Source organism: Tenrec ecaudatus, chromosome 8 (assembly GCF_050624435.1).
Source record: "Tenrec ecaudatus isolate mTenEca1 chromosome 8, mTenEca1.hap1, whole genome shotgun sequence".
NCBI lineage: Eukaryota > Metazoa > Chordata > Mammalia > Afrosoricida > Tenrecidae > Tenrec > Tenrec ecaudatus.
In genome coordinates, this window is record NC_134537.1 from 71,333,365 (window position 1) to 71,477,543 (window position 144,179).

Sequence of the window (144,179 nt, forward strand, 5' to 3'; positions counted from 1 at the left end):
CAAGGATGACTGTAAGCCTTTTGGTCTCAGTCTCGTTGAAGGAGACATTTCCACCAGCCTCAGGATGCTAACTGTAACCCCAGCTGCTCCGTCAAGAGTTACAGTCTTAGAAACCCGCAAGAGCAGTGCTACCTGTCCTATACCATCGTTGGGAGTTGGCATCGACTTGATAACGGGGTTTTCTACTTACTCCAGGAAAAAAAGCAAGACTGTCTGCTCCCATAAAAAGTTATAGTCTCAGAAACGTGCGGGGCACGTCTCCCTGCCCTAGCTATAGGGCTGCTATCAGTAGACATTGACGTAATGGCTGTGTGTTGTCTTTTAGCCTGGTCTATTTCCTCCCAGAGAACTTGCACTTCTCCTACTTTAATACTCAGTTCCCAGGTTTATTATTGAATGTTTAGTCATTGGAATTTATTACTATACGGTTAGCTTCACTAGAAGAAATAAAATCATTTTTGTCTTGTTCAGGATTTCATCCCCAAGGTCTAACGTGTTATTAGCTATTCAATACTTATTGAATGAATGAGCACCTGCCGGCAGCCAAGGAGCAACGTATAAAAATACTAGATGTGATCATTTCTATGAAAAATTGGCAATGTTTTGGTGAAAAACATATAAACAAGAAATGATCAAATGGCAAAAGAAGGTAACATATCATTAATTGTCCATGTAAGTTGATTTAATTTTTTCTGCAATGCAAACTCAAGAGGTTTAAAGCCATGCACATTTTATTCACCTTGTATATAGGATTAAATAGATACATTATTAATCAAAATCCCAATCGAAATCTTGGAAAAGTAGAATGGTGAGAGAAATTTGCACAGATAAGATGGATTTTACTGATGCTGAATCTAAGTCCAGGATGGAAATTTTCTACTTTATGTCATAAGCAAGAAGGGAACACTCACTCCTTCTACTAAGAAAGCGGGGTGTGGTGGGGTGGGAATAAAGGAAGTGCTTACTTTTAGTGAGAACAATAATGCTTTAATTTTAGGGATTATGCATTTCAGTTAACGCAGTGCTTCAATATGCTGCAGTTAGTTGTCATTGGGTCAGCCCTTACACATGCTGATCCCATGCAAAACAGAACAAATGCTGAAATTCTGCCTGATCCTGCACCAATTTCATGATAATTGGTGTACTTCAGCCCACGGTGATAGTTATAGTATATTTCCAGTGCCCTTTGACCTAAGCCCTATATTGAATAATATTCTGCTATGACCCATGGAGTTGTCATGGGCTAGTTTTTGAAAGCAGCCAAATGCAATGCAGTGAATGACTTGATATCTTCCAGCCTTAATCTCTGTAACTCTCGCCAACTAACTGGGTTAACCGAACTAAAAAATTCATTGCCATTGAGTTGAGGCTGATTCATAGAGACCCGCGAATGCAAATGTGAGGTGGTTGTGATCTATCCAGGAGACTGGATAATTTGCTAACAATGTAACAAATGAACACGATACCCCGTGTGATCGGGCCATGCAAATAAACCCTAATGTGGGACTGTTTAGTGTGGACATTTCGTTAGCTGTGAATCAGAAATGGGGTTTTATTACTCTTGGGGAAAAAGAGCCACCATGAGTGAAACATGAATCAAGAGCCTTGTGCTGAGCCTCCTAAATCAGCGAGAGCGTGAGCGAGAGCGAGAGCGTGAGCGAGAGCGAGAGCGTGAGCGAGAGCGAGAGCGTGAGCGAGAGCGAGAGCGTGAGCGAGAGCGAGAGCGTGAGCGAGAGCGAGAGCGTGAGCGAGAGCGAGAGCGTGAGCGAGAGCGAGAGCGTGAGCGAGAGCGAGAGCGTGAGCGAGAGCGAGAGCGTGAGCGAGAGCGAGAGCGTGAGCGAGAGCGAGAGCGTGAGCGAGAGCGAGAGCGTGAGCGAGAGCGAGAGCGTGAGCGAGAGCGAGAGCGTGAGCGAGAGCGAGAGCGTGAGCGAGAGCGAGAGCGTGAGCGAGAGCGAGAGCGAGAGCGAGAGCGTGAGCGAGAGCGAGAGCGTGAGCGAGAGCGAGAGCGTGAGCGAGAGCGTGAGCGAGAGCGAGAGCGTGAGCGAGAGCGAGAGCGAGAGCGAGAGCGAGAGCGAGAGCGAGAGCGAGAGCGTGAGCGAGAGCGAGAGCGAGAGCGAGAGCGAGAGCGAGAGCGAGAGCGAGAGCGAGAGCGAGAGCGAGAGCGTGAGCGAGAGCGAGAGCGTGAGCGAGAGCGAGAGCGTGAGCGAGAGCGAGAGCGAGAGCGTGAGCGAGAGCGAGAGCGAGAGCGAGAGCGTGAGCGAGAGCGAGAGCGAGAGCGTGAGCGAGAGCGAGAGCGAGAGCGAGAGCGAGAGCGAGAGCGTGAGCGAGAGCGAGAGCGTGAGCGAGAGCGAGAGCGTGAGCGAGAGCGAGAGCGTGAGCGAGAGCGAGAGCGAGAGCGAGAGCGAGAGCGAGAGCGAGAGCGAGAGCGTGAGCGAGAGCGAGAGCGTGAGCGAGAGCGAGAGCGTGAGCGAGAGCGAGAGCGAGAGCGAGAGCGTGAGCGAGAGCGAGAGCGTGAGCGAGAGCGAGAGCGTGAGCGAGAGCGAGAGCGAGAGCGAGAGCGAGAGCGAGAGCGAGAGCGAGAGCGAGAGCGAGAGCGTGAGCGAGAGCGTGAGCGTGAGCGAGAGCGAGAGCGTGAGCGAGAGCGAGAGCGTGAGCGAGAGCGAGAGCGTGAGCGAGAGCGAGAGCGAGAGCGAGAGCGAGAGCGAGAGCGAGAGCGTGAGCGAGAGCGAGAGCGAGAGCGAGAGCGAGAGCGTGAGCGAGAGCGTGAGCGTGAGCGAGAGCGAGAGCGTGAGCGAGAGCGAGAGCGTGAGCGAGAGCGAGAGCGTGAGCGAGAGCGAGAGCGAGAGCGAGAGCGAGAGCGAGAGCGAGAGCGTGAGCGAGAGCGAGAGCGTGAGCGAGAGCGAGAGCGTGAGCGAGAGCGAGAGCGTGAGCGAGAGCGAGAGCGTGAGCGAGAGCGAGAGCGTGAGCGAGAGCGAGAGCGAGAGCGAGAGCGTGAGCGAGAGCGAGAGCGTGAGCGAGAGCGAGAGCGAGAGCGAGAGCGAGAGCGAGAGCGAGAGCGAGAGCGAGAGCGAGAGCGTGAGCGAGAGCGAGAGCGAGAGCGAGAGCGAGAGCGTGAGCGAGAGCGAGAGCGAGAGCGAGAGCGAGAGCGTGAGCGAGAGCGAGAGCGTGAGCGAGAGCGAGAGCGTGAGCGAGAGCGAGAGCGTGAGCGAGAGCGAGAGCGAGAGCGTGAGCGAGAGCGAGAGCGAGAGCGAGAGCGTGAGCGTGAGCGAGAGCGTGAGCGTGAGCGAGAGCGAGAGCGTGAGCGAGAGCGAGAGCGTGACGAACTGCACACTATGACAGTTGATGTTCAGTACTATGGACAAAATTAGCTAAGCAGGAGAGACAGGGAGAATTGGGATGGGTCAGAAAGTAAATGTAATTATGCAATTGTCAGGAAACACAGCAGTGACAAAGTGGCATTTGAAAAAGAACTATAAGAAGTAATGGACCTAGTCAAGTGGATACTTAGAAGAAAACCATTTCAAAGAGTGAACCGCATTCTTGGGTCCCAAGGAAGCACTGGGCAGGTCTGCAGGAAGAGCCTCCCATCACAGGATCTAGTGTGATGGGAGAAATATTTCAGAGGGGTGGAGGAGAAATTAAAGAAATCTCTTAGACCAGTAGAAAGATTATGGCTTTTATTCCATTGATATGGACAGAAATGAAATTTATATTATGTAAATAATAGCGAGTAATAGGTATGTGTATTTGGAATTGAATGTAGTGGATGCTTCTGTAAAGGCAGAGGCAGGAGAGCAGGCAGGAGGCTATTGCAGAAATCAGAGATTAATGATGTAGAAGTGGTAGAAGGCAGAGACAAAAGAAGCGATGAATCTGGCTCTTTTGCAGAGTTAGAATCCCCAAGGTTTTCTGGCAAACAGATCATGGCATGTCCCGGAGGAAGAGTGACAAGGATGACTGTAAGCCTTTTGGTCTCAGTCTCGTTGAAGGAGACATTTCCACCAGCCTCAGGATGCTAACTGTAACCCCAGCTGCTCCGTCAAGAGTTACAGTCTTAGAAACCCGCAAGAGCAGTGCTACCTGTCCTATACCATCGTTGGGAGTTGGCATCGACTTGATAACGGGGTTTTCTACTTACTCCAGGAAAAAAAGCAAGACTGTCTGCTCCCATAAAAAGTTATAGTCTCAGAAACGTGCGGGGCACGTCTCCCTGCCCTAGCTATAGGGCTGCTATCAGTAGACATTGACGTAATGGCTGTGTGTTGTCTTTTAGCCTGGTCTATTTCCTCCCAGAGAACTTGCACTTCTCCTACTTTAATACTCAGTTCCCAGGTTTATTATTGAATGTTTAGTCATTGGAATTTATTACTATACGGTTAGCTTCACTAGAAGAAATAAAATCATTTTTGTCTTGTTCAGGATTTCATCCCCAAGGTCTAACGTGTTATTAGCTATTCAATACTTATTGAATGAATGAGCACCTGCCGGCAGCCAAGGAGCAACGTATAAAAATACTAGATGTGATCATTTCTATGAAAAATTGGCAATGTTTTGGTGAAAAACATATAAACAAGAAATGATCAAATGGCAAAAGAAGGTAACATATCATTAATTGTCCATGTAAGTTGATTTACTTTTTTCTGCAATGCAAACTCAAGAGGTTTAAAGCCATGCACATTTTATTCACCTTGTATATAGGATTAAATAGATACATTATTAATCAAAATCCCAATCGAAATCTTGGAAAAGTAGAATGGTGAGAGAAATTTGCACAGATAAGATGGATTTTACTGATGCTGAATCTAAGTCCAGGATGGAAATTTTCTACTTTATGTCATAAGCAAGAAGGGAACACTCACTCCTTCTACTAAGAAAGCGGGGTGTGGTGGGGTGGGAATAAAGGAAGTGCTTACTTTTAGTGAGAACAATAATGCTTTAATTTTAGGGATTATGCATTTCAGTTAACGCAGTGCTTCAATATGCTGCAGTTAGTTGTCATTGGGTCAGCCCTTACACATGCTGATCCCATGCAAAACAGAACAAATGCTGAAATTCTGCCTGATCCTGCACCAATTTCATGATAATTGGTGTACTTCAGCCCACGGTGATAGTTATAGTATATTTCCAGTGCCCTTTGACCTAAGCCCTATATTGAATAATATTCTGCTATGACCCATGGAGTTGTCATGGGCTAGTTTTTGAAAGCAGCCAAATGCAATGCAGTGAATGACTTGATATCTTCCAGCCTTAATCTCTGTAACTCTCGCCAACTAACTGGGTTAACCGAACTAAAAAATTCATTGCCATTGAGTTGAGGCTGATTCATAGAGACCCGCGAATGCAAATGTGAGGTGGTTGTGATCTATCCAGGAGACTGGATAATTTGCTAACAATGTAACGAATGAACACGATACCCCGTGTGATCGGGCCATGCAAATAAACCCTAATGTGGGACTGTTTAGTGTGGACATTTCGTTAGCTGTGAATCAGAAATGGGGTTTTATTACTCTTGGGGAAAAAGAGCCACCATGAGTGAAACATGAATCAAGAGCCTTGTGCTGAGCCTCCTAAATCAGCGAGAGCGTGAGCGAGAGCGAGAGCGTGAGCGAGAGCGAGAGCGTGAGCGAGAGCGAGAGCGAGAGCGTGAGCGAGAGCGAGAGCGTGAGCGAGAGCGAGAGCGTGAGCGAGAGCGAGAGCGTGAGCGAGAGCGAGAGCGTGAGCGAGAGCGAGAGCGTGAGCGAGAGCGAGAGCGTGAGCGAGAGCGAGAGCGTGAGCGAGAGCGAGAGCGTGAGCGAGAGCGAGAGCGTGAGCGAGAGCGAGAGCGTGAGCGAGAGCGAGAGCGTGAGCGAGAGCGAGAGCGAGAGCGAGAGCGAGAGCGAGAGCGAGAGCGTGAGCGAGAGCGAGAGCGTGAGCGAGAGCGAGAGCGTGAGCGAGAGCGAGAGCGTGAGCGAGAGCGAGAGCGAGAGCGAGAGCGAGAGCGAGAGCGAGAGCGTGAGCGAGAGCGAGAGCGTGAGCGAGAGCGAGAGCGTGAGCGAGAGCGAGAGCGTGAGCGAGAGCGAGAGCGTGAGCGAGAGCGAGAGCGTGAGCGAGAGCGAGAGCGTGAGCGAGAGCGAGAGCGTGAGCGAGAGCGAGAGCGTGAGCGAGAGCGAGAGCGTGAGCGAGAGCGAGAGCGTGAGCGAGAGCGAGAGCGTGAGCGAGAGCGAGAGCGTGAGCGAGAGCGAGAGCGTGAGCGAGAGCGAGAGGGTGAGCGAGAGCGAGAGCGTGAGCGAGAGCGAGAGCGTGAGCGAGAGCGAGAGCGAGAGCGTGAGCGTGAGCGAGAGCGAGAGCGAGAGCGAGAGCGTGAGCGAGAGCGAGAGCGTGAGCGAGAGCGAGAGCGTGAGCGAGAGCGAGAGCGTGAGCGAGAGCGAGAGCGTGAGCGAGAGCGAGAGCGTGAGCGAGAGCGAGAGCGAGAGCGAGAGCGAGAGCGAGAGCGAGAGCGAGAGCGTGAGCGAGAGCGAGAGCGAGAGGGAGAGCGAGAGCGAGAGCGTGAGCGAGAGCGAGAGCGAGAGCGAGAGCGAGAGCGAGAGGGAGAGCGAGAGCGAGAGCGTGAGCGAGAGCGAGAGCGAGAGCGAGAGCGTGAGCGAGAGCGAGAGCGTGAGCGAGAGCGAGAGCGTGAGCGAGAGCGAGAGCGTGAGCGAGAGCGAGAGCGAGAGCGAGAGCGTGAGCGAGAGCGAGAGCGAGAGCGTGAGCGTGAGCGAGAGCGTGAGCGTGAGCGAGAGCGAGAGCGTGAGCGAGAGCGAGAGCGTGACGAACTGCACACTATGACAGTTGATGTTCAGTACTATGGACAAAATTAGCTAAGCAGGAGAGACAGGGAGAATTGGGATGGGTCAGAAAGTAAATGTAATTATGCAATTGTCAGGAAACACAGCAGTGACAAAGTGGCATTTGAAAAAGAACTATAAGAAGTAATGGACCTAGTCAAGTGGATACTTAGAAGAAAACCATTTCAAAGAGTGAACCGCATTCTTGGGTCCCAAGGAAGCACTGGGCAGGTCTGCAGGAAGAGCCTCCCATCACAGGATCTAGTGTGATGGGAGAAATATTTCAGAGGGGTGGAGGAGAAATTAAAGAAATCTCTTAGACCAGTAGAAAGATTATGGCTTTTATTCCATTGATATGGACAGAAATGAAATTTATATTATGTAAATAATAGCGAGTAATAGGTATGTGTATTTGGAATTGAATGTAGTGGATGCTTCTGTAAAGGCAGAGGCAGGAGAGCAGGCAGGAGGCTATTGCAGAAATCAGAGATTAATGATGTAGAAGTGGTAGAAGGCAGAGACAAAAGAAGCGATGAATCTGGCTCTTTTGCAGAGTTAGAATCCCCAAGGTTTTCTGGCAAACAGATCATGGCATGTCCCGGAGGAAGAGTGACAAGGATGACTGTAAGCCTTTTGGTCTCAGTCTCGTTGAAGGAGACATTTCCACCAGCCTCAGGATGCTAACTGTAACCCCAGCTGCTCCGTCAAGAGTTACAGTCTTAGAAACCCGCAAGAGCAGTGCTACCTGTCCTATACCATCGTTGGGAGTTGGCATCGACTTGATAACGGGGTTTTCTACTTACTCCAGGAAAAAAAGCAAGACTGTCTGCTCCCATAAAAAGTTATAGTCTCAGAAACGTGCGGGGCACGTCTCCCTGCCCTAGCTATAGGGCTGCTATCAGTAGACATTGACGTAATGGCTGTGTGTTGTCTTTTAGCCTGGTCTATTTCCTCCCAGAGAACTTGCACTTCTCCTACTTTAATACTCAGTTCCCAGGTTTATTATTGAATGTTTAGTCATTGGAATTTATTACTATACGGTTAGCTTCACTAGAAGAAATAAAATCATTTTTGTCTTGTTCAGGATTTCATCCCCAAGGTCTAACGTGTTATTAGCTATTCAATACTTATTGAATGAATGAGCACCTGCCGGCAGCCAAGGAGCAACGTATAAAAATACTAGATGTGATCATTTCTATGAAAAATTGGCAATGTTTTGGTGAAAAACATATAAACAAGAAATGATCAAATGGCAAAAGAAGGTAACATATCATTAATTGTCCATGTAAGTTGATTTACTTTTTTCTGCAATGCAAACTCAAGAGGTTTAAAGCCATGCACATTTTATTCACCTTGTATATAGGATTAAATAGATACATTATTAATCAAAATCCCAATCGAAATCTTGGAAAAGTAGAATGGTGAGAGAAATTTGCACAGATAAGATGGATTTTACTGATGCTGAATCTAAGTCCAGGATGGAAATTTTCTACTTTATGTCATAAGCAAGAAGGGAACACTCACTCCTTCTACTAAGAAAGCGGGGTGTGGTGGGGTGGGAATAAAGGAAGTGCTTACTTTTAGTGAGAACAATAATGCTTTAATTTTAGGGATTATGCATTTCAGTTAACGCAGTGCTTCAATATGCTGCAGTTAGTTGTCATTGGGTCAGCCCTTACACATGCTGATCCCATGCAAAACAGAACAAATGCTGAAATTCTGCCTGATCCTGCACCAATTTCATGATAATTGGTGTACTTCAGCCCACGGTGATAGTTATAGTATATTTCCAGTGCCCTTTGACCTAAGCCCTATATTGAATAATATTCTGCTATGACCCATGGAGTTGTCATGGGCTAGTTTTTGAAAGCAGCCAAATGCAATGCAGTGAATGACTTGATATCTTCCAGCCTTAATCTCTGTAACTCTCGCCAACTAACTGGGTTAACCGAACTAAAAAATTCATTGCCATTGAGTTGAGGCTGATTCATAGAGACCCGCGAATGCAAATGTGAGGTGGTTGTGATCTATCCAGGAGACTGGATAATTTGCTAACAATGTAACGAATGAACACGATACCCCGTGTGATCGGGCCATGCAAATAAACCCTAATGTGGGACTGTTTAGTGTGGACATTTCGTTAGCTGTGAATCAGAAATGGGGTTTTATTACTCTTGGGGAAAAAGAGCCACCATGAGTGAAACATGAATCAAGAGCCTTGTGCTGAGCCTCCTAAATCAGCGAGAGCGTGAGCGAGAGCGAGAGCGTGAGCGAGAGCGAGAGCGTGAGCGAGAGCGAGAGCGAGAGCGAGAGCGAGAGCGAGAGCGTGAGCGAGAGCGAGAGCGTGAGCGAGAGCGAGAGCGTGAGCGAGAGCGAGAGCGTGAGCGAGAGCGAGAGCGTGAGCGAGAGCGAGAGCGTGAGCGAGAGCGAGAGCGTGAGCGAGAGCGAGAGCGTGAGCGAGAGCGAGAGCGAGAGCGAGAGCGAGAGCGAGAGCGAGAGCGAGAGCGTGAGCGAGAGCGAGAGCGTGAGCGAGAGCGAGAGCGTGAGCGAGAGCGAGAGCGTGAGCGAGAGCGAGAGCGAGAGCGAGAGCGAGAGCGAGAGCGAGAGCGTGAGCGAGAGCGAGAGCGTGAGCGAGAGCGAGAGCGTGAGCGAGAGCGAGAGCGTGAGCGAGAGCGAGAGCGTGAGCGAGAGCGAGAGCGTGAGCGAGAGCGAGAGCGTGAGCGAGAGCGAGAGCGTGAGCGAGAGCGAGAGCGTGAGCGAGAGCGAGAGCGTGAGCGAGAGCGAGAGCGTGAGCGAGAGCGAGAGCGTGAGCGAGAGCGAGAGCGTGAGCGAGAGCGAGAGCGTGAGCGAGAGCGAGAGCGTGAGCGAGAGCGAGAGGGTGAGCGAGAGCGAGAGGGTGAGCGAGAGCGAGAGCGTGAGCGAGAGCGAGAGCGTGAGCGAGAGCGAGAGCGTGAGCGAGAGCGAGAGCGAGAGCGAGAGCGAGAGCGTGAGCGAGAGCGAGAGCGAGAGCGAGAGCGAGAGCGAGAGCGAGAGCGTGAGCGTGAGCGAGAGCGAGAGCGAGAGCGAGAGCGTGAGCGAGAGCGAGAGCGTGAGCGAGAGCGAGAGCGTGAGCGAGAGCGAGAGCGTGAGCGAGAGCGAGAGCGTGAGCGAGAGCGAGAGCGTGAGCGAGAGCGAGAGCGAGAGCGAGAGCGAGAGCGAGAGCGAGAGCGAGAGCGTGAGCGAGAGCGAGAGCGAGAGGGAGAGCGAGAGCGAGAGCGTGAGCGAGAGCGAGAGCGAGAGCGAGAGCGAGAGCGAGAGGGAGAGCGAGAGCGAGAGCGTGAGCGAGAGCGAGAGCGAGAGCGAGAGCGTGAGCGAGAGCGTGAGCGAGAGCGAGAGCGTGAGCGAGAGCGAGAGCGTGAGCGAGAGCGAGAGCGAGAGCGAGAGCGTGAGCGTGAGCGAGAGCGTGAGCGTGAGCGAGAGCGAGAGCGTGAGCGAGAGCGAGAGCGTGACGAACTGCACACTATGACAGTTGATGTTCAGTACTATGGACAAAATTAGCTAAGCAGGAGAGACAGGGAGAATTGGGATGGGTCAGAAAGTAAATGTAATTATGCAATTGTCAGGAAACACAGCAGTGACAAAGTGGCATTTGAAAAAGAACTATAAGAAGTAATGGACCTAGTCAAGTGGATACTTAGAAGAAAACCATTTCAAAGAGTGAACCGCATTCTTGGGTCCCAAGGAAGCACTGGGCAGGTCTGCAGGAAGAGCCTCCCATCACAGGATCTAGTGTGATGGGAGAAATATTTCAGAGGGGTGGAGGAGAAATTAAAGAAATCTCTTAGACCAGTAGAAAGATTATGGCTTTTATTCCATTGATATGGACAGAAATGAAATTTATATTATGTAAATAATAGCGAGTAATAGGTATGTGTATTTGGAATTGAATGTAGTGGATGCTTCTGTAAAGGCAGAGGCAGGAGAGCAGGCAGGAGGCTATTGCAGAAATCAGAGATTAATGATGTAGAAGTGGTAGAAGGCAGAGACAAAAGAAGCGATGAATCTGGCTCTTTTGCAGAGTTAGAATCCCCAAGGTTTTCTGGCAAACAGATCATGGCATGTCCCGGAGGAAGAGTGACAAGGATGACTGTAAGCCTTTTGGTCTCAGTCTCGTTGAAGGAGACATTTCCACCAGCCTCAGGATGCTAACTGTAACCCCAGCTGCTCCGTCAAGAGTTACAGTCTTAGAAACCCGCAAGAGCAGTGCTACCTGTCCTATACCATCGTTGGGAGTTGGCATCGACTTGATAACGGGGTTTTCTACTTACTCCAGGAAAAAAAGCAAGACTGTCTGCTCCCATAAAAAGTTATAGTCTCAGAAACGTGCGGGGCACGTCTCCCTGCCCTAGCTATAGGGCTGCTATCAGTAGACATTGACGTGATGGCTGTGTGTTGTCTTTTAGCCTGGTCTATTTCCTCCCAGAGAACTTGCACTTCTCCTACTTTAATACTCAGTTCCCAGGTTTATTATTGAATGTTTAGTCATTGGAATTTATTACTATACGGTTAGCTTCACTAGAAGAAATAAAATCATTTTTGTCTTGTTCAGGATTTCATCCCCAAGGTCTAACGTGTTATTAGCTATTCAATACTTATTGAATGAATGAGCACCTGCCGGCAGCCAAGGAGCAACGTATAAAAATACTAGATGTGATCATTTCTATGAAAAATTGGCAATGTTTTGGTGAAAAACATATAAACAAGAAATGATCAAATGGCAAAAGAAGGTAACATATCATTAATTGTCCATGTAAGTTGATTTACTTTTTTCTGCAATGCAAACTCAAGAGGTTTAAAGCCATGCACATTTTATTCACCTTGTATATAGGATTAAATAGATACATTATTAATCAAAATCCCAATCGAAATCTTGGAAAAGTAGAATGGTGAGAGAAATTTGCACAGATAAGATGGATTTTACTGATGCTGAATCTAAGTCCAGGATGGAAATTTTCTACTTTATGTCATAAGCAAGAAGGGAACACTCACTCCTTCTACTAAGAAAGCGGGGTGTGGTGGGGTGGGAATAAAGGAAGTGCTTACTTTTAGTGAGAACAATAATGCTTTAATTTTAGGGATTATGCATTTCAGTTAACGCAGTGCTTCAATATGCTGCAGTTAGTTGTCATTGGGTCAGCCCTTACACATGCTGATCCCATGCAAAACAGAACAAATGCTGAAATTCTGCCTGATCCTGCACCAATTTCATGATAATTGGTGTACTTCAGCCCACGGTGATAGTTATAGTATATTTCCAGTGCCCTTTGACCTAAGCCCTATATTGAATAATATTCTGCTATGACCCATGGAGTTGTCATGGGCTAGTTTTTGAAAGCAGCCAAATGCAATGCAGTGAATGACTTGATATCTTCCAGCCTTAATCTCTGTAACTCTCGCCAACTAACTGGGTTAACCGAACTAAAAAATTCATTGCCATTGAGTTGAGGCTGATTCATAGAGACCCGCGAATGCAAATGTGAGGTGGTTGTGATCTATCCAGGAGACTGGATAATTTGCTAACAATGTAACGAATGAACACGATACCCCGTGTGATCGGGCCATGCAAATAAACCCTAATGTGGGACTGTTTAGTGTGGACATTTCGTTAGCTGTGAATCAGAAATGGGGTTTTATTACTCTTGGGGAAAAAGAGCCACCATGAGTGAAACATGAATCAAGAGCCTTGTGCTGAGCCTCCTAAATCAGCGAGAGCGTGAGCGAGAGCGAGAGCGTGAGCGAGAGCGAGAGCGTGAGCGAGAGCGAGAGCGTGAGCGAGAGCGAGAGCGTGAGCGAGAGCGAGAGCGTGAGCGAGAGCGAGAGCGTGAGCGAGAGCGAGAGCGTGAGCGAGAGCGAGAGCGTGAGCGAGAGCGAGAGCGTGAGCGAGAGCGAGAGCGTGAGCGAGAGCGAGAGCGTGAGCGAGAGCGAGAGCGTGAGCGAGAGCGAGAGCGAGAGCGAGAGCGAGAGCGAGAGCGAGAGCGAGAGCGTGAGCGAGAGCGAGAGCGTGAGCGAGAGCGAGAGCGTGAGCGAGAGCGAGAGCGTGAGCGAGAGCGAGAGCGTGAGCGAGAGCGAGAGCGTGAGCGAGAGCGAGAGCGTGAGCGAGAGCGAGAGCGTGAGCGAGAGCGAGAGCGTGAGCGAGAGCGAGAGCGTGAGCGAGAGCGAGAGCGTGAGCGAGAGCGAGAGCGAGAGCGAGAGCGAGAGCGAGAGCGAGAGCGAGAGCGAGAGCGAGAGCGAGAGCGTGAGCGAGAGCGAGAGCGTGAGCGAGAGCGAGAGCGTGAGCGAGAGCGAGAGCGTGAGCGAGAGCGAGAGCGTGAGCGAGAGCGAGAGCGTGAGCGAGAGCGAGAGCGTGAGCGAGAGCGAGAGCGTGAGCGAGAGCGAGAGCGTGAGCGAGAGCGAGAGCGTGAGCGAGAGCGAGAGCGTGAGCGAGAGCGAGAGCGTGAGCGAGAGCGAGAGCGTGAGCGAGAGCGAGAGCGTGAGCGAGAGCGAGAGCGTGAGCGAGAGCGAGAGCGTGAGCGAGAGCGAGAGCGTGAGCGAGAGCGAGAGCGTGAGCGAGAGCGAGAGCGAGAGCGAGAGCGAGAGCGAGAGCGAGAGCGTGAGCGAGAGCGAGAGCGTGAGCGAGAGCGAGAGCGTGAGCGAGAGCGAGAGCGTGAGCGAGAGCGAGAGCGTGAGCGAGAGCGAGAGCGTGAGCGAGAGCGAGAGCGTGAGCGAGAGCGAGAGCGTGAGCGAGAGCGAGAGCGTGAGCGAGAGCGAGAGCGAGAGCGAGAGCGAGAGCGAGAGCGAGAGCGAGAGCGAGAGCGTGAGCGAGAGCGAGAGCGTGAGCGAGAGCGAGAGCGTGAGCGAGAGCGAGAGCGTGAGCGAGAGCGAGAGCGTGAGCGAGAGCGAGAGCGTGAGCGAGAGCGAGAGCGTGAGCGAGAGCGAGAGCGTGAGCGAGAGCGAGAGCGTGAGCGAGAGCGAGAGCGTGAGCGAGAGCGAGAGCGTGAGCAAACATTCTTTCCTCTGATCCCACTCTCTCCTGCCAAGTTGCCTACAGCCATCGACCGTGTTCTGACTCATAGTGACCTGCGAGGGGTCCAATAGAACTGCTTTCTCGGGTTTCCAAAGTTGTAAATCATTTCTGGAGCAGAAAGCCTCATCTTTCACTTCTAGCGCTGCCGGTGGGTTTGAACTGCTGACCTTGCAGTTAGCATTCTAATGAATAACCTAGATGCCACCAGGACTCCTTTTACAGCTAAGTAGTAAGTGCTAATTGGTTACTTGACAAAATAATCAGTGCTAATGTGCTAGGCAGCTTACCCCACCTCCTCCTTGCCAGGCCTTAAAACCTTAAGTCAATGGAAAAACAAGCCTAAAAGCTGTGCGTTGGCTTAGAGGACTTGTTCTGATTTCTTCTTTTCTCCTAGGACAAATAATTAATTTCCAGTCATTCTATTATACGCTTTATTTTTCTCCTCTGGCAAGGAGCAGTGAAATAGAAATTAATTGCAGTTCTTAAATTGTTTAGAATCTATTTTGTAATAATATGGACAAGAAGAAGGCCTTTGTGTAGGATTATCCTTTAAAGATTTTGGTCCATGATTTCCACTAATAGATTTTAATTAATAATATATAAAGTTAATATAATTCTTAGACATAAGAAAATATTTTGAGATATATATATTTTAATTAATAAAGAGATATATTTATTTAATCATCAAAGTCACCAATAAATGTCTTTAAATAGCTTAAAATGTATGCTATTTGTTAGTGAACAAATGAGGATGATCAGGCTATTCCAATGAACACATAGATTTAGAATTTGTTAATGCTGGTTATATAGTCTTATCATCTTAATCTCAGAAATCAACCTTTTAAAAAAATCCTGGATTTTATGCTGATTATACAATATTGAACAAAATCATGATTTATAAAGATAAGAAGTTGCAAATGGAAGCATTAAATTTTACCTTGAAATTTCCATACATTATTTAGTTAAAGAGCGATGGTTAAGAAACCTTACCTGAGGGTCATGAAGAAACAAATTAGGCTGCTGGACAAAACTCTTGTTGAACTTCACCAGTGAACTAGTACCAGGATCAACATAAAATGTGCTGTTACTAGAGTTTCTTGCACTTGACCTGTGGTACTGGGAAAGGAGATTGAAAGCACCATGGCCTCCTACAAGGACAAACCAGTCTGTCTGGGAAGAAGTAAGGCCAGAGTGCTCCTTAGAGGCAAGGATGGCAAGACTTTGTCTTACATACTCTGGACCTGCTGTCAGGTGAGACCAGTCCCTGCAGAAGGACGTCATCGTTGGTAGAGTAGAAATGCTGCAAAAAGGGGGAAGCTCTCAATGAGATGGCCCGACACAGTGGCCGCAGCAATGGGCTCAGGCAGAGGAACAATGGTGAGGATGGCGCAGGCTCGAGCGGTGTTTCGGTCTGTTGTGTATAGGGTCGCTACTGGTCAGAGCTGACTCGATGGCATCCAGCAACAACTCGAGTTCATTTTCATGCGTACACGAGTCTGTTCCAAAGGTATTCAATGACGTCTCTGTGATCAGTGGATGGCTATGAGAGTAATTCTCTCTGTAATACAGATGTGGCCATTTCTCTATCTGTATACTGAGCAAATTATCACAGAAACTGGTTATATGAAGTAGACCGTGGGATCAGGATTAGAGAGAGGTCTATTAACAACCTGCAGCTTGCAGATGACAAAACCTTGCTTGCCGACATCGAGGAGGACCTGGAGCGCTGTCCAATGGAGATGAAGGGCTCCGGCCTTCAGTGTGGACTGAAAGTCAATGTGGTGAGAACTCCGATACCCACAGCCGGCCCCGTGGGGAGCATCCTGGTAAACTAAGAAAATGGTGAAGTTGTCAAGAATTGTGTCTTGCTTGGCTCTACCATCAATGCTCCTGAAAGCAACAGTCACAAGATCAACGGACACACTGCGTTGGGTGAATCTGCTGAGAATGCAGAAGAGTTGATGCATATGGATTATGGTAGGAGAGAAGAATATTGAAAGTGACATGGACTGCCCAAAGAACTGCTTATTTTGTCGTGGAAGAAGGATAGCCAGAGTGCTCCTTAGAACCATGGATGGCGCAACTTTGTTTCCTGCATTTTAGACACGTTACCAGGCCGGGCCAGCCCTGGAGGCCATTATGCTTTGTAAAGGAGCGAAAGGGCAGAAGGCCCTGGACATGACGGAGCGAGACGGCCCCTGCACCAATGGGTGCAAACAGAGGAACAAGTGTGAGCACGGCGCTGGCCTGAGCGATGCTCTGCTCTGTGCACACGCTTGTTGATGATACCCACCGGCGACGTTTCAGTATGGTCCCTTCCAAAGGAGAGTTCTCATCAAAGCAGTGGCTTCTGAGCAGGCCCACCGGGCCAGCTAAATTCAAAGCAAAGAGGCCAATTCACAAAGTTGCAGTGGCTGCTTATAGGGATTCCCAATGGTGAGCTTGATAGATTTTCTAGAAGGATACAGGACAATCATGAGGCTTATGACCTATTTTAACAAAATGGAAAATTGCACTGGTGAGCAAAGGCCAGTAAAAGTGAATTCTTTTCCATCACCAGAAGGCACTTGCTCATAGGAAAACATTACTACATCAGCCCTACAGCTCTGGTCTTGACCCTCAGACTTGTTGTTGTTGTTCCAACTCAAAGAACATCTAACACAGCAGTTCTCAACCTGTGGGGTCGAACAACCCTTCCATAGGGGTCGTCCGATTCACAACAGTAGCAAGATGACAGTGATGAAGTAGCAGTGAAGATACTGTTATGGTTGGGGGCCACCACCACATGTGGACCTGTCTGAAAGGGTCGTGGCCTGAGGGAGGTGGAGAAGCCCTGCTCTCGCGGGATTTGAGCCCCTGACGAGGAGCAAACTTCACTTTCATGTGCTGTCCACTCGAGAGGGCTGACTTCTTCAGGACAGGATCACAGGATGAAAACACTGCCCTCTGGAGAATGTAGACCGTGATGGATAATTTGTTGAGAGCCAATATCATATTTTGACAATTTTTTATGACTTTGTAGTAATACTTTTATACCTTATCCTCATATGTAATGCACATTTTTTACTACCATTTAAACAATGCTAAAACCCAAATTTGTGGCACATTTGGGAAATGCTGTTTGCAACACAAGTTGAAAGCTGCTCTTACTCATGTCCAGAAGGGTTCTTTGACTGAGGCACATAACAAGATGGAAAAAGACTGATAGAGGTAGATGAACGCTAAAAGATAAGTAAGTATAGATTTTGCCCAACGACTTCACACAGACTTAGGGTTTAAGGAGTCTGGTTGTTCAGGTATTGAGAACAAGCCTAATGCGTTTGGCTAAAGAGGCAGTTTTTGTGCTGGGTCAACCAGATTTCCCTGGTGAAATCCATACCACATCTGCCCCATTTGCCTGGACTATGCTGGAATGCATGGCACAGGGCACAGGGCACAGCGCTCTCCGCTATCAACCTTAGTCTTTATCTCGTCAAAACACGTGCTCTAGGCTGGGAGATTTGCAGCACCATGTTTCGCATACTGCTTTGCTCCTCTCCAATAACCTCTCCATGTCTATTGTTTCCCACTGTGTGCCATTGCTCTCCCCCCTCTCCTCTCCTCTGCCCTGCCCCCTCTCCTCTGCTCTCCCCCTCTCCTCTGCTCTCCCCCTCTCCTCTGCTCTCCTCCCTCTCCTCTGCTCTCTTCTACTCTCCTTCCTCTCCCCCCTCTCCTCTGCCCCCTCTCCTCCCTCTCCTCTGCTCTCCTCCCTCTCCTCTGCTCTCCCCCTCTCCTCTGCTCTCCTCCCTCTTCTCTGCTGTTCTCTGCTCTCCTTCCTCTCCTGTGCTCTCCTCGATGCTCCTCTGTTCTCCCGATCCTCATGCTGTTCTTAATCCAGGTGGGAATGTCTCAGGGTAAGGTTTAAGGCTGATCCCAGAAGAGAAATACCTTCTACTTTAGTAAATTCATTCACTAAAATGCAGTGGTTTAATTGTTTAGATAAAGTAGCACAAGCACAAGATAAAAAAAAGATCAAGCAATAGAAAAGGATTTATAGTAGAGCTAATTCTTCCTGTCATCGTCTGTTCCCTGTCCTCCAGGTTTACTCCCGAAAGTCAGCTACTTTATCCTGTGTTTCGTGTGGGTATAAGTATGCATTTGTTATATGGATAAATGAGCATACAATGTTAATGTTCAGCAATAGAGAGGCTTCTATACAGTGGAATTTTTATGTGTGTTACACACATCCTCTATTACTTGGCTCCTGAGGATATGCTGATACCTGCCGTGCACTTGTGAAATGCATAGCAAAGTAGTTTCTAATGAGTCCAGGCTAGAATTGTAGTTTTGTTGATGGGCTTTGTAGTTAGGTTTGTATCCCTCTAAGGTGAACTAGGAGATAATGAACTTAGTTTGTAAATCTGCATGGACTGGGCTCTGTTGTGTGATTTCTCCCTTGAGCCGTAGCATTTAAAGGCGGCCAGATGGTATGCCATTGACACATTAAAGCTGCATTTGAACTTCATGAAGGAGTTCTCAGTAGATAGCACAGGTCTCTGAAATGTCCTCGCGCCTTTACTGATGACGCTGCGGACTTTTAGTTGGAGAAAATGTTTTGAGCTTCAAGTGGAATGGAGAAGAAAATAAAATTATGAACGACCTAATAACAATTGGATTTATCTCTGGGAACACTGACTCTATCGCGCTTTTTAAAAGTAAGACTTGAGTACATGACTTTGGGTAAATGATTGTTTGTTTTCCTTTTTCCTTCTTACTTAGGAATTTTAGATTTCCCTTCCCAGATGGGCACAATGTTCACTGTGCCCCTTCTTGGAAAGACACTAGGAACTATCAGAAAAGTTGTAAATTTCTGAGTCAATTGGACCCTGCTTAGCAAGCTTCTTAAAATATCAACTTTCTCATCATGGTTACAAACCTAAAACCAAACTCACTGCCACAAAGTGGATTTCTACTGATAGTGACCCTATAGGTCCGGGTGGAACTGCCTCTGTGGCTTTCCAAGATGGTAACTCTTTCTGGTAGTGGAAAGCCTCATCTTTTTCTCAAGGAGCTGATGGTGTTTCCAACTGCTGAGCATGCAGTTAGCAGCCCAGCACAGAAACACCGTGTCACCAGGGCTCCTGTCATCCTGGCTAGCAGGTTAGTCATTTCCGTTTTCAGGGCGCTTGAGAATGTTATGTAAAATACTAAACGCAAAGTACCTAGCAGAGTGGCTGCAAGTTACTCAAAGTGTAGTAACGATGTCTCCCTCATATAGCCCCTTCCTTCAGCAGACTGTGCTGGGGAAACGGAGGGGGCACAGAGTTAAGAAACTACGCTTCAGATAATGTGAGATAGTAGGTCTCTGAGCAGTGCAGTTAGCTTTGGCTTCACGACTAATCAAACGGTTGCAGGTTCAAATTCATTCATTGGCATTGTGAAAAACAGGTCCGATGGTCTTCTTTAAAAATCTAACCTGTGGCCAGTGAATTAATTCCAATTCACAGTTATAGGACTGAGTAGAATTGCCCCTTAGGAGTCTTAAGGCTGTGACCTCTATGGAAGTAGACTGCCATGTCTTTCTCCCAAGGAGTGGCTCATGGATTTCAACTAACGAGTTTGGGGGTTGCAGGGGAGTACTTTAACCAATGCACCATCAAGGGTCCAAAAAATTCTATGTGGTTCAGTTCTTTCTTGTGACACATGACATTTCCATGAGTAGCCGTCAACTTGAGGACATTGTGTTTGCTTCCGGATTTTTTTACGGTGGATTTGGGAAGTCTGAAGAGCTACATCTTTGTAAAGCTGGGTTCATGGGCAATTCCTGTGCCATGTTTTTTCTAGGGATGACGACGCGTCCATCCCTCCATAACTCCTTAAGGAGGACAACCTCAAGGGTGATCCAACATAGACATTTTCCCAAGACCCTTGGAGAGTGATTCCTATCTGAATATTACTTTGAGATTCTGAATAAAATTTCATATAAGCTCCTTGGTAGAGAGTTTCTCACTTAAGGAACTAAATGTCTCTCTCTGCACTTACCTAATAATCTCTTCATGCCTGATTCACATAAATTCACATAAGTTCTGGTTGGGGGCTTTGATCTCGGCTGTCTCTTTCTGGGTTTTAGTTTAAAGGGGCTTTGGTAATGGAAACCAGTAGATTCTGGGATGATGGCATCATAAACAGACTATCATTTTAATGTTCTTCCCCAAATATGAAAGGACTTCAAGATATTCATTGGGTAATTCATTTATCTTTTAACTTAAATATTCTACAAACTCTTTTAAGCTCCCTGACTCCCCCATATCAATATAACATGGAATATCATAAAACGGGGGCTTGGTTTTGAGAAATTGGGTTATAGAGGAGAAGAAAGCAGTGAGGAATTGCAAGTATGCAAGAATCAATGAATTGTAGGAAAATATCATATGAAAATGGTACAAATAGAAACTGTTGAGTTGGTGTATATTTTGTTGAGTATATTCTCAATAATAACAACAAAATAAGTAAAATTACGAAAAAGAAATAGAGAAAACAAGACTCCTATAGCTAGTGGTTTACCTCTGCCATTGGCCTGCAAAGGCTCACCTTCAGCTTATCCCTGAAGTTGCCTGTAAAGGTTATTGTCTCCTGACATTTACACTCAAGCATCTCAAATGAAAAGTATAATTAGCAATTTACCAGCATGAAATCTCTCACCCAAATAAAATTTTTAAGCAAAAATTGTGAGGATCATGCAAGGCATGGCTCTCAAGTGTTAGTGTGCATAAGTATGGCCTAGGAAAGTTAATTATAAGTGAAAATCCTGCCTTTGAAATAGCACTTGAGATGATTCACAGAGAGTTTGTCCAGAAATAGCATTGATTTAGAGGGTCTGGCATCTACAAAAGGAGCCCCAATAGAATAGTGGGTTATGTACTGGGCTGTTACCTGCAAGGCTGGCAATTCAAAAGCACCAGCTGCTCTAAGGAAGAAAGATGAGGTTTTCTAGCCCCATGCAGGTTTTCACTCTCAGAAATCCAATGGGAGCGGTTCTATATGGTCACTATGAGTCAGGATTGACTCAATGACCCTGAGTCATTTTACAGCTTCCTTCTCTAAAGAACAGTTATCAGCTTCTCTGAGGTCTGCTCACTCACTATTCCATCATGAATATTTCTGCTAGCTCATACAACTGGGGCCTTCTCATTGACAAGATAATCAACTAATTCCATGGAAATGGAAACATAAGGCCTGAATGAAATGTAAATTTCTCTTTGAGAATGAGACAAAGGGATGGTAGAAAGTGCTAATAACTTTTCCCCGATAATTTGAAGCCAAACCTTAGTGTAGATCAAATGTTTGCCCATGTCATGTATAAATACTCCTGTAGGCTCTCATACTGTTCCAAGGATGAAGTTGGTTTTCTGAAACACATAATTCATTAACAAATGATCCACATCATACATTTTTTTGAAGAATGGCTTTGTTCAAATTTAGGCCACCAGTGATGATAGAAAACGCCCACAGTATGCTGAGAACCCTGTCTTATTTTTATTTGAAAGGGCAAATTTTGATGATACTGCAACGTATACAGCTGTGGCCACTAATGTTCATGGACAAGTGTCAACCAACGCTGCCGTGATGGTGAGAAGTGAGTACTCCTCGACAAAAGAAAAAACAGCCACACTGTTGTCATTCTCTCTTTACAGTTTTCACTTCATTATCTTACAGGGTTTAGAGGAGATGAGGAGCCATTCCACTCAGTGGGACTGCCAATTGGATGCAAGTATTCCCCACCCCTTTCTTGGGGGAAAAATGTTTAAAAACAAAACAATGCCTATAATTTAAGAGTCGATTTAAAAATCATATTTCAAAAGCTTTTCCAATATTTTAGTGGCTGTGTGAGAATTTCAGTAATTTTTCCTCATGTAATTAGTTGATATTTTTCAAAAATGATGAAACTGTAGCCTGGAGTGACTGGACATTTTAAATTTGGGAGAAAAAAACCCACAAACCTAAAACATTCCACAAAATGAATTCATATGCTTGACCTGGATGTATAACATGACCATATTTTACAGTTAAGGATAAGGTTTGCTTCCTCTCACCACACTCTGCTGTCATTGACTTCTTATGTCACTTCTTATCAAAATAGAATGTGCAGTGATAGCTGCTTGCTCAGACGGGTTTTAGGTTTGATGTTAAAAGTTTAAAAAATATTCTTTGTTATAACTCATTGCCATTGAATGATCATTGAGTCTATTTCAACTCACAGCAACATTGTAAGATAGAGCATTGCCCCCTCGGCCTTCAGAGCCTCTCTCTCTATGTACGAGGGCAGACTGCCTCCTCTGTGTTTGGTGGGGAGGCTGTTGGGCTGGAAGTGCCCGTCTTTGGTTCGCTGTCCAGTGCTGAGCCCCCTCTGTGACTGGGCTGCCTGCTCTGGCTTAGACACAACACGTCCTCAATTATGTGCAGGCAGCATTCGAGACTTTCCTCTTCGTGCGATTGCCTGCTCCTTCATTTATCGTTTTCATGTTCATGTTTCCTATGAAGCCATTCTACTGAATGTGGCACGCACTATTCCACAGTGTGGCGACACTACAGATGATGAACTTCACCCACTTCCCTGTTGCCAAGGTTGCCCAGGACACCAAAACACCCCCAATGAAACCCCAAGCAAAACCCACTGCCATCAACCAAGCAGATTGGACTCAGGGTGATCCTAGAAGGCAGAACAGAATCACCCCTTTGGGTTGATGAGACTCTAAACTTCACAGGAGCAGAGAGCTTCTGTTTTCAAACAGCTGGCATTTCTGCTAGCAGTTCAACGTGTACCCTACCACACCACGAGATTCCTCAATTGACCAGCAGTGGCAGAAATAGTCTTATCCTATCACAGCGTCATCAATGGAGCCACAGGGACCCTGTCATAAGATGTGTTTGTTTCTGAATTCCAGGACCAGTTTTAGACTGGAAGACCAAGATGATGGGTTATCTCGTCAATGATTGTAGAGGGCAATCATGCTGATGGCATTGAAGAATTATGACTTGATATATTCATTTTAAATATGACTTATTACTAAGGCTTGAGATTTAGATTTTACATGAATTTTCTACGGAATAATTACATAGTCTCATAGAAATTTTCATTTTACTACCATTTGGTACACAGATGCTATGAATTATGTGTCAGTGGAGAATGGACTAAATCAGTGATTGAATGTAAATTTTGTCTTGACCCATCAAGTACTTCTTGTCTAGTTTACTTTTGGTCATTTCTGTGCCCACTGTAGTGTATGGGCTTCTATTCAACACTGGGTGGTGTCCAAGACCACTAACTGGCAAATAGAAACAGGTCGGGCGAAAACAGCGAGATCTGAGAGTTTGCGAGTTCACCAATATCTGAGGGAAGGAGCAACTGTCCCCACCTGTCCATGAAACTGCGTGGGCTCTCAGCGTTTACCTGGCCCTATCCGCTTGCGTCCTTCTATTTGTTAAAAATTTAACTTTTAAAATAAAAATGCTGCCGTATATTCAAAAGCATAGATAAGTATAGGTAAAAATATAACAGAAGCTCATGTATTCACTACCCATATTTTAAAAATGTTAGTAGTCAACTTCAAGTATCTTGTTTTAATTTATTGAGGCAAAATGTTCACAACATAAAACTAATCATTTTAATGTTCTATTCGATGCAGCCTCGGTTACTTTTAAAGAGGTAAAATATAGCACTGACACGATCCAAGCACCACCCTTCCCTTCAGCCTCGCCTCTTCCCCAAACTTCATCCTGAGAGAGGGTCTGGAAGGGTGCAGCTATTTGGTAAATTTGAAGTGCTCACAAGAATTTGTAAGCTCTAAATATAAGTAAATCACTGTTTTCTCCTGTAATTCACTTCTTTTTAAGAAAAAAGATGAAACACTTTCTTTTTGAGAGTTATGCACAGTGATACGTACAGCTGCAACGGGCTGCAGTATGCGTGACATCAGAGACCTGCGTTGAGATGGTAACCACCAGGTCTGCGGTGCAAACCCACCACCTCTCCTTGGGAGAAAGACGAGGTTTTCGGCTCCCATAGAAATTTACAGTCTTAGAAACCCGACGGGGCAGGTCTACTCTGTCCCGTCCGGTTGCTATCAGTTGGAATGGACTCAATGACAGTGAGTTGGAGTTTGTCTTTTAGAACCCATGCCATTCTGTTGCCAGCCATGGCACAATTTATTTGGAAGAGGAAAAACTGTGTGACCTCAGAGTGGATGCAGTTTTCCTAAATGCACACATTTGGGGTCAACCTACAACTTCAGTCACGGAAGACAGGGTTCAGCTTCCAAGTGGCCTCCAGGGACACCCAGGCTGGGGACCTTCTTTTGTATACATGGCAAAATAAGAATCCCAGAGCTGATTTGCTGACTCTGCTGAGAAAACTAACCCAACCCCTGCCATGATGAAACACACGTTTGTGGTAACAGCATTGTATCTGTACGTGGTGCTCAAAATCTACTCACCTGACGTCAACTGTCTGATTAATTTGTACAGTGCCTTTGTCGTCTGTGATTCCATACACGCACTTTGATGTGCAGTTTTTGGATAAATTTGGGGTCACCTTTAAGAGAGAAGGAGAAACCGTTACTCTCAAGTGTACCCTGTTGGTGACGCCGGACTTGAAAAGGGTGCAGCCGCGAGCCGAATGGTACCGAGACAGTAAGTACACCGCCAGGCCCGGGCTCCCATGCGAACACGGCTTCCTGTGCACGGGTCAGTGGAGTGTAAGTTATTTGTATCAAAATGAATTTGATAACAATTTGGAATTTGCCTCGTCTACCTTGGGTTTTCAAGATTTCCTACCATGGCATAACCCGCAGGAAGGAACGCAGTCAGGAGGGACTAGACTAGAGAGAGAACTGGCTGCAGAGTCACTGATCTGGAAATTCACTCAGAGGAATTGCTAAGAGACTAACTGAGAGGCATTTGAATTTAGAAGGGTGTCTCAAGTATTTTTTAATAGCTACTTAAAAATGTTATCTACATGAGATAGGTCTCGTGGATTTCCTCCCCCAAATCACACAATAGCTAATATTCACTGAAGCTTAGTATGTATTAGGCTGCACATGTAATATGTCATCTAATCTTTATGGCAACCATCGGAGGGAGGCACTGTTATGGCTTCCATATTAAAGCAGGAGACACTGAAATGAAATCAGACATTCTAGGTGTTCCATCGACCAGTGGCACAGCTGGGATTTGAAGCCAGGAATGTGGTTCGAGGGTCTGTTCTTATTCGCTCTAAACCATGAGAGTTTGTGGTGGCAGGTAGATTTAACATGGTCGTTAACTTTTTCAAGAGAAATAGAATTATCTTCTGGAGCCTAGAATTCTGGTAACATGGCAGTTTTATAAAACTTAACTAATTTTTATGGAATATCTATGGTTATAAAAATTCTTCTTCTGACTTCTGTTTTTTCCATATCTACTTAGAGCCTTGTGATATTTGAGTGGGATTTATTTATAAAAGTAGCTACATATTAGCAGCCATAATCAGGTCTTCATAGACTTTATTATTCAAGTGAAAGCAATGGAGACAATCCTCTTTGGCTTATTTTTAGACATTAAAATGCAAGGGGATACTTTTTACTATTTAAAATTAATAAGCTGAAAGTCACCAGGTGGCTGGTAAGCCCCAGAGGCAATGTCAGTCAGCTGAATGAAATCCGCCAGCAGATATGAAGAAATAGACTCTGCAAACAGGAAATTTGGAATTACTGACACAATTTAAAATGGATTAGTACTCTAAAGCTAGCAGACTGCAGTAATCACAGAAGAGAAAAACCTCGGCTACTTATAGTAAAACCTAAAACGACTTTGAGTGTGATCTGCACTTGAGGTTGCTGTGGTAAGCAATAATAAGGTAATTACAAACAATGGAACCAGCCTTATTTCCAGGAACTGATTTCTAACCCGACATCCTGCTAATGCTGAGCAGTGAATTTGACCTTTGGATTCTGTTGCAAGTTGATCTAGATTGCCGACATATTTAAGAATGAAAGCCATTTTATCCCGTAATGGGGAAAATGTTGTCAGAGAGAAACAGGCTCCCTTGACAAGGTGCCTGGGAAATGGCTCACTCTAAGTGCCTTGGCCTTATTTTGGAAATGTAGACCAGTTTTGAAGTTTCCACACACAGTGATGCCCCACTGGAGGGCACCTTCTGGCGTATAACATGCCGCAGACCCATAGCCTGCCTTTCATCTTTAGGAGAACTCTGCACAGTTTCTGCAGTTCGGAGTGAGCACTCAATGACTGGTTATCAGAAAGCTGTGCAGTCTCCTGAGAACCGGCTCCTTCTCCCAGTACAGCTAGCAACTCTGTCAATTACAGTCGAGGGCAACTGCTAGACAGACCGCTCAAACCATCCCTGTTGGCAGCGCTTAGCAAACCTAACGTAATTTGACGATTTTGAAATTACACATTCGGTGAAGTCTGCCATGCTCGACCCAGGGGACCTGGCAGTCAATAGGACAGTTACTGCCCCTGACATCTGGGTCTTTCATTTTAGCCACGCTGGCAATCAAATACCGCATAACTCCCACCAGCCAGCTGGCAACAGACAGCTGATGAGCACACAAGACATATGAAAAGCTGTTGTGTTAGCCTTCACCTCTGATCCAGTCTGTCCTTCCACAAATATTTATTGGGTTCTTACAGTATGTCAGACTTTTTTTTCTGGGCCTGAAAAATTAGCAGAAAAGAAGCCGTACAAAGGCCTTAGCTCTCTGGAACTCATATTCGTGGGCAAATGATAGGCCTAAGCACAGCAGAACAAAAGAAATGATCCAGCTGAAGGTCACTGTGACCTCCATATCTTGCCAGACAACGAACTCCTAACTTATTTCCCTGGAGTCGATGCCAACTCATAATAGCCCTGCAGGATGGGGTAGAACTGCTCTGTGGGTTTCCGAGACTGTAACTTTATGAGATCGGATGTCTTGTCTCTCTCCTATATATTGCATGTGGTTTAAGCTCACCCCAAAGGTTGGCAGTACATCCCCGCGGAGCGGTGGAAGAAAGATCTGCCCATTGACTTCAGTAACAATCCTGGCTGCGCCCACAGCCTCCCAAGGAACAGTTCGACTCTGTTACCCAGAGGTTGCCCTGAGCTGACGTCACCTCAGTGGTAGTGGGTGTTGGTGGCTCATGAGGGCGACACAAGATAAAGCCAGGAAAGGGGATAGAGAGTAAAGAATTATGGAGGAGCGAGAGATGACTGCAATGCAAAGATGTCCCTGAGTTGTGACCTTTGAGAAGACACCTGGGTAAAATGAGGGAGCAGATTTATAAACACCCAGAGCACTGCAGACAGGGACAAGAACAAAAGCAAAGCCTCTGATGTTGGGTTCTTCAAGGGAAGGCAAGAGCCATGCTCTTGGAGAGGAGAGAGAGAGAAGAAAGAAGGAAATAAGGCTTAAGATACAGATGTTATTATGTTATTATGTTATTATGGTGAGGAGGTTGGATTTTATGGGAAGTGTTTTGAAAATTTCAAGCAAAGGAACAACATATGAATAACAACTTAAAATCCTATTGTGAAAATGTTCCTCCTACTTCTGAGCGGAGAATTGAGTGTGTGAGGGAGGGGGTGATGTACGGAAACAGGAGTACCATTTAGGAAGCTGTGACTGAATCTAGGGGAGCGGCTCTAGTGACTTGAACCTTGCCATTGGGGGAGGACTGGAGGTGGTGAGAAGCAGCAATTTCACCATGATTTGTTGGTTCTTACAGGGTTTGCTTAAACACTGGAAGTGAGGTATAAGAAGAGAGGAATCACTTGCTTTCTCCTAGGAATTGAGCTTGGGAAATTAGGTGACTGGTAATTTATTAGTAGAGACGTTGGGGGCATGAAACAGTTGCTAGGTGTTGCTGAGTTGGCTCTGTTGTGGACAGTTCCAACAGAACGAAACAATTCTGGGCCTTGCCCCTGTTCTTACGCCTGAGCCACTTGTTGCTGACGCTGTGTCAATTAATCTCATTGAAGGTTAGAAATAGGGATTCAAGAATTCAATTTTGTTGTTAGCGGTTGCTGAGTTAGCCCCCTATCCTCAGTAGGAATACAAAAGATTCCTACAGTTTTCTTGGATGTAGTCTGTACAGAAGCAGCTCTCCAGGCCTTTTTGAAAACCATTGGCTGCAATGGAGCCTCCTTGCCTTCTGGAGAGCAGTGGATGGCAAGCTGTTTTAGCCACAAAGGCTCCTTACGTTCAATTTCAGGATGTTAATTTTGAGACACACCATCTGCCTGTCAGCATGTCCTACGGTGGTGGCTTGTGTGTTGCTCATGAGAGAAGACATGATGAGCTGTGGGAGGACATCAAGAACATCATTCATGAAGAAAGCAAAAAGTCATTCAGAAGATAAGAAAGATGAAAGTGGCCATGAGAAGAGGCTCTGAGATATAATTTAATTTAGCTAAGGCCAATGGAAGAAATGATAGTCAAAGAGGTGAACAGGAAACTTCAAAGGGGAGCTCAAAAGGACAAAGTTACAACCTTTTATACAAGTTAAATCTTAGAATGAAATGTGCACAGTCTTAGAAATAAAAACCAAAAACATGCCCAGCATATCTTAAATTAAAGAACTGAAAAAAAATAATGCCTTGAGTTGTGATATTGAAAGATTCTATGGGGGAGACACTGAAGATGCAGGGAGCATCCAAAGAAGATGGAAAGAGCACAGACAGACACTGGACCGAAAACACTAGTGGACGTTCTGTCATGTTAGCAGGTAGCATATGAACAAGAACAAATCATACTGAAGGAGTAAGTTCCAGCTGCACTGAAAGCACTAGCCAAACACATGACATCGGGAATTGCTGGGATACCAGCTGACATGTTTCAACAAGCTAATGATGCACTGGAAACACTCATCTATGCTAGGAAATTTGGAAACCAGCCGCTTGGCCAAATGACTAGAAGTGAAAAGATTCCAAAGAGAGGCGACACAACAGAATTTTCAGATCACAGAACAATATCATATGCAAATACAATTCTACTGACAGTCATCCAACAGAGATTGTAGTGGTATATTGATAGGGACTTCCCGAGATTCAGGCCAGATTCAGAAGAGGATGTGGGAACAAGGAACTCGAGAAGAAAGAATATGTTCTGAAACTATAGTAGCAATTTTACAATACTGCTTGATGTGATTGAATTATGGAAGGTTATGATATCTATTTTGTATTAATTTATTTATCGTTGATGTCAGAGGGATGTTGGCTCCAAGCAGAGAACACCAGGAAGACAGTTATCTGTGTTTTATTGACTATGCCAAGGCATTCTCCCATGCAGATTATTATAAACTATGGGTAGCCTTGAGAAGACTGAGAATTCAAGAACATCTCCTTGAGCTTCTGTAGAACTTGTATGTGGATCACGAGGAAGTCGTGCAAACAAGGCCATGGAACACTGCATGGTTTTAAATCAGGGAATGTGTGAGTCAGAGTTGGATTCTTCCACCATACCTGTTTGATTTGTATGCTGAGCAAATAATCAGACAAACTGGATTATAGGAAGAAGAATCTGGCTTTAGGATCGAAAGCAAGCTGGTCAACAGCCTGTGAAATGCAGGTGACACACTCTTGCATGTTGAAAGTGAGAAGGACTTGACGCCCTTGCTGATAAAAATCAAGGGTTTCAGCTTTCAGTGTGTGTTACAATTGATTGTAAAGAAGACTAAAATCTTCAAAACTGGACCAATAGATAATATCATGATAAATGGAGAAAAAGATTGACATTGTTAAGGTTTTTATTTTGCTTGGATCCACAATCAATCCACAATCAATGGAAGCAGCAGTCAAGAAATCAAAAAAATATATTTATTGAATTAGGTAAATCTGCTGCATTAGACCTCTGTTTCTCTTTAATTATCATTTTATTGGGAGCTCTTATACATATCATAACTTTCCATAATTCAGTCACATCAAGCAGTGTTGTACAATTGATCCCCAAATCACTTTCAGAACATTATTTCTTCTTGAATTCCTTGATATCAGCTCCCCTTTAGCCCCTTCCTTACCTACCCCCCCGAACCTTTATTTATCTTCCTGATAGTAGGGGTTTTTGGGTTATTTTTGCCATATCTTACAGAACCCAATATATCCATTCACATACAATTCTGTTGTTCAATCCCATTGAGTGGGGTTATACAGTCATCAGTGTTATCAACTCCCCCTGCCCCTCACTTCCCCTACCCCCTGGGAATTCTTACTCCTCTGTTTCTGAAGGGTTATATATCTTGAATTTCATGTACCAAATGATCTTAAATATACAGATGAACATGCACAAATCTAACATGAATAATGAGGTAAAACAAATAAAAATCATGAGAGTAAGGGGAAGAAATATTAAAGAATCACTGTATAGTTATGTGGTTCATCAGTGTTATACCACACCATGGATTTATCATCTGTTCCATGTGACCCTTCTGAGAGGGACTGTCTAATTATCCTACAGGTGGGTTTTGGGTCTTCACTACATCCATGTCCCTTCACATTGATTTGGTTTCTTGCTTTTGAATTTCTGATACCTCTTCCCTTCGACACCTCATGATCACACAGCCTGGTATGCTTATTCCATGTAAGCTTTTTTGCTTCCCTGCTAGATGGCTGTTTATTTAACTACAAGCCTTTAAGATCCCAGATGCTCTATCTTTCAATAGCCAGGCACCATTAGCTTTCTTCATCACAACAAGACCTTTAGAGTGCTGAAAATCAAGGCTGTTACTTTGAGGACTAAGGTGTGCCCGACATATTCTATCACTTCATATGCATGTGAAACTTGGACACTGAACAAAAAGAAATACATCTGAATCATGGTGCTGGCGAAGAGTATTGGAAACACTATGGACTGCCAAAAGAGCAAACAATTCTCTCTTGGAAGAAGTGCGGCCAGAGCCCTGCTTAGGGGCAAGGATGGTGAGACTTCATCTCACGTACTTTGCACATGTTGTCAGGAGAGACCTGGAAAAGGACATCGTAGTTGGTAGAGTAGGTGGCAGAGAAAAAGAGGAAGGCCCTCGAGGAGATGGATTGACACAGTGGCTGCGACAATGGGCTCAAGCATGGGGACACTTGTGAGGCTGGGGCAAGGCCTGGCAATATTTTGTTCTGCTGTAGATAGGGGCATGAAGGATCGGAACTGACTGGATGGCATCTAACAAAAACAATAATTTTGGGATGCCTGCTAGACATCCCAGTTGACATGTTGAGTAGGCAGACGTTTCATGAGTTTGAAGCTTTAGAGAGAGGTCAGGGACAAATAATTAAGTAATGAGAGTCTCTGCCATTCAAGGGTATTTAAAGCCCTGGGACACTTGAGTCCATTTAATGTGTATAGACCGTACTGAGGACATACCTGAACTAATCAGTTAGTTTTATGTAAAATTCCTAATTAAATAATAGCCTAACGTAAAATAGTCAGGTGATGTTGTGTAAGTAATGGGCTACTAGGTCCATGATTCGAATCGGTAACAGTATTAGAAATTAAAACCAGTATATTCTATCCTGTAGCATCACTCTGAGTCTGAAATATGACAGCTGGTTCTGTTTTCTTTTGTTTCTTTGTTGGTGGATCCATGAGGAACCCTGGTAGGGCAGAGATGAAAAGCTCCACTTCTAATTGTAATATTGGTTGTTTGAACCAATCAATTCGCTTTGTGAGAAGAAAAGTTTTGACAGTATGTTTCCATAAAGATTTATAGCATTCAAAACCCTGTAGGTTCTATAGGGTTCCTATGAATTAGAACTGACTTGCTAGCAGTGTAGTGTTGGGTGGTTCCACTGTTCAGTGGTTAGTGGCTGTGTTAGTCTAGGTAGACTAGAGAACCACATCCACAGAAACTCATGTATATAAGAAAGAGTTTTATATAAAAGGTAAATGTACATTAAGAAAGCATCCCAACCCCATCCAGTCCAAGCGCATAAGTCCGACTTAGCCCATATGTCTGACACTGATCTACAAAGTCCTCTTCAACCTCATAAAACACACACAGTGACTGATGCCGAATACAGGAGGATCACCAGCCAGTGGGTAGAAAGTCTTTGAATCCAGTGGCTGTGATAAGCACCTCAGCGCTGGCAAGGTCTCTACGAGGCTTCTCCAGCACCCAGGGCTGCATCAGGGCAGGTCTATGTGGCTTCTCCTCAGGGATGGCATGCAGGAAGTAAACCTTGCCAGCTGAGGCAGAGATCTAGCTAAGACAACTGCACACTGGTCCGACCATCAGAGAGCAAGAGACCCAAGAACTAGAAGGGCGAGGCTCGCCAAGCCATTTCTCTCCACTCTTCAATGCAACTTCCCTTCAATTAATCCCACATGTGTTTATCGGTCAGGTTGGCACAATAAACCGTAACTAGCACAGTGGCTAACCAAAGGGTTTATAGTTTGAATCCACCCAGAGAACCACAAGAAAGACCCAATGATCTCCTTCCATAAAGATGAAAACACAGAACATGCTATGGGGACAGTTCCCTGTCATAAGAGGTCGCTATGAATTTTAAATCAATTCCTTTGCATCACACAGCAATCGAGAACAATTATAACTTAAGTGAGGGATATCAACTCGGTGGCAGGCACTTTTCATAGCTTTCAATGTTATCTCTAAGATTATACTTCTATGTCATCCAAGGTGGTTGTTCTTAGGTGCCATGCGGTTGGTTGTGCCCCAGAGGGACTCTCTGCACAGGCGAACAAAACGCTGCTGCGTCCTGCACCATCCTCCGGACCACTGCCACGATTGAGCCCTTGGCTGTAGCCACTGTGTCAGTTCATCTCCTTGATGGTCTTCCTCAGTGTTTACTGACCCTCCAGATTGGTAGAATACACGGTAATATACAGCACAGGGCAAAATGTTAACTACAAGATTAAGTATGTCCTATAATCTTATAAAAGAGAAAAATCACAATGTGTTAGAGGTATCAGTACAGGCTACATGGATGAGGTGGGAGCCAAACTTACCTTTGAAAGATAAAGACTAGTTCTGGAGAGAAGATTCACAGATAAAAGTGGACATAAATCCAGTCCTCCAAATGTGAGGATTAGTCAAATCTCCACTTTCCCACTTTTCAGTCATCTCTGACACAAGCCACCTGGAGGCAGGTCAGACCTGACATGTTAAAAGGACATCAGCCCTAGATTGCCAAGTAGGCAGATGGCAGCCCAAAGTTAGGCGTGCATAGGCACTACTCGTTTTGACCTCCTGAACACAATTTCGGATTTCCCCGCTTTGTTTCGGGGTGCAAGCCCAAGCAGGCCTTCTCCAAGGCCCTCACTCCCACCTGGCTGGCTGGCATGACTCATTTGGGCTCAACCATTTGCTGAAATAATTACAGATTTGTCATAGCAAAATGACACAAATTAGCACCAGCATGTCAGAGAGTTGCCGGGGGGGTGGGTGGGCTGGGAGGGGGGGTGACAAGAGTGTTCTCAACACAGACCTCGGTGTCCAAGCAGGACCGCACTGCTAATCACCAGGTTCCAGTTTCTGGCACTGCTGTCTTCGGAGGCTTTCTTGGCATCACCACATAATTATAATGGACATGTTAAAGCACATGCATGACCCAGCCATGCTCCCCTGCCAGAGGATGGCTGAGAGCAGGCCAGGAAGTGGTTTTTGTGACTTGACTAGCCCCTCACTCATCAGCACAGATGCTCCGGTGTAGGCTTTAGACTCAGGTAACAGGAAGGCACCTCTGTTGCTCAGGGCATTTAAAAGATCTCCCAGGAACCACGGAGAAAGGCCATTTTGCTTGTTTAATTGATCTAGTCCCTTACAGAAAGGAATGTATTCCAGGCGTTGCATCTCCTATTTTAATTAACTGTAGGAAGTTTAATCAAATTTGGAACTGCCATTTTGAAAGGGGTCAAGACCACAAATTAAGTTGCCTAAATCAAGTTGTCCACTAGTTACGTGGATAGAAAAAGTCCACCGAGGCGTGGAGAGCAGTTGCTGAGTGGACAGACAGCGGCTACAGTAGTCAACTGGTGTGCCAGCAGGGGCCCAAGGGTCCAGCTGCAAACTAATTGAGACTAATCAGGTTCCCTTGGGTTTTCTAGGTAAGTCAACAACAGAAAGATAAATTGTTACCCAAAATAGAAGCGTAAGAGCCACAGTAAAATCATTTGAACTGGAATATAATAGGCAAGCAAATTAGACTTCATGTTAATACACTTTAGTAATGAGCTCCTTAAACGCCCCACGGTAGACCTTTCCATTGGCTTTGTCTGTGAAGAGGCAGGCGGGGAGGGTCAGGGTCCAGCTTCTGGCTCTGGGGTGTTCATTAGAATCACCCGGGGAGATTTCAAACCTTGTCCTGGGTCAGAGATTTTTAATTTATTCGTTTGAGGTGGAACGTGGTAATTTGTTTGGGTTTCCCAGATGATTTCAATGTGTAGCTAATGCTGAGCACAACTGCATTGCACACTGAGGGATAAATGGTATTTGAGAAACACCAAGGGTGGCAGGAGTGTAGTCTGAGTAATTGATCTCGCTGGCATGTGATTTGTAAGGAAAGTAGTGGTAGGTACCCCCGACCAGATGAACTGTTGTTCGATTCTGGTTAGCCTTGGCACTAGTAAATGCAAGCATCCATTATTCAGGTATCACAGTACACAAAGCAAATCCAGTCATCATTGACATAGAAATTAGCTTAGTTTACTATGGTTACGGATCATGGTACATATATCTTTGATATCATTGAAACCCTCGATTAGATACAGGAATGTTTGACCTTTGGAATACACTATTATTGGACCCTCAAGGTAATTTTTCTTCTTTAGAAACGTAAAAGAGTTTAAAATATAGTGATCAAATTGTGAGAATTTGAGTCTATAGAAATTAACACTTGATTTTGCTAATATTTTTAAGTATACATAAATGCACACTGAAAGGCTATGTTAGTCCATAAACCTAAAGTGCATTTGACTTTGTGAAATTTGGTGCCTTTCCACTCAGTTCAGCTTTATGTCAAACAATACCACAAATTAAATTAAAACATATGATATTGAGAGAATATATAGTGTTCTAGACAACCCTATATTTTTAACACTAAAAAGTGTAAGGCTTAAAAAAACTTTGATATGAGTTGTGCTATGTTTTTTGCAACTGTATAATTTAGACATTAAATGAGCACATTTCGTTGTAATTTTCTAATCACATATCTATAATTAGAAAGAACTTGACTATATGTGTTCTTCCCCCACCTTTTATGATGATTGTATTATTATTTTGAGTATTACAGTCTCTACGAAGATGTTCTATCTAGGATTTAATTAACAATACACAACTAATCAAATGAAAGCGAATCAGGGTCTAACATTAATTTCCATCTGCCCTTTCCATTAATTATGTTTTGGATGTCTTAATTTCTATTGTTAATTCTTTTTTAGCACTCACAGTATATCAGGCATTGTCCACCTATGGGAAAGAGACAAACACTGGAAAACGAAGCGTCTTACAGTAGTTATTTCTCTTCTGCAGTTCCCAGTCCTATCCAGTGTGGATCAGGGGGTGGGGGTTGGGGGTAGGCTTGGCATTTGGAGCCCTCTACAGCAACCCATTGCCTAAGACTATCTGTAAGCTTACAACAAGTCCAATGTGATATAAGAACTAAGAAAAATAGTTTTCGCACTAAAAGAAGCACATGTTGAAGTCCGGGATGGCGGAAGGAAGAGGACGGAAGAGGTAGGGTAGAGGCGGGGTGGGGAGACAGGGGCGCCTCCGCGGGAGGTTTGCTGGGGGACTGTCCCAGTGCTGATGAACTGGGCAAACTCTGTGTCTTTTTCTTTTCCGTGTGTAGCATTTTTATTGGTCTCCAAAACTGCATGTGTGCTTCATGGCTTCTGAGGAGCATTCTCATTTGGCCTCTAAGTGATTCTACTCCCGCAGCAAGGACGCGAGCATGTCTTTCTGCCTTTCCCCGTGACAGATGTCGCCCTCTCTTTCATCTGCCAAGCACCGTGGGTGGAAAACAGTTTCTCATTCTCTCAGTTTGCTTTTTCTTGATTATGAGTGTTAAAGCGTTTTGCAGAAGCAGATTACCCATTGGCATTTCTTCTATTAGAAATTCCCTGTGGTTTTGTTTTTATGCTTCGTCTCGGGTAACATTGGGCGAGGTCTTCTCGTGAGCTACGGTCGGGCGGCAGTGCTTCCGGTACGTGGAGACGTCCACTGCACGTAAGAGCCGTATGGGGTAGCCCCTCTCAATCACTGGGCACTCGGCGAGGAAAATGGAACTTGGAAAGCTGAGAAGCACGGACCCAGGCTTCTCTGCAAACTCCGCTAGCGGTCTCCCCAGGTCCCATTCTGCCTGCATACGTGCAGCATATGGACCTTATGTTTAACCCTGCACCTGCTTCTTCACCGTTGATCTTTCATTTGTGCACACACTATGTCAAGCAGTGTTGAGATTTTTGTGAAATTAAAGCTTCTTTCATCGGTGTCAGATATAATAATTGTCTTCTCTCACGACGTTATGCACATTGACATTCACATTTTCTTCTAGTAGTTTTGAGGCAAATCTCAAGTGTCAATGCTCTTTCAGATGTGCTGGTGAAAGAATCAAAATGGACAAAGATGTTCTTTGGGGAAGGCCAGGCCTCCTTGTCGTTCAGCCACCTGCATAAGGATGATGAGGGCCTCTACACCTTGAGAATTGTCTCCAGAGGCGGCGTCAGTGACCACAGTGCCTTTATGTTTGTGAGAGGTAAGGAAGACCGGTATGGCCAAGACCTATGACTACGCAATATGATGACATGTCATAAAGATATAGGAAACCACGAGAAAGAAGCACGGCATTTGAACAATTTAGAAAACGAATTTTGCTTCTTAGAAGTTTAGCTAGTAGTACGGTAGGTATATTTTGCTATAAATACATGGAGTTGCTTCCTGATACTAGAGCAATAAAATAAGTAATATCTAATTGGAATAATTTTGAGCAATGTATCTTTTTTTCTCTCTAAAACAGTTTATAAAGTTGATGAAATTTCCAAAAGGCCACTAATGATAGACCCAAATGAGTAGACTATATCTACTCATTCTCCTGCAGGGACTTCAGGCCAACAGCGGAGGGTTTGCAGGCTGACACCGGCAGGGAAGAGCAGTGAGGGAACCCCGTTTATCTCTTCTTCACTCCCCTAGACTCTGCTCAAGAAGGGACACAGACAAACCACTGCTTTATTATGATTATTCTTCACCCCTAACTGCAATCACATTTGTATTGAATGTGATTATAGGAATAGTGAAAATGGCAACTCTACTTGTGTTGTCACCTTTAATCATCACAATGACCCCATGGCTCCATTGCTAATTCAGGCTTTATTAGCCCTGTTTTATCAAAAGAAAATCAACATTCAGGATAATCCAGGCACCGTGTTGGGCTATATAAATCAAAGCTATGATGATCATATAAGAATAGAGTCCTGGTGACGCTGATGAGGAAACACCGGTCTGCTAACCAAGGTTGGCTGTTCAAGCCCAGCAGGCACTCTACAGGAGAAAGATGAGGTTATCTTTGTGTCTTTACAGATCTAAAACTGTAAAGAAGTAAACTGACCACTATTGAGTTGATTCTCATAGCAACTCTGTAAGACAGAGTTTCCCTAACTGTATGAGAGCAGAAAGCCTCATCTTTCTCTCTTGGAGTGGTTGCTGGTTTCAAACTGGTGACTGAAGTTTGCAGACTGAAGAATAACTCCACTATGTCACCAGGACCACAGCGTTGGAAACCTATGTGTTCACTGTGAGTTAGAACCAACTCCATGGTTCCCATGGGCTTTGGGGTTTATATGTGAATATAGGTATAAGTATCTGTATATGAAAATTTAAATATAGACATATTTACAAACGTTAAGAAAATATTACCATTTTGATCTCTTCCTTTAGGGTAGAGATTAAAGTTCTGTGAGAACCTTGAGCCTGAGTTTCCCTCTGCCAAGTCCTAGCCCTTGGGTCTGATGCGACCTCTGAGAAGGGTGCTCGCTAATACTTATTTTAGCAACAACCACTGGCCTTTCCCTGCATCTGTTCCAGAGCCTGCCTCCTTTCTGTGGCACGCTGCACCTGTTATGAATATCTCAAGAGCTTCTAAAGTGGGTTAATAGGGACTATCTTGAGTTTCCTGAGTCTTTCTTCATCCACAGAGCTCCCTCCACCCCAGCTCCGTAGCTATGGTGGATGTCCATTTGGATTGGCTGGGACTTAGTGCTTCTCTATCTGTTCACCCCCACATTCAACTCATCTCCAACTTTCCGAATTTATACTCAAGTGATAACAATGCGATTAGTTACTACTTTTCACTGGCCCACTAGATCCATTTGATAGGAGGATAAAGGAAAGTTGGTATCATTAGGGAATACTATATTAAAAAAAGAAGAAGACAATATGGAATAATAACACAACCAATATACCTCCCCTTTCCCACCCGCGTGGAATAACATACACTAGCGAGGCTTTGATTTTAGGCACTTCCACAAAGTTTTACCATTTTTATTAGGTTGGTATTAAAATGTACCTTCCGTTCTGTGTGTCTGCCTTCTGGCAAGATGTTTCGCCCCATAAAAATGCAATAAATACAACATAGCTTAAATTGCCTTGCTTATTCAGCACCACCAACAGGAAGAAAATAATGCAAGTCTGGGGGAGTTTAACAACTCTGATTATTTCCTGAAGATTTTGCGTGTGTGAAAAAATATTTGGCTCAGTGTCAAAAAACCCTGTGCTTTTAATATGCTAAAAAGACTTGAACAAGAAACTGTATAATGCTTACACTGCTAAGAATGTATTACACAACCATGGTTACTGAATAAATACATATTTTAGATAAGGATATTAAATGTTCAGTGTATTAACTTTCTAAATAGCTCTGTTAGCCTTCAGTGCAGCTGTAATTAAAATTTGAAAACAAAACCTAATTGCATTATGATCATAAATAGACTGAAATAAATAAATATAGACTCAAAACAATTGCTCCAAACTTGATGAAATAAAAAAAACACACCAAAAAAACCCCAATAACTTCTTAACAATTTGAAGTATAGAAGTATCTGATGTAATATTTCTCAGATGGGAAAAAGTGTAAATTTTTAGTATCATTTCATCAGTAATTTTTGACAATATGAAATCAATAAAAATGTAGCTTCAACCTTGGATCCAATGATAAAAAATAATAAACTCATAATAGAAGTTTAAATATTGTGAGTATTTAAAAAATATTTACTCATAAATATGTATTTGTAATTAATCTGTGTTACTTAGTTAATGTTGCTAGTTGGATGTCTGAGGTCATGTATTCAGGCAATTTGATTCAACAGTGGATCAAATTAAGGATATATGATTTTGAGTTTGATCAAACTGATAGGCTTTCAGATGACCATTCAGTTCTCTTAAACAAGTTGGTTTTCTATCTCCTCCACCTCAGATGCAGATCCATTAGTTACAGGGGCTCCAGGAGCTCCCATGGATTTGCAATGCCATGATGCAAACCGCGATTACGTCATTGTGACCTGGAAGCCGCCCAACACAACCACTGAGAGTCCGGTCATTGGCTATTTCATTGATAGGTGAGTGCACCTGATTCTTTCAAGGACAAACTCTTTCCTGAAGTGAGCATGCTCATGGGAACTATACTTAAATATTTTTCTAAACATAATTTCCTTTTGTGGGGGGTGCATCAAGATATACACGGAATGTTTGTTATTCAATCCCCCTGACAGGAACACTGGATGAATACTGTCAAATAGACTGAGCCTATGTAACATTAGATTATGTTAGGTTGGGATTGGAGCCTCTTTACCTTTCCCAACCAAGTAACAGATCCCATTCTATGTCTCCAGTTATATTCTAAAATTTTGATTTTTCTGCTTTTGTCCAGCATTCAGGCCTGTGCTCTGAAGTTGGGACAGAGGGCTCTGTGTTATAGGCTTACCTTTCAGTATGGCTTCTTCCTCCCCCCAAATAGAGCGGCACTGTTAAATAAGATGTAGCTAAGAAGAATGCTGATACATTTGTATCCAAAGCTCTTATTTTTATCTATTAAGTAATATAGTTCTTTTCTTGATTTCAGGTATAAACCCTTAGTACTTTGAAGTATAAACTATTGGTACTTATCTTTGAGTTAATAACTTAAGTTTAGCTCATTCTAGGGATCACTGGGGAGAAAAGTGATGCTGTGTTGGAGACCCACTTGGGCAGTTGCCCCTGTGCTACAGGGTTGTGGTGAGTCAGGATTGACTCAATGGCAGGGAATTTGCTTTGTGAGTGCTCAAAGTCGGGGAAGAAGATTGAGTGAAGCCAGTGGATTTTTGTAAGTTATTTTTTAATTTTGCTGCAAACATGCACAAGAAAACGTTTACCAATAGGATAAATTCTACATGCACTCATATAATTAAGTAGTATTGATTGTATCCTTCAAGTTTTACAATTAAAAAGTTTCTTCCCACATGGAAGAAGCACATCAGCCTGTGTGAGCATGAGGTGCTGAAGGGATCAGTTATCAGGCACCAAAGAACAAAAAAATAGTATCATTTTGTGCTCACCCCCTGATATGATCGCTGAAGACAAATGGGTGTATAAGCAAATGTGGCGAAGAAAGCTGATGGTGCCTGGCTATCAAAAGATATAGCATCTGGAGTCTTAAAGGATTGAAGGTAAACACGCTGCCATCTAGCTCAGAAGCAACAAAGCCCACATGGAAGAAGCACACCAGCCTGTGCGATCACAAGGTGTCAAGGGATCAGGCATCATTAGAACAAAAATCTTACCATAGTGAATGAGCGGGGGAGTGTGGAGTGGAGTCCCAAAGCCCATTTGTAGGTCACTGTACATCCCCTTACAGAAGGGTCTTGGGGAGGAGACGAGGCAGTCAGGGTGCGACGTAGCAACGATCAAAAATACAACTTTCCTCTAGTTCCTAAATACTTCCTTTCCCCCCTCCCATTGTCACGATCCGAATCCTACCTTGCAAGCCTGACTAGACCAGAGGAGGTACACTGGTATAGATGGGAACTGGAAACACAGGGAAGCCAGGGCGGATGATCCCTTCAGGACCAGTGGTGTGAGTGGCGATACTGGGAGGGCATAAGGAGGGTAGTTTGGAAAGGGGGAACCTATTTCAAGGATCTGCATGTGACCTCCTCCTGGGGGACATACAACAGAAAAGTGGGGGAAGGTAGACGTGGGACAGATCAAGATATGACAAAATAATAATTTATAAATTATCAGGGGTTCATGAGGGAGGAGGGAAGGGGAAGGGAGGGGTAAAATGAAGGCCTGATGCCAGGGGCTTGGGTGTAGAGCAAATGTTTTGAGAATGATGAGAAAAATGAATGTACAAATGTGCTTTACACAATTGATGTATGTATGGATTGTGATGGGAGGTATATGAATCCCTAATAAAATAATAAAAAATAGATTTCCAAAAAAAATAATAAAAAATATCATCTCTATTAACATAAACTCATTGCCTCATAAGCAAAACTTCTCCCTAGTGAGTTTGTTAGATATGTGATTTATGCTTCAAATATCATTGGGCTAAAATATGGTTAAAATACATTTAGAATTAAACTAGGATGGCCAATCTTATATTATAAAAAGGATGGTTACTGGTAGAAATTTAAGTTTACGTATGCATACATACACACACACACATCACAATAAAATAATGTCCATTTCAGGGAAAATGTTTTCTCAGGAAAGATCAGATTCTCAAATCTCCTCCTCCCCCGCCCCAATAACCCAGCACAAAGGTTTGTTCCCGGCCTTCCCCACTGACCCCCAAGCCCTCCAGCCCCTGCCATCTAACAATAATCCATCATCATTATCTCCTTTGGGGTTTGCAAATCACTTCACAGCCACTGTTGTAAGCTTTCCCCTCTTGTTTGCAAGGACTTTACAGCTATTGTTACCTGTTTGAAGGCAGACCTTGATCTCAGACACTTGCATGTAAGGGTTCAGATGACCCCGTGTGTCCCTAGGAAACAGATCCCCAGTCTTTCTTCCTTGGAGCCTCTGGGTGTGTTCAACCCTCTGACTTTTCAATGAACCATTGTGCTACCTTGCCGTGGTAAATAGTTCTGCCTTTTAAAGTTGGTTTATATTACTTTTTGTCTACCTAAACCCAACCCAACCCAACCCACTGTCGGGCGGGACACTTAGACTCATCGCCATCTTTCAGGACAGAGCTGCGGGGGGGCTTCCGGGGTTGGGCATCTTTGAAAGAAGCAGAAGGTCTAATCTTCTTCCTTGAAACCTGCTGGTAGGTTTGAACTGCCAGCCTTGCGGTTTCTGGTCCAACACACAAACCACTACGCCACCAGGGCTCCTGCTCTCTGTATCCATCGATACCAATTTTAATTGTTATATATCCGTGCATATCAGACATATTTGCTGTTCTGTACTCTCTCTTTCCATTTGAAGGTGTGAAGTGGGAACTAATAATTGGATTCAGTGCAACGATTCACCAGTAAAATTCTGCAAATACCCGGTAACTGGACTTTTTGAAGGCAGATCTTACGTATTCCGGGTCCGCGCCGTCAATAACGCAGGTATCAGCAGGCCCTCTAGGGTCTCTGAAGCAGTGGCAGCTCTTGACCCCGTTGACCTCAAGAGGTTACAAGGTAGGTCAGTCAAATGTTAAGTTCCAACCCTGACTGGGAGACTTTGGGGTGTTTTATGTGCGATTTATTCTTTTCTTTTACTCCCCAGCCTGGTAATGAGACGGAGAAGGTCTTCCAGTGAGGAGCACAGCCCAGCCATATTTTACAGGCCTCTTAAGTCTCCATCAATGTCAATCAAGGCATGGATATAGCCAGACTGACATTTATACTTTAACACCAATGTGCTTCACCTTGATAGTGCTCTTTTCCTAAATCTTGTTAAATTGGTTCAAAATTAGACCCTTAACATATTTTTAGTCCACTGATGATATAATTTCATCACTTAATGAGACTTAGAAGGCCTTGAAACCAAGTCACTCTATTTCTGAATATTAATTTCACATGACACAGATTCCTTAATGGGAATGATTCCTTAATTTTGGTTTTAAATGAGCCACGATATTTCCCTTTCCAGATGATCTTTTGAATGTGCTGCTGAGATCTGAGAGGTGCTCAGTAGTACTAGCACCAGTTCCAAAATATCAGCTCTGATTCCTTCCCAGTGGTGCATATATTGAAATCATAAAGCAAAGGTGATTAGGACCTTGCAGTCAATCAGGAAAATTAGTGCTTTTAAAAGGAAATCTGTAGGTATCAAACTTTGTATCAACTTTTCTCTCGGCAGCAATTCATTTGGAGGGAGAAAAAGAAATTGTAATTTATCAGGATGACCTTGAAGGTAAGTAGCTCTTTACGTGAGTATACCTTAGACATTTAGTATTAAAGTTAGAGATTAAGAAATGGAGGGAAAATAAATTTCGCCTGTTAGTCACTCTCTTTTATGTGCAAAAATAAAAATGACAATTCAAATGCTAATTTCTATAGAAGTTTTAAAAAAGGGGGGAAATAGCAAGGCAAAATAAAGCAGTGAGAATATGGTGCAAGTTGTGGACTGCCTCACTTTTGTTTTAATGTTTATAAATATATTCTTTTGGCTACTTTTTAATTTTGTAGAAAAACCCAAACTAAGAATTCATTTCTGGCTACTGTTGGTATTCTTGTCACAGATATTTCATTACTGGGATTTTTTAAAGCAAAAATTTATCCTTAATACTTGAACTTAAATAAATTGAGTTTGTCCTGTCAAATGATGCTCCTGCTTTGAATGTTTATAGAATGGTCCTTTATATTTGTTTTTGTGAATACTTCATCTCTTTAATACCCCTGAGAGGTCTAGAAATATTTGATAAGAAGGAGCAGCTAGGGTTATTAATCTGAAGTTCAAAAAATGAGTGGTGAATGTAATTAGAGTTCAGAAAGTACAAAACATGAAAGTACATTAAGAAAGCCAAACTCCCCAACCAGTCACCAACTAAGGAGGTATACTTTTGATCTCTTTCTAAAATTGCTGTGGTCCCAAATATTCTTTTCCTAAATAGGCTGCAGAACTTTCCAGGAGAGGTTTGTTGACTGATTTTCACTTTTGTAGTGAAGAGATTATCCAAAAATTGTGTCCAAAACCCTGTAACTTCTGCTCCCATATTTCTCTTTGTAACCTCAAAAATTAAAATCTATTCCAATGATCCTCCATAAGAGACATACAATTTCCAGAAGAACACTCTTTAAGAGTTGTGGTTAATTCCATTTTAACGTTTCAAGGATAAGCTGTTCTTAACACCATTACTTCCAGAGGAAGTCAGAAACCAGCAAAGATGCTTCATCAATAAATATTATTCATCAATAAAGAACCATAAAACATAATTGACTAGCCTAGCATAGTGCATGGTGCCTAGTAAACTCTCAACATTTTGGGGGGATGATAGTTAAAAGGTATTTTATTGACCCCCTCCTCTACCCTCCCCACCCCCCTGCAATAATTTCAAATTGTGTTGGAAGAGTTGGTCTTGTAGTAGATTGTTCTGAAAAACACGAGTCTGGGACATGCCAGAGGAAAATGAAGTTCTCTTTTCCCCTCCTCCTCCCGTGTATATAGGATTGGTGAGGAGAGATGTAGTTTGGGTTGCCTTGAGTAGTCATGTAGGAATTCAAACTGATAAAAATGGCCTAAACTGTGAAGGTGTAAGTTGCTTTATAAATGTGACATGTCTATGATAAAATTTGCATTATGTAAAGGTCATTGTGAAGAGCATGGGGAATATAAAATGATAAATCTAATAAACCTTTCAAAACAGGAACTATGCCGTTGGGTGGGGGGTGACAATCTGTTCACATATAGATATAGGTGTAGGGAGATATGAAGACCCAGCCATTATCAAGTGCTAATAAAGGCATACCATATTTTCAAGATTTGGCCTTTCCCTCGCTGAAATTGGAGTGAGGTGCACAGACACCGCCGATCTTGTTTTCACGTGGAAGGGAGCCACAGCAGCATTTTTCTCATTTATTTTGTTTCCTTTCTTATAAAAAGGCAGCTTCTCTGCACTCTGGCTCTGTGGCTTCCTTTTTGTTTGATGCATTTTTGAGCATGGTGGCCCATGACTCCTACTCGGGGAAACGTGTCAGAGGCTGTTTATGGAGCTGGTCACGAGCAGCCGAGGGAGGATACTTAGAAGCAACACTGTCTGACGTGGGACAGAGATACTGTCTGCAGCTCAGCCACACAGGCCCCCTCTCTGCTGTGAGGCTTTTTCATGCAGTCGGGATTCCATTTCCATGTCCTGAAACAAAATAGGTTTGAGCTAAGACTTTAGGTGCCTTGATAATCGAGGTTTGGAAATTTTATCTGTCATTAAAAATACATTAGTCATTTGAAAAAGGATACCTAATTAAAATAAATGTAGAGAGAGAAAGGTTCTAGATTCTGTCATGTTTTTGGTAGTCTTGAACTCTCTGATCTTAAGGTCCACAAATTCCAAATGAGCTTCGTATGTCATTGAGGTAGAGAAACAGTACCTGGAGAAGTCTTAGAGACTGGTTCCTTCAATTGATAACGAGGACTCCGGCTCTGGACTCAGAAGGACCCAGTTGAAACTCTAATTCAACAATGTAAGGTCTGGGTGCTTTTAGAAAAGTGCTAGGTCTTTCTGAATTCATTTATGAATTTTCTCTAAGTTTACAAAGAAAATTAGGTTCTTTGTAGTCATTTTTATACATATTGTTCTGTGACACTGATTACATATTTTGTGGCGAATCAGCATTCTGATGATTTCCATTCTGTACCTAATTCCATTAGTCTAGTTCCCATGACATCCTTTTTACCAGCTCCTCTTTACTCTCGGAGAAGTGGCGACCATTTGGTCTCACATCGATGCTTTTGAAAAAACGTTGCCCAGTGCTCTCTGGTGATACATCTTATTTCATGAGCCCATTTGCTAGTGAGCTGAAAGTTGACCTCTGGGAGTAGCTTTAGTTCAAAGTTCAAAGAGAATCTCACAGCAATAATCTCAGGGTTCCCTCTTGTCCCAACCAGCCCAGTAATGCTTTTTTTTTTTAAATAAAGAATTTAAATGTCGTCCTATGTTTTTCTCTCATTCTCTCTGGGATGGTTGCGATTGGTAGGTGGGCACCATCTAGTTCTGCCTTCAGGGTGGGGGGGCTGTGATTCATGAAGGCTGTTAGTCTGATAGTTACCATTACGATTTTTTAAATGGGAGAAATCATATGCTTCTCCGTATGTGGCAAGCATCAAATACAATAATAGGTATAAAATCATTTTTCTCTCTCTATCATCTGTCATCTGTCATCTATTATCTATCTATCTATCTATCTATCTACCTATCTATCTATCTATCTATCTATCTATCTATCTATCTATCTATCTATCCATCTATCCATCCATCCATCCATCCATCCATCCATCCATCCATCCATCCATCCATCTATCTATCTATCTATCTATCTATCTATCTGACTAGTATTTTCACCAATATTGGAACTGGGCTACTGAAAAATATTATGCTACCGAAGCAGAAACTAAGGGTAGCATCTCTAACTTAATAGAACATGGGGAAAATATGAGTATAAAAACAATTGTCAATCTCTTATTTTCTTTATCGCTAATTGCCCCCCCACCCCCAAATGATTTTCTCAGCCGGTTTCCTAATCATTAATATAATTTTATTTCCTTGGCTCTTTCTTAGCTCAGTGGGCATGGTAGCTGGGCGAATTCTTGTGCCTTTTCTGCAGGAGACCCGCGTCCAGTTCTTGGTCAATGTATGTCCAGTTCAATGACTGTCAGTGGAGAGTTGTTTGTTTCTACACGCTTTGTTGAGCAGGCTTCTGTGGAGCTTCCGGATTAACATGGATTCGGAAGGAAGGCGTGAAGATGGACTTCTGAAAGCCTGTGTGTCACCACCGTTCAATCCTGTAGTGTGTGGCACTGCCATGAATTTGGAACAGGCTTGGTACTAGTTAGCAACAGCAACTCCTTGGCACAGTGGGCTCATTTTGAATCCCAATCTTTGATGGGCTAGGGTTCTTCTGTCCACGACTGAGGCATCTGTAAATCAACATAGCTCATGCCAGGTATCACTCAGGGTGATGCTGAAAGTCTAAATGAAGATATTTCAACTTGATTGAGGATTCCCTGTTGCATACAATAGATTCTTCTTGTGTTGGCATCAAATAAAATGTTTTGAATTCATCTTTTCCCCCTGTTCCTAAAAGCTCCGGGCCAGGTCTAAAATTAGCAAGATATTTCAGATCCGAAAGTGTGTGAAAGACAATTCTGCCTTTAAGCATTCACACTTTCACACACTACTTTTATTATTTGCCTGGTTCCCTTCTGTTCTCTTGGTTTGCTTCCTATGCCGTCTGATATGTTGGCAATAAACCATGATTCAGTTAGGGAAGTTTAGCCTATATTATTCTAAGATAAGATTCCCACTACCTTCTCTCTGCAGCGTCTCTCTCTCTCTCGATTTCTCTGGACATGGTCAGAAGAACATGGATTGAGAGGAAGCTAATGAAGTGTCCTGCGAGCCCCCCCTACCCCCCACCCCGTGCCCCTTAGATCTCGGCACTCTCCTGGAGACACTCTGACTCCTTGTTTGCAATTCAACCCACTCGCCAGAAATGATCCCAGATAAAGCCTGGCAGAGGTTCGCGGCTGGTGGTGTCTTTAAAATTTGATGTACTCTGTAATAGGACTCTTATGAAATGAAACACAATCTTGTTTAGTGCTGTTTTCATGAGGCCATTCCATTCCTTGTTTGCGGCAGAGTCCAGAGGGAGGCACTGGGTATTTAGAAGGATTCAAAGATGACCTGGGGAAGTTGAAAACTTTTGACTCAAGTGCTAATCTAATCCAAAGTTCATAATATTTTTTATATTACAATGACAAGAATTGTACATCAGGATAAGCTTCACTCCTTACAAAGTACCTCACACATACAAACACAACTCCCTATTGACACTTCATGTATTAAAAAATAAACACGTGTCAGAAAAAGAGGTGTACAGGGACACCTGAATGCCAATATCTTAGCTATTTGCAAAAGGCTTATCCAGATCGTTCCAGAATTTCAAAGAAATAGGCATGGATTATGGTGCTTGTGAATGTGGTACAGATCTACCGAGGGAGGGACAAACAATGCACTTTAGAGGTTGATATATAACTTAAATGCTTTGAGGGCATACAGTATGAAGAAATAACCAGAGGGGGTCCTTAGAGACAGTACAATTACATTTGCAATGCTTCCATATTGCAGAACACAGATTGTTAATACTTTCTCTGCACAAATTCCCAGTACAGTCAAAGCACCATTTCTAGTTAAATGCCCCATTTCTTCTGGGTCAGTCCTTATCCGTGCTTGCAGCTGAAAATCTGGAAGACTTTCAGATTATACTCTTTTCTTACCAACTGGTCTAAGTTTGAAACAGAAATAATTGGACGATCTTTACTAGCACACTATACTTTGACACTGTTTACTTTCCCAAAAGAGAAGCAAGGGAAAGTACAACCCAGAAATGGCAGCTCCTTAAAGATCTAGCCAGGGTCCTGAAGGGACAGTGCTCACCAAGCTGCATTCAGGGGATGGATGTGCCGACCCGGGGCTCGTGTACTGTTTAGTATTTACTGTGTGTGTTGCTCCTCCAGGTGAAGTTCAGATTCCAGGACCTCCCACCAATGTACATGCTTCAGAAATCAGTAAAACATATGTTGTCCTCAGCTGGGAACCACCTGCTCCCCGTGGCAAGGAGCCCTTAATGTATTTCATCGAGAAGGTACGGTGTAATCACATTTCCAGAAAAAGCAAGACCGGGCACTGTCTCACCTTATCTTGTTGTTTTAAAGAGAAGAAACTATCACATCAATCACAGAAGACATTGTATCATTATTCTGTAATTGGGACTGACCATGGGGGGTCATCTGATGTGGTGAAGGGGATTATAGATTGGGGATTGGCAATAGGACAATGATGTCCCTTGATACCATTCGTATGCCACTGCAAGCTGAAGCGATTGAACCTGATGGATGTCAACACTAAGCTCTTAGAGTCTGAGGTATGCATGAGGCCTTGAAGGAGGAAGATCGTTTGCCACGGTTTGTAGTGCTTGTTCCTAAACTGGCTGGCCACTTGGTGGCAACCTTGTAGAAGAAATTCATACTTCAGGTGGGGATGTATTAGATTTAGAACGATTAGATCATTGCTTTGAAGACTCTTTTGGCTAGATAATATATATAAAGAAATATACTGTACATTGCCACACATTGTACTGTACACACATGTATTTAACTAAAGAGAAATTCAGACTACATCATTACTATGGTATGCATTCTCTCCTGCTTAATCTAGTAGGTCCAATTTGAATACTGCATAGGACACATTCTGTTTCATGTCCCACTATTAGATTCAGAGTCAGGAAAACCTTGAGAATGCTACCCACACTAAAACTGTGGTTTTGTGAGACTCAGTTATAGTACAATATGCAATGCTGTATAGTTTCTGTGTGTAATGTATGGGTGTTATATAGAGAACACAGTATAATCTATAATATAGTGCAATTAAATGAAGCACATTAGAAGTGAAAAATGTAAATTAACAAAATAGTTCAGATTCCAAAATGTGCAGTGGCCCTCTGGCCTTCACTACTTAAAAGCAATGCTTAAATTATCTGTGGGTCTGTAATTGGAAGTATTTCAAGGAAAATGGTTAACTTATTAATATGGGGTGGTGAAATACAGTTATTTTGTTATGAGAATCTACATAGTCTATAGTTGGTGTGTCAGAAGATGAAACATCGAAGTCTTTTCTTTGGAGGTATTCGTATTTTCTTACTTATTTACCACTGATGGCAGAAATAACAAGTTTTATTGAAAGAATTTTTAAAAGCGCTCCCTTCCTCAGAATCCCTGGTGACACAGAGATTAGAGCACTCAGCTGCAGAGCAAAAGGATGGCAGTTTGAACTCACAGTTGCTCCACGGGTGAGAGATGGAGCCTCCTGCTTAAGTAAAGATGTGCAGCCTTGGAAAGCCTAAGGGACATTTCTGTTCTGCCACTGTGCTTCAATGGGTTTGGTTTGGTTTGGGGTTTTCTACACCAAGATAGCATGGTAACAAGGATTCATTCAGTAGGCACTTGCTTTACATAGTGCCTGAACAGCTTCTGTGTGGTGGGTCAGTGAGGATCTCAATTTGAGTAAGAAGGGGTAACTTCCCAGTAGAGTTAGAGGTGAATGATTCTCTAAGACCTAGGCAAACACGGAGTAGCACCAAGTCCCAGCTTGGGGCTGGAGCTTAGGTACATCCATGAACGTTTGTCACTAAGAGGATTCTAGCTCCTGGTGAACCCATGTGTGTCAGAGTAGAACTGTGCTCCAGAAAGTTCCGGAGTGATGCAGACTGTGAGGGTGCCCAGCTGCGAACTAGAACGTTGGAGACGTCAGACCACTCAAAGGTGCTTTTGAAGAAAGTCCTGGTGATCCATTACTGAACGGCCAGTCGCTGAAAATACAATGGAGCACATCTGCTGCCTAAAAATGAGTGGCATCCCCTCGGAAGATCCTCTCTAGTCACAGTGCTTTTTGCACAAAAGCAGGTTCTCTTGAACCTTGTTTCTTTGTGATGGCTGATTTAAGAGAACAGTGTGCGGCTGTGAAATTTTGTTTCCTGCTTGGGAAAAACCAAAGTGTATGAGTGGTTTTCTCATTTCCAAAAAGGTAAAATGTCGATTGATGACAAGCCTCATTCTAGATACCTGTCAACTTCCAAATGGACAAAAATGTCAACTCATAGTGTAATGGAGAATACTTTGAAGGTGGTAATAGTGTTTTGTAAAAATAAATTTAAATTTATTTGAGAAAAAAAATTCCTTTTTTTTGGTGCTTCCTCATAGACTTATCTGTGGCACATTGACTATTTCTTTAAAGCTGAGGCTTACGGAATCTGGAGTCTGATGGTTGATATCCACGTAGGAGGTTTATTTGTAATGAAGGTTGCGAAGCCTTGTTCATATTCATATTCATATGATCCAAAAGTATGTATGGACCGTTTCCTACACTGGAGATATTGAGCGCTCCATACCTTTGAGTTTCATTCAAAAGGTATACATACACCTGATGGCTTGACTTTGGCTCTAAACCTCTTTTTTGACCAAATCTTGCTTTCCTTCCCACTTTCCCCCTCATCTCCCCTTCCTCTCACATGAGGGTCTTTCTCTCCAGGTTCCTGGGTGGCCCAGACACCACTTAAGTGCCAGGCCACTTACTGGAAGGGTGGTGGTTGAAACTTTCCCAGCAGGCCCTTGGACAAAAGGCCTGGTGAGCTGCGACTGTTTACCAAGGGAAGCCTCGCAGTGCTACACGGGGACGCTTGTAGATGCCATGAGTCACAGTCTTGATGGCAACCGGATTTTCCCCTCTGTTAAAGCCCATCTCCCGGCAGAGGAGACGTTCAACTTATTTCCCTTCTCTTCCTCTCTCTCTTCGTCTTCATAATGTCGCCCACATGGTAGAAAAGCACACGGGCAATGGCCTTGAATGCCTCAGGACACCAGCAGGGGGAGGAGCTTGTCCAATGAGCACCCGAATTCCATTTCCGGGGAGTGCTTTTCGCCATTGCTCAAAGGAGAGAAATGTCTTTAAATGAGAATCTAGTTTCTTGCAGCCTGTGTTGTGGTTTGGAATGTATTTAACATTTTTTTTAGCAGCCGGTTGACAGGTCAATGTACATCTGAATTTAACTTTCTCAGAATACTTTGAAAATGATTTTTTAAATCTTTTATCTCTAAGGGTAAATATGCAAGGTTTTAAAACTGATAAAAATCAATCAAGTAGCATAAAAAATTTGGAAAACACAGAGCAGTCATGTAGGATGAAGTTAACATCCTAAGTAATTTCATTGTATAACATCACCACCGGTCACATATCATCCATATATTTATAGCTCGATTTTCTCGTTAGAGTTGTTAACGCGCTGGGGATTTTATCATATGTATATCACTTGCTTCCTAAATGTAATTGAACAAACCAGGCAAACAACATGGCATCATTTCCCTCATCTGATTAGTTGTAAACTCTTGTTTTCTTTCTAGTCCATGGTGGGCAGTGGGAGCTGGCAGCGGGTCAATGCCCAGACGGCGGTGAGATCCCCTCGGTACGCAGTGTTCGATCTTGCTGAAGGGAAGTCTTATGTGTTTCGAGTCTTGTCAGCAAATAAGCACGGCCTGAGCGACCCATCAGAAATAACTGCCCCCATTCAAGCACAAGACACCGTCGGTAAGCTCCTTCCCCAAGTGGCTAAACCTTTGAGCCCCGGGGTTTCCGTGGCACCATCTCGTGTCCCTTGCTGGCGCCTTGAGTTGGATTCCCAGCCAACGTGCCTCGTGTGCGGTCATCATAATGGGCTGGTGGAGGCTTCCACTTTTTATTGTGATTGACAGGTCTCAGGGGTTCCAAATGAAGATGTGCTCGAACACAAAGATGGGGCAGAACCAGGCAGTGGGCAGTAAGTAGTTCATATCCTGTGCCTGGGATCATGAAGGGGAGTGCCCTGAGCTGATGGTGTGAGGGACAAATTGACAGCAGCTGACAACGAACAAATAAACTTTAAGATGACACTGAAGAAACACTAAATGATACTAATAAATACATTAATGTTTTATGAGAAAAAATTCAAGTTGCTTTAAAATTTCATTTTCTACCCGCATTCCATGCTGTGCTTCAATTGGTTCTCAATGTTTCTCTGTCCTAGCGTCTTTTTTGAAAGCAATATTTTATCGTATCAAATCACGTCTGACTCACAGCAACCCTATCTAATAGACTAGACCTGCTCCATAGGTTTTTCCAAGTCTGTAATCTTTAAGAACGATGATGGCCACATTTTTCTCTTATGGACTGGCTGGGTCTGAACTGCTGACCTTGTACTTGGCTTCTGAATACTTTACCGCACCACCTAGAGAGCCTTATGAAAATAAATGGCTTGAAATGTTTTAAGGCAATGGTCTCTTTAAAACTTTCCAACTCTAAATGCACTAGTTTTCTGCCCATCCTCTCTCTGAAGATTAAAACACAAGTGATATAAATTTTGCATGGAGATTCACTTCAGCATTACAGCAATACCAAGAGAATTTCTTGAAATACTTTTGAGCCATTTTGATAGAGACATCCTAGTTATCAGGAACTCTAATTTCGAATAACTGGAAATGCTATCTTTTTAATGGGCAAAATATCAAGATATACAAGATAACGTGACGGTAAGTGAAAACTTACAGAGAGATGGAATGCTGTCTTCAGAAGTGTATATACTTCAATGGAAGATACTTAAAGAAACAATAGCTTTATATACTGATGCTTTTGTTCAGTAACGGTTCCTATAATTTTATCCTTCATTGAAGTACACACACTTCTGAAAGCAGTGTTTCCATCACTAAAACCCTTTTCCTGAAGAATTCGGTGTTCTTCCACTTATACCAAGCCACAGCAGCAGTCTGTGCATCTTCGAAGGATCTGAATCATGTTCCATTTTAGTGTTCTTTGAGTTGTCGGGACCAAAAATAAGGCTGGAGGGGTCAGATGAAGGCTGGAGGGTGGCTGGGATAAGGTTTGCCAGTGGAGTCATCACAGGACAGTCCTGGCCGTCCTGGAAGAATGGGCAGATGCATTGCTGTGATGAGGAAAACAATCCTTGCTGTAACTTTCTTGGGTTTCTTTTCTCATCCGTGCAACTTTCACCTTTCTTTCAACTCCATGCTCGGCAGTCCCTGTGCTCATTCTGCCCCTGGAGGACATCCATTCAAGACTCCCCTTTGTTGTCCCCTAAGCAGTCACCCAAATCTCTGAGTGAGCCTCTCTTCTTCGCATGTCACTGTCCAAGCAGATCCCCTCAGAAGCCACCACTTTGGACCTGATTTTTGAAGGCACCCTAAGGGTACTATAAACATTGGACTGCTAACCGCACGGCTGGTTGCTGGTTCAAACCCACCAGCCTCTCTCTGGGAAAAACTTGGGGCTGTCTACTGTCATAAAGATTTACAACCTGGGAAACCCCAGATGGGGTCACTAGGAATCGGCATTAAATTGATTGCGGTGACTTTATTTTTGTTGCTTGATTTGTAAGGAAAAGCAGTCAAGTATATTACCAATAGAACGTGTCTGTAGCCGCTGTTTATCTCAGAGACGTGTTCAAACACGTTTTGTTTGGCGTAATCTTGTGCCTCTATGAACTGGAACCCGACTCACCCTGGTTTTAAACTTCCCTTCATCCCCCCGTGTGAGGAATCTATTCATAAGGCCACTTTCAGGCCTAGTATGGTGCAGTATCATTTTGCTGGGACTCTTACCTCTCTCCACCGATAGTCCTTTGCAGCTAGATCTCGCATCCAGAGAGAAGTTCTACAAAATGACAGAATTAGAAGTTTCAAAGAACTTGTCTCTCTGTCAAGAGGGCGTCATAAGGATATGTCATGACAATATGGCACTTATGGCAAATATAGAAGACGTGCTGTATGGAACCCTGGGCTTGGGTGAGGGAATGGGCCCAAGGCGTCTACTGTAGCGAGAACTGAAGTGAGCCAAGACCAAGTTCACTGCAGCTCATTTGAAGTGCAGTAGTGGCCTTCGGCCCTGGCTGAGACACTTTGATAGTCACATCTTGATTGGACTGTGCACCCCTTTACTGACTCCTGCGAAAGGAACTGGCTCCCATAAAGACTCGCAGCCTTGGGAATCCCGCGTAGGGTCGCTATGTGTTAGGCCACCTCTGTGGCAGTCGTTTTTGTTGGCACTGATTCTCAGGAGTCTTATAGAAAGATGTTCTATTTCTTTGTAAAATTGGTACTTTACATTGCAAACATGTTTGTGGACCAGAACAGTGTGTTCAACCTGGTGGAGGTCCAGGAGATTTTATGAATGTAATGCTTTTTCTGCTCCTCGAGTCAGAAGTCTGTAGAGAACCGGAAAGAGAGGAAATGAGCATCTACCAACCCTTATTGCCCCGGTCTGCTTGGAAGCCCATGCGTGTTTCCTTCTCCCTTCCCCCTTGTCCAGGTTTCATTCAAAGCTGAATATGTGATCGACCATTTCTTGTGGCATAACCAGATTGAACACCTCTGCTATGGCTTCCAAAATTCTAGTCCAACAGTTACATTAAAAAATACATTTATTTAGCTAGTGAGTTAGCATCCCATGATTATAAAAAATCATTCACTCTTTTTCTACCATGTATCACATATCATTTTATCTTCTCTGCAAAGTCGTTCCCTCTGCGCCCGGTCGTGTGCTTGCCTCAAGAAACACCAAGTCGTCCGTCGTGGTGCAGTGGGACCGGCCCAGACAGGAAGAGGGACTACTGGGCTACTACGTCGACTGCTGCGTGGCAGGAACCAGTAACTGGGAGCCGTGTAATCACAAGCCCATAGATTATAACAGGTACACTACAGGCTGCAGTGTGAGAGACTCTCGTCGCCCCGAGTGTGAGAAATCACAGCATTGGAATAAACAACGTTAATTCTTAAAACACAAAACCAGGCATTAACCACCTAGCAGAACTCACAGCAGAATTGACCGTGGTAGAAACTTTCGATACCATTTCAGTCTATAAACATGAGCCTGCTTTCTTATTCACACATGAGAATACATAATTTACAAGTTTTGAAAGCTTAAATTTGACATGTTTTGACGAGTTAGTTATTAAACCCTTGACTGAAATGATTTGTCTCCTTGTACCTTGGCTTTCCTGACATAATTAGCATTTAAGACTTATCTCTGAATCAGAGAATTAAAGAGCAAGTACAATGTGAAAGTAGTCATTTTATTTTTCCTCATTGATTTTTTCCAAACTTTAAAAACTGCTGTCTTCATATAACTGGCAGCCCCATTCTCTGGCCCTCCAGTGGAGGCAGAACTGCTGTGACTCCGTTTCCCCCTCGGAGGGGCCGGTGCAGAAGGATGTTGGCTTGTTTTCGGAGGAAAGTGAGCAGTTCTACTTTTGGAATTGATTTCCTCTGGTTTCATGCTGAGTGTGCAGGGAGTGTCTGTGTGTATTAAGCTTTCTCCATGCTATGCTTCTTAGGAAAATATAGGCAGCTGTCAGAATCACCATTTGTGGATAGGCTGTCAATTATTGCCTAGTCATTTTTCTTCTTTAAATCTTTTAAAAATGAATTTGAAAAAAAAAAACCCACAAAACTATGGCTAGAAAAGAAGATGTATTTGGTAACAGTTAGAAGTTATTCTCCAGTTACTGGCCAGCAAATAAAGACATAACAGAATACAAGAAATTAAGCATTATCACATTGCCGAAGGCTTATAAATGATTAGTAAATATTTGTTGAATGAATACGATAATTGCTTGCATTTTCTGAATATGTACCATATGCAAGAAACTGCTGAGCATTTAGGTTTTCATAATGAATAAATGTGTGTGTGTGTGTATATATATATATATATATATATATATATGCTGTGAGATAGGGACTATACTCTCCATTTGTAGATGGCAAAATAGAAATTTACAGAGGTTACCGAACTTGATTAAGGACATAAAATTTGTGTCAAAGCCCAATCTATCTGACTTCAAAGTCTCAGACTATCACGGTTACATTAAAAACAGACAAACAAAACACATAGTTCTCTTAAGTAACCAATTAAATTCTATTTAATCATGTATCCGTGATTTGGTTAAAACTCATACAACTCGTAAATGAAGGGGAAGTCACAGAGGAAGTGACTTTACCAAGGCCACTTGCGACTGGCGATAGGTTTGCTTCTATCTCTTAGGCCCAGATGCAGCAACTAATAATGTGTATCTAGAAATTGAATTTGCGTCATCTCCATTTATAACTGTGTTGCTGTCTTATATATTGGTCATGGAATATTGCTTTGAATTAACTGAGTAAAATAGAGAATAAAACATATGTATTATGTGCACGTATAACTCAAAGAGCAAACTTCATTTTAGTTCCAGTTAAATATGTATATACACTAAGTCTGCTAAAGGATTTCGACTTGTGCGGGGGGAGGAATGAAAAGCTGCCGATTGGAATCATGGCCCGGTTCATGTTTTGCTCAGGTTTGTTGTGCATGGCTTAACGACGGGTGAGCAGTACATCTTCCGAGTGAAAGCCGTTAATGCTGTTGGGACAAGTGAAAATTCACAAGAGTCTGATATCATAAAAGTCCAGGCTGCCCTCAGTAAGTAATTCATAGGCTATTCAACTCCAATTTTGAGTTCCCAACTATATTTTAATTTCTGCATGAATAAACATTTATGGTGCCATTTGGAATATTACCAGAGGAAAAAAGTGCATGTAAATTGTTCAACAGAGAACACGCAATTTTGTTGAAACCTCTCATCAATTGGAAATGGCTGTGTGAGAGGGAGAAATGATAATATGCTAATAAATTGCAAATTAAAAAAACAAAATATTATTAGAGGTCACATTTGTTTTCCAACACTTATACCTACATTAAAACACGTTATAGTGTACGAAGTTCTCTTTTCAAAATGTATGCTAAAGTAGAACAGCATCAATAGCCTTTTGAGCTATGCTCAGTTCAAGAAACTTCAATAAATTATGTCTTTTTAAAAAATTAAATTATTTCTGAGAATTTCCAATGCATGTGAAACTTTTAGATTTATAGTAATCTCTTGAAATTATCACTTGTGTGATCAAACTGAACAATTCAGATCCTGAATCTCAGTGGCGATCCACAGAAACATTGATCCAATAAAGCTCTATATTTGTAAATGTTGCTCTTGGTCTTTAGGTAAAAGTACTACCATGTTTAAACATATTCCAGTTGGCAATAGTAATATTACATTTTAGGAACTAAGAAGCACAGTAGTAGCAGTTCACTTTCAAGAGAAATCTGTAAGCCTTAATAATAATAATTACTATTATTTTGGTCTTTAAACTTACAAACATCTTCAGAAGTTAAAATCAGTCTTCTAACAGCAGTGTTACCACAATGGCCAGCAATTACTCTTTTGCTTTAAAGTTGCTATTCGGATCTCTCCTCAAATTCTTGGCAGGAGAGATTTTCAAGTAGTCCCATTTACCTTTTAAAGTCATCCCTACTAAATAAATGCCAATTTCAGTTTTCACTTCCCCCAAATAGCTTATTTATAGCGCAGGCTTATCGCAGGTCCAGAGGAGGACCATATTTAGCTTTACAGACTCAGGGGAAAAGTAACAATACATGCTTCCCAACCTTTTAGGGAAAGATTGCTTATTTTCAAACATGGTGCTTAAAATAGAACAAACAAACAAAAAAGAACTCATACTCATTTAAAATGAATCTGAAGTTTTTATAAATAGTGTTGGGCTGTGAAATGACCAAGTCTTTGGTTCTAACCCAGGAGCTGCTCTGCAGGAGGAAGACGAGGCTGTGTATGCTACTTTACAAATTGATAGTTTTGCCAATTCTAAGGGTCAGTTCTATTTTGTCTATAGGATTTCCACGAGCCAGAATGGACTTGATGGCAGTGGGTTTTTGTGTAAATATGCAGGAAATTAAAACTTAATAGTCTAAATAATATTCATCATCACAGACCATCAGGTCTGTGATGCTTTCATGCTGTAGGAAAGGTGTTGCTTTCATGCTGTAGGAAAGAAAAACTTCTTTCTCAAAGATTTTCTCAAAATGGGAGATATTTTGTTGTTAGAAATGGCTGTGTCAGATTTAACCTGGGACTTTGAAAACTTTGTGGAAAAATAGGATTTAGAGATAGTGGGATTTCTCCACAGTTTTTTTTTTTTTTTTACACCTTCTCATGTAATGAGTTGCCTTCAGAAGATTGGAATATTGGGAGTATTTAGAAACCGGAAAACTTAAAAACAATCTTCTTGATAAAAGATAAATGAAAATCTGTAGCAACGATGAAACATACAACTTTCCTCTAGTTCCTAAATGCTTCCTACCCTGCCCCCCCTGCCCCCACTATCATGATCCCAATTCTACCTTACAAATCTGGCTAGACCAGAGGATGTTCACTGGTACAGATAGGAACTGGAAACACAGGGAATTCAGGACAGATGATCCCTTCAGGACCAGTGGTGAGAGTGGCGATACCGGGAGGATGGAGGGAGGGTGGGGTCAAAAGGGGGAACCGATTACAGGGATCTACATATAACCTCCTCCCTGGGGGATGGACAACAGAAAAGTGGGTGAAGGGAGACCTTGGACAGTGTAAGATATGACAAAATAATAATAATTTATAAATTATCAAGGGTTCATGAGGGAGAGGGGAGCAGGGAAGGAGGGGGAATAAATGAGGAGCTGATGCCAGGGGCTTAAGTGGAGAGCAAATGTTTTGAGACTGATGAGGGAAATGAATGTATAAATGCGCTTGACACACTGATGCATGTAGGGATTGTGATGAGTTGTATGAGACCCCAATAAAATGATTTTTAAAAAAGGATAAATTAACATCAAAGATGGTAACAAAATCAGGCCACAGAAGCGATAGAAGACGTAACAGACATACAGGCTATTTTTCAGTTGATGTTTGAAAGGCTAGAATTAACTCTGGTGGGATAAAGAATATTGGGACTATTCTTAACTGGGATTCTGGGTAACTTTCTGCATTTACTTTTATTTTTATTAGCTGTTCCATCTCATCCTTATGGAATTACGCTGCTCAACTGTGATGGCCAGTCTATGACTCTGGGGTGGAAGTTGCCCAAATTCAGTGGAGGTGCGGCAGTCCTTGGGTATTACATAGACAAGCGTGAAGCACATCATAAAAATTGGCATGAGGTCAACTCTTCACCGATTAAAGAGAGGATCTTTACGGTTGGTTTTTAAAGGTTTATCTTTTGTTATGCGCTTATATATTTTAGAGAGAATGTTTGAACTTGACACAATTACATAATTTTATACAGAAACAAAAAATAGCTTAGAATAACGAGATCATAGCATTTGAGAACTGAAAAGATTTTGTAAACAATTTTAAAACATTTTTTTTTGAGAAGAGATGAAGAAGCCGAGAGCAAGTAACTTGAACTGGCTTAACCAGGAGCTAAGGACATTGCCAATCTCAGCACCGGGTCTCCTAGGCCCATTGTGAAGTGTATATCTAGTAAATTGTGGGTTCATTAAAAGCAGACCACATCTTGCATATATTTTCATCTTTGCTTATATTGGATGGGTCAGGGCCAGCTAGACTGAAACCAATACACTGTACTGGATGAGTGCATTAAAATTCATATCTAGGGTTTGGCACAGTGGCTGCAATATAACAAACATAAACAGCCATCTTTAAGTTATTTGTTCTAATATACTAATGAGATCTTATTTTATAAGTCAATCATGAACACTTACTTCCTTAATGAATTGTTCTGCATCTTTTAATTCGTGTCTTAATTTAACATGAATCGAAATAGGTGGAGGGCTTGACAGAAGGCTCATTATATGAATTCAAAATTGCTGCAACCAACCTGGCGGGGATAGGACAGCCGTCAGATCCCAGCGAACACTTCAAGTGTGAAGCGTGGACCATGCCAGAGCCTGGTAAGAGGCTTGCTTATTGGCCGAGCCACCAGCGGGCTCCTTCCTTTCTGACGCACGGGGACTCACCATTGTAGACACTAACCCGATCTCAGCAGTTCAGGCATGGGAGACCTCTTACAGCTGCGACGTGCTTTACAAATATTTTGGCATAACTGCCATCGTGTCAAACATTGGTGATTCACAGTAAGAATGACACAAGTTTCCTACACTCAGACAATAGTCTGGGCGGTCTGCAGGCTTGAGCAAACAGGAGGAAAGGATAACTACTAAGTACTGAGAGTAATAAATACTGACACCTGGAGGAAGAAAGAAGTATTTCCAAAGAGATCCAGAAGGGAGCTAGAGGTTCCATACGAAAGGAATATGGGCCCCAAATTAGGAGGCTGGAGCAGTGATTAAAGCAGGTTAACCGGAAGGCTGGCAGTTCGAAGCCCCAGGCGCTCCACGGGAGAGAGGCGCAGTGGGCTGCAGTAACGCTATCGAGCCTTGCGGACTACACGGGCCGTTCTACCTTGCCCTACCCGATCACGACTGAGTTCCCAAGTGGAGACAGCTGGACTTAGGGTCCGCATTTGGATGTCAGCCGGAGCTGTTCTCTTCCCAGACAATGCGGCGTCTTGTGGGCTCCATTGGACCACGCGCGCTTGTTGCAAATCTGCATCTATCTAGGGCCCCCTGTAAAACCTGTGCTCACAGACCCTCCCGTTCTACTGCCCGTTTTTATTCAGCCCGTCAGAAGCCCTATGAGATGAATGATATAGATGCTCATGGGAAACAAACCAAACCAAAGCAAAACTAAAGACGAACCTGAAGACGCTTAAAATTCAGACTGCTTTTCGGTTTTGTGCTAGACGGCCTTTCTTGTCTTTGCTCTTTGATATTTGTTTGAATGGAATTAACTTTTGTTTCGTAGAGAAGGCAACGAAGGCACAATCTGTTGGAGTTTAGAGAGGCTCTTTGAAGGCTTCTTCCTAGGAACTGGCCCAGGGACATTGGACGGAGGGAGGGCGATTGGTCAAGAAGGGCCGTCAGTGCTCACTGCATTTGGGGACTCAGCACGACCCACCGTTAGTTAGACTCGCCATGGCGATCTGTAGACGACGCGACCGCGGTTAATGTGCTAGCGGACAGATGTGCTTAGCCTGGCCAGGTGTTTCAGGTTCTCTGAAGGATTCGTCCTGTGACTGACGTGAGGTCCACTCCCTTTCCGTCAGTTTCTCGGGTGACGTGTCGCCGCTGGTCCCTAGCGAGCCATGGGAACTCATGACTTATTCGACCGACTCCCATCCTCACCTGGTTGCCTCATAGGAGAAGGCTTACAGAAATACTCGGGGAGGCTTTCCTCCCCAACGTCTTGCTTAAACCCGGGATGTGAGGTTGAACGAGGAATACTGGGCGATGCCCGTGGTGTGGGGCACGTAAGGAAGTGGCAGGCGTCGGCGGCGGGGCCTCCATCGACTCCCTGTGTGAGTGCGGGTGTGCTTTCCTCCAGGTCCGGCCTACGATCTGACATTCTGCGAGGTCAGGAATACATCACTGGTAATGCTTTGGAAAGCCCCAGTGTATTCGGGTAGCAGCCCTGTTTCTGGATATTTTGTGGATTATAAAGAAGAGGATACCGAAGAATGGATCACAGTAAACGAGAGGACAACTGCAAATCGTTATTTAAAGGTGCTAGTACTCATTCATCTGTTCATTCGTTTTATTTATTCCCTCGTGCCTGGAAAGATTTTGATTCCCATGGCAGGCTTAGCTCAGAGCCTCAAGGTGAACCCGTTAGAACAAATACTCTGAATGGCGGCGACGACCGTGGCGGCCGTGCTGTGCTGCTTACAGATGGGCAGCGGTAGTCCTAAGGGGTGTCATTAACCGCAGGCTTGTGTAACAATTACAACAACTTCCCAGCAGAGGGCAATCACGTGCCTTCAGCAAATGACATGTTCTTCACCCACCGTGACCCTATTGACTTGTGGTGAGTGGTCCGGACATGCCTTTTCTTCCCATAGTGCAGTCTAACAACTGCTAAGGGCGCTACTTATTTTTTCTACGAGTCTCAGTAATGGTATATGATGTCTTTTCATATTTGAGTCTCATATTTATTATTTATATGATTATGTAATAGAAACTTATTTGATACATACATAGATGTATACATATGCACATGTTTACATATATCTGCACCGTTTTATTATCTTTGATGATATTATCATGTTTAAATTCTTGTGGGTTCCCTTTCTCCAAATGTTTCTATTTTAAGGACTCACCATTTGCCAGTCACCGGCCCAGTTGTGAGAGCAGGTCCACATGCTAATGCGGCTCATTTGTCTTAATGCAGATGCCTGCCTCTTTTACTTTCGGACTTTGTGGTGTCCTTTAGGTAGAAATGTAGCGTACGTCTTTACGCTGAAAGAAAGGTCACACTTGAGACAGGTATGTGGAGGCGAATTAACTGGTTTGTAAATATACACAGCCTTCACAAGAGTCATTTGGCAATGTGCAATATGGCTGATTCCAAGACTCTATATCACAGAATTAATTAGAAATGTAATTATATGTAGTAGGTAGTATTGTAAGGAGCCCTGGTGGGTCAGTGGTTTTGCTTTGGGCTCCTACCTGCAAGGACAGCAGTCACAAGCCACCAGCTGCGCATGGGATAAAGCTGGGGCTTCCTGCTCCCATCCAGATGACAGGCAGAAACTCACAAGTACAGTTTTCTGAGCTGGCATGGACTCCGTGGTAATGCACTTGGTTTTGGTGTATTGTGCTGTACGATATGCTATAAGTGATCTATGATTGAATAAGAAGAGATTTACTTAATTTAGAGGTGAAAAAATGATGGACTATTTTAAAAAAAATCACAGTTAAGATAATAGTTAGAAGATATATTAAATATGAACACCAGATTGCAAACTGTTTAGGATGATTTTAATCCTGCTTTAAATATTCAGAGAAAGGATAACGACAGAGAATAAACTTAAATTCTGCAAATTCTTACAAAAGGGAGATCAGGAGTGATTGCTAATCTTACCCCTATTGGCATGCATAGCTTTCCAACTTGAAATATACTACTTTAAATCAAGACAGTATGTTCATAATAAGTTGGGAGAAAGATGAGCATCATCTTTAATTTTGGCATATGCCATGGCTCTTTGGCGCTTTTCTCTGCTACTTTAAGGTCTGTGACCTGCACCAGGGGAAAACCTATGTCTTCCGAGTCCGGGCAGTGAATGCAAGTGGCGTGGGGAAGCCATCAGACAGCTCGGAGCCAGTGCTGGTAGAGGCAAAACCAGGTAAGATCTTACTTCTCAGCGCTAACAATAGCAACCTGTTTTGCACAGTAATAATTTAGAAGGAAGGTATGCATTGATGCTTCTTAAACGACCTTCACAGGTCTGTATTAAAAAAAAACAACAAAAACTTTAAAACGGTATTTTACTTTTGTTGAGAATATACCCATCAGGACTCCGAGTAATTTAAAGGTTTCTATGCTGACCTTCACTGGGGTGCATTCCGTTCTTCAAGCAGTGCAGCTGTTCCCCTCCCTCATCCAGGAACAGAACCTCATCTCTCCCCAAGGTTTCGGGCTAATCTCTTGAGCTGTTTGTTGTAAGTTGACCACAGACAGACAGTTTGTAAAAGAGTACGATGCTCAAGGCAGACATTCATCACCAGCTATGAAGATTTCTTGTTCGGTTTGAAGAGCATTTCAGCAGATGTTTTTAGTTTAAGGCTTAAAGATAGATGTATGCCGCCAGAAAGTCTGCATTACATGAGAATTTGAAATTCTGTTCTGAATTTCCCTCCCTTTGATCAATATTCTTCTACAGAATCTTTGGTAAAACTTTTTTTTTTTTAATGGCCTCCGTTCCATTTGCTGGCAGAGGCATAGATACATTTCATTCATTTTCTAACTTGTGTAAGTTAGACTCTGACAGGGCGCTATTAGGCGAGGACTCCACCTTGGTCACGACCTGCCAAGTGAACAAACAGCCCTTTCAGCCTCCCCCAAAAGCAGCATAAAAGAAGCCATTAAGCGGCATGATGTCAGTCTGGGGCCCACTCTGAAGACAGTGGGGCTGGAATCAGGTCTCTGAAAGAGGAGAAACCTGATTGTGATAAGAGTTGTATGAGCCCCTAATAAAATGTTTAAAAAAAAAAAAAGAGTTGTATGAGCCCCTAATAAAATTTAAAAAAAAAAAGAAAAAAAAGAGAGGAGAAACCTTTATGGCCTGGATGGGCCAAATGTTCTCTACAGAAGCATATGAAACAGAAGCAGAAATAGAGAACAATCCCATGACTTAAATCAACAGCAAAAACAAGGAAAAAACAAAACAAAAAAACCCAAACAACCCAAAACCCAACCAACCTACTCTAATAGTAACTAGTTCCCGAGGAAGTTGGCTCCTTCCTCACTCTGACGGTCACTCCTGGTGGACAGTGTAAAGCAAGCTGCAGTTTGTTCCCTCCCCGTTCACAAAGGGGAAAAAAAGGATGCAAAGAACAGCGTGTTCCTAAGATGTTCCAATGACATTTTTTGCTGTGTAGGCACAAAGGAAATCAGAGCTGGCGTGGATGAGGGAGGCAATATCTACCTCAGCTTTGACTGCCAAGAAATGACAGATGCATCTCACTTCACTTGGTGTAAATCTTATGAGGAGATTGCAGACGCTGAGAAGTTTAATATTGACACTGTGGGAGAGAAGTAAGTCTTACAAAGAAGCTGGCAATTGTAAACTTTTACAAGTCATTGAAACACAAGCAATTAACTTTTGCCTATTCTCCTTCCATTTTAGTTCAAAACTGTACTTTAAGAACCCAGAAAAAATGGACATAGGGACTTACTCTGTGTCTGTAAGTGATACAGATGGTGTGTCTTCCAGTTTTGTTTTGGATGAAGAAGGTAATGTCTACACGGCTTATGCTTGAGCTATTGGGTTTTATACCACTGAAAGATGAATACTAATACCATGAAACCTGTAAGAGCGGGCACTTGACGGGACCACATTGTTTCTGAGTCGGACATGTTTCCTACCATTGACAGGCTGCAATCTTACCACTTCCTACCACGTGGTTGCTGTCAAATTTTCGCATGTTCTTTCTCTGAGAGGTTTTCACCTCATGTCGATTCTGGCTTTCAGAGGTTTTATTGTAGATAGGAAAGACATTCTTGTTTGGGAGAAGGGTGTGTTTTGTGGCAAGCTTGTAATAGGGCGTATTTATAATAACTAAGCTTAAATTTACTTTAGAAATTAAACACTCTAGAGTTTATACTCAATTGACCAAGTGAAACATTGGTCCAGGACATATTGCTTATATAGCCTTATACTTGTATTTTTTTAAGATGATTTTTTGACACACTTCAATCCTATGGCAAGAAAGTACTGTAACAATCAACCAATAATATTTAATGAGAAATAAATAGATGGGAAATTCCTTCCACTGCTTTCTAACACTGGTAATCCTAAAAATAGAACAGTATTTTAGTGTGAACTATTTGAAATTTTACTTAGTCACGATCCCCTTTACAAAGAAAGCAGCAGGTAGAACTTAGCCTAAAACTTTCTTTAGCATGACTAGATAAAAGCAATCGTTTCTGTTAGATAAATTCACAGATCTGAGTTCAAATAGCAAAGGATAATACCGCATGGAATTGATCTTTTTTTACTGTCCAGGATGGCATGTATTTGTGGCGGTCCATTATTTAGCTATAGGTCCGAGTCAGCCTTACACGTTTTTAAACTAAATGGTCAGTAATGTGGAATGAACTGCATGGGTTCTGGACCCAATCCTCAGACCTGAGCTTCTTTGGATCTTTAAGGTACCCCCACCCCCACCCCTGTGATAAGGGGTTGAGTGTCCACTATTAAAATGCTAGTCTGTGGGATGTGTTAAGCTTTCTAAGCAAATTCTTAGTTATTAATCAGTATCCTGATTGGCAATGTGCTGTGGGTGTGGCGATGAGGAACCTTGACACAGAATGGAATCTAGAGGGAGGCAGAGAGAAAATGCGGGGAGTAGCCAATGTGGGAGGTGTCCATAGACCCATGCAAAATTTCCAGGACCAAATGGAGAACAAGAGAAGAAGCACCTCCCTCCCTCCTCCTCTGCCCCCACGCCTCCCCCCTCCACTGGAAGAGAGAGAGAGAGAGAGAAGAGAAGAGAAGAGAAGAGAAGAGAAGAGAAGAGAAGAGAAGAGAAGAGAAGAGAGAGAGGAACCCACACAGTAAACCTTCTGGACTTCTCAGTTTGCTGTTCACAGACAAAGGACGGAAATGGAACTAGAGTCCACCAGAAGGCTTCTCTAAGCTTTTTTTTACCCCCCAACTCCCACCGGATACTGATTCTATAATCAAAAGACCATTCTTTAGTAAAAATAATGCTATGAAGAATTTAAAAAAGTTATGAACTTCTTAGTTATGTGCTTTTAAGCTGACATGACTATTTCATTTTAATTTTAAATGTTTCCAAAGGCGGAAATTCCCAGCATATTTTATACGATATCTAGGTTTTAAATATATTTTAAGTGAAACCTTGGAGCTGCAAAAATGAACTCATTCGAGTTATGTAAGTGTCCACCATGAGATCTAATCGAGAAAGTCTTTGCTGTCAAACCAATCAACCAAATGGAGTTTGCTTCCTGTCGGGAAACGTCTGCCTTCCTTTCTCACTTCAAATAAACATGTTCACATGCAATCACATGAAGTCTAGTTTTAAGAAAGATGGAAGAAGTTAAAGCCAAAGAGAAAGGGAGAAGGGAAGACGGAGTGAGATGGACAAAAGGAAAGACCCAGGAAGTAGCTTAGTTTATAAGTTTTCTACAGTTGCTCCTGTGGGACTCAGGAACATCACCTCTTCTTCTTTTTTTTTGCACCTACTGCGATGTACCATAGTGAGATTTTGAATGGAACACACACACACAAACACACATGCATACTTTTTTCTTTAAGAATGAAGGAAACATTTTTGAAAGTCAGGGAAACATAAGCAAAATATTAAGTAGATTAATTTTAGCAAAGGTTTCAAAGGGAATTTGAAGATGTGAAAATGAATCCCTCTAAATCTCTCTGGAAAGTTTTTCCACACTGCAGTTTCCACACTACTTCCACATCCAATGGGACTCTTACCTGAAGTTATCCTAACCTGTTTTGTAGGAAGTATGTTAACCAAGGGTTGAAGATGTTAGTTGCAGAAAACTGATAGTTCATTAGACTATTCAAAGTTTGTTGTTAGCCTATGCATCCTTTGCTCTTATAGCTAAAACTTTTTTTACATCCTCTAACTGGAGTGTGGCGATGTGAAATATTTGGTGTTATGTCATCTCTGCTGTTGTTTACAAGTGTCTGAAGGGATGGGTGAAAATTACCTGCGTTAAATTCTATTTTTTTAAATTTCAGAGCTTGAACGTTTGATGGCATTGAGCAACGAAATAAAAAATCCCAGTAAGTAAAGCCATGACCTTGAATGTACGACGGCAAACCAGCTCGAGCTGTGCACATTAACCTATGGAGCTCTCGAAGGGAGGTGGGAAAATGATGGCCTCATTTTATGTTCAGGGCTTACAGGTGGTAACCTATTGATTTAAATATTACTGTATACAACAACTCATAGAAGATTTCATTGCTTAGCAAGTATTTTGAATTCTTGTTTAGGATAGTTGTTCCTAATTCAAGTGAGATGTCTATCGAATTAATCTTCAGCCACTGAACACAACTGAAATACAGCAGAACCCACACAGCTACAGTCACTGAGCACCGAGAGAAAGCCGGCTTGCCCTCGGACGGCAGCTCACACTCTGCATGACGCTTAAGCGCAACAACAGCTAACTAGAGTTCTATTTTTATTTTTTATAATCCATTTCAAGACTCCAGGGCTTCACAATCTCACAATTTAATAACTAGGATTGATATTTTCCTACCATCGACAGCGATGCTTTCTCACAAGGATTCATGCATTATTGACTCGTGATTTCTTTTCTTCCTGTAGCAATTCCTCTGAAATCCGAATTAGCTTATGAGATTTTTGATAAGGGCCAGGTTCGTTTCTGGCTCCAGGCTGAGCACCTATCACCAGATGCCAGCTACAGATTTATTATTAATGACCGAGCAGTCTCCGACAGTGAGGTAAGTTCATGTGTGAGTGATCTCTGGCTTTGGACAGAGCCAAGTTTTACTCTGGTAGGTCAGTTACTTAAAGTCAATATGCTGTGTTTGTTTTCATCCTTTTTGGAGCTGGAGAAATTGGGGTGTCGAAGGTTGACAAGATGAATGAAAGATGCTTGATTCCTGAAATGTTCAGAGATTTGGTCTGAGCTAGATAAGAGATCAGGGTCTTTCAAATCCAAGCCTCTCTGAATTAAAAAAAAAAAAAAGGAAAAGAAACAAGGCCAAGCTATGCTTTAGTGATGCTCAGCTTGGTTTTATAAAAAGACTGAGGTTTACCTGGGGAAGATATACTTTATGAAACAGTTTATTTATTTTTAATAATGGTTTACAGTATATATACTCTGCTGTTAGGTGCACTCTCCCTCCTTCAGCCCGTCATAAATGCCTTTATAAAAAATCATTTTATTGGGGACTCTTATAGCTCTTATAATAGTCCATACATCAATTATATCAAGCATGTTTGTACATTTATTGCCATCATCATTTTCTAACATTTACTTTCTGTTTGAGCCCTTGGTATCAGCTCCCCGTTTTTCCCTCTCTCCCCACCTCCCAACCTCATGACCCTTTGGTGAATTATAACATTTTATTTTCATGTCTTACACCATCCACCATCCACTCTCTCCCTTCACCCACATTGCTATTGTTCATCCCCCTGGTACAGGGAGGGGGATTATATGTTGATTATCGCATAAACGCCTTTTTGTGGAAGCCACAGAAGTAACAAAGAGAAGCAGAATTGTTAAAATATATATTTTATGCTATAATGCAAACACTTTTGACCTTCTTGTGTTTTAATTGTGTAAACTAAATCTGAACCATTATTAGTATTTCGACTTTGTAACATATGAGAAGACATTGATTATTTTCATATGTAGCTTCTTCTCTAATGATAGGGTACCTGAGGACTGTCTGCTTGATTGAACTTTTCTTTATTGTGGAGTGGTATTTTAATGCTCTCAAATTCTACCATCTTTTCCCCTCTGAGCCTTCTTTGCCTACAATAGACAATGTGTTACGTGCAAAGATCATGTGCCTTTTCTTATTTAGTTATTCTTTTTCATGGAAATAAGGACACTTCGTTAAGGATGGCACAGATGGGAATGCTCGCTGATAAGCGAAAAAGCATGTACTTTTTTTCTGCCTGAAAGTACAAATACTGACTGGGAGCACATTGCAGGATCAAGACAACTGAGGCACTTTCTTTGGGAAGAGATGATACCACAAAATGTGATGGGATTTAGTATAGCCTCACTTTATTTTAAACATCTCTGACGAACATTTCCTACCTGCTTTCTAAAGCTTGTTTTTTCCCCTTAACTGATGCCATTGCTACTTGGCTAATCTGCTGGACTGTGCCTATACTACTTCACTTCTTTAATTAGTCATCCACAGGTGACTTTTACATCAGAAGATTGATGCTATTTTGTGAAAGTCACATAAAACCCTGTATTTATGGCACTCATAAAATCATTGAACTCCATCTTGCTGCATAATGGCAATAGCAAGAAGCCTAATTATTTTCTAAAACCTGCCCATACACCGCAGTGCAGTAGCTGAGAATATTGAAAAGGCTATTGCATTGTTAAGGATCTGGTTGGTGAGTGTCAGACCTTTTTATTTTGCATATGCAAGTAGAGTAAGCTCCTAGCGTTCTGTACATATAGATGTTTGAAGTGAGCATCATATAATACAAATAAGAGTAGTCTATTTTTCTTATCAATTTGCATTTTGCTCTGTATATCCAAAAGTAAACACTCAAAAGTAGAAATTCAAAGACCACGGAGAATGTGCATTCATTACAGCTGTAATATTCCAGTTTCGGTTTACATTGCCTCTAAGAACTATTTTAGTCTCCGTGGGTGGAGCCAATGTGTCTCTCATGTGCTTACAGTAATTGATATTATTTTTTAAAATGATCTTCTCAAAAAAAATCTGAGGTCATACTTTCCTATAAATTTCTATCTCCCTTTGTAATTTTAGTCATACCAATTTTATGCTCGAGTTTTCCATTAAGAAACTATCTTCAAGTACTATTGTTTACATTTCAAATAAGATTGGAATTTCTAATCATAAAAGTAATTTTTTTTATGTGTACCAGACTGGGAATTAAAATCTAGGAAGATTGTGCTTGTGTGTGTGTGCCTTTTCACTTAAAAGCCGAAATTCCTAATTGATGAAGCAGACTATGAAGGGCCGTTGTTAACTTTTGACGCTCTTAGGGACTCATTTTCTTACACCAACAGATGGCATTACATATTCTATAAATCATTCACTGGTTACAGAGCAGCCAACAAACCAGCAGGGACATAAATGTAAGACAATCACCTGGTCCTAATGGACCTTATCCTAGAGTTGAAGAAACACAAATTCAACAATAGAATAAGTTAGGAATATTGAGGATATGTTGAAACAGTATTGCAAAGATGTTCAAAATTCTGGAAAATCCAAGATTTGGAGAGCTGAAGTAGTTAAGGGAGAATTCAAAGTTTGGGAAGTATGCAGGTAGAATTTGGGAGCTGAAGAGCATGAGGTATTCCATGCTGTGCAAACCTCCCAAGAAAACCACCCTGCCATCCAATGGACTTCAACTCAGAGCAACCCGGGGCTCCTGCCAATGATAGCCTATAAATCTTTATGGGAACAGACAGTTTCCTGTCTCTCCTATGGACCAGCTGGTGGTTTTGAATAACCAAGCTGGAAATGCATTTGATCCAGGAAAGTAAAGAGGATGGGCTAACTGGAGAGAGATTATTTTCATGCTTAAGAATTCCAGGCAGGCGACGTTAAAAATGATGCAGAGTGAAATTAGCTTTGAGATAAACTCTGAACAAAGTTGACATTCTGACAGTAGGTACTTTAACCTCGCTCTTGCTATCCTGGCATTTAGATGATCAAGCATAAATAAGCCTTTAAAGAGAGAAGAAAGAGTATTGTGATAATAAATGTGCATTGTATATCAGAAAAATATGACTTTTTAATGAGTAAACTCGGCTGGATTAGTTACCTACCGATAGAAACTATTTTAAATATTTTAATTGAATCTTGTGAGGGTTGTAAAAGGAGCATAGATTCAGAAGTTTGATGACGTTTCCTTATGGTAATACTGCTTTGTTTACCACATTTTATTTTCTATCCTGTTCGTGGCTCATCTTTCTATAACGGCTTCAAGCCCTACTTTCATTTGTAAGATCAGTATTCAGATTGGAAGTAGTTTAAATTCCAACTGGACTCGGTCTGACAGCTCCAATGAATACCTCCAGGAAATTTCGATAGCAAATCTTACTATCCCATTGCTAAATCCTATTGCTTGAAGAGGTCAAGGCCAATGGAATCAGTCCTATTGTGATTTCCTGAGTAGTATGACTGAAGATAACTCAGAATCATGCTGTCCTATATGTGACCCTCTTCCTGCATTACCATAGTATGTAAGGTGAGTCATTCATTTGGATGTGATATCTTCAAGCCCCAGTCTAATTTCAGAGATTATATTATCCAAGGGTAGAATTAAACATGATCCATTAGCAACCATAAAACATATCCGCATCTGTTAGGTCATTTAAACATTAGAAAGCAGATTGTTGAATGGAAGGTAAGTTCGGAATGAACTGGGTGGCCCGGGGAAAGCTTCCTAATGTCAAGGGGAACCCCAGGGCCCGGGCCTACTCCTCCAGGGGGGTATCATGGAAGGGGCTGGCGTGGAGGTGGGCGAGGCGGGCTCCGAAGCGGAGATGAAGGACAACTACCTGATTTCCCGGGAGGGTTGGTCTGCAAAGGCGCAACTCCGACTCGCCAAGGGCTCCCAGCTTCTGTAGCTGCAGGAAGTACCGCCCACTTCTGCTTCTCTTTGGCTGTAAGATCCCGAGGTCAGTGGTCAAGTCCCCTCCGTCTCTGTGGCTCCATGTCTCCGCTGTGGAACACACCGAATCCGTCGGCCCAGAGTATTAAGGGCAGAGCAGCATGCACACTAGAAAATAACAACGCTGGGGAAGAACACCGAATAACATGTAAGGAATCAGAATCTCCCTGGAGAAGACACCGTTGCATTACTCAGTGGTGCCGGCTGACTGACGTCGAAGGCAAAGTGAGCTAACTCTCCAAGCGCCTTCGCATGAACAACCCGGCAGCATTTGTTTCCCATTTGTTACCTGCCACACATTGCTGAAGCTTCCACGCGAGCGAAGGCGCAGTCGTGCTGTCAGATACCATGCGAGCTAGTTGGAGGCCCCGGTGTGCTGATTCTTCTGAAGGGGGGGGGGGGGCCCGGGGTGCATGGGCAAGCACAGGGAGGCACATCGCCCACTGCTCAGGGCACCAGCCGGCTTCCTGGAACTACTCCGGAGGGAGGGAGCGTGTAAAACGATGGCAAGAGGAGGGAGAAGCCCTTCCCAGTTATGTTAAGGTCCGGAAGTGACAGGAAGCATGGTATGCGCAGAGGACTGGGAGGCCCCGGGATGGAGGAGGACAGTCTATAACGAACAATCGAAGGTGAAACAGACCTTTTGGCGACCATGCCACAGGGTAGAAGGCAGAGCCCGGTCACAAGGCCTATGCGGCCTTGCATCAGCGCTCTCCTCTGCTGCTGAAAGAGGAGCTGAGCTGGAGGGGACGATGGTCATCGGGATCCATTAATTTTTGTGGGGTTCAGGGTATGTGTGCGTGGTTTTGTAATCAGCTCATGATAGGGCATCAGCTACATCAACTACATTATTCCTTTTTTAATGTGTTTAATTATTTACAAGTTCTGGAGGGAATGTGGTATTCCTGTTGGGAATACGCTTGGAGTTTGTTAGGTTTATGGTTGCTTCTACACAGAAATTAGACTTGATCACTGTGAATGAAAATTTGTAGTTCAGATTTCCTCTTTGTGACCAAGAGGATTCGTTGATAAACTTTCATGCAGTGTTTTTGTGCCACGATTCCTGTGCCATCGTAGTGGGTCAGTATTAAATGCTGAGAGACAGAGCTAGAAGAAATAATTTCCCTGTGTAATTCTGTATTTCCCTTCTTGCTCCCAGACACATAGAATTAAATGTGATAAATCGACTGGCATAATTGAGATGGTAATGGATCGATTTACTATTGAAAATGAAGGTACCTACACTGTGCAGATTCAAGATGGAAAGGCCAAAAATCAATCTTCTCTGGTTCTTATTGGAGATGGTATGCTACATTGAATATTTTCATGCTCATAAAAGATGATTCAAAAAATTTTTTTGACTAGACAGAACCAAACAGATTTTATATTGTTTTTCTTTAAATATTGAATTTAGCCTTCAAGGCAGTCCTAGAGGAGGCTGAATTTCAGAGGAAAGAGTATCTCAGGAAGCAAGGTAGGTAGTTGACTTACTCCTTCCCTAGTAGCCCCCAACACAGACTTTTGCTTTGAAATTTGTCTAAAGCAGATCCTATATAATGTCAATGTTCTGAACGTTATTTAAAACAGTCAATGTATAACTATTTCTTAGCTGTAGAAACTTGTATATTTTTTGTACTTTGTCCTTTATATTGCAAGAGCATTTTTTCTTGTTTCTAGCTTTGAAAGTCTTAGAATCTGTTACTTACTTTTCATGTTTCCTGTTACTATCATCTCGCTGCCATTGAGTCAATGCTGACTCATAGCAACTGCCTGTGGGTTTCCAAGACTGTTACTGTTTACATGAGCCACTCTTTCTCTTGTGGAGCTATTGGTGGTTTTGAACTACCGACCTTGAGGACTGCAGCCCAATGCATAACCCCTACACCATCAGGACCCCTGTTATTGCCTTAGTCAAAGAAATAGTGGCTGATGTGATAGCTAGTACTCCTAAGCACTTAGTTCTTTTAGATACTTCATTGTTTAAAAAACGTTGCTCACTTCTTACAGCCTACTAGGGAAATTTACACAACGCATCCTGACTTCCTAGACTCTCCATAATTCAAGTCTATTCTGTTTTACCACACTGTATTTCCTACCAGGCTCTAAAACAACTTTCTGGATGAATCAGTTGGAATTCTTTAACATTCTGCTTTTCATCATGTGAATTTCTGTCTTTCTGGACTATTGTCATTCTGGAAAACTCCTCTAGTGACCACCCTTTCAAACTGTGTCACCATCCAAACTCCAAAATGGTTCTTCCCTTCTCCCCATAGTCTTCCCTGGCTGCATGTACCCCCACTGACTCTGCATTTTTCTGACATCCTGTAGCATGTATTATCAGAGGCATTTAGTTTGAACTCAGGAGGTCAAAATATAGACTTCTTGTATATATGTTATAACACCCATAACACTTTTTACAGCAATGAACATATTGCATATACCAAAACAATATTAAAGAAAATTTACCACTGGGCAATAATAAGCACAGGGTCCTTCCATCTTAAATGTCTGGATGAATTTTAGCAGCTTTGAGAATAAAGAATAAATTTAAAAGAATGGGGGTTGGTTGGTTGGGATTTTTATTACTTTAAGAGGACAATAGAAATTATTTCAATTGCCAAGAACTTGTTTATTCTACGTAATATCTTTAGAAAGAAGTGGTTTAAAATATTACTTTAAAAATTGCATATGAAGTAGATATAAAAGAAAATAGATAAATTTCAGACATCAAAATATAATCCAAGGTTTATTTAACTATTTTTTATTCATGGGATTTTATGTTATTTGTAAAATATAAAATCAAGGCATCCATTATTTTTTACTGATTTATTTTAACTGACAAGAATAGTTTATTTTTACATTGTAAAAATTAGGCACTTTGCAGACTGTATGTCTGAGAAAGTTAGTTATTTCTAAGTCTGCTTTGTACTTTTATGCAGGATGAAGGTGATTAGTTGTGGCTTATACACTTATTTTAAGAAAGAGAAATATAAAACTGCCTTTGATTTTGAATTCTGTGTAAATAAGAGATTGTGTGTTTAGGAAATTGCTAGGTTATACTGCTCATCTCATCTCTATTAATTTTTCTCATTTAAGATTTCATATCCAATAATGCTGCATTTCCAGTTAAACATCCCATGTTGCTGCATATTCAGCTAAACATATGAGAAAGAAAATTTCATGGTTTCAGTAATCTTCTCTTGAAAGGCAATAGATATTAGATATAAGTAAGAAGCAGAGATCAGCCAATATGTTTCTACTAGGAAATGCAGAGTACAGTAACAATGGCAGAGTACAGTAAACAAATAGTTCACACGTGTAGACTTCTGAGGCCTGAAGTTCTATACTACACATCTATACTCTTCTTCCAAATATACTTTCAGATATCTATATTTTGAAAATTAAATTTATTTAAAAGGACATTTTTTGGGGTTATATTTTTACTCTCTCCCCTTGCTACGTAGGTCCTCATTTTGTTGAATATCTGCACTGGGATGTTACTGAAGAATGTGAAGTTCGACTTTTGTGTAAGGTGAGAAACCAGTTCTTACAAAAATGTACTAATAATACCAGCCTTGAAAATATGAATAGAGATTTTTCATGAAAGTACACATGTTCAAATCATATTTTTATGATAAAGTGTACAAATGAAATTTGAATTAGACATGAATAGAATGAGCAGCTTCTGGGTCTGGTATGTTTTTAGTACTTAGACTTTGGATGTTTATCTTATTTCTTAATGAATATGGAATATAAAAGAAGATTCTCATAGGTATTTTATGAAAATATTTCATTAAAATTTTAGAAAATGAATTTTTGAGTCACCATGCAGGGATGACACTCATCTATTTTCATGCTAGCATTATTTCACTAGGAAATGCAAAGTGTGTTATGGTAAAAAGATGCTTTTTAAAAAAGTTTTGCTTGAACAGTTCAGTATCAAATATGCAAGAAAGTAAAAAAGTATTGTTACTCGGTTCCAGTTTCTTCATGTCTGGCTTATTAAAAAAACAAACAAACCCACCCACCCCAACCATATGTTTTTGTGATCTTGGATGTCTTCAGGAAGATTTCCCATAATAAACTTAACTGAGTTGTGTTAGAGTATCTCTTTTTTAAAAGGTTCAAACAAAATAGAGTCTGTTGGGCAATTCACTCACAAAGTTATGGTGAAATTTATCTTCAAAGGGGTGATTTTGATAAATGTTCTAAAAAGGACACAGGATGGTAAAAGGGACTCATGAAGCTTCAAAAACTGGCACCGAACTGAAAGCCACATTAGTGAGAACAAGATTCGTCGGTGAGAGTCACATTAAGAAAGTTGCATCAAGAGGCTTTTTCTCTGTCGCAATAAAGCTGCCCCTTCTCCAAGGACAGCAAAGATTGTCTTATGAGAATGTCATGGACAAACCTGACCCTCCCCACCTTACAACCCTGCTGTGCCTCTTCATATACCTTTTTGTCCCCAAGTTAAAAGAGTATTGAAAATGAACAGAATTTGTGCCCTTGAGAATCCTAATACTGGTGTCTTGATGTGGTATACATTGTAGAGTGCAGAATTCTCAAGAGAAAGGCTAGAGTTGGAAATACAACCTTTAAAATGTATAGTCCCTAAAGAAGGATACTTTGAGATATAGGTCTCTGATAAAATCCAATACCCTTTCCTAACAAAAACTCAGCAAAATAAAAATAGAAGGGAAAGTTCTCAAAGAAGGGCCTCTGTACTAAACCAAGTCATGTGATTTTCAGTACTCTCTATGCATGTGAAAGTTGGACATTGAATAAGAAAGACAAAAGAAGAATCAATAAATTTGAATTTCCAGCAGGCAAAGAGTATTAAAAGTACCATGGACTGCCAAAAAACAAACAAATCTATCTTGGAAGAAGTACAGCCAGAATACTCTTTAGAGGCAAGGATGGTGAGACTTCATCTCACATACTCTGGACATGTTATCAGGAGAAATAAATCTGTGAAGAAGGATGTCATGCTTGGGAGAGGGACAATGAAAAATAGGAAGACCCTTGGCTGCAACAATGGGCTCAAGCATAGGAAAAATTGTGAGGATGGTGCAGGACAGACAGTGTGCTTCTGTTGTGCATAAGGTCGCTGAGTCAGAGCACACTCAACGGCAACTCATAACAACAATGGCCTGCAGGGACCCCAGCTTCCTCAGAGTTGGGACAGAAAAGCTGGTTGGTGCTTGGCTACCACGATCTTCCACACATATCAGGACCAGCACAGAGAGCCCAGTTAGAATGAGTGAAATATAGAACAAAATTCAAATGAAAAAAAACTCATTTTCTTATGATATTTTGCATAATTATATAACAACAGTATAACATTATATCTTTTATTACTTAAAAAAATTCATTATCCCTTGAAGGGAAAACTAAAGTGGCCCAGTGATGAGAATGTTTGAAGTGGTGAGAATGCTTTGGGAATAGATACTGCTGGAGAATGCCCAAGTCTATGGCTGTCCTGAAAACCACGGAATTGTATGCTTTACAAGAGTGAATTTTATGGTATTTGAATTATATAATTACAAAGCTAAAAAAATTCCAGATGTATGTATGGAAGAGACTACGGGAACCCCTGAGAATTTGCCCAGAAATTGCATTCTAACTGGAAACTCAAGACAATTCTGAGTCTCAAGGCCACTCCTCAGCCAAACAAAAGATTGGGCTAAGAAAATAAACAACAACATCCCTGAAGAATCTGCTCCTTAGAACCTTCATCTACACAAGACCAAAAGGGAAAGTTATACCCAGACTTCAAATGAGCGGCAGCAACTGGCAAGGAAACTGGATGAATGAAAATGACTGTCTCAAGAAGGAAATGAGAGAGTGATTGATCACAACCAATGCCGCAGAACAATTTTTGTATGAATTATTGATTGGATAACTAACTTTCTAGGTACGCTTTCACCTAAGGGACACAATTTAATGATTAAGAACAGATTTGGAGCTGAAACTTCCGGCATTTGGTAAATGATTTTATATCACTGAGTAGGAGGGTGTACTGCTAATTTGAATCAGCATTATAAGATCACTGATGTTTAGGATTTTGCACATAAATTCAGTTTTTCAAGTTTTCAGTTTGTTAAGCTCATAGAATATAACCAGCTTGAACTTGATGTCATACACTTGGCACTCAATGAATGAACATTGTAGATATATGAGTCATCATACATCTGCGGTAAAAAACCTTGTAGGTGGATAAGATGTCAAAGGACAGACTTTATAGGCAGAAAAGGAATGGGGAATTATAGAATTCTAGAAAACATCTGATTATCAGAGTCTAACAGGAGCGTGCTTGGAGTTCATTAAGGAGAAAGAAAGGAGAAACAAAAAGAAGTGGCCTGATAACAAATTTGAAGACAGAATTCCAAGGAGTCTATGTCACAGAGAGGTTTAATAAGAGCAAGGTTAGAAGGTCAAGCAAACTCAAGGAGGGTCATGGTTAAGCTGCCATCTTGACTCTAGAATCTGCCCATCTTGTCAAATGTGTACTCCTAGCGCCTCTCCTTCCTATTGCGTGTACAGCCTTAGCTTGTCCCCCTCCTATTAGAAAACCCCTTCCTGTCATGTTGAAATTAGGGACATTTGCACATCCCCGAAGTATATAAAGCCATAACTGGAAATGTATTCGCTCTCTCTGCATGGATCTGGCTGCTGAGATCATGGTCGTCTGGGAGGAATTGAGAATCATTTCAACTTCACATTCAGACACAGAAATTAAATCTGAACAAGTGTCTCCTTGTGTGAATCCAGGCAATCCTGTGTTTTCATGTATGTTGGACCCAAAGACACTCTGTACAGCTACCTCACTATCAAAACCTCAGATGATTATGTATAAAACCAAGTCAAGTGATTATGGGGACTTTTCACCCATCCCAGAGTTTCTTCCCTGCAATTTCACTCCAAAGGAACTGGCATTCTCAGGCCATCTCAGAGCAACTGGATTTTATCAGAACAACACTCTAAACACTGCACCTGACAGAACCAGTACCCTTGACTTCCCTAATTTTCAGCACACTCTATAAAAAATGTTCCTTTGCTTACTTAAGAGAAAACACATTTTTAAAAATGAGTTTTAAATCTAAAACACTTGAGGATTAAAATAATTAGACCAATTAAAATAAAACTTTTAATAAATGAAACTTTTCAACTGACTGAAAAAAAAAGAGCAAGGTTAAAATATCACCGTCAGACTTGTAAAACTATTCCCGTCACCACTTAGTGGCGACAGAGTTTAAATTGCTGATGAAATGAAAGATAAATGAGGAAGTGGGTGCTGGGCAGTAATGAAAAAGAGGAGACAAGGAAGCTTTTCTTATTCTCCTTTAGAAACTCAATCCTGTTTATAGGCTGAGGGAATAAACAAGAAGACAAGATGAAGACAAAGGAGCAAGAAGAGGTGTATGAAGGGCAGTGTCATAAAGGAGGGGACGTAGAAATGCAGAGAAGCCTCGGAGAGGACGGTGTGTTCCAGCAGAGGCAACTCCTTGAAGCACTAAGGGGCACTGACAGGAGGGAGTCAGCACAGTGCCAACCAAGCAGCAAAGACAAATTGTTCTCTTTACAGCAAAAAGTTAGGAGTGTTAAGAATGAGGCCCATGAGCTGCATATAGGTCATCAGAGAGGATTGTAATCAATCACTAAGGAGGTATGAGAGGGAGTTCACAAGTATTAAAACAATTGTTGAATAGATCTAATGAGTAATCATACAGAAAGCAATTTTATAGTGCTAAAATCTGTGCACATGCATAGATTTTTCTAGATATACTTAGTTAATATGGAGAAAGATTCAGATATTTGATAGGGGGATTTGGTAGAATGAAGAGTTTTATAGATTTACTAGGTACCTTGCATATAGTCTAATTGTGGTTAACGTGATCAGCTATGTTCAATTGAAAAAAAGAAACTAAATAAGTGAGAAAGAGATCATTCAAGAGGAAACAAGGATCCACTATGCAGGATCCTTAGGTTAAAGAGCACACGCACAAGAGCCAAAGAAAGCAGAAAGGAGAAAATAGGACCCCTTGCCTCTGAGGGGGACATTGATGTGGTAAGCTTTTGAGGTCGGCAACTCTCTGCGCTGGCATGAGACACTGTACTCAAGGAGCAGAAGGCTGGAGATGGCAGAGGAGGAAGGTGTGGGGTCTGTGCAGGGGCTGGATAAGAGGACAGAGACTTATGATTTAAATCTGGCAGAGTGATGGCTGTGGAGCCCTGGCAGTGCTGTAGGGTAAATGTTGGGCTGCTAACTGAAAGGTCGGCTGTTCAAATCTTCTCACTGCTTTGCAGAAGATGGATGAGGCTGTGTGAGTCTGCAAAGCTCACTATCACAGACATTTTATGGGACAGTTTTCATCTGCCTTCCTTGTCACAATACATTGAACGTGACTCCATCCCAGTGGGGTAAGGGTTCCGAATACACCCTTGTTGATTTCTAGGTTAATCCTCAAACTTTACGTGATTAGATTGACCTAACTATTCTTCTAATTATTGCTAGGGTTGGTCATTAATTTATGATTAGATTTTCTGTTAGCACATTTTAAAAAAATGATTACAGTTTTGATACTTAACATGTTTCATGTTATTCTTGTAACTGCTTTAAGGAAAGTACATAGACTTTATGAGCAGTGAGCAGTTATTTGAAGTAGTGTCTTAAAGGTAGCCTCAGAAACAAAAGCATTTTTAAAAGAAAATGGGTACATTTGCATATCAATTGAAAGGGAGATAGGTCTTAGAAGGGTTGTCTCCACAAATGAAAAACAACGGACATTTAAAGGGAGGGGAACCTCATAAAGCTACTCCGCATCAGCTGTTTACGTTAGGAGTTTTCCGAAATGATCATCGTGTATACAGAGATACAGATCTTCAAATCTTAAACACCCCAGTCTAACCCGCTGTGATTAAGCCCATTCTGACTAGTAGTGAGCCTTGGTTGGGTTTCAGAAGCTGTAAAGCGTGACCGGAATGGCTATCCTCTGTTTCCCTGGAACGATGGAAGGTTTGACTTGTCAGTGAGCAGGCCAGCCCTTAGCAGACAATGCCACCAGGGGACCTTACTACCAGCTCGTAAAGAAAAAATCAGCTCTGTAGCAACTTAAGGGAAATGTTCCAGGGGCTGTTTATGTTAGATACTAGAACCAGGAGAGTGTGGTTTATTATTCTTCTGATTCTGGGAGATTACATATGAGTATATATCTACTCCCACGCTGGCAGGGACGGATTCAAAATATGCTTTGATAACATTTTAATGGTATATAACCTTCTATAAATATTTAAACACATTTTATGTTCCCTCAGTGAAGTCATCCATAAATCTTTAAACATTGCTATTGGAGAAAGAAAATAAATAATACCAGAGATTGGGCATTTGGCAATTTGATGCACTGAATTTGCATACACAGTCCCTGTCAATCCTGAGCTTCTATAAAACGTTTTCCTAATTTTGTGTTTAATAATATTTAAGTGACAACTATTTCTGTTCTACTCACATAAAACACTTGTGAGTAAAAATACGCAAGGATATAGCATAACTTTATAGAAAATCACATTCATATTATAACTTATAGAACACCATTTTCTCATGACTAATATTTAAGATAAGCGAGACCCCAATCATAAATAAAAGGAAATCTGCTGGGACGTTCTCGTGGCGTGCAGTGGAGAGTGAGAGAGCACCTGCTGCTAGCAAGTGTGAATTAGGGGGGAGGGAGTGCTATCGAACGAACAGTCTTGCCTGTGCTACACATGGACGTGCAGCTAGAGTTGCCCACATCTTCGAGTGGCAGAGAAAAGTTGAAAATGTTTCAGCAAGGAGACAAATGAGTTCGCTAGGGACATAGAAACCCCACCTCTAAACTCAAAACCGCACTCATCGTCACCCAGTCAATCTGGACTCTCTGACAAATCAATGAATTGTGGATATTTATCATTGAGAACAGAGTTCAGAAGTAATGAGAAATAATTTTATTTAGAGGAAGAATGCCAACAATTAAAAATATCTGAGTTGTGGTAAGCGACAGTAAGAAATTAGATTGATGCCAAACTCTGAAGAAAATTTGAAATTCTAGGCTGAAGTAAGTAATCTGTTTAGCTAATGCTAGGAACTCAATTGTGAGAATATTGAGTCGAACGAAAGATTTCCTCTACATCTGGCCTTTTGCTTTTCAGATTCCTTATGTAGACACAAGGAGAGTGGTGTCTGACCGGAAGCAGTCGTTCATCGGTTTTACAGGCCTCTGAGAATATTCTATTTTACCAGTAGCCAAGCGTATTGCTTGTGACTTGCTTTTACTGTTCCCTTGCATGTAAACCAACTGATCTTACACTACCGAATTTCATCAGCCAGAATGACGAGGGATGCTTTGTTCTTTGATATACAACCACAAGGATTTAAATTGTTTTAGAGACTGGGATTTAGAAATATATTTGCTTTTAAGAGCGACAGCTTTTCCATGAGTCTCTGTCGGAAGCTATGTCTGGAATAAAGCTCGATGCCGGCAGTGGTTGTTTTTGTTGTTTTAAGTTTTAGGCCTGTGATGTAAAATTCTAATACTAGTTTTGTTTTTTTATGAGTAAGAGGAAGTCACATTCTACACTTATGATTTTTGTCATGCAGGTGGCGAACACTAAGAAGGAAACCATTTTCAAATGGCTAAAGGATGATGTTCTTTATGAAACGGAAACATTGCCTGATCTCGAAAAAGGAGTCTGTGAGCTGCTTATACCAAAGGTATAGACATCGAAGCAAAACAAGCATGTGTCTTTCATGTAAATCATACATTTTGCATTTTCTTCCATTTTGCACCCCGAATTCTCATGGTTCTCAAAGAAATGCATTAGCATTTATTATATTTTATAGTGAAGTATTGATTTTACACAAGTGTGGGATATGTTTTATTTGTAGTTGTCAAAGAAGGACCAAGGTGAATACAAAGCATCCTTGAAAGATGAGAGAGGTCAAGATGTTTCTATCCTTGAGGTAGCTGGCAAAGGTAAACAAAAACCTTCTTTGTTCTACTAAAACGGAATCCATTTCACCAACAGGATGGGATATGTTATGAAGTCCCATTCACATGTATGTTCAGCTGTCGTGCATATTGCTGCTTTAGCAGTGACACAGTGGAAGAAAATATATTTGCACTTTAGTTGCATTCGAAGCTGGTTCAGTGTTTTAGAAAAATATATGATATTGCTTTGGTTTATATGAAATGTCATTTTAGTCCATCATCATAAGCCAAGCTTTATTCCAGTACTAATGTAGTTAAAATGATTGATACAGTGATGAACTTGTTCAATTAAATGTATAGTTGGATTTATGTTGAGTGAAATGTTCTTGTTCTTTGTTTAAAACGTGAATAAGTTAGAAGGATTTATTATACACATAAACCTTTTATGGATAAATACTGCCATTTTAATGTTTCATTTTTCAAATGAAAATCAAGATTTCCTGTATCAATTTAATTAAACATGAAAATGCTGCTTTCTGATAAAATTATATATCGTAATGATCCATTTCCCTTCTCCCTTTCAGTGTATGATGATATGATTCTGGCAATGAGTAGAGTCTGTGGTAAGTAAATGCCTTCTAATTTTCAAGTCATTTTGGGTGCTAAGACCACGATTTCCGGAGATGGGAATTTACTACCGCAAGAGGAGGAAGCTAATGGAACCGTAGTGCGTATCCTGTGACAGGCCCAGGACTAAGAGGCAGAACAGTTCTCTGCCTGCTGTAGTGATGCTTTTTTAAGGACCCTACAGCCATTATATTTACAAAAAAAAAGAACAAAGAAAACCTGGTTTGGACTTCCTGATTAGCATCTTCTTCCAGTTTGCCTTAGGTTAATTTGGATGAATGCTTTGTATTTAATTGCTATCAGCATCTTTACTACACATATGGAATAGCAATGATGAGTTTTGAAACCTCTGACCTTGGTCCTATGCCTTCAACCATATTCTCTTTAGTTTTGCAAATAATTCAACCTTCTCCATTTGCCTTTCCATGGAAATGGTGAGAGTAATTGGTTATTAAGTCAATAATATTTTATTTGCATAATTTATTGTGCTAGGAATGATAAACTTTTATTACTGTGGATTCTTTAAAAATAATCAGTTTATGTTTTCAGATCAAATAATTAAGTCCCAGAGCAGTTAAGAGGTTTATTCATGAGTATTTTCCCATCTTGTGATTCTAACTAGAATCTCTCACATTGCCGCCTCAGTCTCAGGATTAACCGTTGTCTCACATAATTTTTCTTTCCTGGCATTCTGATAAACTTTTATGTTTATTATGTCATTTGCCTGGGAGGTAGATCTCATTCCTTTTTGCTTTTGCTTGCCAAATAAATGACTACATTTGAAATGTGAATTTTACTCTTCATTACTAATGAGCCAGATAGTACCATATGGCTAGGCAAATGCTCTGCAAAGGTAAATTAAGTCATTTGAAGAATGGAATAACTCTTACACTCCACTTATATTGCCTTAAACTATCGCAAAATACTCTAAAAAGCCCCAGAATTCCAATGTAATCGATGGGAGCTTGAACAAGTGAATGCACCTGGAAAAGGGGCCAAATGAAGACAAAGTCATTTTTCCTGCTGCAGCCTCATGGTCTTTGATTGGAACTCACGTGATGGAAAGACCCTCTGTGACTCCTTTACTCGAGAGCGTTTCTCCGGTGCTAGTTGGGAATGGTCTTTCTGTCCTCTAAGGCAGGCTGAGTGAGGATATGTTAGCCAGGGAAATTTCTGGGTGATCCCAATAAAGCTCGACTTCCTGGGTTAATCTTGGAAAGACATCTTGGGGTTGTCACGTTAGGCCGTTACTGTCAGGTGACTTTGAATCGGTTCTGATTCATTGAGACACTATGCACAATACAACAAAACACTGCCTGGTCCTGCGCCATCCTCACAATTGTTCATACGTTTGAGCCCACTGTTGCAGCCACCCTTCTCATTGAAGGCCTTCCTCTTTTAAAAACGTTTTTGCTGACCCACTCTATTGCTCAGCATGATGTTCTTCTTCAGGAACTGATCCCCCCGAGAACCTGCCTAAAGTTTGTGAAGTTTCTCCATCTTTATTTGAAAAGGCATTCTGACTGTACTGATTCCAAGAGAGATTTGCTTGTTCTTCTGGAGGCCCGTGGTGATTTCAGGATTCCTCCCCAACACCATCAAGCAAACGCATCGAATCTTCTTCGCTCCTCCCCTTTTCAGTGTACGGCTTTCACCGGCACGGGCGACAACTGAAACCCCCAGGCCTGGGGCAGGTGCGCCGCAGTTGCCACAGGGACAGGCACTGTGTGTAGTGTGGGTGTTTGAGCGAGTGTGCCCCACATGCTCTGCCCCTGGCGCAGCCTGTTTCACTCAGAAAACGTGGGTGCACCCACATCGGCACTGTCTCCCGGCTGCTGCTGTGGGTCGCTTTTCCATGGAGGACACACATTCTTAATTTTACAAAATAATTTCAGATTTCTGAGGAAAGTTGGGACAACAGACTATCAATTTTACAAGGTCCTTTATTGGTAGCTCATGTACTTTATGAGGTAATATTTTTTAACTCAATATTTTGCAATTGTTTTCTGTTTAGGTTTTCAGATGGATGTGATTGTTAAGTCTAATCAATTGATTTCTTGATTGAAAGAAATCTTATTTGGTTCAAACAATAAAAGCGATCATTACATTTATGCCATTTAATGAATCCTCTGACAATTGTGATTATGAACACTTTCCATAGGGAAATGCTGAAAGTTAACCATTGGGCTAGAGAAGCCTTACTGTACATATTAGAATGCTAGAGTGGCCTTATGCCTCATTGAGGGACGACCTACCTTTTCACAGGTGAGGCGTTTGGGGTCAAGTTCTATAATTATGTCTGGTAGCAGGTATAATACCTGGTTAATGTAAAGGAATGTTACATCTGAAGAAGAATGCTTACAGGAAGCTGTCACAGCCAGGGAACTACTATGTGTATTTTTCTTAACTTCTAAACCAAATTTAAAATCTTTCTTGGTTGACAGAGCCTATATGCATTGTTCTCTAAGGTTTTAAAATATGGGATTCTCATTTCAACCTTTGGACTTCCAGGCTCAGCTGTCAATCTCCAGAGGGAAGCTGAAGGAATTGTATGTAACAATAGAGCAAATGATGTCCTCATGCCGGTCTCTAGCTTGCCCACAGAATAAAATGGTTTCTTCTTTGGTGTTAGGAACCTTCCAGCTTTTATCAAATTCATTGTGCATAAATAGAGAGTTTTTGAACCCCACTTCGCTGCAGTTTTCTCATCTATATAATAAAGGATTTGGGATAGATGATATCCCAAATCTCTTCAGGATTTAAAATTCTTCAATTTTAATTACAATATAAACACACTTAAAATAGAAACACACTCTCAACCAAGTAACCTTAGTACATCTCCCCCTATCATAAGTGCAGCCATTTAAAAATGTATACGTTTTAACACATTATAAAAAGTGCACATCAATTATATTTATTTGTATGATGACACACGTACATGCCATGCTTTTAAATCCTCAGTTTCCGTGAATGTGCCTATTATGTACTTTTAAAATCTCTATATTCTACCTTGTTAACTTTTGATACAAAGAAAGCAAAACAGAAGAATCAAATTCTTCGGTTTCAGATATCTCCTTGAACTATACCTAGCAAAAAGCCAGACAAAGTCCGTTTGTTTTCACACAATCTTACAAAAGCCCATACATAACATTGGGTAAGGACGAGTGTCACAGACAGATGATTTGTTCTCATCCCTCAGTTAATTAGCACCATAGCAAACGAGAGAATGTAAACCTTCAGTGATCCTAGATGAGGAATCTAATGTCCCTTCCTCTATACAAGGATAAGCAAAAAATAAAACACTGCCAAGGAATCACAGAACCCTTTATGAAACACAAATGTTTGGGGGGCAAGGAGACTTAAGTATCAATACACAGGATCTAGGGCGAGTGGGTGGAGCCCTGGTGTCGAAGTCGATACTCATTGTGTGGCCATCGGCAAAGTTTGCAGTTTGGAAGCACCTGCCACTCTGAATGAGAAAGAGGCGCTTTCTACGAAGGCAAACAGTTCCAGTCTCAGAACTTTCCCAGCGCAGGTCTCCGCTGCCCTAGGATCGCTGGGCGTGCGCACTGACTCGATGCCATCTGTTTGGTTTTCCAGTAAATGGGGGAAAGTTTCCCAATAATGTGTGTAGAGGGATCCTTGCTACTCTAGAATAATGAACAGCATTGTTGTGAAAGATAAAATTCATTGGTGCAATTTTCCTAGCTTTCTCACCAAATGCAGTTTTTATTTTCTACATAATAAGCCCCCAGGATCTTCCTGTATCTTATGAGGAAATCTATTAAAACTACCCTTTTGAAATATCTCTTTTCTGCCCCCCAAATAGTCACCACAATCTACTTAGCTGACCTCTCTGCTTTGAAGTCAACTGGCTCAAATAATCCCTTTAGAAGCCACTTTTTTCCCCTTCAATTTTAATGAATCCTTTTACTGGGGGCTCTTACAGCTCTTACAATCCATACATCAGTTGTATCAAGCACATTTATACATATGTTGCCATCATTTCCAAACCATTTTCTTTCTACTTGAGCCCTTTGTATCAGTACCTCTTCCCCCTCCCCTCCAACCCTTGAGAATTTATAAATAATTTTTATTTTCATATTTTATATCGTCCACTGTCTCCCTTTACCCATGTTTGTTGTTCATCCCCATAGGGGAGGGGGAGTTGTATGTTGATCACTGAGATCAGTTTCCCCTTTCTCTCCCTTCTTTCCTCCCCCCCCACCCCTGATCCCCCTACCCTCATGGTATCACTACTCCTGAGGGGTTTATCTGTCATGGATTCTTTGTGTTGATAGCTCTTCTCTGTACCAGTGTACATGATCTGGTCTAGCCAGATTTGTAAGATAGAACTGGGGTCGTGATAGTGTGTGTGTGTGTGTGTGTGCGTGTGTGTGTGTGTAAGCATTAAAGAACTCGAGGAATGTTGTGTGTTTCATCAGTGCTATACTGTATCCTGGCTGGTTCACCCCTTCCCTGTGACCCTTCTGTGAGTGGTGTCCAATGGTCTACAGATGGTCTTTGGGTCTACATTCTGACCCCTCATTTGCATTGAAATGGTTGTTTGTTTTGGGTCTTCTGATGCCTGATACCTGATCCCATTGACACCTCATTATCACATGGGCTGGTGTGCTTCCTCCATGTGGCATTTGTTGAGAAGCTACTGTTTTGATTGGATGTTTTCTGAATGCACCCTAACAAGACAGAGGCAAGTGTATTACTTGGAGAACTTATTTACAGCCATCTATTGATTACAAAGACATGTTTAAACATGTTTTGTTTGCAACAAACCCATGCATGTATGAACTGGAACACTGGTTACCATGGTGCTTTAGAATTAATTCCATCATTATACATTATTTCTAAAACAGAGCTCTGATGCCAACATTCTTCCCGTGCTTGGCTGCTAACTGAAAGGTTGATGGTTCGAACCCACCCAGCTGCTTTGCAGAGAAAGTTCTAGATATGTGCTTCCATAAAGATTATAGCTTAGAAAACTATGGGTCAGTTGCCAGGAATTGAATATTGGTTTGAGGGCCCCTAAAAACAACCCCAACGACACCTAAGAAGACTGAGACATCAGGTTTGAAGGAAGGCTCATTACTGACCTGTGTTATGTAAATAACACAACGTTGTTTGCTGAAGCACATTACCTTGTTGCACTTACTGATGAAGATTAAAGACCACAACCTTCAGTATGGTTTGCAACTCAAGGTAAATAAAACAAAATTCCTTACAGCTGGACCTCGCAACAACCAGAGAAAAAGACTGTCGTTGTTAAGGAATTCATTTTACTTGGATCCGCAGTCAATGATCATGGGAGCAGCAGTCAAGGAATCAATGAATTGTTTCATCGAGTGCATCTGCTGCCCAAGCTCTATTTAAAGAGAAAAGCTATACATTTGAAGACTAAGGTGCTTCTGATCCAAGTCTCTGTATTCTCAATCACCTCCTATGCATCTGGAAGCTGGACAACAAATAAGGAAGGCCTGTGGAAGAAAATGGGTGCATTTGAGTTGTTGTGTTGGTAGAAATTGCCAGCAGCAAGCAAATCTGCCTTGAAGGAAGAATAGTCAGAATGCTCCTTAGAAGCCAGGATGATGAGACTTCGTCTTATAAATTTTGGATGTGTGACCAGGAGAGAATAAACCCAAGCTAAACGTCCTGCCATCTAGTCAGTTCTAATTTACAGGTACCCTCCTGATAGGGGAGAACTTCCCCGGTGGGTTTCCATGTCCCTAAATCTTCATGGTGGTAGAAAGCCTCATCCTTTCCCCAAGGAACTGCAGTTGGCTTCAAAGTCCTCACCTGGGGGAGCAGCCCAACGTGTAGTGCACTATGCTACCAGGGTTCTGGGACCATCAGCGAAAACGAGGAAGACCATTAAGAAGATCGACCCAGGGACTGCAATAATGGGCTCGCATGTAACAATTGTGAAGATGGTGCAGTACTGGGCAATATTTATTTCTGTTGAACATATGATTATTAAGTTGAAACTGACTTAATGCCTAGTAATTGCAACAGCAACAGTAACTCAAGAAACCTTTGCGGTGCGGTTGGTAAAGCGCTGGGCTGCAACAGCAAGGTCTGCAGTTTAAAGGCACCAGCTGCTCTGTGGGAAAAATGTGAGGCTGCTGTTTGCTTAATTATTGCTAGTTTTAGAAAACTAAAAAGTAATTTTATTCTGTCACATTGGTTCACTGTGAATGAGAATTGACTTTATGGCAGTTGAGTTTTAATAGCAACCCACACAATTGTTTCACATTGAAAATGATATATTATAAAAGATTTTAAAAGTGCAATATTATTTAAATTGGGCCAAATTAAAAGTATATTCCTTGTTTTACTTATATTTATAGAACTCTACAGTATCTAATCAAATATCTGAAAATCAGTTGATTAAAACAAAAGCATTAAATGAGTGTTTATTTTTGGCATGGCATGTTGCAAACATTATATATCTACCTGGTTAAAATGTTGTACAATAAAGGATAAAGACTTCTTAAGCCTTTAAAACCAGGTATTAATAATGATAGAAAATAAGAATTAAGCATACTAGTCAATGTTTGCCATGGCCACTATCATTCTTGGAAATTAGGCCCTTGTAATCTGATTACTTGGAAAATGTATCCTGTGGTCCTTTCCTCTCCGTGGTTGGAAAGTTAATTATCCATTGATTTGCTAGCTATAATGAAACCCATATGTTTCTGTAGGGTATAATTTAACTCAGTGTTCAGGGGTAGATTATCAGTATTTAGGAAAACTACTTGGCAAGGTCCCTGCCTTTGAGTTGAGAAATTTCCTAGTGTGGCTCTTCCTGGATCCACTCTATGGTTTCATTTGTTACCTTTCCTCTCTCTGCTTCATTGGAAAACATTCTGTCCCTATGATCCTTTATCAATTTCTACTATAATCTGAAAAATGACTCTAAACTTCCCACTGTTTGGCCTTTTTCCACACTACAAAGTTTCTGTGTTCCAAGGTGTCCAGGGTCCTCACCTCTGTGGTATGTATTGTGCAAGAAGAAACAGGTATTAGTGAATCCTTTCAAGCCTTTTTAATGTGTGTGATGGAACAACAGGGAAAGACACGCAGGAGAAGCAGACTCAGGAGAAAATGAGCTTCCTGCTCTTTGTTCTTGGGCTTCTAATTTTCTTCCCCCTTTCTCACAAATCTGCAACATTTTAAGCCCTGTGTTCTTCCTATTTTTTCCTCTATGCTGTCGGTTATTTTCACTTTGATTTTCCTTTCTGTCTATTAAGAAGATAACGTGGGAGGGTGGTGGAGAAGAGATGTTTGGTTAGTTATTAATTTCCAATCTCTCCCTTTCACTTTATGACCAGCCAGGGAGCATGTGGACGGCCTCTGCCCACCTTCTCCTTGCTTCTCCACCCCGCCCCTTTTGCCCGTGGCACTGCTTCCTGCTATCCACCAACCACAGACACTGCATGACTTAAATTTTCAGGTTACTCACAAACATTAAACGTAGTATTAAAAAGACTTTTTTTCATAACACGCTTGAAACCAGTTTATGATCATATTATTTTCACTAATTATATAAATATAATTTCCAAGGGAAGAAGCACCATATGTGTGGGAAAACTCCCTAAGGTTATATGTCTCAGACAATTGACTATAAATTCAGTCTTTCATATAATATGTTACTTCCTAATCTCCCCTATTCCTTTCATCTTATCTCCTATCCCCAGGGATTTATCCCCTATCAAATCAGCCTAAAATTTTCTCCACACAAAATACTTTTTGTTTCTTAGATTTTTTTTTCTTGCTGACATTCTTATGGTTTCTTTCCTTCTTACCTATTTTTTACTCATCTTGAAAGACCAGTCCTAGTTTTACCTCATTGGCCTCTTCATTCATATTATCTCTTAACCTCCCTTTCACTGATTTCCCCCAAAGTTGAGATCTGGATAAATTCCTGTAGCATTGACCATGCAAGAGTATTATTTATACTACTTTGCTGCCTCTTATTAAGCTTTTTAAGGTGTTAAAGATCAGATGATGATTCTTGTATAGATTATGTATCCCTTACAGTATTTTGCAAAGAACTTTTGAAAAATCGTGGGATGGTAAATTCGTATTTAGTGAATGAACATGGTAAGGAAAATGCATAGAATCTGTGGTTGACAGGCATGAAAATGTATCACTGTGCGAATGTGGACACGAGCTACAGATGGACATAGCAGAGACAGCTGGAAATAGCATCTTTCCAGTGTAACACAGCATATATTGCTTCTCTTAGATCTGAGTATTTTCATTTCCTGCAGGAGCATCTGCTTCTCCACTAAAGATACTCTGCACCCCAGAAGGAATACGACTTCAGTGTTTCATGAAATACTTTACAGAAGAAATGAAAGTGAATTGGTATCACAAGTAAGTAAAACATGAGTTGGCTGTAACCATGCTGTATACAAGGACGGTGCCTAAGGCTGGTGGCTGGGGAGACCGTGCTTCACACCTAAAGCACATGGCCCTGACCGTCCTCTCAAAAAGCCACGATTTCAAGAAATATTTACCACCTTTGGCTCTGGTGTGGTTGGGTAACCAGGGCAGTGGAAATGCCAAAGGGGGGAGGATAATGAGAAAGAAACACGTTTCTGCAATGCTGTTACCAAAGGTGGTTCCGCTTGGAGCATGCACTTGACTGGACGTTAGCAGAGAGGTAATGGAATAGCAATATTTAGAAACCACACTCAACATTTCCAGTCTGTTGATTTCCCACTAGACTTGATTAAAAAGCAGAGGGCCCAAGTTAACCCAATAACTAACATTAAAGAAGAAAGTGGGAAAGCAAGATCAACCTGAGTAAAGAGCACATTTTCCGTACTTCACATTTGCTGCTTTGTCACTTCTCTACCTGGGTAATTATCACTATTAAGGCAGCTGCCAGATTTTTATGTGAGTGAGCACCACGGGCTCACCGCATCAGATGAACCCTGCCCTCCCCAGACACTGTGCCCAGCTTCTTTCATGTTTGTATCGGAAGCTTCTATCTGCAACAACCAGCTAAGGCAGCACACCCGGATCTAAGAGCCCCTGCAGAAAACAGCATTGGCTTTGACATTCTCATTCTCAGAGGCGCTAACCACAGAGTAAAAGTAGATTTCAGAGAGGAGCGCAGCTGAACCACGGACCACATCTTTTGTGCGTCTAAGTGAAGAAAACAGGGGTAACATTTTCAGGGCAGTTTTCAAGGATGTATACATATCAAAATATTATGCTCCTTAATATATTAGATCTTATAATAGCACACCCTTAGAGAGTTCATCTTTATAATTTACTAATTAGAGGAGGAAAATTGCCATTTATGATCATTTTAATTTTCAAGTTTTTACTTTATTTAGTTGGATCTATGACTAAATTAAGATATTACAAAGATTCTTCATTGCTTTGCCTGTTTAATTTTTACATGCCATGCTTTTTCTAAAATGTTTGGAAACATTAGACAATAAGATATATTGGAATCTTATAGGAATCTTATTTGGAATCTTAGGCTTCTGTATTTTTAATAGTATAGAATATAGAATCAGGTGGAATCATTATAGAATTTGTTAGGGAAGTCAATTAAAATCAGGGTCTTTTTATCAGGGAGTCCAATAGCAAGGATTTCACAACTGAAACTCTGGTGTATTTCTGTGATATAATTGTTTGTAAGGATTTATTTTTTAAGACAATGAATAAATCTATGTTTCTAGCTGAATCAAGTCTTTCCCTGAAATAGGAGAATTAATCACACCCTTCTCGGTGCTTCCCTGTTATTTACAGCCTATTGCCTTGTAGTTAGTTGTATGCAGTTGTAATATATGTCCTACAGTCAGTTGTAAATATACTCATCCCTTGGTAGGGAGGATATCTCTTCTTCAGCGTTATCTTTCTAGTGCCAGGCACATTGTGCATAGCATGCTCTGTCCTGATTGTAGGGAGCAGGGTAGACACACCTCTATCTACACACACCCCTCCTATATGAACACATATATACATGCGAGTGCATGTTAGCATTACGTTACTTTTACAAAAGCATGATGAATTCATTATTACTAGCCCTTAGATGTGGAAACTGAGACTTAGTGAAAGAAACACAAACAATTTTGGTCAAGTCACGCATTAAGTAAGAGAAAGAGAAGATATTTAAATGCTAGTTTGCCTCATTGCAACCACTGTTAGAATACTGTAGAAATCTTCACTCTAGTAGGGAGAACGATGATAGATAGATAAAAGGTAGACAATTACGGGCATAGATAAGATAAAAACCCCACTAAGTTAAAGAAGAGAAACTGGTATCATCATAACTTTCTATGTGATTGTTGGGGGGAGAGAGGTAGAGTAGGTTCTGACTCATCGTGACCCTAGGTACAAAAGAACAAATCCCTAGCCTCACACTTGTAATGTCTGAGCCATTGTTACAGCCACCGTATCAGTGCATTTTGCTGAGACTTCCCATTGTAGCTGACCCTCTACCGAGAGCTTCCACAGAGACTAATCTCTCATGAGCACATACCCAAAGTTCTTGACATGAAGTCTAGCCAAGGAGCAGCTGGTTGTGCTTCTTTCAAGTGAGATTGGTTTTTCTTCTGGAAGTTCATGTTAGTTTTAATATTATCATCCAACTTCAGAGTTTGAATGCATCACTTCTTCTCTAGTCTTCCTTTATAATCTATGATTCATTGTCACATGCATATGAGACCACGGAAAATGCCGTGGCCCGAATCGGGCTCTCCCATTTCCTCAAAGTACCGCAAAGCCTTTATCCTCCATGCTTCACAAACACTTTTTGCAGCATCTTGGCCCAGTGCAATACATCAAAGGCATCAATTAAGGATCCAACAAAATAAGATCCCTGAAAACTTCATTTTCCCCCCTTTATTTTCATGATCCAGTTGTGAGGACTTTGTTTTCTTCTCATTACTGATTCTTACTCGTTACTCTTTCTTCTCAATACTGAAAACTATATTCTTTGCTCTGCATTAGCAAGTGTTTCCAGGTTTTGGATAAGCCTTCCTCCAGTCCTTACACCATGTTCTTCTTCAGACAGTCCATTTTCTGGGATTATTTGCTCAGCACACATATTTGAAAAAATGGTGAAATGATAGAGTCTTGGTGGACACACTTTTTGGTTTTATATCATGTAATATCCCTTTATTCAGTTAGATTGATTGCCTCTTGATCTATGTATAGTTTCTGCTTTGGAATTATAATTCATTGCAATGTATTCATAGTTTGTTCTGATTCATGAATTAAGTGTTTTACATAGTCAATAAAACACAAATAAATATCTTTCTGGCATTCTGTGCTTTCAGCCAAGCTCCATCTGACACAAACAATGTTGTCTCTATTCTGAATCCAGCTTGAAGTTTAGGTAGTTCCTTGTTCATGTACTACTGCAATTACTTTATAGTTATCATAAGCAAAACTTTACACTCGTGCTCTGAATGGCATTGTTTAATGAAGCTCACATTCTGTCGGGTCACCTCTGTCTGGAAAGGGCACAGACGCGGATCTCTTCTACTCAGGAATTATCTTTCAAATTTTTTTGGGATAGCTCAGTGGGCATTTCCAGGGCTTCTTCAGTTCTTTATTTTTGTTTGTAGTAGCTGGTGGGTAAATTCGAATGACAATCTTATTAATTTGCCTTGTTCATGAATATTATTTTATCACTGACAACACTGAACTTCAGTATAGTCCTTTCAATGTTCTTTATGCCAATGGATGGGCCACCATTCCTCCTCAATTTGTCATTGCCGGCATACTAAATCATATGATTGCCCATTCAAAGTGGCCCGTGCGAGCTGCTGTGAATCAGCCGTGACTTGCCAGCAGTGGGTTTTTGAGTGACACTGCCTAAGATATAGATCTTTATATATTCCATTTCATTCTTGGTGACTTTCCATTTTCCTACACGCACATTTTGTACATTTCTTGTTCTGATTACCAGTGGGTGTTTACGGCTGTTTCTTTTCATTTCTGAGTCGCGTCACATCAGCACATAACAGTCCCGATGCTTTACTCCATCTAGGTCACTAGAGTTGACTATGAGTTGGAACCAACCAAGGAACAGTGGCTTTGTTTGCTTTTATGAGTAACCTTCCAGACATATTCATAAAAAATATGGCAGCCCACTGCTGGCTAGCCAATTCAGACCCACTGCAATCCTAAAGGCCAGAGCGAAGGTCCTCTGGAGTTCCCCATGTGGTAGATCTTTATGGAAGCCGATTGCCTCATCTTTCTCTTACAGTGCAAGAGTTGGTTTTAAACTGTCAACCTTTAAATTAACATCCCAATACTTAATCCACTGTGCCACCTGGTTTCCTACAGACTCATAAAAGTGGTATTATATTAATATTTTGTTTCTAAATTAGAATTTGTTCCCCAAATCATAGGAATTATTTAACTTTACAGTAAGTAAGTGCACCCTGATGGCATAGGGGTCAAGCCCAGAGTCTCCCGGGGGAGAAGGAGGGCAGCATCTGCTCCAGTGAAGATTTACAGTCTCAGAAATTCTTGGGAACAAAGCTACTCTGTACTGCAGGTGTGCAATGAGTTGGAGTTGACTCGATGGCAGTTAAAAAATTGTAAATAAAACATAACTTTTAGTTACACTGGACTATTAAACAATGGAAAACCATAGTTTAAAGTACAGTTTAAACTATAGTTTATCCCTTTTGTAACTCAGGGGACGTATACTGCCCATCAAAAATTTCAGCTTCTCAGTTTTTTTGGGATATGCTATCCCGGTCATAGTACATATTGCCACCTAGTAATATTACTAACAGTCTGCTTAGGTAACGCAGTATTACTAACAGCATGCTTTTAAAGAATTCTACCATCTGAGTCCAGTTGGGACATATGCGACCCATATAGGGTGTCAAACATTCATATTACCTCCCAAATACTTTTCCCTTTACCTCAGAATGCTTTTCATTACTGAAAACATATGGTATAGATGAGTCCAAGGCAGAAAAGCATTCAGCCATGAAAGAGTTACATTTTGTCATTAAAATATCACATTTGTTATACTTTAGTATTTGACCATTTAATAGCTTTGTATTAGAAAACAACTGAAAAACTATAGAATATGAACATTTCTTCAATCTGCTCCAAGTTACTCTGTGGCTTCTGAGGCCTGTGATTGCCGCAGCTTTGTACTGTGGGCATGCGAAGACTGTGCTAATGGGTGACGATGCAGCAATAGTGTATGATGAGAATTTTGTGAAACGGGAACGCAAGCAAGGGCAATTGTTTTTGGGTTAAGAATGCCGAGTAATATATCAAGGCATGTAGAGAATGTCACTGTAAGGGAAGAGTTGGAAACCTATTCAAAATGAGTTAGAAGCACACAAAGTAGAACTCAGCAAAAATGTTCTTCAGAAAAAGGATTCTGTTGTCTTGCTTAAAGGTGAAATTAATATGTCATGTAGGAATGGCTAATCTCAAGCTGCTAAAGTATTGACAATTTATAACTTAGAAGTATATTGGCCACTAAATAAATCCCAGTGCCTTTAATAGAAAAGAGAAAGCATACTTTAATCTTAGAATGTACATTTTACTTCAACTAAGGAAATTCCCCTCACAAAGCTTCAATATGCAAATTCTCCCCACTGAAATTTCAATTAAACTGTAAAAACAACAACAGCAATGAAACAAAGCAAAAACAGAAATCAATGTTGTCGATGTCTAATTGCATGCACTTCAGCTAGTTTTGACATAGTATACACCGGTGGAATCATCACCAGAATGAATATAGTGAGCTTAGCACCCCCCGAAGTTTCTCATCCTCCTTAGTAATCCTCTCCCCAGCTCCACTCCCTTCCCTAGGCATCCTCGAACTGTGTTCTGTTGATTCATATCAGTGCTAAGTTTTCTAGAATTAGAACCACACAGTGTGTAATCTTCTTTGTCCAGCTTCTTTCCCACAACACAGTTACTTTCAAATCTAGTTATTTTGTAATATCTGCCAATAGGTGCTTCATTTTTATTGCTGAGAAGCATGCCATTGTATAAAGAAACCACAATTTCTTTATCTAGTCACCTCTTGAGGGCCAATATATGTCCTATATGTTGATCCTCTGTTGATCAATAAGTTGTGTTGGTCCTATATGTGTCAAATCTTAAGTGGACACCTGAGAGGAGTGGCTGGAGCACATGATAGGCATAAATGTAACATTAGAACAAACAAAGTTCTAAATGACTTTCATGTTGTGTTCCCACCATCAAGGTGCGGCGTTCTAATTCCACCGCGGGGTGCCGTCACTTGCTCCTTAATCAACTCCTGACCCCGCCGAGAGGGGAACTTTTTCTGTTATGCTGCCTTCAATATCCTTTCCCAGGAGGGAAGTGCTATTTGCCAAGCTTCTCCTGCGTGCAGCCACTGTGTCCTCTTTGGTAATTACCAAGTATCTTGAAGATACTTCGAGACTGCAAACATCTGATGCCTCCCCAAATTTTCTTCCACAAATTGGACAGATGGTATTAGAACTTAGATTTCAGAGACTGAGTTTCCACTAAGTCACAGTGGAATCACACAATCCATTGATGAGTCTCCACATAATTTCAGCCTCCCTTGAATTCCTTCTGATCATTATCCACCAATAGGAGTCCTGGTGGAGGTGTGAGTCCTGCCATTCCTCAGGAGAAAGGGGAGACTTTCTAGTCTCACCAAGAGTCATGATGATTTAAGGTCGCAGAAGTCCCCAGGGACAGGTCTACTCTGTTGCACAGGGTCCTGTGAGTTGGAATCCACTCTAGGGCTGTGAGCTGAATTGTAATAACCGGCAGCTTGAATAATTTTTTCCTCAGTCAAAGTCGATTCGAGAGTGGATTACTGCTATTCCCCTCGTCTGTACGAGGAAGAGCTGGATAGCCCCTCCCCAAGGACTGGTCTGGGCATGCTCCAGATGAAGCTTCAGTGGGTGCTAAGGTCACATGGTCACAAGTCACATCCCAGCAGCCTTGGCCTTCTACCCATCATAATGTACACGGCCTGATCAGGGTTCCAGCCCCATATAGGGCCCTACCTGCAACTGTGTTGCATTTACCTGCTGGCAATCACACTGTTGCCAGTCCTCCTTAAGTCTCCATTCTCTGTAAACCCTGGGACACCATGATGACCTTTGGCAAAGGGTCCTCCTTATCTAGTTGTTGTGGTGTTGCCTTTGCCTGTTTAAGATTTCATAAATGATATTTGGGGTTTAGCATCTCTTTTGAATGGTAAGAGAAGCATTCAGTAATATATTTTGATTGCCACATTATTTTATGGAGGCAGTTTTCTAGGCCCCTTATTTCCTCTCTATTAACTAATTAGAACTCTTGGTAAGGAAACCCTACCGCTTCTTCCTATTTATTTGTATTAATAAGGATTCATAGATATTTGTTTTATACTAAGGCTACAATCACATGCTGCCATTCTTATGATTCATTCATTTATTTACTCACATTCTTCCTCTTTGGCCATTGGGAACCTTTTCAGGTTGTCTTCTGTGTTCTTTTAACATGTCCCCGACGTTGTAAGTAATTCCTTACTTTCTGGGTCAACAAGACACATTTCAGTCATCCTGCATTTTTCCTGCCCTTGTCTTAGAAGGAAGCTTGCTTTTCAGCCCTTTAAAGACATCCTGTGCAGCAGATTCACCCAATGAATATGTTATTAGATCTCTTGACTGCTACTTCCATATCCTTGACAATTTCAGTCTTTTCTCGGTTTAGTCTAATATTGCCTATTGATACATTGTGAGGATGTGGGTCCTGACATCGAGTTGTCACCATACTGAAGGCTGCAATCCTCAGTCTTCATCAGCAAGGGCTTCAAGTCGTCCTCATCCTCAGCAAGCAAAGTTCTATCATGTGCATATTCCAGGTTGTTTATAAATCTTCTTCCAATCCTGATGCTGAGTTCTTCTTTATGTTGGCCAGCCTCTCTGATTATCTGCTCAATTTCCAAATTCCAATTGTTATCGTTTGTTTTTAATTTTGGATTCCCTCTGCATTCTGGTTCATTCTGGTTCCCCTTCCCTTTCTACCTCCTTTCTTTCCTTCCTTCCTTCCTTCGTATGGGAAATGTTCGTCTGAAAAAAAATCCACAGAAATGCATATGTATAAGAGAGAGTTTTATGTAAAGGCTAAGTGCACATCAAGAAAACATCCCAACCCAGTGCTGCCCAAGACCACAAGTCCAACATTAACTAACCCATATGTCTGACACCAACCCACAAAGTCCTCCTTCATCTCACAAAACACATGCAATGATGCCGACTGCAGGAGGAAAGCTGAATCAGTGAATGTGCAAGCATCTCAGTGCTGGCAGGGGTCACCACACAGCTTCCCCAGCACCCAGGGCTGCATCGGGGTGGATCCATGTGGCTTCTCCTCAGGGATGCCTTGCAGGAAGTGAGTCTTGCCAGGTGAAGCAAAGAACTGGCTAAGGCAGCTGCACCCTGGTCTGACCATCAGAAAGCAAGAGACCCGAGAACTCGAAAGGCGAGGCTCACTGAGCTATTTATCCCTCCGCCCTTCAAAAACTCCACATGTATTTATCTGCGAGGTTGGCACAATAAACTAACTCAGGAAGCATTTAAAAATCAGAGCCTAATAATGGAAAGGTAAACCCAGACAATGACAATCTCCATTCCTACTAATTTGTCCACATTCCCCCTCCTTTCCCACCTACCTGGATGTAGGTATTCAATCTCTTGTATTTCTTTTGCACAAATGAGAGGAGACATGTATTTAAAAAAATCTACTTTTCTTATAATGATAGAGAATATTTTTAACTTGTTTCTGGAGCACAGAGTAGCACTGCCGGCTGCTGTGTGATGGAATTGCTGGCTCATGGAACCATGCTTGCCTGCTAGTCAAAGCCTGGGGTTGTACCAGAGCCTGGAGTTTTAGTAGTAAAATATTCGGGGTTTGAGGTACTGCACGGAGTCAGTCAATGAATGACGGCATTTTCTGGACACCTCTCTTTCCATTGCAAAGATTTTCACTTTTCAACACCAGCTGCATTGAGGCTACAGGTACGCGTGTTTTCAAATGGTCTACCCAAATTGTGAGGCTGCTTTAATAAAACTCAATCCAATAGTGTGCTGACTGAAGTCAAACTTAAAAATGAAATCATCTTTATGGCTCAGTGGGTCAAAGTGAGGCAGAGTGGAATAGTTCATAACAGTCAGTCTCTACTACTGTGAGTCAAACCCCAAACCAACTCACTGCCATTGAGTTGATCGTGACCCATGGCAGCCCTGTAGGACAGCGTAGCACTGCCCCCCTCTGTGGCTCCTGAGACTGGAACTCCTAAGGGCATAGAAAAACCTAATCTTTCTCCTTTGGAGTGACTGGTGGTTTCAAACTGCTGACCTTACGAGTCATAGCGCAACACATTACCCACTACGCCACCAGGGCTCCTCTTTGCCACCTGGGATCTGTATTCAATTACATCATAGCAAGTGAGGCATTTGCATCTATTTATAGTAACATTGTGACTGCTTTAATCTGTCAACAGATATTTACTTAAGTGGTTGAACACTCCTCCCCTCCCCTAAAAAAATCAGGTACTTTCAATATAAATGAAAATCAGGTAATCACGTGCACATTCTATAAGTAAATTGCTAATTTTGTAAGGGGAATAGATCACTATTAGAACGGGGCATATTTAAGTTGAACATAACCACCTAAAAGATTGAATTCATCTCTACTTCCAGGAGCATTTGTAAGGTGAATCTCAGGTCAAATGAGTTTCACCTTTTGAATAAAGCTGTATACGATGCGGCTGATAAAAATGGAAACTCTATTAGCTTTTTTTTCATGCTGTCTAGTACAACAGCTAAACCGTTCAAGGCTGTTTCTAGCCATTCCTCACTGAAGGACTATTAGTCAGGCTCTCTCTGTTTGTCTTGGCTGTGTCTCTGTCTGCCTGTCTTTCTCTTATCCACACAGAGCAGAGACTTTTGGGCATCTTAATTTATACATCAGGAGTACAGCAGTTTGGGCATCTTGTTTAGTGCTTTGAGTAAGACATATTTGAATTAATGGGATAAACAACTTTTCCAGCTCCGGGACTTGTGTATCAAGTGCCACTGGAATAAAACGGGACTGCAGTAATTGGTGCTTCTTCTCATTGGAATGCTGACCAGCCTTAACTTGAACTTAGCAAACATAGGCAACCTTTTTATCCTTTCAGCTGTCACCAGGCACAGCTTACAGTTCAGAATGCAAATCCCCAGGTGGGGTTGAAACCATCCCCACCTCAGCAGATCAAGGAGTGAATCCCAAAGCAATATCCAGAAAGTGCAGAGCAGGAAGGCCGTGTTGTTTCTATCACAGGATTTAGTGAGTCGGGACAGGCAACATGGAGGACTTTATAGATGTATCACAACTAACAGGGAAATCCCCGCCTCATCAACACATTGTGGTTTGCTCAGGAAGCTGAAACAACCCTGTGGATAAGACATGTGTTTGTGTGTGGGGGCGTGTGCGCAGCCTATGCACATGAACACACATGTATGCATCTATTTGAACTCTGAGACGCAGTCTAACCCTCACCTCACCAGCTCAAACAAGCACAGTGTGACAAGATGACTAGAGGCATTAGGTAGTGCTTGGGGAGGAAAAGGAGTTTTCCATAGTCGAGTCAGAGGAGGCTCTACACACTTGTTGAGCTGATGTTTTTGTGAATGTCGTACGGTAACCTATAAATCATGACAGCCGGCTCAGTTCCCTACTGATCAACAATCAGTGATTGGCCTTTCAAAATCCCCAATTGTGGGCACATAGCGGGAATAGAGACGTCTTTGGAAATCAAGCTGTGATTTCCCTATTGTGCACTGATGTCTGTTTATGTTGGGTGTTTGCACAGATGTGATTTTCACTAGTCCAAGCGTTTCAAGGTCTAGGATTGATTGCCCAATCCACCACACAATACATTTCTTTGGAAGGATTTTTTTCTTTTAGAACTGAGAATGACTATTCAGAATGTAGTTTTCCTTTTGTACATAGAAAAGAGTAAGCGCGAATGCTGGAATGGCCTCTCTATCACCTTCACACAAACTCTCCTACTTTGAACACATGGACACTTGGCCAGGGGCATGTACCTTCTGTACTTGTGACCTTGAGCACTCGCAAGTGCTTTCACCCACCCAATGATGAGGAACATGGGCTAATTCATGTTGTCCCTGCCCCCCCCCCCCCCAGCAAGGGACAAAATGGCAGTTTGAACACAGCACCGTCTGCTTTCATACACCATGTTCTTAAGTGCTGGTCTATTCACCCCTGATTTTGCAGTCGCTGGTGAGATATTGCTGCTTTCTCTTTCTTCCTGCTTCGTGTATGGCATATGACCGAAGGTTAACAAAAGTTATTTGACCAAGAAATATGGGGTTGTGCCTGGTCTCATCTTCAGTGATGCTTTAGGGTCATCACTTGAAGGGTTTAGGTTTTCAAGATGGCGTGTTTCTTTAATGATCATGCAGTTTTATTTTACCATGACCTTCTTTTGGTAAGAAGTCCCACGGGAGTAAGGGACCCTAGTAAAACAGTGCGTTAAGCGTTGGGCTGGTAACTACAGTCTGTGATTCCCCCCTGAGCTGTGCCACCGGGAAAGGATGAGCACGTCCGCTCCTGGAGAGGTGCACACTCCTGGAAGCCTGCTGGGCCAGTTCTACTTGGTCTCACAGGGTCACTGAGTTGGCAATATGTTTTTTGCTTTGTTTAGTTTCTGTGCTTGCCTTGGTAGTTAGTGCAGACAGTTACTGTGCTCAGTTAACGAGTGGGTGATTACTCCACCTCACCCAGGGTTGCCTTGAAATAAAAGACGGGTCATCTGTTTTCAAAATATGAGGCATGGAAAACCCCTGCAGGGGTCTTCAAACTTTTTAAACAGAGGGCCAGTTCACTGTCCCTCAGACCCATTGGAGGGCCGGACTATAGTTTTTAAAAAAACTATGAACACATTCCTATGCACACTGCACATACCTTATTTTGAAGTAAAAAACAAAACGGGGCCAAAACACCCGGTGGGCCAGAAAAATGTCCTCGGCAGGCTGTATGTGGCCCGGGGGCGGTAGTTTGAGGACCCCTACCTATGGAGTCCAGCTCTCCTCTGACACACCTGAGTTTGTCATGAGTTGGAATCAACTCGATGGGAAGTGGTGATGGGCTCTTGGGACGCAGTTAATGGGAACGGAAACAACTCCCATGCTTTGACTGTCTGCTCTGTGTCAGATATTGGCCAAAAAGTTGCCATTAATGATTGATTTTTTTAAACAATCCTAGAAGGTAGGCATTCCTTCTTTTTTTTCTGTAGAGGATCAGAGAGGTTAAGTTATTTGACTGAATTTTATTCTAAAATTAGATGGAAAATCCAACTATGTCCAACTGCAAAGCTCTCACTTTTCCGGTCCAGTTCTGCTTCGTGGCTGCGCAGTGTCTCAGCTGTGCTGTGGACACGCGGGGAGGCGGGGGTCCTGCCCCTCTATCTGGGCTTCTTTCTTCTAGTAGCCCGCGGGCCACAGCTACCCATTCTTCAATACCATGCTCTATGGGCTACTTCCTTCATGAGTATTTGGTAACTTCTCCCTGTTCTCCGCACCATTTACGTCACCGATGTGGGTGTTTTGCAGAGAACACATCTTATGAAGACAACTACTGCTGCTGTGAGCTGCTGTCAAGGTGATTCCAATTCACCTACTGCACATGCTCAGAGTAGAACCTGTTCCACAGGCTCATCCGGACCAGGCCGGCAGGTCTGCCTGCCGACGAGCATCGAGAGGGGTTCAAACCACCAATTTTTGACTAGTAGTCAATTGACTAATGTCTCTATGTATTTATTGTGGGTTGATACTGTTTTTTGAATGAAGGAGAAAAAGGAACACAATTATATTATGGAGAGGAAGCCCGTGGAATTCCTTTCCCTAACTAGATGCAGCGAATACTTGGCAAGTTGCAAAGGTAATATAATATATCACATGCCTGACAACCAGACATGGTATCTCGGTTCACTCCAGAGAAGGCACCTTTACGGAGCTGCTGAGGTAACTTCACTCTTCTGGAGATGGTACACGAGAGAAATAGATTCACATTCTCATTTTCACTCTATCCCTGAAGCCCCTTGCTTTATGTTCCCCTGGCTATACTGTTGACAATCTTCCCCCTCTTTCATGAAGTCAAGTAGCTCTGGGAAGTAATTTATATACATAGGCCTGGTGTAAATACGTCGAATTTCCATGCTGCAACTGCCAGACGGCTGCCTTTTCTCCCTGCCACAGAGGCGATGCCGACTCATGGTGACTGTTTCTCCTGACTCCCTTAGAAGAAAGGAGTCATATCGAGTGTTTCCAAGTCCATTCTGGGGACAGTGTATAATGATATCATTAATGATAGTGCATCCTGACAAAGTACCAAGTCTACTAGTTTTAAAACATTTTTAGATCTGAACTACAGATGTAGTTAATACATTTCCTGTGATATTAGCAACAGATTAGAAAAGATTTTCACCCAAACACTTATAATATTGCTCCATAGGCATCTTTCATATAATGTGGCAATTGTGAATTGACATCGGTTATTCCTGTTGCTTTTTTAAAGAGATGCTAAGATTGCATCGAGTGAGCATATGCGAGCCGGAGGGAGTGCAGAGATGGCCTGGCTGCAGATTTGTGAGCCTACTGAGAAGGATAAGGGAAAATACACCTTTGAGATTTTTGATGGCAAAGACAATCATCAACGTACTCTTGACCTATCTGGACAAGGTAAGCTGACAACTTTTTAAACTACTAATTATTTTGTATGTAGTGATCTACTTAGAATGCTGAAAGGAAAGATGTATGTCAAGAAGCAATATGATGTGATAACATTTGCTCAAAGGAAATTACTTCTGAATCAATTTACTCATTTAGCTTTTTTTCCGTTTTCATTAACTGAACTCAAAACAGTGCTTCTGAATGAATTAAAAAAAAAGGCTAAGCCCATTGAAACAGTTAATGACAAAAAAATCTTTCATTGCAGCCTTTGATGATGCATTTGCAGAATTCCAGCAACTCAAGTAAGTCTGCATGCTTGGTTATTACGTAATCTTAGGATCTCGTTGACTCAGAGCCACGTTGTATATGTGTGGGAGTGTCTGTCGGTGTCGGAAAGATTCAAGGAATGTGATCACTTTGTGCAAAGCAGACATTCTTATAAACTATAAATTTAAAAATTAACATTTATAAATTAATCTTCAAGAGGCATAATCACTCTGGACTACTTTAAATGATTAAAAAGAAAGATTTATAAAATAGTGACAATCATGGGAAGACACCACACAGAGCAATTTAAAAGGAATAACTTGATATTTTCTTTTGTGTCTAGTGTCTGAATTATAGAATATCCAACAGTTCTTGATCCATATTATATATTTAATTAAAATTAGTTGAATGACTAAGATAAATATGAAACCAAATGATTTAAAAATATCAAAATATCTTCAGTGTAATTTAATGAACTAATTGGGAAAATATCTCACCAACTTCTGCTTTGGAATTTATGTTTTAGCATCTGGGAAATATGGTTATTTCCTTCTCAAAATGGGTAGTGGGAGGCATGAAACCAATGTGAACTCACAGATCTTTATTAACCTAAGCACGTTTCTTCACAGAGAAATCAAACATGTTTCTTTCTTTCTTTTGCGTTCATCTCTACCAAATCCCTTAAAAGTGTGATTTTTTTTGTTGTTGCTAGCATTTTCTCAATGTTCTTTTCTCACTTTCCTTCCTGCCTCCTTTAATTTCTAGGGCAGCGGCTTTTGCAGAGAAGAGTAAGTAAATGCTATATTATTTCAAGAGCAATTTCTTCTTTGTATAGGGCAAAGGGGCCACATTTTAGAGTATTAATTTTATAGAGTAAATAACAAACAGCAAACTCTCAACCCCAATTTGAAAACTCTTATGACCTTCATATACAGGTACATATATTTCTTTAACAACATAGTTTTTGTTACCAGGCCTCCACGTTAGCTCCTTATGAGTTCATCTGGCCTCTTTTTTATTCCCCTTCTTAACCTCCGCTGGCAGAAACCCAGCCCTTCAGCCACCCGAGAGAGTCTCTATTTCATTAATGTATTGTGGCTATAGATGGTGTGGCTTTCCTCTGATGTTAAACCTTGGTGACATCTTGCTCCTCCTCAAACGCCAGGTCACATACCGTACTTTCTCTAGCTTTACATGACCTCCCAGGCACAGAATCACTTCCTCATAAATGATTTCTGTTGGCCTTTGGTTCATACTTCAACTATATAGATTTGCTTTAGTGACCTTTGCCTGCAGAGTGCAAACACCGCTTTGTACTCATCTTCGTATTAGTCTGGTGCTGACATAGGACCGACTCACTTCATGCTTCCTCAATGAAATCACTTTAATGTTCCAGATCGTGGCAAGGTGATTGGTGGTTTACCTGATGTGGTGACCATTATGGAAGGCAAGGTAAGGAAGGATGCAGAGCCAGAGACCAAGCCGGGGCAGAGTGGGGGTTTATGCATGGTGTACTACAATCCCTTTATTTCACGGCCTAGTCATGGGAAGCTTCGAGGGCATGCTATGTGCTACATGGACTTCAGCCTGCAGAGACCTCAGAACTCCGCACTCGCTCTCCCATCTCTGCCTTATTCTGGGCTGCTTCTGATCCTTTTTGTGTATTTAAAAAGGATATAACATCTTGATATTCTGAAACATTTGGTAGTGTCTTCAGCCCACTGGGAAGATGTTGTGTAATCAGGGATCTGAAAGCAGGACGATGGAAGTTGTTGTTGAGGAGGACCTTAGGTCCACACCAGGTTCTGATGCCCTCGGTTCCATAGTCATTTAAAAGAACAGCTTACCAGGAGTGAGGCGCACGTAAGCGCGCACTACTACTCTTGTACAAAAATGTAAGGCATACAGCTTCAAGTGTAAATAAAATAGTATCATGTTTAGAAAATGAAAATAAAATTCTTGCTCCAATTTTCAAGGTTATTCTCGAATACATAAATGAAGCTTCTTATTGGAGTTTTCATTTGTTGGCTTGTCAGAGAAAGTATCAATATCTAATTGGTACTTCTCGGTTGCTCCAGTGAGTCTACCTCAATGTCACTAGGACATAGCTACTTGAGAGAGTTTTATGAGGCCCAAAATACAAAAATTTATAGACCTTTTCTTAAGCAGTTAAAGAAAGTCTCGATAGCTCTGAGAAGGAATAATTATGTATTTCATAATAAAGGTGTAATTGAGAATATAGAAATCATTTTACTTTATTTTAGGCTGAAGGCACATTTTAACTCAGTGTCAAGGATGCTTTTGCTACCTTGAACTTACTGGTTATCAGGCAATATATTTACTGGAATTTCATTTGAGACTGATAAAACAGACCCATAAGTCTAAAGATGAAGAACATTTAGAAACAGGCTAAATATATATATATATATATATATATATATATATATATATATATATATATATATATATATATATACTGTAAAATGTAGTCCTTAATCACCTTTAAATTCTTTAATGAGCTAGGGCCATCCATGAATTCAAAATGAGAGTAAACAGAAAAACTTATCATTGATTTTCCTTATCAGCTCCCTTATGACATTGTGAACTTATTTGCATCCTGTTATTCTATGGATACATTGTGTCTAATACGGTGTTTAGTATATATAATGCGCTGGTGGACTAAATAAATGGCACGAAGAACCTACTAATGTAACGGCCAGGCTGAAAGCTAGTGGACTCCACATAGGTAATATACCTGTCTTTTTCTAATTCTTCCTTCTCTGCCACTTTTCCCTTTTGCAGACTTTGAATCTGACCTGCACGGTGTTTGGGAACCCTGACCCTGAAGTGGTTTGGTTCAAGAACGACAAGGATATTGAACTGAGCGATCACTTTGCAGTCAAGATGGAGCAGTCTAAGTATGCCAGTATGACCATCACAGGTGTGACTTCGGAGGACTCAGGAAAGTACAGCATCAACGTCAAGAACAAATATGGAGGTGAAAAAATCGACATCACCATCAGTGTGTACAAGCACGGTGAGAAGATACCAGATGCGTCACTACCCCAGCAAGCCAAACCAAAGCTCATCCCTGCATCCAGCTCATCCCCCGCTGAATAGAAGCAGCACATACCCGGAGAAGGAAACAAAATACACGTGTGCATATGCCTGGAGTGCTGTGTGTTTGTTCCAAATGAATAACCATAATTTAAGGGAAGTCACGTGTGGGTAGATAATTAGGCTTTTAATCTGTATTTGTTTATTACTATTTTATGTCATTTAAGTGAAAAATCGAATTATTTCTATAGCACTAAGCAACCTATAATTCCATACGACTCATCGGCAGACACTGGAAACATGTCTAGAAAGGTGAAAATTAACAGGTTCATTGCTATCTGCACATGGAACAGTAACTAGTGCAATAGGAGCATGTGGTGGGTCTTTTGTAAGGCTGTTGTCATGCTGATAGTGGTGTTTTTGGTAATCAGAAAGTTCTAGTAGCTCTTTGCAGTCTGAGCTGTGGAATCACTTAAGCATGTATACCCTGTTACACTCTGTATTCTCTTGCTTTAGGCGAATAAAACTTTAAAAGGCACCTTGTCATGGTTTTCCTGTACCAAATCATACCTAACTACTTCTGTTCCTTTCCTTGGCTTGTTTAATTATGGATGACTATGCCATTTCAGCACATGCAGATGGTGTGCTTCCAATCCACAGAGCCCGACGTGTGCAATCACACCCACCATAGAGCTCCCTCAAACCCTTTTATCCTTAGGGCTCAATGGCAAGGCGATTGCAACACCTCGATCCGAGAGGAACTCACACCAGTATAAGACCTAAGACAGAGTGTATCTGTGTGCAAGCCATCAAAATACTTAGTGGGTATCATTCTGGGAACCCAAAATTCCCAGCAGAGAAAACTTAAATGCATAGATAACCATGTGTTTTATTTAATGTGCTGATCAATTAGCAAAAGAATTAAGAAGAAAGAAAATAGTCATTTGAGATGATCATTGCAGTAGCCATGGAGGAAAAATAAAAACCTGGCTAACTCCAGAAGGTCTCACAGTAAAATCACAGGAGAAAATGTGTAGGATGAATATTGCCGTACTTGAAGCTTTACTTGCTATTTTAAGAAGACATTGAAATTCTGCCATAGTAGTCCCATTTTAACATTTTAGTTGTAGCGTAAATATGTTGCTTTGTGACACAGAAAGCTTCACTAGTTCAGAATACTTTTCTTTTTGTGTTATTGAGGCCAGTCACAACCCTATGATATTAAAAACAGAAATTTAAATACGTCCCTTACAGCACAAACACCAGTGGAGCAGGTCTCTGCTCAGGTTAAATGATTATCAACAAGAAGTTTTCATAATTCCCTTCTTCCTTGTTACTCAGGTTAATGTTAGCTGAGTTTGTTATTACTGCAGGTGGAGGATTTCCAAAAACATCTTTGGCAAGTGTAGTCGTGGATAGACGGCCTTGATTTAGCTTAACAGGATTCACTTACTTTCCTGTTTAAATTCTCATTCTAGTACAGCAACTGTGGGTTCAATTTTCCTGATAATTTATTTTATATTGTTCAAAGGAAAGAATTCCAATGGCTGTGAATTTCTTAAAGCTATTTAATATATTTTTAATAAACTTTTAATTTTGGAATAATTTTAGATTAACAGAAGAGTTGCAAGGAGAGTCCTCAGGCAGACCTCCTTCTACTTCCTCTGTTTTTTACATCTTACCTTTGTATGAGTGCCACATATTTATGCTTTTGTATTAGTGCAAATTGATATCTCCTGATATAGGCAATGCCACTATGATTACGTTATAATTGTAATCATTACGAAATGGAGTTTGGTACATTGCTACTAACTCACACTTACTGAGATTTCATAGTTTTTCCAGTTGTAGTCTCTTTCTGTTCCTGGATCCAATCCACATTAATCATGATTATAGTCAGGTCACCTCTGCTGGGACTGTTTCTTAGTCTTCTCTTTTTTTCTTTTCTTTTCATGGACTTCACGGTCTTGTGAAGTACTGGCCAGTTATCCAATTCTAAACCAAGGCCATGTGATAGAGTGAATTCTGACTCATAATGACCCTGCAGGGCAGAGTAGAACTCATCTTTTGGGATCCTGAAACTAAATCTTAACAGGTGACCAGACAGTCTCATCTTTTGAGTAACTGATAGGTTATCCTATAGAATGTTGTAGAAATAGCTTGGCAGAGGCATAATCTGGCATCCTTTAGCTTCAGAAGAGATTAGAGACAGCTCCAAGGCTTCCTCTTTTCCATGGGCAGAGGGCAGACATTCTTCTCTCCATTCTTTTTCAAAAATCATTTTTACTGGGGGTTCTTACAGCTCTTATTAACAATCCATTCATCAATTGTATCAAGCATATTTGTACATATACATTTATTTTCTATTTCTCTCCATTTTAATATAACTAATTCTGACACCGACTGCTCCTTCCAGGGTATAATCTATGTTGACACTGGGTTTGATACTTTGTTGAAATGGCCACACAGAACTTATAGACAATACTTAAAATTATCCGCTTACCAGGAAAATTGTTGCTGTTGTTAGGTGCCATTGTATTGGTTCTGCCTCATAGAAACCCTGTGTTCAACTGAACAAAACAATGTTCGGTCCTTGGCCATCCTCTCCATGGCTGCTATGTTTGAGCCTTTCATAATCCATCTCATTTAGGTCTTCCTATGACCCTCTACTTTACCAGGCATGATGTCCTTATCCAGAGAAGTGTGACCCCCTGATAACATGTCTAAAATATGTGAGATGAAGTAACATGACACAATTAAGGATCAGTTCCTTGATCAGAATAGCTGGCTGTAGGCATACCTCTTTCAACAGCTCCCAACTGCTCAGCCATCCTCTGCTTGTTTTGCAAAACATTTTTTTTTGCTGTGTGGATAAATATACAAGTGCATCCTCTCTACTCAGCTAGCTTTAACCTTAAGGTACTTAGCTCTAGTTCCATCAGTTAGTAAAGTTGGCTCTACCACGTGCATAGAAGCACCCCTCTGTCAGCAAGCTTCTTGACAGAGAGCAAGAAACTCACTGTGCTGTCTCCTGCTGCCCTTCTGTTACTCTCCTGTTTTTGTTGCCTTCATATTCTTTCCATTACTTCTTGCTCTCTTTGTCTTTGATGTTACAATTCTATCTCTTGAGTAGAAGATTCTCAGCTCAGGAGTTCTGCATCCACAGATCATACTTTACCCCCAGTTCTTCTCTCTTAATGATTGTGAGGTCACCATCTGTTTACTTCTCTCTTTCTTTATAGATAAAAGGCATGATTTGAGGAGGGACATGACTTCAGTTCTGGGGCTGATGAAACAAGGAAGATGACAAGCTTCTGGTTCTGGGATCAATGAATCCAAAATCAGTTGATCAGGCTTCTTCTGTTCACTTTAGTGACTCTGTATTCAAGAGCAGATTTCAGAATCATTTTATTGGGGGTTCGTACAATTCTTATCACAATCCATACATACATCTATTGTGTCAAGAACATATGTACATTTGTTGCCATTATCATTCTCAAAACATTTGCCTTCTACTTGAGCCCTTAATATCTTCTTCTTTATTTTCAACACTCACATTTCAATCACCAGAAATTATCAATGCATCTTGACAGCATGTTTGATCAGTTCCAGACTAAGTTGATAAATAAGCTTTAATTTATTTATCATTGGCCTTAATATTGGTGAATAAAATTTTATAACTCTATGGCGCATTAGAGTAGAGCTTTCACATTGGGTTGCTAACTCAAGGTCAGCAATTTCATACCATCAGCCATTCCTCTTGAGAAGATGAGGCTTTCTATTCCCTAAAGAGTTACAGTCTTGGAAAACCACAGGGACAGTTCTAACTGGTCCTATATGGTCTCTATGAGTCAAAATCGACTTGGTGGCAGAGAGAGAGAGAGAGAGAGAGAGAGAGATTAACTGGTTGTCCTTATAAATGAATAGCTAGGACTTCCGGCAAGATGGTGACTGAATAACACATACCAGAGGGACTCTGCAGAAGAGTCACTAAGAGGGAAATTTCACACTGCCAGCTCACAAAAGGAGCATAATAAAGATAAGTAGGACAGATGCACTAGCTTTTGAGAAGCTAGGGACTTTTGGCTTACCACTCTGAAGGCAGGCTAGGGTTTAACCTTAGCCCCATCAATGTCTCGGCCAGAGCCGGGATCCTTTGGAGCTGGTCCAAGAGCTTTATCTCAACACAGCCATAGCTTGCTGCCACCTTGGGGGCAGAGTTTAAACCCCTGCAGCACCACAGTCAGGGATTGAGTCTCAGCTATATTGTACTTTTGTTACTGTCTCCCCTCTTTTCTCTCAAAGTCTCAGTGGCCTTAGGTTTTTGTTTCTTTTCTTTTTATCTTCCTGGTTCTCTAATATGCCACTGCTGACCTCAGGCCACTCCTCTTAGGAGTCTGTACCTGCCTAGGGCGTTCATACCTGCCTTCCACCTAGCTGGGGGAATTCCACCCTCTGCAGCATAACAAGAATCTGGGGAAAGCCCGCCTATCTTCCTCTGGGGGAAGTCCTGCCTGTGTGGATGGGGGAGCTCCTATGTAGTGTCTATATCCCACCCAACTTACTCCAAAGGAAATTCCACCCATCTTCCAGGGGAAGTCCCAACTACATGGATGGGGGAGCTCCTACCTGTCCTCTGTGGGCCCATGTGAGTGAGGGAACTTCCTCCTGCCTCACATGATCTAAGGAAGCTCTGCCAACACTTTCCAGCCCTCCACACTGCTGTAAGAATCTCTGCCCAACCTCCACAGCGATCTCCCTGACTAGGACAATTCTGCCCACCATTTGCAGTGCTCTATACCAAAGCGGGCACACCCACCTGCCTTCTGTGGCACTCCCAGTGCATCAGGCAACCCCTAATGCCCTCTGTAGCATCCTAAGCTGTCACAGGCCACACCATCATGGCTTCTTGTGAGATCACTCAGTGTGGCACCATCCTCGTGGGTCCACAACTACCCAACAAGCGTCCCCTGAGAGGATCATTCAAATTGCTTTCCAAATAACAGAACACTGGTTGACTAGGGAAAGAGTGTAGCCAAATGAGGATAAAGCAGTAGACCAATCCCATAGTGCAATTAGCTGCAGGCAGTTTGAAAAAGCATTCCCACGAGTCTCCCAGAGAGATCCCAGTGTTGTTCGACTCTGAAAAATGGCACTGGGCTCCTCTAAAGCAGTACAACCAAAGAGCAATCAGCTCCAATGACCTCAACAAATAACAAAACAAAACAGGAGAAACAAAAGCCAATGTTGGAATATGTCTTGAACCTAACGAGGCACATAGAAGAAATAGACATTTATTTGCTACAGAAAGAAATTTTTAGAATGCTGCTTGGAGTCCTACAGGATATGAGGGAAACAATACAGAAAAAGGATGAAATGATAGAAGAGATAAAGATCATACACTAAAGGGAAATGCAAGAGCTTACGGACGAGATAACAAAAAGCAGTAGCAGACTCGTGGAATTCACCAATCGACTGGAGGAGTCAGAGAACCACACCAGTGACCTAGAGAAAAGCCAAGCAGACTTTAACAAACATGAACAAAAGCCTAATAAGATAATCAGAGAAGCTGAAGAAAAACAAAGAGCTATGTCTGATTCTCTGAAGAAGAACAATATCAGAATGACTGGATTACTGGAGGAAGACACAACAAAAACTGAACTACAAAAACAGTGAGAGAATTCTTGGAGGAAAAGTTCCCCAGCTTAATCAATGAAATGAAAACCAGGCAACTGTTCAGGAGGCTGAAAGGACATCAGCTAGAATTAATCCCAGGAAGAAGTCACCAACGCACATAATAGTTAAACTATCCAACTTCGAGAAAAAGGAGAAAATCATAAGAGCAGCTAGGGAAAAATAAGGAGTCATATATAAAGGTTCCCAAGTAAGAATATGCTCAGACCTATCAATGGATACTATGAAGAAGAGGAGAGAGTAGAATAACACATTCCCAAAATTGAAGGAAAATAAAGCAAATCCAAGAATACCTAGCCAAATTATCAAGATAGATGTAGAAATAAGAGTCTTACCAGACAAGGAAAAACTCAAAGAATACATTAAAAGAAACCCAGTCCTACAAAAGATCCTTGCCAAACCAGTATGGGCAGAAGAACAGCACTCACTGTGCACAAATAAGAGATCTTCACATAGAACAACCCCACCCAGTGGTCAACAAAGAAACAACAGCCCCCAAGATAGCATTGGCTTAAGAGTGGAAAGAATGAACTACACATAAACATGCACAACACACCGATAAGAAAGGGATATAGGAAAACACCCAACACAAAAGGTATAAGATGACATCACAGAGTGCACAGATGGATGTCATAACCCTGACTATCAATGGACTGAACTCAGGCATTAAAAACCTGAGGGTAGCAGACTGGCTTAGAAAAGACACCCATGCATCTGTTGCCTACAGGAGACACATCTCAAGATTCTAGACAAAAATAGGCTGAGGATCAAAGGCTGGAGAACAATATACCAAGCAAACAACAATTCAAAAGAAGCAGGGGTTGCAATCCTAATCTTAGATAAAACTGACCTCAAAGTGAAAACCATAAAGAGAGATAAGGAGGGGCACTATATAATGCTCATGGGAACAGTAGACAAAGAACCACTGAACATTTAAAATATATTTTCCCCGAACATGAGACCCACTGAATACGTCAGTCAAATGCTCCAAAGGATGAAAAAAGAAATCACAGGAAAATAATTATAGTAGGTGACTTCAATATACTGCTCTTTTGGAAAGATCGATCACAGGGAAAGGAATTCAAGAAGGAGGCTACAGATCTAACCACTACAATTAGATATTATATCTACAGATAGCTAAATACAAAATAAATTCACATTCTTTCAAGCCCACATGGCACATACTAAACAGACCACATGCTGGGGCATAAGTCAAATCTGCATAAATTTAAGCACATTGATATCATACAGACCTCTCTCTCTCTGACCATTGTGCCAGAAGGCTGGAAATCAACAAAAGGAAGATGAAGAAAACAAGGGCAAACAATTGGAGCCTAATAGCTCTCTACTGAGAAAGGAGTGTGTACCGGCTGAGATCAGAGATGAAATTAGGAAATTTCTAGAAACCAAAGAGAATGAGAACACGACATACCAAAACTTATGGGACACAGCACAGGCGGTCATCAGAGGAAGCTTCATAGTAATACATGCACACATGAAAAGAAAATTTACAGCAACTAGAGCAGAGTCAACAGAACAATTCTACTAATAGCAAAAGAAAAGAAATAATTAAAATCAGGGCTAAGATTCAGGAGCAGGAAAATAAGAATACTATGGAAAAATTAACACTGCTAAAGTTGGTTCTTTGAAAGGATAAACAGAATGGACAGACCACTGGCATACCTAACCAAAGAAAGGAAGGAATACATATCAATAGTAAGTATGAGGGAGGAAAGAGGGGAAATTACAACAGACTGTAATGAAATCAAAAAGGATAATTACACAGTACTACAAAGGACTATACTCCAATGAATTCAACAACTTGGAAGACATGGACACATTCTTGGAAAAACAATCCCTCTCTAGACTATCCCAGATGGATGTCCAAAATCTCTACAGACCCCTAGCAATTGAAGAAATAGACAAGGTTATCAAGGGAGTACCAACCAAAAAACCCCCTGGACCAGCTGGCTTGACAGAACAATTTGACCAAGCATTCAGGGAAGAACTCACACCAATCCTACGCAAATTGTTCCAAAAAATAGAAAAAGATCGCAAACTCCCGAAATCCTTCTATGAAGGTAGTATAACTCTGATACTGAAACCGGGCAAGGATCCCAAAAGAATTGAGAACTACAGACCAATATCCCTAATGAACATCGATGCAAAAATCCTTAACAAAATAATGGCCAATAGATTACAAAAGTATGTAAAACAAATCATTCACTATGACCAAGTGGGATTCATACCAGGGATGCAGGGATGGCTCAACATACGAAAGATCATTAGTATTATTTGCCACATTGACATGAAAAACTGTAAGAACTACATGATATTATCGATAGATGTGGAAAACATAATCGGCAACATCCAATACCCATTCTTGTTTAAGACACTCAAGATGATAGGAATGGAAGGAAAATTCTTCAATATAATACAATCTATATATTAAAAACCAACAGCTAATGTGATAGTCAATGGAGAAAAGACAAAAACAATCCTCTGAAAAGGGGACCAGACAAGGACGCCCCTTATCTCAATTCGTATTTAACATTGTACTGGAGGTTTTAGGTAACAGCATAAGGCAAAGACATCAACGGTATTTGCCTGGAAAAGGAAGAGGTGAAACTGTTGTTATTTGCAGATGATATGATTTTATATATGGAAAATCCCAAAAGCTCTACAAGAGGAGTACTGGAAGCAACAGAGTAGAGGTTTTCAACCTATGGGTTGCAACCACTTTGGGGGGGGGGTCAAAGGATCCTTTTACAGGGGTTGCCCTATTCATAACAGTAGCAAAATTACAGTTATGAAGTAGTAACAAAAGTAATTTTATGGTTGGGTGATCACCATAACATGAGGAACTGTATTAAAAGGCTGCGGCATTAGGAAGGTAGAGAGCCTCTGCAATAGAAGAATATGGCAGAGTGGCAGGATACAAGATCAACAAACAGAAGTCTATTTGACTGCTATACACATTGGACAAGACCACAGAAGAGGAGATCAAAAAGATGGTACCCTGCACAATAGCCAAACACAAATTGAAATATCTAGGGATATACTTGATTATAAAACAAAAGATTTGTATGAGGAAAACTATAGAACACTATTATAAGAAACCCAGAGTGACCTTAACAAATGGAAGAATATCCCATGCTAGTGGATTAGAAGTCTCAATACAGTAAAAATGTCAGTTCTGCCCAAGGCACTACATAAGTTTAATGCAATCTTGATGCAATTACCATCATCTTTCTTCAAAGAATTGGAAAAACTGATTACCAACTTCATATGGAGAGGGAAGAAGCCCCAAATTAGCAGAGCTCTCCTCAAGAAGAACAGAGTGGGAGGGTTTCCTTTACCTGATTTTAGCACATATTATATAGCCACAGTGGTCAAAACCACATGGTATTGGTACAATGACAGATACTCAGACCAATGGAAAAGAACTGAAAACCCAGAAATAAAATCATCACCATACAGACAACTGATCTTTGATAAGGGCCCCAAAATATCAAATGGGAAGTGATTGCCTTCTTCAACAAGTGGTGCTGGGAAAAATGGGGATCTACCTGCAGAAAAATGAAGCAAGCCCCTTATCTCACTCCATACACAGAATAAACTCAAGATGGATCACAGACCTCGAGGTAAAAATCCAAATTATTAGAGCCATCAATGAGGGAATTGGGACAAACCTGAAAACTTTTACACAGGGAATACACAGGTTATCAGAAATAGGGAAGGACACAAATACAGATGAGTCACAAATTGACAAGTGGGATATATTGAAGATAAAACATCTGTGTACATTGAAAGAATTCACCAAGAGAGGAATAAGGGAGTCCACAGAGTGGAAAAGCATCTTTAGCAATGATACATCAGATTTTATTACTAAAATCTACAATACTCTGCTAGCTTCCAAAAAGAAAAAAATAATAATTGCCTACTGAGAAGGTGGGCAAAGGACCTGAACAGGAGTTTCACAAGGGCAGAAATCTGAAAGGCCAATAAACATATGAGAAAATGTTCCCAATCTTTAGCCATAAGAGAAATGCAAATTAAAACAACAATGAGATACCACCTGACACACTCAAAGATAGCTCAATTCAAAAATTCAGAAAGCAACAATTGTTGGAGGCGCTTTGGTGAGATAGAAACTCTCATCCGCTGCTGATGGACTTATAGGTATTTATAGCCATTATGGATATTGATTTGGTGATATCTAAAACAGGTGGAAATCGAGCTACTAAATGACCAAGGAATACCCCTACTGGGCATATACCCAGAAAAATTAAGGAACAGACCATGGCCAGATATCTGTTCTCCAATGTTCATTGTGGCCAATGCAAATTAAAACAATGAAATACCACCTGACACCTTCAAAGATAGCCCAATTCAAAAATCAAAAAGCAACAATTGTTGGGCTTTGGTGAGACAGAAACTCTCATCCACTGCTGATGGACTTGTAGGTATGTATAGCCACTATGGAAATTGATTTGGTGATATCTAAAACAGGTGGAAATTGAGCTACTAAATGACCTAGCAATCCCCCTAGTGGGCATATACCCAGAAGAGGCAAGAAAAAAACCATGGCCAGACATCTGTGCTCCAATGTTCATTGTGACACAGTTCACAATTGCAAGGAGTTGGAAACAACCCAAATTTCCATCAACAGATGAATGGATTAAAAAACTGTGTTATCTACATACAATGGAATACTATACTTCCATAAAAAGCAGGGACGAACTCATGAAGCACATCACTGCATTGGAAGAACTGGAGGAAATTATGCTAAGCGAATTAAGGCAAGCACAAAAGGTCAAGTAAAGTCTGCTGAGGTTAGCTTAAAAAAATTCAAAAGAGGCATAGGGAAACATTCCTGGGGTGAGGTTCTGGTAGTATGGCAGGGGCCAGACCAAATCCAGGGATACGTGTGGTAGCCAACTAACATGGAGGAGCGGAAAAAGAAAAAAGACATGGGTGGCAAGGGAAAAGGGCCCTAACCCACCTAAGGGGAGGGTATTGTGTATGTCTCCACAGGGAAGGAGGGATCATACTTTAACCTGGTTCTCTAAGACATGAATGCAACATACCAGCATGAAGAGGGGAACCAATAGAAGAGATCTGAGGGGCCAACTCCAATCCCAACTACATGGACAGTCCCCCCTCCCCACAGAAGAATTCACTTCAGAGGATAGCACTGAAGCTACAGCTCAGGGAGAGGGAAATGTCTGATCAGAGCACACAGAAGCAAATGAAGGGGAGGAAGAGAGTGGAGCACATCCTGGCCCACCAAGCCCTGAGGACAATCTTCCTGCTCAGAGCAGCCAATGCACAGAGAGGATCATAGGGCTGGCCCCACTATAAGACACGACCTCCCTCACTGACCCATAGAGCTATGGGGGACAACACTGGAGGCACAGTGCAGTGTGGGGATTGTGCACGATGTGATCCCACCACACTAATGCAAAACACTAAGGGTGTGCAACAGAACAGCAAGGGCAGCAGAAAAATGAAGTCCCCAGGGAATACCAAAAATAGACTTTGGGTTCAGGGCATGGCACCCTGTCAGCCTCGACCAGAAAACACTCCTAAAGGTCAATAAACAGACTTTGAACTATTTATAGGCTTTTGCTGTTGTTGTTTTTGTTGTTGTTTTGTTTCCTTTTGTTGCTTTGTTTAGTTCTGTCTTGTTTTTTGTGCATATCATTATCATTGAAGGTCTATCTACATAAGATAGGCAGGTTAAACAATCTGGAGGAGAAAACAACTTGACTGATGGTTCCGGGAGGACATGGGAGAGGGGAGGTGGGGGAAAGGAAGTGTGTGTTAACAAACCCAGGGACAAGGGAACAACAAGTTGTCCAAAACCCATGGGGTAGGAGGCCTAGTAGGACTTAATCAAGGGCAATGAAATCGAGAGGAAATACTGAAACCCAAATGAAAGCTGAACATGAGAGTGGGACCAAAGGAAAATAAAAGGAAATAGAGGAAAGAATTAGGAGGCAAAAGGCATTTATAAAGGTCTAGATATAGGCATGCACATGTGTGTGTGTGTATATATATATACATACACACACGATGATGGGGAAATAGATCTATGTGTATATATGTATAGGTTTAGTATTAAGGTAGCAGATGGACATTGGGCCTCTACTTAAGTATTCCCTCAATGCAAGAATGCTTATTTCTATTAACATGGCATTCCATGATGCTCACTTTCCCGACACGATGGCTGAAGACAAAGCGGGTGCATAAGCAAATGTGGTGAAGAAAGCTGATGGTGGCCGGCTATCAAAAGATATAGCCTGGGGTCTTACAGGTTTGAAGATAAACAAGCGGCCATCTAGCTGAGAAGCAACAAAGCCCACTAGCCTGTGTGACCATGGGTTCAAGTATCAGGCAACAAAGACCCAGAACAAAAAATCATACTAATGTGAATAAGGGGGAGTGTGGAGGGGAGACCCAAAGCCCATCTGTAGACAACTGGACATTCCCTTACAGAAGGGTCACAAGAAAGAGAAGAGCCAGTCAGGGTGCAGTATAGCACTGATGAAACATACAACTTACCTCTACTTCTTTAATGCTTCCTTTCTCCCACTATCATGATCCCAATTCTACCTTACAAATCCGGCTAGACCAGAGGATATACACTGGTACAGATAAGAGCTGGAAACACAGGGAAATCAGGACAGATAAACCCCTCAGGACCAATAATGAGAGTAGGGATACCAGGAGGGTAAGAGAAAGGTGTGGGGAGAAAGGAGGAACCAATCACAATGATCTAAATATAACTCCCTCCTTGGGGGATGGACAACAGAAAAGTGGATAAAGGAAGACATTGATCAGTGTAAGACATGAAAAACAATTATAAATTACCAAGGGCTCTTAAGGGAGGAAGAGTTGGGGAGGGAAGGGAAAAAACTGAGAAGCTGATACCAAGGGCTCAAGGAGAAAGAGAATGTTTTGAAAATGATGATGGCAATAAATGTGCAAATGTGATTGACACAACGGATGGATGTATGGATCGTGATAAGAGTTGTATGTGCCCCCAATAAAATGATAAAAAAATAAAAATAAAAGAGGATACAAATAAATTAAAAAGTATAAAAGATGTGCAGATAAGTGAATCAATATTATCCTATTGATAAAGCAATTGGCAAGGACTTAAAATACGATTTTTTTAACAAATTGATATAATGTTGGAAACTACCACTCATTTATGCTAAGCAATTTGGAAGACAGCTAACAGACTGACTGGAAAAGCTCAACATGCATTCACATTGCAAAGAAAGATGGTACATCAGATGGCCGAAATTATTGAGCAATGTCATTGAGATCTCATGTAAGTAAAGATGTTTCTAGCTATACATTGAAAAGGAATTGCCCGAAATTCATACCAGATTCGGAGGAGGATATGAAGTGAGGAATTTAATTTCTAGATCCATCAAATGAATATTGGCTGAAATAAGAGAATAGCAGAAAGATATATAGTTGTGTTTCATGGACTATACAAAGGTATCTGACTATGTGGATTTTAACAAACTTTGATAAGAGTTCTAGAGCTCTTGATTATACTAAGAATTTGTATATGGATTAAAAGGTAATTGTTTGAACAGATCATGATATGTTTCAGGATTTTAAATCTAGGATAGGTGAAAGTCAAGAGAGAGCTTTATTTTTTCACCAAACATAATCTATGTGATGAAAATATAATCTAAGGGGTTGGATTATGTATAGAAGAGAGTGGCATTATGCTTGTAGAAAAGCCAATTAATAACATTTTAGATGCAGATAACACAATCTTGCTTGCTGAAAATGAAGATTTGAAGCACTTATTGAAGATCATACACGATAGCCTTCAATATATATTGCACTTCAACACAAAGAAAACAAAGATCCATATAACTGAAACAATAAACAACATGTTAAATGGAACAAAGATTGCAATTGCAAAGATTTTATATTACATGAAAAATAATCACCACCCATGGAAGCACCAGTAAAATGCAATAAAACAATATATTACATTGAGTACATTTGCTGCAAAAGATCTCTGTAAAGTGACATCCCCTTGAGACAGAGGTATGCCTGACACAAGTGCTTTCATGGTGCTTTCAAACACCTCCACATCTGATATGAGAAACACATTTGATATGAGGTGCATAATGAATAAGAGAGATTAAAGCATAATGGATTGATTTGAATTATGGTATTGGCAAATAATATTGAATACATCTTTCAGTAGAACAATTTTGTCTTGGAAGAAGTACAGCCAGAATGCTCCTTCAAAGGGAGGATGTGGAGATCTGGTTCTAGTTTCTAGGTATTAAGGAAGACATAGTCCTGGGTACACATACTATTCTTGGTATAAGGTCAGTGAAAAAGATGAGCAGACCCTGAATACAATGGACTGGCCCAGAAGTTACAAAAATAGGTTCAAACACAGAAATGATTGTGAGAATGGTGCCAGATCTAAAAGTGTTTCATTCTATTGTACATAAGAGCGTCATGAAGCAGAGATGACTCTACATCATCTAACAACAATGATATCATTAAGCATATGTAACTCTAAGTAATATAAATGCTGGCAGTCCCTGGATGGTGAATGAATTCCATTTCTAAATATTTTTCTTTAGATTGTTTTTATACATAAGTTTGTAATAGTTAGTTTGTGCTAATATGTAATTTCAAAGGCTTGTGTACCTTTCAATGCATGGAAAAATAAATAACCCTAAAGCAAGGAACAAACAATTCCAGACACACTAAAACATATATAAAACACAATAAGAATTAAAATGTTTTGATGCACGTCACAACTCAATTCTCAACTCACTATCACGGAGTCAATTCTGACCCAAGGCAGCCTTGTCGGACAGGGTCAAATTGTCTCTGTGGTTTTCCTAGATTGCAGCTCTGTACTGGGGTAGAAACCCTCGGCAAACCCTCAGCTTCCTCTCTGAAGAAGTTGGTAAGCAGCACCATGCGTAACCACTTTGCCGCAGGGCTCCAGTATGTCACATTGTACTGTCCATTTGTTATTAAGAATAATTTCACAGACCTAAAAATTTTAATATAATAGGTTTTACAGGGATTTACTTATAACTATAGGTTGTTTATATATCAGGTATTCAAAACACAGGAACTGCCTGCACTGATTTTCTAGATTGTCCACAGAAAAATGAAGGGGAAGTCATGGCCTTTGAAAAGAATTAGTTACTTTCCAAAGCATTCACAGAAGGTCTCCTCTGTTTGCAAATCTTTAAAATGAGACATATTTCTTATACGATATTCCAGCTGCATTTCTATTTCTGCAAAGGAATGGCCACTTTTGACGTTTTTTTTTGATGCCTGAGAGTGTAATATATGCCATCGATGGCACCACATTTAATTCTTCTGTCACGTTCAATGGTGACCAGCATGCTGCGTTCAGAAAAGCCTGTATCTTTCCAATGAAACATTTTAACCCAGCTGTGCAGTGGGAATCTGTCTGTGAACTCTAATGGCTTAGAAAATTAAATCCGTAAATAGATTTAGAAATTAAATTTCATAAAAGTACACTTGCAATAATGATGGCATTAAACAAATGAAGAGATTCATATTTGTGACATAAAACTACTCAGTGTTTCATAAGTGGGTGGGCATTTTGTAAAAGCGTTTTAAAAAAGATATTGATTCAACTAATTTGAAACGAAAGTCAGTTTGTGTGTATGTCAATGAAGAAGAAATCTATAGCCCATGTGCTGATATTTTCTTACTGCTCTTCATGAAGTTTCTTGTCACTTTAGGGTTCTGGGTTAGTGTCTGGGAGCCAGAGTTACTATTGAGATGCATTTCTAAAAATGTTTTGTGCATTTATAATGATGTGATAACACAGTACTGTGTTCTTTCCTTATCTCTCACCCCAGCTTTGTGTTGGATGGGCATTTTTATTCTCAGTTCTCACATAAATGGGGAACTTCTGACAGCCAGTTTTGGCCCTGTCAAACCAATGTGGCTCTCCTATCTTTTTCTAAAAGGGATATGGAAATGTGTTTAGGACTGAAAACACTTGCCATTAGTTCATCTTTGGGTACAAGTGGTTGGGAAAGTAAGTTCTGAGTAAATGGCCTGGGATCTCTCCTCCATAATTCATACAGGGCATGAAAGAAAGATACGAAGCATTTGTTTTTATGTTAAGTTGAATCTCTTCAACTTAATGATCCTACATACAACAGAACATAACACTGCCTGGCCTGTGATATGCTCACACCCACTGCTCTGTTTCAGCCCATTATGATAGCCATTGTGTCAATTCACTGGGTAAAGGTCTGTCTCTTTTTTCCCTGACCTTACCAAGCATGATGTCCTTCTGTACAATTAGTCCTTCCTGAGACCATGTCAAAATTACATGAGAAGAAACCTCATCATCCTCAATTCTAAGGAACATTCCAGTTGTATTTCTTTTGACACAGATTTTTTAATTCTTCTGAAATCCATGTAATATTTAATATTGTTTGCCCACACCCTAACTTCAAAGACATGACTTCTTCTTTGCTCTGTGCATGCATATGAAGTAATTGAAAAGGCCATGACATGGGTTAGGTGCACCTTAGTCTTCAAAGTGATGGCTTTGTTTTTGAGTACCTTAGAGAGAGCTTTTGCAGCAGATTTGCCCACTCAGTATGTCTTTTGATTTTCCGACCCCTGCTTCCCTAGACATTGATTGTAGATCCAAGGAAAAGGAAATCCTTCATAATTTCATTGTTCTCCATTTATCATAATGTTACTGGCCTAGTTATGTGGATTTTTCTTATGTTGAGGTGAAATCTGTTTTGAATGGCATCATTAAGATTTTTCAAGTCTTTGCTTTTAGAAAGCAAGACTGTATCATCTACATATCAAAGGTTGCTACTGAGTCTTTTCAATGTTGATGCTATATTTTTCATGTAGTTCAGCTTCTTAGACTATTTTCTCAGCATACAGTTTGAATAGTATAGTGAAAAGACACAACCTTGACACACACCTTTCCTCATTTTAAACAACTTACTATCCCTTTGCTTTGTTCCAAAAGTAGCCTCTTGATCTATTATCGGTTCCCTTTATATTCTCATTCTTAATAATATTATTCACAAAAATTTCAACGACACAAACCCCACTGCAATCAATAAAACACAAGTAAACATCTGTATGATCTTCTCTGCTTTAGCCTATATCCATCTCATCTTGTTCCATGTGCTCTTCGGAATCTGTTTTGAAATCTGACAGCTCCCTGCCATTGTACTGCATATATGGTTTTTGAATTATCGTAAGCAAATTTTTACTTGTGTGTTGTATTAATTATATTGTCAGATACTTTCTGCATTTGATAGAATCACCGTTACTTGTAGTAATCATGTTTAAGGATACCTTCTAGTCAGTTGACTAGGCCAGACATCTCCCAAATTTCTTGGCATAGACCAATGCCCACCTTTAGTGCTGCATTTGTTTGATGGAATATTTCAATTGTTACAATGCAATTCCTCATGCCTTGTTGTACACTAATGACTTCAGCACAGTTTGGATTTTCTCCTTCAATACTATTGGTTCTTGATCACATGCTGCCTCTTAAAATAATTAAACATTAGTCAATTATGTTTGGGTAAAATGACTCCGTAGATCCCTTCTTTCTTCTTTTGATGCTTTCTGCATCATTCAACATGTTGCCAAGAGAATTCACTGTCAAAACTCTAGTTAAAATATTTCATTTATTTTAACTTGAAAAATGCTGAGTGTGCTTTTTCATTTTAGTATTCTAGCTCTTGTTCTTTGTGTATTTCATTATACAACTTTATTTTGTCTTTCCCGGCTTCTTTTGGAATCTTCTGTTCACTCTTCTGCCTTGCTCTAACTATCTACATTCAAGAGCATAAATTTCCGAGTCTCTTATAATATCAAGTTTGGTCTCCATGTCCACCCCTGGTGTTTTAAATGATCTTTTGATTTATGCATGATATCCTGATGTCATTCCACAGCTTATCTGGCCTTCGGTCATTAATATTCAATATGTCAAATTTATTCTTGAGATGGTCTCTATAGTCAGGTGGGATATGTTCAAGGTTGTAACTTGGCTATGTGCATTTGTTTAAATTTTCTTCAGCTTCAACATTAACTTTCAAAGGAGCAATTGATGGTCTGTTCTACAGCTGGCACCTGATTTTGTCCTAATTGATGTTGCACTTCTTCAATATCTCTTTACATATACCTAGTTGATTTGATTCCTGTGTATCCCATACACAGTGAGGTCCACATGTATGCTATTGTTTTTAGGTGTCATCAAGTCAATTCTGATTCAGCAAGACTACCTACGCACAACAGAAGGAAACCACTACCTGGTCCTGTGCCATCCTCACAACTCTCCTCATGTTAGGCCTATCAATGTAGCCATTGTGTCAATCCATTTTAGTCCTAGGTTGAGATAGTTAAAGTTTATTGTGCCAACCTGGTCCATAAACACATGTGGGGTTAATTGAAGAGTGGAAAGATAAATGGCTAGGTGAGCATTGCCTTTCTAGCTCTCAGGTCTCTTGCTTTCTGCTGGTTGGGCAAAGGTGCAGCTGCCTTAGCCAGTTTCCTGCTTTAGCTGACAAGGCTTACTTCCTGCAAGGCACCCCTGAGGAGAAGCCTGTGGCAAAAAGAAAGATTTCTCCCGAGTTGTCTCCCCCAAATATATGCCAAACTTAGCTGCTTGCGAATGACTACACACTTGGAGGTCATCAGAGGTAGATCAGGAGTTATTGTTCCTAAGGGTTATCAGCCATCCAGAGCAAGCAGTCACCACTGTCTATCCCACAAATAGGACCCACTCCCTTCTGATAAGAATAGTAGTTGTCTGTTTCCTTGTAGGAGACCCCAGAGAGGTCAAGCCTATGTAAGGGTGACCAAGGTTAGGCCGCCATCATGAATCTAGGGTCCGCCCATCTTGTCACATGTATACCTCTAGTCTCTCCCATTCCTATGTGCACACCCCTAGCTCATCCCCTTCCTGTCATGCTCATGCCTATCGTAAAATTCCCTTCCTATGATGTGAATGCCTATTGTACTTACTGCCCCTTCCTGGGATGTGTGGTTACCTGTAATCACTCCCCCTAAGTAGTGATAAGCCTGGGTTAGCAATAAAGTGAGTCTCTCCTGCTTTCATGCCTGGGCTCTCCCCACGAGAACCACCTAGTGGGGCTGAGGTGAGCATGCCACCATGAATTGTGTCTGACTCCATTACTCCAATCTCTCCTCTATCTCTCATGCTCTCTATGACTTCACTATAACCTTTAATTGTTATCACTGTACAATTGCACCTACCGGACCAGTGATGATTTGTTGGGGGCCCTCCTTTCCTCCGCAGAAGCCACATGGACCTACCTTGATGCAGCGCTGGGTGCTGGAGCAGCCATGTGGAGACTCCTGCCAGCACTGAGATGCTTACCCACTCACTGATTTGGCTTTCCTCCTGCAGTCCGTGTCATTGCATGTGTTTTGTGAGATGGAGGACTTTGTGGATTGGTGTAGGACATATGGGTTAATGTTGGACTTGCTTAGGCAGCACTGTGTTGGAATGTTTTGTTGATGCACATTTAGCCTTTATATAAAACTCTCTCTTATACATATGAGTTTCTGTGGATTTGTTTCTCTAATGTACCCAGACTAACACAAAGGTCTTCCTCTTTTTCACTGCCCCTTTAATCAAGCATGCTCTCCTTCTCCAAGAACTGGTCTCTCCTTACAACATATCCAAAGTACATGAGATGAAGTGTAGCCATCCTTTTCTCTAAGGAGCATTCTTGCCATACATCTTACAGTTTGTCCTTTAAGCAATCCATGGTACTTTTAATATTCTTTGACAAAAAGCACCATAATTGAAATGCATTGATTCTTCCTTGGTTTTCCTTATTCAATGTTCAACTTTCACATGCATATGAGGCATTTTAAATTACTGTGCTTTGGGTCAGGAGCATCTTGGTTTTAAAGTAACATCCTTGCTTTTCAACATCTTAAAGAGGTCTTGTGCAGTAGTTACCCAATGCAATGCATCTTTTTATCTCATGACTACTGATTCTGTGTTTGCCAGTTACATAATCACCTGTCAACTTGAGTGGAGGGGTGGAGTCAAGTCTGCCAATCAGATCATATCAATCATGCCTCTGTGTGGGCATGGCTTTCTCCAGAGGATTCTGGGAACTCTGGTCCTCTTCCCTGGAAGTGGGACACACACTCCTCTGCTACACACCTGACAAGCCAGATGAGCTACACTGATGAAGCCAGAGTCCTGGAGCAGGAGGAAACCCTTGGAGATCCATGCCAGTGCTGAGATGCTTCTGCTGCCGCTAGATCACAAGACTTTCCACCCACTGGCTTGTGATCTTCCTGCATTCAGCATTGCTGCTTATGTTGTATGTGTCTGAAGAGCATTTATAGACTGGTATCACACATGGGCTAATATTGGACTTAAGGACTGGATCTGGACTGGGCTGGGATGTTTTCTCACTATCCAGTTGCTCTTTTATATAAAGCTCTTTCTTATACACATATGAGTATCCATGGATTTGTTTCTCTAGTCAACCCAGACTAACACAGTAAGCATTGATTGTGGATACAAAGAAGATGAAATCTTGGACAACTTTTATTTTTTCTGTTTACCCTGTTCCCCATTAGTTCAGTTGTGAGGATTTTGGTTTTCTTTATTTGAGTTGTAATCCATACTGAAGGCTGCAGCACTTGATCATCACCAGCAAATGTTTCAAGTTCTCCTCACTTTCAGTCAGCAAACTTGTGTCATTTGCACATTTCAGTTGGTTAATAAGCTTTCTTCCTAATGCCACATTCTTCTTCATATAAGCCAGCTTCTCTGATGATTTGCTCAGCATACAGATTGAAAAAGTCTGATGAGAGGACATGACCCTGATCCAAACTTTTCCTAATTTTATTCCAGGCACTATGCCCCAGTTCTGATTCCACAACCGCCTCTTGATCTGTGCCTAGGTTCCACATGAACACACATGTTGTCAGTTTTTATGCTGTTGGAAAGGTATTTACAATGAATAAGTCATTGGTCTAACAAAATTTTTTCATGAGGTCTCAGACATCATTCCCTTCATAATTCTATGCATATTTTTCTAACCGATTCTTCTCTATGTTTCCATCTTGAAATTCCAATTACCAGTCATTATTCATGTATCTTAATTGTATGTTTTGGTAGATTTCAGACTGCAGAAGTTGGTGAATTTCTTCAGCGTTAGCATTAGCACTTGGTAAATAAATATGAATAACAGTCGTATAACCTGGGCTTCCTTGGAGGCATAAGGACATGCTTACGTACAGTGTTGTGTTCCAGGATATACCTTGAAATGTTCTTTTAACAATGAATGTCATGCTATTCTTTAACTGATCATTCCTAGTATAGTGGGCCATAGCAGGTCATATGATTGACTCTCAAATAGCCAATATTGGTTTATTTCAGCTCACTCCATACTTTAGACCTCTACTGTCAGGAGACGCCCATCTCTGGAGGACATCGTGATTGGTAAAGTGGACAGTGGATGAAAGAGGGAATCCCTTGATGAGATGGATTGCTGACAAAGTGGCTGCATCAATGGGCCTTGTTTTAGGAACAATTGTGAGGCGAGTGCAGGACTGTGCGGTGTTTCATTCTATTGTTCACAGGGTTGCTATGTCTTGGAGCTGACTAGATGGTACCTAACAACAACAACAAAGCCTACACTGTTAATATTTATGTTTTCATTTCCTTTTTGGCAATTTACAATTTTCCTAGATTCATACTGCATACACTCCAAGTACTGATTATTAATGAGTCTTATAGCTGGTTCTTCTCACTTTTCATTGCACCATATCAGCAAATGAAGGTTCCAAAGCTTTGCTTCATCCATGCCAACAGTGTAGACACTTCTCTGAGGAGGAAGCTTGTGGTAATAATTCGCTTTAGAAGAGCTAAAACCAGACTAATTGCATAGAGTTGGAGATGATGTCCCTGGAATCCAGCTCTTATTCTGCTCCATTTTCCATCCACTCCCTACTTGAGTCTACTCTCCATTGTTCCTGGGCTATGTGATTTGCTACAACATCCCACAGAAACTCAGGAGACTTTAAGAAAGGTTTTCCTTTCCTCTTAAAAGTAGTTTTATGGGCATATAATTCACTATCACACAGCTTCGTGTTCAAGTATTTTGAGAAGAGTTGTACAGTCATCACCACAATCAAGTTTAGAACATTTTCTTCTGTCTTTTGATCACGTTATTAGCTCCCCATCTTGTCCCAAACTCCCCTGGAAAGCCTGTAAGTGGTTGCTAATCCAGTTAGTGTTTTAATAGATTTACTTGTCTCGGGTTTCATATACAGAAAAACCCTTAAAACAAAAATGAGAAAGAAAAAACAAAAAAAACCCCACAATGACAAAATAAAACCGAGAAGTACCTCATTTGAAAAGAAAGCAGAGAATAGTAAACACTTGTATAAATATTTTAAATTGGTCCAAATGGAGATCAAATGTTAAGTTATTATATTTTACAATGCTCTCAGCCAGAGAGGATGTTTTCCTTTCTGTCTTTAACCTTGCAGGGCTTACTTTCTAAAGTATAAAGTTTTAGAAAGGTGGTATATAACTAAGTCTGGGGAACTTAATGCCAATCGTTAAAATATATCTCTCACCATCTATGTTTGACTTAAAAACAGATTCCAAGATATCCAGAGCTATATTTAACCTGACACTTAGCGTGCATCTCTACCCACATACACAGATGACAAGACTGAGCTTTAAATACTTAGCTTGGGGATTCATAATCTCTAGAATCACTTTTCATGGATTCCCACAGGTCCTAAAATAACCCGTTCTCCTTTGGGCTGCTGCTGGCAGCACACAGTGGGCAGGCCTGTCAGCAGGGCAGGTGTAGTGTCAGCTTTATTCTCTCAACTTTTATCTGAGACTGAAGTACTAAAAGGAGCCACTACCTGGGGTGTTTCTTTTAAGGCTTTGCTTCCCTTGCCTCACCTTTGATGTCGATATTAAAAAAGAACTCCATATTAGAAATTCTCCAAGACCAATTTCCAAGTGGTTTTGATTTAGCAGCTCAAAGGACTGCTGGCCACTAATTTGAGAGTTTTAAATAGTGCTCCTTGTTTTCATAATACACCTTGGCCAAGAACCCGGGGTCCATCTCTTTTATGGTGCATGCTACTTTCTCAGCTGGGTTTCTCTTAGTTCTTATGGGAAGTGACATTTACAAGATACCCTTAGATTTATCCTTTCCCTTCCTTTCAAATGTTACTATTCAATGAATGTGGGAAAAGTATTCAAACTTTGAGTTCATTGCATTTCGTAGTTCACTGAAACCTCTAGATGGCACTCAAAGAACAGGTACTAAACTCTTGACTGTGGTACTAAACTAGATCCATCTTTTTGATACAAACACATCACTTAGTGAATGTAAGATTATTAAAGGCATTATACTTACACCAGTGACAAGGACAGGTCCGGCAAATCACTGTTTCCAGGAAATAGCAGGTCATTTTGAAGGCAATAATATACCCTCTTAATCTTCACATGATACACATTAGAAGGAATAAAACATACCTTGTGAGATATTACAAGGCTCTTATTACATCAGCGAAGTCATAAAAATATGTGATCTATCTATACATTAAGTTTGGGATATGAATTTTAAATATTCCATGTTTCAAAGAGGCATGTCAAATGCAGAAGCCTCACTCATTTTTCAAAGCAGTAAATTACAGCATTGAAATCTCTCACATTAAACCTATGATACTGCAAAGCTATCATACGGTGATGGAGGGTCTGGACCAGAGGAAGTTTTGGATCTCCAGGGAGCTATGTTCACCCAGGTGTCCTTGCTTGCCCTTGAACACTTTCTCAGCGCGTATAGTGCTTCTGAATTTTAATGACTATTTCATAATGGAGAGTTTGGTGAAGAAGGCACTGGGAGGCATTAGAAATTTTCTCTGCATTAGGAATGGTGAATAAACATGGCTAACTTTTGCATTTTTAATTTAATTACTGCTTGAGACATAGTTAAACAATGGATGAAACAGGATTGCATATAAGGATCTCATTTTTCACTGCCTTAAAAATTCCATTTAAACATCACTTTTTCGGTAGAACCATGGCACTTTTCTTTAAAAAAGAAATATATTGAAAAGTATATATCAAAGTATATTAAAGATTAAAATGATTGTATTAAAAAGAATTGAGATTTGAATAAACTCTCCCCAGTAAATTCTATTTTGTGATGCCAGCAGTAAAATCAGTACCCTTTGACTTTCTCTTCACCACCAGTTCCCCTACTTTATCTCTAACTCACAACTCATATCTAAATATTCTGCTTTTATTTTATTAAAGAGATTAGTCTTATTCCTCAGTCATGCAAACATCCCCCCAAATATTTCTTTTGAAAAATTATTAACACAGGGAGGAGTGGGATGGACACAGAATTCGAGCTAGGCCTGGCTTGTCACACACTAGCTATGCAACTTTGGCTAGGTTGCATTTAATATTCTGTGCCTCTGTTGCCTTATCTGTGAAAGTGAGAGTAGCAGATCTCAATTAAGCTCTATTCATGGGCCATCGTACATCATCCGTGATGGTCAACTTGACACACTTCTGCTAATCACTGAAGTATGTATGGCCTTATTCTTGTATATTGGAGTTCCCACTATGATTTCTTTTCTGAATGTTTGATTTTTCAGTTAGCAGCAAGTATTCCAAAGATTTTCTAGTGTACTTTTCATCTCTATAGTTCTGGAGTAGCATAATGTCCGCTTCTCTGTTTCTGATGATTTGTACATTTATAATCTTAACTCCTCAACATTAGATGAGCTGAGGGCTGAATACAGCTATGCCAATCAGATGCAAACAGGAGTGAATGCATCAGTATCTTTCTGACCTTCTGTTTCTCTGCTGTTTTATGGCTGCCAATTCAAGGCAGTAGTGGGGGGGGGCGGGAAATCCTTAATTTCATTAGGATTTTCTCTTAGTTCAATGATAGCATAAACTCAGTGATCAATTCTGACATCGTTTGTTCCAACAATCATTAACATTTATCAATTTATTTGACCTCCTTCCCATATACTATTCAATTAGAAAGTTTAAAAGAGGCAGATTATAATATGAGAAACATAATACTGGTGGCTTCCTTCTAGGCCATATAATTTCTGATTGCTCATTAAGTGAAAATCAAATAAATGAGTTACACTAGAACATGTTTTCAAGATTTACCAGAAACCTACAGAAAGCAGCATCAGAAACAATAAATCAATTCCTGAGGAACTCAACCAAGATGAGTTTATCAATTAAGCAGATTATGCTGCAAAACCCTTTGCTGAGTAGCTGCCAATTTGGGGGTCAGAATAGTGTGGACATTAAAAGGAGAGTAAGATAATCACATTCACAGGAATCTGAATGTAGAGAAGAAGAGTAAGTCTTCTAAAGATTAGCAAGAAAGGTACAGAGCTCCTGGAATGAACGGAATAGACTTGAATCCAGTGGTCTTTGGAACCTGGGAAAGGGAATGCGCATCCCGTGTGGCCTCAGCAATGTCTGCTCTACCTGGGGGAGGGGAGGGGCACTGCCTCTGGTGGCTGCATGCTGGTCAAGGTGAGGTCCTTTCTAGAAGGCCCATTTCAAATGCTGCTTCATGTACTTCTGCCATCTACCATCCCAGAACGACTATTTTCTTTTCTTTTTTATAAATCATTTTATTGGGGCTCATACTACTCTTATCACAATCCATACATACAACAATTGAGTAAAGCACCCTTATATATTCGTTGCCTTCGTCATTTTCGTCAAAATTCGCCTTCCACTTGGGTTCCTGGAATCAACTCATTTTCCCTTTTTCCTTCTCCTTCCCTCCCCGCTCCCCCTCCCTCATGAACCCTTAATAATTTATAAGTTACTATTTTATCTTATCTTACACGGTGCAGCGTCTCCCTTCACCCACTTTCCTGTTGCCCATCCCCCAGAGAAGAGGTTGTATGTAGATCCCCGAGATCAGTTCCCTTTTTCTAATCCCCCTTCCCTCCCGGTATCGCCACTCTCACTGTTGGTCCTGAGGGGTTCATCTGTTCTAGATTCCCTGTGTTTCCAGATCTCAACTGTACTGCTGTGCATTCTCTGTTCTAACCAGGTTTGGGAGGTAGAACTGGGATCATGATAGTGGAGGGGAGGAAGTGTTTAAGAACTAGAGGAAGGTTGTGAGTTTCATTATTGCTACATTGAACCCTGAGAGACTCATCTCCTCCCCACTACCCCTCTGCAAGGGATGTCCAGTTGTCTACAGATGGGCATTGGGTCCCCATCATGCACGATGATATGATTCCCCTCCCCCCACCCCTTTTTTGCTTGAAACCTGGTCCCCTTGGCCCTTCATGGTCACACATGTTGGTGTGCTGCTTCCATGTGGGCTTTGTTGGTTCTGGGCTAGATGGCCGCTTGTTTACTTTCAAGCTTTTATGTCCCCAGACACTATATCTCTCAATAGCAGGGCACCATCAGCCTTCTTCACCACACTTATTTATGCACATATTCATTTTCATCGTTTATGTGGGGAAGGTGATCACACAATGATGGTTTCTGTTCTCTGGTGTCTGCTACCTGATCCCTTCAACACTTCGTGTTCACTTAGGCTTGTATGCTTCTTTTCTGTGGGCTTTGTTGCTTCTGAGCTAGCTGGCCGCTTGTTTGCCTTCAAGCCTTTAAGACCCCAGTCGCTATATCTTTTTGATAGCCAGGTACCATCAGCTTTCTTCACCATGTTTGCTTATCCACAGGTCTGTCTTCAATGATCATGTTGGGAAGGTGGGTATCATGGAATGACCATTTGCTGAGCTAGGTGCTATTGTATTGAGGGATTGTGCGCAAGGAGGCCCAATGTCCACCTGCTACCCAACTACTAAATCTATAAATATATGCACATAGGTCTATTTCCCCCATAATCATAAATATATTTACATATGTACATGTTTGTATTTAGGCTTCTCTGTATGCCCTTTGCCTCCTACTCCTTTCCTCTATTTCCTTATGCTTTCCTCCTGTCCCACTACCATGTTCAGCCTTCATTCTGGTTTCAGTAATTCCTCTCAGTTACGACTATTTTCAAAATGCCTTGCTGCTGCAGCTTCTTTTTTTAAATGAAAGAAACTTCACAGGCATATATTTCTTTGGTTTTCCTTATAACGATTAAGGGAGGAAGAAAACTATCCACTATTGCCTTATCTTTCTGTGGCTGCCATAAATTAGTGGCCAGAGTAGTGTTAGCAGGTTGGGCTGAAATCTGCTGTCCACAATTCAAAACCATCAGTAGCTCCCCTGGAGAAAGGGCTTTCTACTCTTGGAAAGAGTGATAGTCTCAGAAACTCACAGGGTAGTTCTACCCTATCAGATAGGGCTACTATGAATCAGCACTGACTCAATGGCAATGAGTAGCATCAAAGAGCAGAAGTTGATTTTCTCACACTTCTGGAGGCTGGAAGTCTGTATGTAGACCATCAATAAGGCTATGCTTTGTCTCTATTGGCTGTAGGGGAAAGCAATCCTTTGTTGTTAGCCTAGGCTTTTCTCAAGAGTTCCTAAGATGTAGATGGATTCTTCCATGGTATCTGCTCTTCATATACTGGGGGGTAGGGGTGGGTATGTGGGTGGTGTGGGAAGGTGGGGGTTGAAAGCCGGAACCAATTACAATGGAAGACATATAACCCTCTCCCCGGGGGACCAGATGAAGGAAAGTGGGTGAAGGGAGACAGCTGTTGGTGTAAGATCTGAACATTTTAAAATAAATTATCAAGGATTTATGAGGGAGGAAGGGAGGTTGGGGAAGGGGAAAATGAGCTGATCCCAAGGGCTGAAGTAGAAAGAGAATGTTTTGAAAATGATGATGGCAACATATATACAAATGTGCTTGATACAATGGATGTATGTATGGATTGTGATAAGAGCTGGAAGAGCCCCCAATAAAATTATTAAAAATTTTTTTCTCACCCTACACTATTGCTAATTAGCCCTGATGGTTCAGTGGTTACACACTGGCCAAGCAACCAAACATTTCACACCAGATTGGAGATTTCACAGGCGGGGAGGCCTGGTGAGGCACTCCTCTTAATGACTGCGTCAAAGCCCGTTACTATTGTGTGCGTTCCAACTCATCTGGAACATTAGGACAGAATGGAACTGCCTCAAAGGCTTTCCAAAACTGGCATTTTTATGGAAGGAGACTGACATCTTTTTCTGGGTTGCAGCTGGTAGGTTCCACATGCCCACCTTTTAGTTAACAATCATGTGCTCAACCACATACCTCCAAAGTTCTCACTCTTTAAAGATTATGGTGACAGAGTATTTCTACTTTGACATATGGGGTCTCTATGAGCCAAAATCAATGGGATGGCTGAACATTGGCAAGGATTGCTGGCTACCTTCCTTATAATTTTTTTCACAAAGTGATAAGCCCTACCTCTGTTGAAGTATTTATGGAATCGCTCATTCATTAAACTACTCATTTCTAAGTATTGGGATCATCATGCATTATGCAATGTTACCACTTAGTCCAGTTCATGCATCTTACAGGTGCTCATTAGTTATTTGAATTAATCAGGAATGAGCATTGCTTTCTTTCCAATTAAGACTTTACTTCATTAGTGGACAAAGCTCATACAATTTTAAGGTTTTTTTGGACCCCTTTAGTTGAAATGTGAAATAACTTAGTTTGGCATTGAGATACATTTTTTAAAATTACCCACAAACAGCGGATTTTCTGGCAAATAATGAGGCAAACAAGATGTGAGGATTCGATTTTATGTAAATTTGATAGTTCTTGTGGGGCGGTAGGGGTGAAATCCAACCCATTAATTAGGTCTGATAATGGTTCCTCGGGGTTGTGGCTTTTTTATGAGAGGCAACTGAGAACTTCTCTCTTGCTCTTCACCTTCCTACTTGCCTGGATTGTGCACTTGGCTTCAGGGTTGGTAGCCCACGTGGCCTGCTCACCCTGGGAGTTGTGGTGCCCTGACATTTCCTCCAGGTCTTGAATCCATAGACTTGAAACCACCAGCTTGTGATCTGCCGGTTTCCCATGTCACTTTCCTGCTTCATGTACAGGCACCCGTGCGAGTCTAAAGAGGGCTCCAGCTATCACCAGACCCACACACTTGCGTTGGACTATGGTGGGCCACTTTTTGATATAAAATTCTTTCTTAAAATAAAGTCCTTTCTTAAATACATGTATCAGTGTCACTGGTTTTGTTTCTCTAGAAAACATAGACTAACACACAAGACCACCGGAGAAAATTTGGCACTAATATTTGTTTTGAAGAACACTTAAGCACTGTTTGTAAGCATGTAACGAATCAACATGGCAAGACTTTAATAATGATTGTATCTCCATGAGGGCAAAGTGCTCATGTTTTTCATGACTGTAATTTCAGGTCAGAGAATCATGCCTGGCACATGATAGATACTCTACTGACATGAATAAATTGAAATAAAACACATAAAGACATCAGTAGATGCTTCCTGATGAGCCCACTTTGCATTGCTGGAGCTGTTTAAGAAAATATCTACTTAAATGTTTTAATTTTAGTCTATACGCCCATTAAAATGAACGTCCATACATATTGTAATCTAGCTACCAAACTGAGCATGTGTCTGTCCGTGCATAGCCAAATCAAGCGCAACCGTTGTGACACTGTTCAAACTTAAAAGATAATCTTGATTGTTTTAGGTTTTTAGCACTGCTATAATGGAAATATAATAATTGGGTGCCTTTAACAAGGAGACATTTATTTTCTGGCAGGTAGTGAAACTAAAAGTCCCAATTCAGGACACTGGCTTTCTGTATCTGTCAGCTCTGGGGGAAGGTCCGTGCTTCTTTTCAGCCTCTATTCCTCAGTTCCTTGATCTTATATGACACACGTGTATCCCTCCTCTGGTGCTTCTTTCTCTATACCTACTGTACCCTTTGTTCTCCACCACTTATCTGTCAGTTTGTTGTACAATGGTGGTCTGCGTGTTGCTGGCACATATGTCACTGGTATTTCATATACCAAAAGGGTCACCCAAAGTGGACAGATTTCAGCAAAGCTTCCAGAAAAATACAGACTATGAAGATGGAATAGGCTGTGTACTTCTGAGGAACTGGGCACTGAAAACTCTATGAATAGCATCAAAACACTGTCAGCTAAGAAAAACCCCATGAGCAGCAGCAGCAGCAGAACATTGTCAGAGATAGTACTGGAAGATGAGCCCTTGGGTCAAAAAGCACTCAAAATATTATGGAGGCAGAGCTACCTTCTCAAAGCAGAGCCAACTGCTTTGAAAACACAGGTGAAGTGAAAGCACATAGGACTAGAGTCGTCAGGACCTTCATTTTCTATTGGAACATGACTCAAAAGTGAAAAAAAAACCCAACTGCAAACATCAAGTAATAATTGGAAATTAGCATGCACAAAGAATGAATCTAGGAAAATTGGAATTGTCAAAAAAATAGAACCAAAAGATAAACACTGCAGATATTAGTGACCTACAATGCACTATTGGCCATTTTGAATCAGAATGTCTTATACCAGGAATATTTACTAAACCGGGAATGACAGAATCAAGAGGAATGGCATCTCATTTATCGTGTTGATAAAAAACACATTTCAAGATCTTGAAGTACAATGCTATCTGTGATAGGAATTTATGTATCCTCATACAAGGAAATCCAGTCTATGCAAATATTATGAAATTGATGCACCAAACACTAAAGCTGGTAATGCAGAAATTGAAGAATTCTACCAATGTCTTTAGTCTGAAATTGTTCAAACATACAATGAAGATGCATCGATAATTATTGGTGATTGGAATGTAAAAACTGAGAACACAGAGTAGGAACAGTGGTAGGAAAATAAGGTTTTGGTAATAGAAATGACACTGGAGAGTACATGACAGAATTTTGTAAGGCAAAAACCTTTGTCACAAATACCCTTCCCAACAACTCTAGTGTGGCAATTATACACATTGACTTCTCCAGATGTAACACACAGAAATCAAACTGACACCATCTGTGGGAAGAGATAATGGAGAAGCTCAATATCAGAGCAGCTAAAACCAGGCCAGGGGCCGACTGTGGAACGGATTATCAATTGCTCGTATGTAAGTTCAGGTTGAAGTTGAGAAGAATTCAGACAAATCAAAAAGAGCCAAATATGACCTTGAGTTTATCTAGCTGAATTTTGAGAATCTCAATAATGATTTGAAACACTGAACTTTAATGAGAGAAGACCTGATGAGCTGTGGCATGACACCCAGAACATCACCAAAGAGAAAGCAAAAGGTCACTGAAAGGACAGGAAAGAAATAAAATATCAAAAGAACTTTATTCAAGTATGATATGCAAATTATGTGCCAATGAAACAGTTTTAAATAAAAAAAGAACTTGATGTGGGCTTAAAAATTCAAGGAAATTTTATGTAAAAGAATTGGATTTCCCACAAATTTTAGATTATATATGTATATATCTGTGGGTATATGTGTTTGTGTATACACAGTGACTACAACAATGGGATCAAACATAACAAAAAACATAAAGAGGGGCAGGACTGGGCAGTGGAAACACTGTTGTGTCCCTATATGGCCCCTAACAACAACACATATATTCCATGACACTTACAGCCTAAATATCTAGTACAATGGTACAGTAAAAACATACTTGATATGTCTTTCTAATGGCTTGCTAGATTGCCAATTGTGGTATACTGAAAATAATTTCTTATATTTATTTTTGTTGTTGAAAATATTCACATTTGGAGACCCAAAGCCCCCTCACCGAAGAGTTAAAAGGAAGGGATGATTCAACCGACAGATCACACATCATTCTTCCAGTTCCTGAATACTTCGTCCTCCCAACTACCAATACCCAGTTCTACCCTACAAATCTGGCTGAAGAACACACATTGGTACAGATCAGAGCTCTTGACACCTGGAATTCAGGACAGATAACTAACTCCCTCAGGAATAGTAGGAGTAAGGATATCATGAGGGTAAGGGGATGGTCAGGGAGGGGGAAGGGTGAGAAAGGGGGAAACCCATTGCAAGACTGGATATATAACCCTGCCCCCAAAGGGGGTGAGTAACAGAAATGTGGGTGAAGGGAGACAATGGACAGTGTAAGATATGAAATAATAATAATAACAATACATAATTGATCAAGGATTCACAAGGTTGGGAGGGTAGGGAGCGAGAGGGAAAAAGAAGAGCTTATTTAGACCAAAGGCCCCAAGAAGAACATGTTTTGGAAATAATGATGGCAACATATGTACAAATATGCTTGATAAAACTGATGTATGGAATGCTATAACACCTGTAAGAGCTCCCAATAAAATGATGTAAAAAAGAAAGAAAATTTTCACAGCAAAATATACACCCACTTAACAACAGAAACTGGTACAATTCAGTTATACTGATTACGTTCTTCAGGTTGTACAATAATTCTCATTCTCCTGTGAATTACATCTCCATTACTGATGTGAATTCCTTATCTGTACATTGAGAAAATGCTATCAGATTCTGGATTGTATGAAGAACAAATCAACATCAGGATTGGACGAAGGCTTACTAACCACCTGCCATATACAGATGGCCCAGACTTGTTTTGCTCAAATTCAGAAGGTCTTGAAGCACTTCCTGATGAAAATCAAGACTTGCAGCCTTCAGTATGGATTACAATGCAATGGAAAGAAAACCCGAATCCTCACAATTGAACCAACAGATAGCATCCAGATAAATGGAGAAAAGATTGACGTTTTCAAAGATTTCATTCTATTTGGATCCACAATCAATGCTCCTGGAAGCAGTGGTCAAAAAATTAAAGAATATATTGCATTATACAAATCTGCTGCACAAGATGATCACTTTAAAGATGAAGGGGCACCTGACCCAAACCATACAATTTTCAATGACCTCATATATGGGTGAAGGTTGTACAATAAATAAGAAAGAATGTAGAAAAGCTTCTGCATTTAATTATGGTGCTGGCAAAAGGAATTGAAAATACTATGGACTTCCAGAAGAACAAGCAAGTCTGTCTTGGAAGAAGTGTAACTAGATGGCGAGGCTTCATTTCATGTACCCTGGAAATTTATAGGAGAGAGCAGTCATTGGAACAAGGCATCATGCTCTTTAAAGCAGAAGGTCACCAGAAAAGAGGAAGACTGTCAAGAAGATAGATTGACACAGTGGCTATGATAGTGGGCTCAACATAACCATGATCGTGAGGATGGGGCTAGACTGAGCACTGCTTTATGCATAGGATCACTATGAGTTGGAACTGATTCAATGACACATAATTATAACAAGTGTTTTAAAAATAAACAGCACGGGTTTACCAGTATTTTATTGGGAATTTCTTTTGCAAATACATGTAACTGGATTTCTGTAACATTGCCCTGCAGTTAAATCTCTGCTACTTTTAATGTATCAAACATGGGTTATGTCTCCCATGAAAATTCAGTAGGATTCACTTATAATGTTATACAGAAGTAATATACTTTGTTTTTATTTTTAAACGATTATAAGTCTATTCAGTGTTTTTATTTCTTTTGACACTATAAGAACAATGTCTTTATTATAATGTTCATTTTATATAAGTTTGTCAATTCACTATCACTGAATTTTCTAATATTTTCTTGTGATTTTTAGACTTTGGATGTATGTAATTAAACCCTCATGTTTATTCCTAATATTGTGTGCTATCCAATTTTCATTCAGGATTGCAAAATTATTATTCATTCTTTCTCGTTTTCTCACCTTTTAAATTTCTTTAAGCAGCACATTTTTGTTGGTTTCTATGGTTTCTTTAATTTTTCATTCATTTCTTCTCCTATTTTATCATCTCGTTCCTTCAACTCTCACTGCCTCTATTGGATATTTTTGTTTCTTACTTCTTTAATTATTTTTCAGCCTGTCTTTTTACTGCATAAATTTTGTACTATAATACATAAACTTAAAGCTAAACATTTATATCTTGTTACTCTAACTAGAGTCTCCAGCTACTGTTTCTGGATCCATGACTTGTTTTTCTTCTAGTTTCATCTCACAAACTGTACAGCATTTCTAGGTACTCAGCTTTGTTCAGCAAAAAGTTTTCTTAATATTCAATTTTTCTTAATATTCAATTGCTCTTGTATATAGCTCTTTATTAAACACATATGAGTGTCTATGAATTTGTTTCTCTAGACAACCTAGACTCACTTACTCACTTACTGCCATGGAGTCAATACTGACTTACAGTGACCCTATACGACAGGGAAGTACTGCCCCTGTGAGTTCAGGGACTAACTATTTACAATGGTAGAAAGTTTTTAATCAGAAATGTAAAGCTGTGTTTTCAATTAAATACATGGGCTTTTGAAGGATAAAACAATGGATATCTTATTGATATCCTTGCTCTGAAAAAATAGCTTTTGTGGCAGTCCACCTAATTTTAGATGATTTTTTCCATTATGCACATGATTTTGTAGTAATATTGCTTATTACATACTTTGTTTCACACTGTGATTTCCTACTTAAAACGAAAGATGAGTGTTCCTTTACGTAATTGAGATTTTTAAACATCACTCCATTTACTACAGATTCTATTTGCTAGTAAGTTTTACATATTTTTGTAAAACCCTTTATTAATGAGTATTATCTTTCTTGTTTTTTTAAAATCATTTTATTAGGGGTTTATACAACTCATCACAATCCATACATCCATCAATTGTGTAAAGCACATTTGTACATTCATTGCTGTGGAGAGACCTCTCTGAATGGGCCAAGAAAGTAAAGGTAATTGTATCTCACGTGAACGCTCACCAAAGGATTACCTCTGAAGAGGAGGACTTTAATAATCAAGTGGATAAGATGACACGCGCTGTGGAGACTGGTTCTCCTCTTTCCTCTGCCCCTCCTGTTATCGCCCAATGGGCACAAGAACCAAGTGGACATGGTTGCAGAGATGGAGGTTATGCTTGTGCACAGCAACATCGACTTCTACTCACCAAGGCTGACTTGGCCACTGCCACTGCTGAGTGCCCCATTTGCCAGCAACAGAAACCAACATTAAGTCCAAGATATGGGACCATTCCTCGGGGAGATCAACCAGCAACTTGGTGGTACGTTGATTTCATAGGGCCACTTCCATCCTGGAGGGGACAGCGTTTTGTTCTTACTGGAATAGACACCTACTCTGGATATGGATTTGCCTTCCCTGCACGTGATGCTTCTGCCAAAACTACCATTCGTGGACTTACAGAATGCCTCATCCACCGGCATGGCATCCCACATAGCATTGCTTCAGATCAAGGAACTCACTTCACAGCAAGTGAAGTGTGGCAATGGGCCCATTCCCATGGACTCCACTGGTCATATCATGTGCCTCATCATCCTGAAGC

The 144,179-nt window shown here is 41.3% G+C and overlaps 1 protein-coding gene across 1 annotated transcript; it reads left to right on the forward strand.

Moving 5' to 3' along the window:
- The first annotated feature begins 15,228 nt into the window (after positions 1 to 15,228).
- On the forward strand, positions 15,229 to 109,109 carry LOC142455427 (myomesin-2). Its single transcript, XM_075557187.1, has 32 exons — positions 15,229 to 15,254; positions 21,372 to 21,460; positions 21,541 to 21,591; positions 24,349 to 24,513; positions 36,401 to 36,562; positions 39,275 to 39,416; positions 42,271 to 42,470; positions 43,135 to 43,188; positions 48,508 to 48,635; positions 51,946 to 52,129; positions 55,105 to 55,279; positions 56,922 to 57,043; positions 59,460 to 59,647; positions 60,238 to 60,364; positions 61,857 to 62,035; positions 63,540 to 63,654; positions 64,910 to 65,066; positions 65,158 to 65,264; positions 67,759 to 67,803; positions 68,348 to 68,484; positions 73,545 to 73,689; positions 73,800 to 73,859; positions 75,850 to 75,917; positions 83,019 to 83,132; positions 83,307 to 83,394; positions 83,934 to 83,972; positions 92,265 to 92,370; positions 105,568 to 105,731; positions 105,988 to 106,024; positions 106,755 to 106,777; positions 107,386 to 107,441; positions 108,792 to 109,109. Exons 1-32 carry the CDS (start codon positions 15,229 to 15,231, stop codon positions 109,107 to 109,109), a joined length of 3,771 nt encoding a protein of 1,256 aa, XP_075413302.1.
- The last annotated feature ends 35,070 nt before the right edge of the window (positions 109,110 to 144,179 follow it).

What these genes read in the sequence shown, in the direction of transcription:
- LOC142455427 (XM_075557187.1), top strand. Translation starts at nt 15,229, where the DNA reads ATGGCGCAGGCTCGAGCGGTGTTTCG. An exon ending in AAGTTCGACTTTTGTGTAAG is followed by an intron (nt 75,918 to 83,018) that starts GTGAGAAACCAG and finishes TTTGTCATGCAG; the next exon opens with GTGGCGAACACTAAGAAGGA. An exon ending in TCTTGACCTATCTGGACAAG is followed by an intron (nt 105,732 to 105,987) that starts GTAAGCTGACAA and finishes CTTTCATTGCAG; the next exon opens with CCTTTGATGATGCATTTGCA.